The 128547-nt window shown below is 42.7% G+C and overlaps 1 protein-coding gene across 1 annotated transcript; it reads right to left on the reverse strand.

Annotated features, from left to right (window-relative positions):
• Window positions 1-25967: 25967 nt before the first annotated feature.
• LOC124545426 lies at window positions 25968-84673 on the reverse strand. Its single transcript, XM_047124346.1, has 6 exons — window positions 84539-84673; window positions 77228-77294; window positions 74002-74066; window positions 73870-73905; window positions 36950-37070; window positions 25968-26178 (listed from the first exon to the last, which is right to left on the reverse strand). The coding sequence occupies exons 1-6, from the start codon at window positions 84605-84607 to the stop codon at window positions 26114-26116; spliced, it is 423 nt and encodes a 140-aa protein (XP_046980302.1). The 5' UTR covers window positions 84608-84673; the 3' UTR covers window positions 25968-26113.
• Between the last annotated feature and the right edge of the window lie 43874 nt (window positions 84674-128547).

A 128547-nucleotide genomic window follows, 5' to 3' on the forward strand; every position in this document is an offset into this window, starting at 1 on the left:
GACTGTGCTTAAACAGACACACAATATTTTGTTAGCGCAACGCAATCTGACTTTCAAAACTCCCTACAAAAGAATGGCCCTGACTAACATTAAACTATACCTTTCACAAATCACTTACCTCACAAAAATCTTCGCTGCTCAAGCTACTGCAATACAGCGAGCGCCACTACTGCCAGCTAAATAAAAGATTCAAACTATGGAAGGCACTAACTACTGATAGGGATAGTTAGCAAATGAAAGATATTAATAGAGAACAAACAATGTATTTACCTCGATATCATCATACGTAAATATAGCAGTTCATGACAAATTTCAAAACTCCGCCATCTCTCTCTCCACATCCACCACTGCTGGCGGCTCACCTCCAACTGCGCAACGCTACGCGCTGTTCACAGCCAGCTGCCTAACACTACAATGGCGAGTATTACAACAATGCAAAGCAGCCACAGACTGCACACAGCACAGCCAGTGATTTTCATACAGAGGTGGCGTTACCAATAAAAAAACCTAAACAGCCTACTTACATAGCCCCCATGCTCCCCACAAAAATTTTTACAAATAGGATTGGGCAGTGGCCAATACAGATTTGAAAAAAAATTTTTCATACACTCCTGGAAATGGAAAAAAGAACACATTGACACCGGTGTGTCAGACCCACCATACTTGCTCCGGACACTGCGAGAGGGCTGTACAAGCAATGATCACACGCACGGCACAGCGGACACACCAGGAACCACGGTGTTGGCCGTCGAATGGCGCTAGCTGCGCAGCATTTGTGCACCGCCGCCGTCAGTATCAGCTAGTTTGCCGTGGCATACGGAGCTCCATCGCAGTCCTTAACACTGGTAGCATTCCGCGACAGCGTGGACGTGAATCGTATGTGCAGTTGACGGACTTTGAGCGAGGGCGTATAGTGGGCATGCGAGAGGCCGGGTGGACGTACCGCCGAATTGCTCAACACGTGGGGCGTGAGGTCTCCACAGTACATCGATGTTGTCGCCAGTGGTCGGCGGAAGGTGCACGTGCCCGTCGACCTGGGACCGGACCGCAGCGACGCACGGATGCACGCCAAGACCCTAGGATTCTATGCAGTGCCGTAGGGGACCGCACCGCCACTTGCCAGCAAATTAGGGACACTGTTGCTCCTGGGGTATCGGCGAGGACCATTCGCAACCGTCTCCATGAAGCTGGGCTACGGTCCCGCACACCGTTAGGCCGTCTTCCGCTCGCGCCCCAACATCGTGCAGCCCGCCTCCAGTGGTGTCGCGACAGGCGTGAATGGAGGGACGAATGGAGACGTGTCGTCTTCAGCGATGAGAGTCGCTTCTGCCTTGGTGCCAATGATGGTCGTATGCGTGTTTGGCGCCGTGCAGGTGAGCGCCACAATCAGGACTGCACACGACCGAGGCACACAGGGCCAACACCCGGCATCATGGTGTGGGGAGCGATCTCCTACACTGGCCGTACACCACTGGTGATCGTCGAGGGGACACTGAATAGTGCACGGTACATCCAAACCGTCATCGAACCCATCGTTCTACCATTCCTAGACCGGCAAGGGAACTTGCTGTTCCAACAGGACAATGCACGTCCGCATGTATCCCGTGCCACCCAACGTGCTCTAGAAGATGTAAGTCAAGTACCCTGGCCAGCAAGATCTCCGGATCTGTCCCCCATTGAGCATGTTTGGGACTGGATGAAGCGTCGTCTCACGTGGTCTGCACGTCCAGCACGAACGCTGGTCCAGCTGAGGCGCCAGGTGGAAATGGCATGGCAAGCCGTTCCACAGGACTACATCCAGCATCTCTACGATCGTCTACATGGGAGAATAGCAACCTGCATTGCTGCGAAAGGTGGATATACACTGTACTAGTGCCGGCATTGTGCATGCTCTGTTGCCTGTGTCTATGTGCCTGTGGTTCTGTCAGTGTGATCATGTGATGTATCTGACCCCAGGAATGTGTCAATAAAGTTTCCCCTTCCTGGGACAATGAATTCACGGTGTTCTTATTTCAATTTCCAGGAGTGTAATTACAATAACAAAGAAATCAAATGCACACACTTATTGATACAACGTTGGTCAAAAGCTAAAAATTTCTCACAGTCCATAAATACAGTCCTAATCGTACATAACAGGAGAATAGCAGTGTTTTTCTCAAAGTCTGAGCAGTAAAAGAAAATGCACACGGAAGTAGTGGATTTCCATGCAGTCTTGAAGAAGTAGTGTTGTCCTTCCAATGGAAAGACTGTGCTGACTCTGGACATGCAGACAGGTAATGGGCCACAACAGAGCAAACCCACAGCAGAGTCAGTCGAAGTTTTGAAGAATATTGGTAGGTAGGTCATCACAGAGCAGACCCACTGTAGTCCTGGTAGAGATTGTGGTATTGGTGGGCCACCAGAGGTGCAGACCCACTGTAGTCCTTGTAGAGATGGCTAGCAGCCATCCGTTGCGACTGTGCAGGTGCACAATCACCATCGAAGAGTCTTGCAGACAATATAGCAAGTCCATAAACCACCACTTGTGCACTCACAAAGTTTTTGGAATTGTCCTTAGAACGAGCAATGCTGTTATCCAGTCCCTTGCTGAATTATCAACACACGTGCAAACACTAACAGTCCCTACTTCTCACATATTGTCCATATACTATGACCAACAGAAACGTGTGCAGTGAAATGTAACTTACAAGTTAATAATAAGATGAACTTGTGTCAATTACAATTTTATAACATAAGAATACAATAACAAAGGTACAAAACACATCATTAAAAACATAATAATACAGATAACGTTTGTAGTAATAGGGGCTTTACAAAAGAATAGAAATAAACATATACATCAGTGTTACAGGAATTATGACATAAGTAAATACATAAAAGATCAGAATAACTTTTGAAACATCAACTTTACACATGAGCATTAAAACGAAACAGAATTAATAATGTCTAACATCTTTACAAAGTAAATAACATATTATTAACGCAAATTATATTTGAGGATAACAGTATTCCTCATCATAGTTCATGTAGCTGAGTATGAGAAAAATTCTACAACAAAAGTCTGATGAGGTAAACATATAAAGACAGGAAGAACATATATACACAAGGGTACCCAAACACATAGTGGGATAACACAAAAGGAAAGGACAGGGTTTGTTTCATTGCAGTATTTTGCAAACAAAACTTTCTTTGCTTCTTGGAGATCTCCCTTCATTCATCATTATTCCCAAAAGTCCTATCTAAGCCTGCCTTCTGTATTTCGTTCACATACTCTGTCAAAAATAGTTTTTCTCTCAGCTTTCTGTATTCTGTTCACATCCTCTGTCAATAATAGTTTTTCTCTACTGTACAGTATCCTTTTTATTTTGCCAGACCATTTTCTGATAGCTTCTCAATGCATTTCTTATAAATTTATAATAGTTAGTTTCTTATATAGTCTCCTCTTAAGCTAACTTAAATCTACAGAGCTCAGATACTAAACTAAGGGACGAGGCAATGCAGCAGCACATAACAAATTAACACAAACAGCAATGCAAAAAAATGGAAAATTGCAAAGCAAGCTACAGTAAATAAAAAATTACCAAGCAATGCAACATTACAACTAATATGAGCCAATGTACAGTAGCAAGAAAAATAAGTCAGTAGTAAAATTAGCTTAACAGAGTAACACAATTTAAAATTCAGTAGCACTATGCCTGGCAAACAGCAGCAGCAAGTATAAAAAATATAAAAAATATAAAACTTATATCTATACATGACAAAGCTCAAGCAGAAAAAATATTACAGTAAAAACAACAATGCAGATAAGGGAAATGTATATTCACATCTTAATATCTATGTAATTAAAGTGGCGCACCACAAGAAGTTATTCTACCAAAAAGTTACCAATTACTTGATAAGAAAATTATGAATGCAGTTCCTGTGAAGGTAAATGTCATTTTGTGCTCCCTCATTTTTTTAAAAAAATTATTATTTACTCGATCTGTAGACAGAAAATATTTATATTAGTACATCTATAAAATTTTATTTTAACCAATGCTGCAGTGCAGCTAGAAACTAGATATCAGGTGAAATAAGCAACTACGAAAAGCAAAGCATAAAAATATCATTCAATAGTCATGTGGCATTTCGTAAGTCAGTAGCTCTCAACTCTCATAGAAAGACACTTGTCATAATCAGGTGTGCAGATGTACGAATATTTCCCATCAATTCATAAGCATTGCAGTAATTATCACAAAGTACGAGTAATCATATGTTTTCAGGTAATGAGCATGTAATATTTGCGATGCTTTCTACAAAGGAATGTCAATAGCAAGGTTAATGGAAGTAATGAGGGTGTCGCATTTGCAATATTTTCTCTAAAGGAATGCCAATGGCGAGGATAAAGGCCTGCCTTTTTTCTTTTTTTTTCTACCTGTGCTTCCGGAAAGGCACACCCTAATGGCTTGTTCTCCAGGTGTTTGACACAGCTGCGTGCCCATGACGCATTACGTGCAGGTGGTCACTTAACTTTCTTACGGAAATATTTACGACACCAGTTTCCGCTACAGTGACAGTCTCACATAAAAATATTTTACAGGTCAAGAATTAGCGTTGCAAATCTGTAGAAAGAAAATCCTATGAATATAACGTTGTCCAAAAAATTTTCGCCAGCATTGTGATACATTCACGCATTTACACACATTTCATAACTCTTAAAGTACGATTCTTGGTTTCCAACATCCTGTTTCACAAGTCAAGAGTCCCTACCCACTATTCATTACTCCTTACCTTATTACACATATACGTATCCATCGACACTCGTCAATATTTCGTCATTATAAATATGAAGCATAATCAAATAACTCATATAGCCTCAGCCTATTAATCATAAACATACCTCAGCAGCATAATACACATCGTCGTCGTAAAAATAACATCATAACACCTCAGTCAAATCTCAAAATCGTCGTAGCTTCCTCCAATAATTAAAAAATTCTCTGCTCATGTGAAAAGTGTCATCTGCCTCAAACGTACTTTAAAAATAATGAATCCATACCAAATACATCATTCAAAGCTCTCATAGTATCACAATGGTTCCGAAAAAATATGAACAGTTTACAAAGTACAGACAAAATACAGTTTCATAAGTGTGAAGTTACCCAACTGTGTATTGCGTAAACATGTGTCACTGATGTAGTAAAAAAATGTTTATCTCTCATTTAAATGATCAGATAGCTGTGTAACTTGTGTGTTAGAGAAATATGGTACCGATGTGTAAAGTTGTATAAGCAAATACCATATTAGCTAGGGTTCCTTGTGGTTGCCACACACATGGTACACAAAGTAGGCGTATACCCCCCTGAGGATTAATGTAATTATACCCTCAGATGTTACAGATTACAGCAATGGAATGAAATGTATCACGGAAAACTTTCTTTGTAATTCAAAAATCTTGAAAAATAAATGGCTTAAGTACAAAATCTCCCAAATGCGTGTCCTGTAGCGCTAAATGTGCGTCTTGCTGTAAGATAATTCTGTGGAAGTGTCGTACTTATCGTCCTCCGAAAGCCAAGTTCTGCAGAAGTCAATGTACTTACCTCATGATAAACAAAAGTGAAATGCTTTATGTATAGATATCTTAGTTATTACGCTTATTGCCGTGATGAAGAAAGTACTGTGCTGTAACGTATTGTTGTGCTACGGAAAAGACAATCTCATTGTTGCTGTACCACAAAAGTTACTACTAAAACATGTTTTACTTTCCAGAAGAATTCAGAAAAACTTTGCAGATATAAAACAGAAACACTGCAAAAGCAACATTGTAAATTGTCACTCATTAGTAGCGTCGTGATAAAATCGTGTAGCTGTCACATAAACTAACCACTGTGCCATCTGGCATCTCACTGAAAGTACTTTAAATCCAGAATATATTTTCAAGTAAACCAAAATGTTGCATTAAAATCTCATTAGCAGTACTGGTAAATGTTCTAAGCATGTAAGCCTTATAGTCGTTCCATAATCGTGCAACTAACAAGCAAGAATGTACACACACAATAACACTGTGACGTCTGTTCACTATAACAATGCATTCGTCATTTCTGTTTAAGTAAGTTCTCTTGGTTCTTGATTGGATATTTAACTTCAATATTGTTGTATGTTAACAGATTCTAAGTCTGACAATGCATATTAGTAATGTGAAGCGAAAAATTTTATGGCAAAGACTAAGTTAAAAAGCAGATTATCTTTCAATAAATGGTTTTACATGTGAAATGTGGTGTAAACCTTTACTCTTCCTAGTACGCAGAGTTTCAACTTCAACGCAATTATCATGTGGTATGCGTTGGATTCTGTAAGGTCCATTATGAAACGTCCCCTTTGAACAATTATACAAGACTGTGCTTAAACAGACACACAATATTAACGCAACGCAATCTGACTTTCAAAATTCCCTACAAAAGAATGGCCCTGACTAACATTAAACTATACCTTTCACAAATCACTTACCTCACAAAAATCTTCGCTGCTCAAGCTACTGCAATACAGCGAGCGCCACTACTGCCAGCTAAATAAAAGATTCAAACTATGGAATGCACTAACTACTGATAGGGATAGTTAGCAAATGAAAGATATTAGTAGAGAACAAACAATGTATTTACCTTGATATCATCATATATAAATATAGCAGTTCATGACAAATTTCAAAACTCCGCCAACTCTCTCTCCACATCCACCACTGCTGGCGGCTCACCTCCAACTGCGCAACGCTACGCGCTGTTCACAGCCAGCTGCCTAACACTACAATGGCGAGTATTACAACAATGCAAAGCAGCCACAGACTGCACACAGCACAGCCAGTGATTTTCATACAGAGGTGGCGTTACCAATAAAAAAACCTAAACAGCCTACTTACATAACGTATGTAAACGACTGATGTGGATAGATTTGACAGTGTCTAGCAAGAAAATTAGGATTGTGTCAGTATATTCGCATTGTGAAGGGACTGATCAAGATAAGATGTATAGTTTTTATGAGGCACTCAGTGTTGTTGAAGGACAGGGACAGTGTTCTGCTCATGGATGATTTTAACGCCAGGATTGGAAATCGAACAGAAGGGTATGAAAAGGTTATGGGTAAATTTGGAGAGGATATGGAGGCCAACAGGAACGGGCAGCAACTCTTGGATTTCTGTGCCAGTATGGGCTTAGTAATCACAAACTCCTTTTTTAAACATAAGAACATTTAGCGGAATACTTGGGAAAGCAGGGGAACCAGATTTGTCATTGACTATATAATAACAGATCAGGAATTCAGGAAGGCTGTGAGGGACACACGTGTATTCAGGGGGTTCTTTGATGACACTGATAATTATTTAATCTGCAGTGAAATTGGGATTGCGAGGCCGAAAGTGCAGGAGGTCAGGTCCATATGTAGGAGGATAAGAGTGGAGAAACTTCAGGATAAGGAAATCAGGCACAAGTACATAACAGCCATCTCAGAAAGGTACCAGTTAGTTGAATGTAGTCAATTACAGTCATTGGAAAAGGATTGGACAAGGTACAGGGCACAGTACTAGAAGTGGCTAAAGAATGTCTTGGAACAGTAGTGTGTAAAAGTAGGAGGAAGCAAACAGCTTGGTGGAATGACACAGTCAAGGCAGCCTGTAAAGGAAAAAGAAGGCGTATAAAAAATGGCTACATACTAGAACTCAGGTAGGCAGAGAAAGTTATGTTGAAGAAAGAAACAAAGCCAAACAGATAATTGCAGCATCCAAGAAGAAATCTTGGAAAGACTTTGGAAACAGGTTGGAGACATTGGGTCAAGCTGCTGGAAAACCATTCTGGAGTGTAATTAGCAGTCTTCGAAAGGGAGGTAAGACAGGTCAGGAAAACTGCTGGTGAATCCTGTGGATGCCTTGGGCAGATGGAGGGAATATTTTGAAGAGTTGCTCAATGTAGGTGAAAATACGATCAGTAATGTTTCAGATTTCGAGGTAGAATGGGATAGGAATGATGATGGAAATAGGATCACGTTTGAGGAAGTGGAGAAAATGGTCAATAGATTGCAGTGCAATAAAGCAGCTGGGGTGGATGAAATTAAGTCGGAACTCATCAAGTACAGTGGAATGTCAGGTCTTAAATGGCTACACAGGATAATTGAAATGGCCTGGGAGTCGGGACAGGTTCCACCAGACTGGACAAAAGCAGTAATCACAACAATCTTTAAACATGGAAACAGAAAAGATTGTAACAACTGCAGAGGTATCTCTTTAATCAGCGTTGTGGGTAAAATCTTCTCAGGTACTGTTGAAAGGAAAGTGCGAGTATTAGTTGAGGAGCAATTGGATGAAAATCAGTGTGGGTTTAGGCCTCTTAGAGGTTGTCAGGACCAGATCTTTAGCTTACGACAAATAATGGAGAAGTGTTATGAGTGGAACAGGGAATTGTATCTATGCTTTATAGATCTAGAAAAGGCATATGACCGGGTTCCTAGGAGGAAGTTATTGTCTGTTCTACGAGATTATGGAATAGGAGGCAAACTTTTGCTAGCAATTAAAGGTCTTTACATGGATAGTCAGGCAGCAGTTAGAGTTGACGGTAAACCGAGTTCATGGTTCAGAGTAGTTTCAGGGGTAAGGCAAGGCTGCAACCTGTCTCCACTGTTGTTCATATTATTTATGGATCATATGTTGAAAACAATAGACTGGCTGGGTGAGATTAAGATATGTGAACACAAAATAAGCAGTCTTGCATATGCGGATGACTTAGTTGTGATGGCAGATTCGATTGAAAGTTTGCAGAGTAATATTTCAGAGCTAGATCAGAAATGTAAGGACTATGGTATGAAGATTAGCATCTCCAAAACGAAAGTAATGTCAGTGGGAAAGAAATATAAACGGATTGAGTGCCAAATAGGAGGAACAAAGTTAGAACAGGTGGACGGTTTCAAGTACTTAGGATGCATATTCTCACAGGATGGCAACATAGTGAAAGAACTGGAAGCGAGGTGTAGCAAGGCTAATGCAGTGAGCGCTCAGCTACGATCTACTCTCTTCTGCAAGAAGGAAGTCAGTACCAAGACTAAGTTATCTGAGCACCGTTCAATCTTTCGACCAACTTTGTTGTATGGGATCGAAAGCTGGGTGAATTCAGGTTACCTTATCATTAAGGTTGAGGTTATGGATATGAAAGTAGCTACAATGATTGCAGGTACTAGTAGATGGGAACAATGAGAGGAGGGTGTCCACAATGAGGAGATCAAGGAAAAACTGGGAATGAACTCTATAGATGTAGCAGTCAGGGCGAACAGGCTTAGATGGTGGGGTCATGTTACACGCATGGGAGAAGCAAGGTTACCCAAGAGACTCATGGGTTCAGCAGTAGAGGGTAGGAGGAGTCGGCGCAGACCAAGGAGAAGGTACCTGGATTCGGTTAAGAATGATTTTGAAGTAATAGGTTTAACATCAGAAGGGGCACCAATGTTAGCACTGAATAGGGGATCATGGAGGAATTTTATAAGGGGGGCTATGCTCCAGACTGAACGCTGAAAGGCATAATCAGTCTTAAATGATGATGATGATGATGTCGGATTACACTCGCCAAGTAGGACTACTGGGAATCCAAGGAAGGAACACAACGTTCTTTTGGAGGAACACTATTGAGAAATGACATCTGCAGCTGACCACAGGGAGATTCTACAGCCCACAACAAACATTTCTCATAAGGACAGCGCTATTTAAAACATGATCATAACACCTATGTTACCATCACCCTGTGTAAAAAGCGGTCTAGAGTCTACAAAGACACAAACAGTTCACTGATAGTGTTACACTTTGAGATAGAAATGCTGTCCGAAATTCTGTCCGCAATTTGGAATCAAATCTATCAAAAATGGCTCTGAGCACTATGGGACTTAACATCAGAGGTCATCAGTCCCCTCGAACTTAGAATTACTTAAACCTGACTAACCTGAGGACATCACATACATCCATGCCCGAGACAGAATTCGAACCAGCGACCGTAGCGATCGCGCGGTTCCAGACTGTAGTGCCTTGAACCGCTCGGCCACCCCGACGCGCAAGTCCATCCATTCAACGACATTGAACCGTGAATTTACTTTCAAAACCTTTTCTTAAGAATTTACTTTACTTACTAGCGATTCATCAAAAACATTAACACATTTAATCACACTATGTGAGCGTGGAAGTAGTTGCCAGTAGGTAACTGGTAACAACAAATTTAATTTCTTACAACAAATGGAAATATTATTCCTAAAAGCCTTTTTCTTAAACAGATTTTAAATTGTAATCAGAAAGGACCCTCAAAATATCAAGTTACAGTTTTATTCAGAGGCAGAAAGAACAAATATTGACAGTATGAGCTTTCTGGCTGAGAACCTTGCCACTGCCGATTGACACGTCCGTAGTCACGACCGCTCACAACAGCCTCTGAAAGACAACACTGGTGCAAATCTGCAACACACCAGATTACTTTAAACTAAAAATTTTAACAACTCACACAAGCACACAAACTATGCACCTCGTAGGAGGGATGGAAATGGTACAAAACACTAACATTAAAAAAATGAACTTACCATCAAAAGTGCAACATTTTTTTTTTTTAAAGAAAGAAACTCTTACGGTGGAATGGTGGCAACTCTATACACTAAAATGACCATTTAAATAAAAACCCATGGAATGGAGTCTTAAATATACAAACACGCTCTACATTACACATATACCGCCTCTCAAGATGATAGGCAAGATAAAAGCATATTTCAGGAATTCGACCGTTACAATTCAAGCAATAATTCATTAACACCGAATCCGACAAACATGACATATGGCAGATTGACAGGGAGATTACTGAAGAACCCGAACCGCAGGTTGCTCTAACCCGCCCCTACTCCGCAAGGGAAAAACGGACCAACCAAGTCATAAATAGCCACCTTCCCGCGGGTGGGCAAACGGAGAAGAATGGTAGGACGACCCCAAAACAAAGCGTCTGGTGACCTCACCAAGAAAACAAGTAGAATTTAACAAGTAAATGAAACAACATATCTCCAATCACTTAAATTCCAATAAACTGCGATATCTGGCGAAGACCTGGCGCAGCGCCCCCACCGCTCTCCCAAACCGTCCGCTGCCAGCCGCTTCAACGGACACAGGAAGGCGCGCCGCTCCCGTCCCACGGCGTCGCAGCTCGCACCGGCCAACTCAAGTCGTGGGTTGACTCCTGTTGCTCTCGCGTCGACCGCGAAGCCACTACCCCTCGCTATACGGAGCGGCCCACTGGACTCATGTGGCGACCTCACATGCGCCGATGCTCAAGGCGGACAAGTTATCTTGTGTCTCAGTGCGCGACCGACCAACCGATCGATCCAACCGCCAATGACTGTTGCCCGAGCAACTAGAACAGACTGGCGGCCTAACACACAGACTCGGATGCAGGAACTCAGCCCCGACCGGGCGACCACTAGCTGAGTTAAAAAAAATGGTTCAAATGGCTCTGAGCACTATCGGACTTAACTGCTGAGGTCATCAGTCCCCTAGAACCTAGAACTACTTAAACCTAACTAACCTAAGGACATCACACACATCCATGCCCGAGGCAGGATTCGAACCTGCGACCGTAGCGGCCGCGCGGTTCCAGACTGTAGCGCCTAGGAACGCTCGGCCACCCAGGCCGGCTCTAGATCAGTTCTGTTATTGGCGGAGTAGCAACACTCTCATTTGCCGGCTTTCAAGTTTGGTCCAAACGACAGACATACTAGCACTCCGACGACAGACAGACACTAACTGCCCCACAAATGCGAACGAGAGACAGACGAGCAACTGGTGACGTGAGACTGACCCAGACTCACTCCCACTGACCAACCGCTACTGGCGAGCTCATAGCGCCCCTTAAATGCACGTGAGCAGGCAACCATTCCCCTTTCCCACCAGAGGGAGAAACCAAAGCTGCGATTGCCACATCGGCGCCACCGCCAGAAACGGAGGTCGACTGCTTCACACAGCACGCTGCGGCGCGCTCTTCAAAACAGCAATTTTTTGCACGGCTGAGACATGTTTGCGCTCGATCCCGTAGAGACGTCTTTTAACGATTACAGCCATTGGTGAATCATATATGTGTCACTGTCGTATCTCAAACTGAGTCACCTTTCAACTATTTTTAGAACCATTCTGCTAAGGATCCCATACACCAAGAACTCCAGCGCTATTTTTAGACAGTCCTAAGTCTCTGCGATTCCTCCATGCAGCTTAGTCCATGTGAACATCCCAATTTAAGTCTGACCTGTACCGAAGTTGGAGAGCGCTATATCTAAGACCTGATTCACGTGGGGAAACCGGACGAGCTCAGTTAATGCGGCAGGAGCGAGTTCTGCCCACTCACTGGATATGGAAACATGGTGTCATAGCTCCGCCAACCACGTACGGTGTGTAAGGCCAGCGCCAAACGAAGCTTTCCCCCGCTACACAAGGTACTAGAAGAGATAGTACGAGCAGTTGAGGTGGTGTTTCTTGTTGGGAAAATTAGGAAGACTGTACGTCATACATGGCATGTACGAAGGATGAAGATTTTGCTACTGCATTACGACACATCTCCAAACTACATACAGGTACACCGAGCTCAGGGTACATTCATGTCTCTCACGCAAAAATATGTGGCGATCCTATTGAATAACCAGGTATTGGTTCATTAGAGCAGGCGGTTCATGACCGAAGTCCCTTCCATAGACCAGTGTAATTTTTTTTTTTTTTTTTTTGTAACACGCCCAACTAGTGTACACTTCCATACACTATTTTTCCTACTGAGATTTAAAGATCCATGTCAGCTGTCGCTAAACTGACGTTAACACGTTTCAATCCTCTGGCTCTCACAGAAAACTGAACACCGCATGGCATAAACTATACAGGTACCACAACACAGGCTGGTAGAAATAAAACAGAGAAGCGATGTTACACATTGACAAAAATGTGGAAGGCACGCAACATATGGAAATCTGACGAGTTTGCAGTGTTGTAGAGCACTTCCAACAGCTACTCGAAGGTGATTACCCGTACAGTTAATCTCATCTTCTCATCGATAGGGTAGCGGATGTCTCCGTGCTCCATTTCGAAAAGCATTGTTCCTTCATTTTACAGTCACGTACATGATTACTGTTCCGGTGTTGACCATCGCCGGAAGAAGCTGTTCACGAAACACATTAGGGAGCAGAATTAAAAAGACGTACTGTTATGTTATTGGTTAAAAAATAAAAATAAACACATGTGTAGGCCATCACAGCACATGGAAATAGGACGAGTCTGTAGCAATGTGGAAAGCTTCCAAACAACCGTATTAAGGTGATGACCTCTACATTTAATCCCATATTCCACAGCGACAAGTAGCAGATATCCATCCTTTTCAAGGGAGTGGTGTGTGTGAATCATTATGTGGTAATCAACAGAATACCCAGTGGACGGTCAGGATGGGAAAGATACCATTGATATGGAGCAATGTACAGTAATACACATCACGTTTGCTAGCAAGATTAATTTTACCCAGAAGTCGGAGAGAGCAATATCTATCACATTCTGCAACCTGTCTAGAAACAGAGTGAGCTGAGTTATTGCTATAGAAGTTTGTTTTGACCACTCGGTGGAGGTGGGAACATGTTTTCGTAGCTCTGCCACCATGTCTGATGCGTAAGGTCAGAGTCAATTGAAGCTGGCTCCTGCAACACGACGACAGTACGAACAGCTACGGTGGTGTTTGTTGTTGGGAAAAGTTAAGAAGACTACACATCATACATGGCATGGTGGAAGGATAAAGATTTTGCTACTCCATTGAGACACATTGTAAGTAGGCTGTTTAGGTTTTTATGTTGGTAACGCCACGTAGCACTCTGTATGAAAATCACTGACTGTGCTGGGTGCAGTCTGTGGCTGCTTTACATTGTTGGAAATTTTGCTATTGTAGTGTTGGGCAGTTGGATGTGAACAGCGCGTAGCGTTGCGCAGTTGTCGGTGAGGCGCCAGCAATAGTGGATGTGGGGAGTGAGATGGCGGAGTTTTGAAAGCGGATGATCTGGACGTGTGTCCATCAGAGAGAGTAAATTTGTAAGATTGGTTGTCATGAACTGAAATATATATGATGACTTTTGAACACTATTAAGGTAAATACGTTGTTTGTTCTCCATCAAAATCTTTCATTGGCTAACTATGCCTATCAGTAGTTAGTGACTTCAGTAGTTAGAATCTTTTATTTTGCTGGGAGTATTGGTGCTCGCTGCATAGTAGTAGTTCGAATAACGAAGATATTTGTGAGGTAAGTGACTCATGAAAGGTATAGGTTATTGTCAGTCAGGGCCATTCTTTTGTAGGGATTATTGAAAGTCAGATTGCGTTGCGCAAAAAAATATTGTTTGTCAGTTTAGTGATGATCAGCGTAAGTAAAGAGAGAAATGTCTGAGTACGTTCAGTTCTACTCAGCTGTCTGAAAATCAAATAACGTAAGTAGTTTATCAGAACAATCATTCATAAATTTTTCTGAGGGGACGTTTCAACATTTCCCGACTACATACTGGTAGTCCAAAGGAGACTTGTGTGTCTCAGTATCCATTCACGTCTATCACCCAAACATTCTATCATCCATATTCTGTACCAGCCAACAGCGGAAAATTACAAATTTTATCCAATGGATTTTTACGGCATCTCTCTCTTCCGATATACCGAAAACGAATACTGTCTACGTGCTGACAGATGTGGCGATCCTATTAAATATACAGGTATTGGTCCATTGGAGCAGGTGGCCAGTGATCGACGTCGCTTGCACAGATCAGTGTAAAGTTTCATCGCCTGTACTGTACGAGAACCTTGTCCCACACTTAACAGTCGCAGGAGATGATCCCTGTTCCGTTGTTTGATACACCGCTTTTACTGCTGTAACATGCTTTGTACACTGTCATACAATTTTTTTTTTCTACCATGACTACGACGTCTGTGTCAGATTATAAACTGATGTTAACACGATTGTTCCTTTGACTCCCCCAGAAAATTAGGCATCGAGTGGTGTCAATCACATTGGGTGATTGAAATAAAAGACAGTAAAAACATAAGGAAACTGGAAAAGTTTTGAGAGGCAGTCAGCGGAGCAGTTGGCCATTTGAAGGAACATACGTCCTTCCCATAGGTGGATGGAGGGAGGGAGGGGTGGAGGGAGGGAGGGGTGGAGGGAGGGAGGAAGGAGCCTCGATTTTCAGCAGTTTGTGGACGCTTATTAACTACAGCCACCATTGCAGTCTTTTAGGACGACGGTTATCCGCAGTACATGTGCTGCATTATTACCCGTTCATTACTAGTGCTGGTTTTTCGCGAAAATTTCGTAATGGTATTGTAACTGTAACGCATTTTTACCATCAGTTGTGGTAATGTGTATTGGCTTCGATTATCTTGTCTACAGGACGGTCTTAGAGCAGGTATCTGTAGCAATCGATGACGTCAAACAGCGATAGATACTGTATGCTTACAGATAATACACTTTTTAAACTCCTCTCTGTCAAACATCGGCATCTCGTCAATTTAACGTATTTCCCACCAAAAAGGATGAAGATAATACCTTACAGCCCAGCCTTTCTCCCACTAGCTTGTTGGTCTAGGGTATAAAATGGTTCAAATGGCTCTGAGCACTATGGCACTTAATAGCTATGGTCATCAGTCCCCTAGAACTTAGAACTACTTAAACCTAACTAACCTCAGGACAGCACACAACACCCAGTCATCACGAGGTAGAGAAGGTCTAGGGTATAGTTCGAGAGTGTCTGTCATTAGTTTTGAGTGGTATTGCGAGATTTTTTCCCAGCAGAGTAACACCAGTTGTATGGTATCGTCAGATTTTGCTGTGTTTTGCGATTTTATGCCATCCTGATGCTATGCATATAGTTGTATGATGAAGCCCAATCTTTGTGATTAATTACGTAAGTAAGAAATATCTTCGCATGAGTTTCCATGAGGAAAAATAAGCATACCAACGTAACCTTCCTCTCCCGCATCTGGATTGTTTCCATGTGTTAGGGGGAGCACTTGGGCCTTCCATCCAGTTGAATCAGGGTCCGAGTGTCGGGAAGGGCACAGCCATTTTTAATTTGCCCACAGTTCCCGGGTGGGGTGGGATGTTGGCACAGCCCTGAGACAAAGAAATTCCCCCCAAAATTCGAAATTACCATCAAAATTCGAGATTCCGACATAAACTCGAGATTCCGCCAGAATTCGAAATTCCCGCCGATAGAGTAGGTTGGGCGGAAGGTTGGATTGCGAGGGGTTGGATAGGGCTAGGGCACACGTGCAGCTGAGAAAACATGTGACGTCGTCCAGGGACGGGGTTGGTCGTGGTCGGGCGGGGGGGATCCGGGGTTGGGTGTGGGCAATGATGATTAATTCATCAATTTAATTAATTTGCATATCAAATTGATAACAAAAGTGTACCACAAACCTCTTCTCCCTATTACTCAAATTAAGCCACACATACGTACACACGATCGACACCAATGATAACTGCATGTCCCATGAGTGGGTGTAAACAAGAAATTAGTTCTAACATTCATAAGAGGAACAACGAAGTTGCTTTGCAGTTCAATTAAATGTGGGTGCAACCCGTGGTTTGACTTCAGTCCTTAGTGCCTGTTGCACAATGTTGCAGTTACCTGGTGCTGTAGCTGACCGTGGTCCACCAGCTCCTCTTCTTCTGCCGGCAGTGCCTGAGATTTCCTAACGCTCCAGATGCACGTAAAATAATGTGGTGAAAAATACAGTAGTCCCCCATCGGCCCGCCTCCCATGTGAAGTCATTCACATGGTTTCTGGGCCTAGTTGTAATGAGAAATACCACTGCATTGCTCCGAAACTAATCACACACACGGTCTTTTCACGTTCATTAGACTGCCTCGTGTAGATGGGGCAGCTCCATTCAGCACTACTGTGACGCTGACATCAAGCCATATGACGTCCCACTTTCTGTGAATGACTATCAGGCTTCTAGCAACATGCTCCCGCACTTCAATTCATTTCTACAGTGTAGTTGGTGCTTCATGTTACTTTACTTGTCTTGTCCATAAGATTTGATGGCAGCGTATTTATCCCGGAAATATATCATTGACCTAAAAAAAGAGGGATACCACTGTCAACGAATCCCTCATTCTACAGAACCGTTTGAAGTTCCTCCGTTCGCGGTTTGGCGGCAGACAGGGTACACTACTGGCCAAAACTTAACGGACGCTCGTGATGAAAACTATAAGTATTTTTCTTTCTTTTTGTTTCGGTTTAAACCACATTGTAAACATTAAATATACCAACAAACCCTCCGGGTTGGCCGTGCGATCTAACGGACCGGCGGATTTGTGCCGAGGTCCGGTGAACCGGCTACTCTGTGGATGGTTTTTAGGCGGTTTTCCATCTGCCTCGGCGAATGCGGGCTGGTTCCCCTTATTCCGCCTCAGTTACGCTATGTCGGCGATTGCTGAGCAAACAAGTTCTCCACGTACGCGTACACCACCTTTACTCTACCACTCAAACATAGGGGTTACTCTCGTCTGGTGTGAGACGTTCTCTGGGGAGGGGGCGGGGGGGGACAGGGGGGGGGGCGTGGGGGGTGTCCACCGGGGGCCGAAACGCACAATAACCCTGGGTTCGGTGTGGGGCGGCGGAGAGGTGAAGTGGACTGCGGTAGTCGTCGTGGAGTTGTAGACCACTGCTGCTGCAGCGGGGACGGAGCCTCTCCGTCGTTTCTAGGTCCTCGGTTAACATACAATACAATACAAATAGACCAAACAAATTATGATAATTGTCTCTATCGTTAAGACAATGCAGTATTGTTCCGATTTCAGCCTCTTCAAATACCTACACTTTGCCCTCAGATGAGATGCACAAACTCTCGGCATTCTGGAAAAAATATTATGTAGTGTATTTGCAGATACCGCAGTCCAACAAGTCTGCAAATCGTTCCATAGAACTTCAACATCAGATGACCTCGGTTTCCTGATCTTCCTGTCAAGTTCAGCCCATAAAAGTTCAATGGAATTTAAGTCAGTTTCCCGCATTTCTCTTTTCTATTAAAATACCTTCTAATAAATCTCTTGCCGGATGGAGCTGCACTGTTCATCAGTATGCTGTGATATCCTTTCTTCTTTAATGTTCCATTAATTCTCATTAGATCACCCGCAAGATATTCGTACACCATGACGGACCCTCCATTATTCTTCATTGTGGAAGACGCACTCTATTCTCCACATGTTCTCCATCAACTCGACGAACCAATGGTCGTCTATGGCTTCCAAGTAGTTCAATCGTAGGTTCGTCCCTGAATAATTTCTTGGTCCACTGCAGTCATTTCATCTTATTTTGTGTGCTTAATAAAGTTTTTTGCACACTTTACACCTCTTTAATCCTTGTTCACGCATGCGGCGCTGCACTGTTGAGGTAGAGACTAGAGCTGCTCCCATACTGTTTACTTCCTCACGAATTTCTGATTGGGTAGGAGTCCTTTGACATTTACTCAGTACACATATGAAGTGACCTCCCCTGTATGATGTTACTCGGGTTCTTCCAGATCGGGAACCACATTGGCACCAGTTTGCTTGAACTACATCAATGCCCAAAGAGGATGCTGCTGGCTCGGTGCCTGGCGTTGTCCTAATTAAGTACCGCAGCCCAGTCGTAGGAAGGTAAGGCGGCCGGTGCTCCTATGAAGCCTGTCGTAGCTCCGGACATCAGGAGGAGCGTCAGCGTTCTCATTGGATGTAGCTGCACTGAGGCTCAGCCCCAGAAACGTTCGTGACCATGTTGCCAGTTGTTGAGATGGTGCGTAGGCGGGAGACCCAGTAGCTTCATGGAGAACAGTTGAAGAGATGAGCTCAGCATATAGCCGGAAGACAGTACTTACTTTGTCCGAGTGTGGAGGTACAGGCATCATGCACCCAATCTGACCAGCTCACAGGTCGACAGATTCTTTATTCATGGAAGATCGGCCTGCCCCTGATCTTCAGGTGGTCACAGGTGTGACCGTTAGGAATGCAAGTAGCAGAATTAAAGTTCCCTCCACATCCGGATGGCCGTGAACTCGTAACATTATTTAGCAGCGGTTGGTAATTTTCTGTCCAAGTTTCAGGTTCCGGGAAGTTATCCACGTTAAGAGTCAAACCACATTGATAGATAGTCGTAATAAAATTGAGTACGTCCAGAAGATGCTTGTCAGAATTTCATGTATGTTTTGTACATTATGACAAGTATCATTATGACAACCCACCAATGTGCTTTAGCTCTTGTCGTGGGTAACTTCTCAAAAGCTGAGCCTCCGTAGTTGCCCATCTGTATTTTGGAAGTACGACCATTATGAAACTGAAGCGACTTTTGGAAACTCCTCATAATACTTGAGTTTTGATTTTTATAGTTTTTATGATTGTATGAATGGTTATTGAAGGCTGAGTGTTGTTATTGTTATTCAGGCTATTGGTTTATCTAATGAGTGAACGGTGTCAGTGTTTGACGTATTGTTTTCAAATTTTAGGATTTGGACTGGCAGCATCTGTAACGGCTTCTCTGGCCAGAACAGTTGCATTAAGTGCCCCCAATGTGATTGCACGTATGAGGGTCAAACGGGTAGGACTCTTTACCGCGTGTTCGAGGACGCCTGCAATGTAAGTAAACCCAAATTTTGTATGATCTATTTACCTTGCACTTAATAATCACAGGCTGGATAATATCGCGAAAGATCTTTCAATATTGCATGTCTGCCCTAAAGGCTTGGCTGTGGACATCCTAGAACAGAGATTTTCAAACACAGAACCAGTAGTCCTAAATTTTCCCTGAGCAGTCAGGTAGAAATTAAACTTACAAATACATTCCGTGATTTTTTTGCAGTTCTTAAAACAGCCAATTAATTTTTCACTTAATTTTCTCTTGTTGGCGATTTTCCCGTAGCCCTTCCAAGGTCCCTGTATTTAGTGTTCTTTATCTATTTTTATGTTTGTTGGCCGTTTAATGTCTGGGGGGGGGGGTGGTTACAGTTTTGTTTATACATAGCAGTTTTTACGTTTTTGGTCCGGCTCCCAAGGTGATTTCAGATTATGTCATTAGTACTTTTAATGACATTGTCTTGGGAGTTTCCTTACCGATTTTTTGCATTTTTTAGGTTCTAATTATTTGACATAGTTATTTATTCAGCACTGTATGTGCTTTGCAAGGTGTTTACATTTTTCGTACTTCTGTCCTGTATCTCTATTGTCACAATAGCCTTTTAGCTATTATTATAGCAGTTACTTGTTTGACTTCCTGAAACGTTTTGCATAGTGAGCTGGTTTGGCATCAGATGTCATGTGAGTCAGTTGTGTCTTTGTTGATATCATTGGTTTTACCTCAGCTGCTTTATATCTTTTCTAGTTACTTTGGACTTTGACCAGAACGTTTTCCATGGGGCGCTTATCCCCCGTAAATGTGGCGCTGTCAGCAGCTGTTAATTATTATTTTCGCAGCTTTGAACCTTACCTTAGTTCCTCTTTTGCGCGGATGGAGTGCTTCTCACGACGTGTTTACTTAAATGGACCTTGTAGTCTCATTACTCAGTCCGCGTTATCTTGGCATACAGGGCACACTGCAGCTTTCTGCTAATAATTGGCATGGGGCAGACGTAGCGAGTGCGCCGTTTCTCACACGTTTAGTTGCATGGTTATGAATATTTGAATAGTGTTTCGTCTGCTACATTTATGTCTATCAGCGTGTTGCCTATTAATGAGCCGGCCGCGGTGGCCGAGCGGTTCTAGGCACTCCAGTCCGGAACCGCGCTGCTGCTACGGTTGCAGGTTCGAATCCTGCCTCGGGCGTGGATGATGGTGATGTCCTTAGGTTTAAGTAGTTTTGAGTCTAGGGAATTGATGACCTCAGATGTTGAGTCCCATAGTGCTCAGAGCCATTTGAGCCACCTGTTAATGGCAACGCTGCACAGACTTTCAGCGGTTGGACTTCCGTAAATGCAGCTATTTATGCCTCAGTTTTAGCCTTATTTTGTAGCTCCTAGTCTTTCCTCTGTAATCGTGCTCTATTGGGATTTATTTAGACTCCTCGGTGGCGCTTGCAGTACATGTTCGACTTAGGCCCATTTCAAAGTGGGTTTTAGCGTGATCACTTTTCCATACTTCCTCTGACGAGCCATGCACGGCAGATGTGCTGCCTGTTAACTTAACTTGAACATGTACTCCTAGATCAGATTCAATGTGTGTTCGTTGTTGTCTATAAGCTTTTGTACCATTATTAACTTTTAAAGGGCCCTACTCTTCAGTGATAAGCTTTCATTTTTAAATTACAGTTGCATATGAAGACGTGGTTGTGATCCGGAAACACGGTTTTTTAAGACTACAGTAATAAAAATGTTCCACATTTGTAGCGAAATTTCAGTTATGAACAACTAACCATCACGTTCGGTTACATCATCAGGTTGTCTTCCGCTTTCCCTAATCTCTTAACCTTTACCCTTTTAGGAGTAACACCTGGTTCCTTAAAGAAGTGGATACCCATATATACACTTGCTACATCTGGTTACTATACGAATGAGTTCACGTGTTACATGTTTGGGAAAGTTATGATGTTCTTCAGGAAGTTCGATAAGTTCTGCCTTTATGAAGCACCGGAAGAATATATTCTAGGTAACCTGCAATCCTTTTCTTTGTGAAAGCTCCTTTATCACGCACCTAAGTGTTTATGACACCAGATCTCGTGAACTACGCGTCGCACATTATATAGTCTTACAGGTACATTCAGTGACATAGTACATTCAGTGACATATGTAGATAATGACTGCAACGCGTGTTGCGAATAGTTAGTAGTATAGCAGTAATAAACTGCTCAACAAAAGTTCGGAAAACTATTGTAAAATTTAGTCTACGACGTTAGAGGTCTCATTGACCTAGGCACTTCATGCGTTATTCAGTTCGAGCACATAGCTGGACAGTGTTTACTTCTGGCATACTTTCTGACCGCTTCCCAGTCATGCAAACATACCACTGTCACAGCGGCACACCGCGACCAGTCCAATATGAATAACAGCTTCATTCAGTTTGTGTTCATCACTGCAACAACATGCCACGTTGACGCATATAACACATTGATAGAGTCAGGACAGTGGCTTTATTTTCAGTAGATCTTAAACAACGAGATGTTGCCGATGGATTACATGTCACTGAAAGTGGTGTGTCGGAGGTGTGGAGAACGTACAGAGAGACAGGAAATTTTAACGGCAGACCTCAAAGATGTCATGCTCTTATGATATCTCCGGACAGCAGGGATTCGTAACTCAGGCCAAACAGGGTGTAGAGGATTGCAGCGGGCTGGTCTTCATTTCTGAAGACCAATGAGAGGTTTTGCACTGAATCAAGGGAACCGATGCAATCGAAAGACTTGGAATCCAGCAAAACAACAATACATCACTGCAGATTGGTGAAATGTCATGTTTTTCAACGTGACCAGGATTGGACTGCGACCAAATACTAGACTTGCTAGGGTTTTGCGAAGCGCTAGACGGCACCGGGAATGTCGATACTTTCACGAAGTCCATCCGTTTGTGGGTGGAAGTGTAATGTTTCGGACGGAAATAATGATGTGACAGCAGACCACTCTAATTCGCATATACGACAATTTGGCTGGTCCCCGATAACTCCAAGAGGTCCTACGAACGATTCTAAGGCCCTACAGACGTGAGATCGGTGACAACTTCATCCTAGTCTAGTCGATGACAACGCAAGGCCGACCGTACTCTAACAGTGTCTCGGTATCTTCAAAGATGAAATATCAACTCAGTACATTGACCAGAACAGAATTTTCAGGACCTGACTGAAGTTGCCATTGAGGAACGTGACCTTTTTTTTTTTTTTGAGTCATCAGTCGTCTGAGGGGCCGCCACGAATTACTGTCCTCTGTCATTAAATGGTTCAAATGGCTCTGAGCACTATAGGACTTAACATCTGTGGTCATCAGTCCCCTAGAACTTAGAACTACTTAAACCTAACTAACCTAAAGACATCACAAACATCCATGCCCGAGGCAGGATTCGAACCTACGACCGTAGCTGTCATGCGGTTCCAGACTGAAGCGCCTAGAACCGCACGGCCACACCGGCCGGCCCTGTGCCATCCTCTTCAATTTTGAGCAGCAGCACTTGCAATCTATTTTCTCAGTTATTTGCTGGGTTTATTCCAATCGCTCTCTTCTTTTGCTATTTTAACCTCTGAAGCTGCCCCTAGTATCATGGAATCATTTCATTGACACATTAACAGATATCCTGCCATCCTTTTCCTTCTTCTTGTCAGCATTTACCACATATTCCTTTCCTCTTCCATCATGCGCAGAACTTCCTGATCCCTTACGTTAGCAACCCACCTAATTTTCAACTTTCACCAGTAGCATCATATCTCAAATGCTTCCATTCTCTTCTGTGTCGGTTTTATCACAGTCCATGTTTCACTGACATGCAACGCTGTGCTAGAAAAACACATTTTTAGAAATCCCTTCTTCAAGTTAAGGCTTACGTTTGATACCACCAGACTTCTCTTAGCCAAGGGTGCAATTTTTGTCAGTGTTAGTGTGCTTTTGATGTTAGACTTGCTCTGTCCATCATTGGTTATTTTGCTGCCTTAGTTTCATCTAGTTCGTGACCATCAACGCTGATGTGAGGTTTCTAGAAGTTCTCATTTCTGCTACTTCTCATTACTTTCGCCTTTCTTCTATTTACTCTCAATCCATACTCTGTACTCATTACAGTGTTCATTCCATTCAGCAGATCATGTAATTCTTCTTCACTTGCACTGAGGATAGCAATGCTTTCACTGAGACTGGCAATGTCATCATTGAATCGTATCGCCGATATCCTTTCATCTTTAATTTTAATTCCTCTCCTTAATGTTTCTTTTATTTCCTTACCTAGTACCCCAACATAAACTTGATGGTCTCATGCAGAGAGTGGAAGAACTCACCTGTGTGTGAGGAGGACACACTCACCATTAAAGAGTGATAACCATCATCATGACGTAAGCATTCTCACTGATTTTGTTTTCAAGATGTACACCTAGAGAGAGCCCACATTGTATTGTAAAGATTTTTTCGTAACCAACCAAGATAGTGCTGGTTTATGGAACGACTTACATTTGTATTGTTAATAAGTTATCGTACAAACCTCAATGTGTATACTATAAGAAGTCATTGCCATAAACTCTGTAATATTCAAAACTTTTGTTGAGGTATGTATATTAAAACGTTTAAATTTAAAGTTTTACTGCACTCTACTTCAAGCAAATTCTAGCTTTTCCATCCACTAAGTGTTTACAATGTCGTATCTCCTAAACTGTGAGTTGTATATTGATATAATTTTGCAGCAAAATTCAGGGGTAATGGTAGCATACTGTCGTACAGTCCGTAGTAAAGTTGTAATGAATCAAAATGCGAAATGCTGTTATCTGATTAAATGAACATTGGAAAGGTAGTATGCATTAAACTTTTCTCTTTTCATAATTTTGTTTATTACATCTCCGAGAAACATTTTCGTAATGATTTAAAATTAAGTGCAAAGTTTGTTGTAGGTCGAGAAGTGCTCTCATTCTCAAATAGTAGCTACATACGGATATTAGCCCGCCCGGCTAACCGCGCGGTCCAACGCGCTGCTTCCCGAGTGGGAAGGCGTGCCGGTCCCCGGCACGAATCCGCCCGGCGGATTAGTGTCGAGGTCCTGTGTGCCGGCCAGCCTGTGGATGGTTTTTAAGGCCATCTACCTCAGCGAATGCGGGCTGGTTCCCCTTATTCCGCCTCAGTTTCACTGTGTCGGCGATTGCTGTGCAAACACCGTTTCCACGTACACGTACACCATCATTATTCTACCACGCAAACATTTGAGTTTACTGTCGTCTCGTCTGGTTTGAGATGGATGGGGGGGGGGGGGAGGGGGGTCCACTAGGGCCCAAACCACACAATAGCCCTAGATTCGGTGTGGGGCGGCGACCACGCAAACATTTGAGTTTACTGTCGTCTCGTCTGGTTTGAGATGGATGGGGGGGGGGGGGGGAGGGGGGTCCACTAGGGCCCAAACCACACAATAGCCCTAGATTCGGTGTGGGGCGGCGGTGGGGTGGGTGGACTGCTGTGGCGTGTTGTGGGGTTGCGAACCACTGAGGGCCACAGCGGGACGAAGGCTATCCATTGTTTCTGGGTCCCCGGTTTGATACAATACAATGAAATACAAAGTATGAGTATTTGTGCACCGCCAGTTACACTGTCTGTCTTATCGTGATAAAATTTAACATAAGGTTTTACATACTAGCAGCTAGATTATGACAGCATTTTAAAATCCGTCAATAACTACGCGAAATATTTAAAATCAGATTATTGTTTTCTCTTGACTCCGTTAGATGGGAACCTTTATTAGTATCGGGCTCCACAGCAGCGACTTAGTAAGACAGATTACGCCATGAAACAGGCTTTTCCGGTTATGACCGGAACTGATATTTCATTGACTTTCTTCCTTCGCATTTCTAAACTCCTCAATAGTTTTACATCTAAAAGAAATGTGAAATAAATTATGTATATGAACAGTGATTATGTAGCAATAAGCGTGTATTTTGGAATCTCAACTTCATGTTGCTCAATTCTGGCACCTTGCAAAGAGTTTATTTCAGTAATTTCAGTGAATTTTAGAAAGATATAGCAGAGGTATAGAAAAAGCTGACAGTTTAGAAGTAACCATGAATCACATGGGATGACTATAATATTTGACAGAAGGGTAACATGCCTTTGATGTACTGGACCACATCTGTTATAGGTGTGTTTGATTACAGGAGAATTTACGCATATCCTTAAACGGTCGAACACTCTAAGTGAGTTGTAAAAGTACCATGCTGATCTGCAAAATAAAACTGCGCTTCGCTGGTACATAGGGTTTTGTTATCAAGCTGAGAACTCGAGAAAATGGATTCCGTGTATTCGTTTCGTTTATTGCTTTACTGTACTGAATGTTACACTGTGCGGTGCTAAAATAGGTAACAGTATTGCAAATGGTTTCCAAACAGCTGGAAAAAAAAGGAAAATCGCAGCAATTTTCTGCCTCTTTATCAGAACGGTAACCATCTCAGCTGACAGTGCCCAGCAAACATACGATATTTACGTACGACGTCATACATTTTCCAGTCCCAGCTGAAAAAGATACGTAAAATCCAAAATTACTATTAAGTTATGAGGTAAATGAGGTACTAGGTAACATTATTTTTACTCTTAGCATACCTCTAATACCTTTACGCAAATGCTTACTGTCACACGTTATGTACGACATCTGTCACAATATTTTTATATTTCACAAACACACAAACACACTTACACACACACACACACACACACACACACACACACACACACACAAATAAACATATCACAGAATGATCGAAATGTAACCACTTCTTTCGTAGATACTAACAACTACCCAATAAGTTCAAAAATGGTTCAAATGGCTCTGAGCACTATGGGACTTAACATCTATGGGCATCAGTCCCCTAGAACTTAGAACTACTTAAACCTAACTAACCTAAGGGCAGCACACAACACCCAGCCATCACGAGGCAGAGAAAATCCCTGACCCCGCCGGGAATCGAACCCGGGAACCCGGGCGTGGGAAGCGAGAACGCTACCGCACGACCACGAGATGCGGGCACCCAACAAGAGATATAGTATGTCAGTGATAGTTTTGTGTCAGCACATGACGAGTTTTCGGTAGTGACTTAAACGGGATTGAATTACGCGCGCAAGTATAGGTAATGCTTTTCGCTCTACCCAATTACTGTTCTAAATTTTTGAAAGTGGAGTGGTGATTACTGGAGAATACTCCATACATTTAATTAACATTTTTTGACTGAGTGTCACTAACTAAAATACACACGATGCTCCGCCTGTGCGGAACCATCCTCCTTTTAAAACAAAAAGCGGTGTCAATTACCACCACAGTAGCCCTTTTGGAAGCCACTATCTTGGATGCCATTCGTTTTGGAAAGCGGCACATGCGACGTGACGGACAAAAAGATAGTTAAAAGGAAAAAACAACAGCGTATCCCAATTGAGCAGTGCTGTAGTCACTGTCGATTATTGTCGAATTTTATATAGAGCGAGGCGAATGATGCCGATAACGCATAAAGATTTCGGGCTGTCGTCGACATGTTGGCCAGCATGCTATAAGGTTGTCGTTATGTGCTTTGCTCATTAGTCATGGACCTTAACCAACACAGGAACTGGAATGAGAGCCGGCCGGTGTGGCAGAGCGGTTCTAGGCGCTTCAGTCTGGAACCGCGCGACCGCTACGGTCGCAGGTTCGAATCCTGCCTCGGGCATGAATGTGTGTGATGTCCTTAGGTTAGTTAGGTTTAAGTAGCTCTAAGTTCTAGGGGACTGATGACCTCAGATGTTAAGTCCCATAGTGCTCAGAGCCATTTGAACCATTTGAACTGGAATGAGAGTACCAGTCCAACAATTCACTCCTTGCGTTGTGCACGTTTTCTAAACTGCAACGCTTACATCATTTTCTTCACACATCCACGCAGGTGGATATCAAATTAAATTCAGGAATCGTGGTGGCTAGTCGACTGGTCCGCTATATCAAATACATCTATGGGGTGCCCCACCTCATTACGCACTAGCTGCCTGGGCGTAGCTCGATATCCAGATTCCTTGGAGAGCGACAGGTCGTTGTCGCCCGTTGGAGTGAGCACCGCGTCTCCAGGATTCAAGTCCATTAGAGTGATGCATGTGCGGACGTGTGAAGGCAACTGTGTACTGCTATAGGGGTCCGCAACATTGCACACTTAATACAATACATACACAAAAAATCACAACAGGCCTGCGAAGTCCGTACGATACCCATTAGGTTACACCACGGTCAGATAGAGATTTCGAAACAAAATATCGGACTGAAGGACGTACCTAGGAGCTGGTATAGTCACAGAAAACAATTTCGTGATATTCTACAACAGATTGGTGTTAAAGCGGATCGTATGGAAAAATTATTGTGGAATGAAGTGGTACACTGATGTACTAAGGAATGAGATTTATTAGAAGATCTCTAAGGCTAAAGCCGCCAGTGATTTAGAAATAACGAGCCCTAACGAGTTATATCAAATTGAGAGTTCTGGAACCTGTGACGTCTGTAATTTCCCTTTACGAAGCTCAAACGTAGATAATAGCTGAAAAGCACCACAATTGGATTGATGCTTTCGAGATGTAGACGCATGATACGCTGTAGCGAATATCATGGTAGAGCAAATAAACCAACTGAGCAGTACTTCTACAACGCTTAGTGGAGAAGAGGTTCTCGAGTATTTATTTTCAGCCTCTTCTTTGGTCACGTAGGAGAAGATGGTAGGGCAGGACACCGAGGCGATGGATGGAAAAGACAAAGGAGGAGACTAGCCAAACAGGGGCCAAGTGCAAAAGACCGGGAAAATTGCAATGACAGGATCGAGTGACGGATTACCAACTTTCTACTATGAAAGACAGAGTATTGATTGGTGAAGCCTAAAAATACGGTGATAACAAATGCCCTGACAGACAGTTCAGTTGAAGAGGTATCGACATCTCTGAAAAGGACAATCAGAGATGTGGCAGAGACGAATATAGGAACACGGAAAGTTACTTCAATTGATCGCCCAAAAATGGAAGGGCATAAATGTTTAAAAACAGACAGTAATATAGTAATACAGGGTATTCGGTGATTCTCGTTACAAGCTTCTAGGGCTTGTAGAGGGGAGTAAGTACATAATTTTTAAATAACAAACCTATGCCCGAAACGTAACGTTTCTATTATCCGATGTTTTCATTTCAGATGTGTAGACTGCCCACGTGTGTTGAGGGAAAGAGGAAAGTCGCAGAGTTGCTTGTCCTGGCATGTAATATGGTAGACAGAATGATTTGTACGCCTACGCACTAGTTCTTGTGGGATCATCTACAAAATTTAATTTACGAGACTCCTGTAGAGACAGAAGAAGACTGCTGCCACGAATTCTGGGCGCCGTATTAGAAATTGAAGAGACGCCACGTGGGATAGAGAGTGGGTACTTCGTAGTTACAATGTGTGTAACAACGTTCTTGGTCGCCACATCGAGCCGCTGTTGCAATGAGGCAGTACTGTTCTATACGTACAGTCTGTTGGGTTCCCTTTTGTTTCGGAATAATGTAAACACGTGGTGTCTGATTGTTAACACAAACAAATTTTCTTAAGTCATAAATCGATGTTTCTTTTTATTACCTTTCGAAATGTTACCTGAAAACTGTGCTGAATAATATCTAATTAAATTCCTCAAGCAGAAGTGAGTTAAACATCTGAAATGAAACACTCGTAGAATGGGTTCCTGTTCAAAATATTATGTGCTCACTCCCGTCTACAAGCCCTAGAACTTTTCAACGGGTATTTCCGAACACGTCGTATAAGTAACTCAGGAATGAGTTAAACAGGCAGTGCAGGTTGACCAAGACAAAACTGCTGTATGGAAAATAGGAAGCAATTGAAAAGCTTGTGGTCATAGGGGGAAAGGTTCAACATTTAGAGAAGTCAAAACAGCCTTACGTGAAAAGCAAAGGCGACAATCTTATGAATGACAGAGACATTGCACTGGTAAACGCAGAAGAGAAGTAGTAAGTGGAAAAGCTACATGGAAGGTCACTACAAAAAGGAAGATCTGGCTCACAGCGTGACAGAAAAAAAAAATGGAGTCAAGACGGCAGAAATAGAAGATCCAGTATTAGGCAGGGTATTAGAAACTTTCCATACTATCAAATAAGGTGGAAGACATAGATAACATTCCCTCTTGGTTTCTAAAATAATTAAGCGAGTGTTACACAAACGACTGTTCAAGTTGGTTTATACGCTACTGGCCATTACAATTGCTACACCACGAAGATGACGTGCTACAGACGAGAGATTTAACCGACAGGAAAAAGATGCTGTGATATGCAAATGATTAGCTTTTCAGAGCATTCACACAAGGTTGGCGCCAGTGGCGTCACCTACAACGTGCTGACATGAGGAATGTTTCCAACCAATTTCTCATACACAAACAGCAGTTAACTGGCGTTACCTGGTGAAACGTTGTTGTGTTGCCTCGTGTAAGCAGGAGAAATGCGTACCATCACGTTTCCGACTTTGATAGAGGTCAGATTGTAGTCCATCGCGTTTGCGGTTTATCGTACCGCGATATTGCTGCTCTCGCTGGTCGAGATCCATTGACTGTTAACAGATTAAGGAATCGGTGAGTTCAGGATGGTAATACGGAACGCCGTGCTGGATCCCAACGTCCTCGTATCACTAGCAGTCGAGAACACAGGCACCTTATCCGCATGGCTGTAACGGATCGTGCAGCCACGTCTCGATCCCTGAGTCATCAGATGGGGACGTTAGTAGACAGCAACCATCTTCACGAATAGTTCGACGACTTTTGCAGCAGCATGGACTATCAGCTCGGAGATCATGGCTGCGATTCCCTTGACGCAGCATCAGGGACAGGAGCGCCTGCGATGGTGTACTCAACGACGAACCTGGATGCACGAATGGAAAAGCGTAATTTTTTCGGATGAATCCTGGTTCTGCTTACAGCATCATGATGGTCGCATCCGTGTTTGATGACATCACGGTGAACGCACATTGGAAGCGTGTATTCGTCACTGCCATACTGGCGTATCACCCGGCGTGATGGTATGGGTTGCCATTGGTTACAGTTCTTGGTCATCTATTGTTCGCATTCACGGCACTTTGAATAGTGGAAACCCTGCATTTCAGCAGGATAATGCACGACCGAATGTTGCAGGTCCAGTACGGGCCTTTCTGGAAACAGAAAATGTGCGACTGCTGCCCTTGCCAGCACATTCTCCAGATCTCTCACCAACTGAAAACGTTAGGTCAATGGAGACCGAGCAACTGGCTCGTCACAATATGCCAGTCACTACTCTTGATGAACTGTGGTATCGTGTTGAAGCTGCATGGGCAGCTGTACCTGTAGACGCCATCCAAGCTCTGTTTGACTCAAATCCCAGGCGCATCAAGCCCATTATTGCAGCCAGAGGTGGTTGTTCTGGGTACTGATTTCTCAGGATCTACGCACCCAAATTGCGTGAAAATGTAATCACATGTCAATTCTAGTATAATATATTTGCCGAATTAATACCCGTTTATCATCTGCATTTCTTTTTGGTGTAGCAATTTTAATGGCCAGTAGTGTATGAGGTACTTTCTGTTGACATAGAACCGTGTTTTTCCTGGAGGTAGCAGGGCCGATAGGTGCAATACCTTCTGTACAATCAAATTATTATCTCTTATGCAGTAACCAGCTGGAATAAAATTAAGAAGAATGGTACGTAAAAGTGAAGCTGTGAGAGTGGATATAGAGTTGTTCTTTGGTAGCTAAGCTGGTAGAGCACTTTCACGCGAAAGGCAAGAGTCCCCAATTCGAGTTTCTGTCCGACACACAGTTTTATTCTGCCAGAAAGTTTTTTATCAGCGCACACCCTACTGCAGAGCGAAAATTTCATTATGGTTAATAAAGTGTAGAATCTGTTAGATGACCCACAACAGTTCGACTTTAGTAAAACCAAAGGCAATATATAGCGAGATGGGTACTGCGCTTAATAAGGAAAGGAAGACTCAAGAATAACAAGACAAACTCATAAGATTACTGGACCTAAAAGAGCGTTCCCCAACGTATACTGATACACGATATTCGGAATTCTAAGGGAAATAGAAGGAAGCTATAGGTAAAGAAAGGCAATATACAGTACCTACCAGAACAGAAAGGGAAAGTAAGAGAGGATGAACACAATTTTCGGATTAAAAAGGGTGTCAAATACATGATTGGTCTCTCACTCATACTGTTCAATCCATACATCGAAGAAAAATCCCAGAAATTGAAGAAACGTTCAGAAGTTGGATTTCTTTCAGGGTGAAACGACAGCAGTGATGAGATTCGGTGTTGATGTATACTCAATGAAACTGAAGAAGTATTAGACGACATATTGAAAGTAATAGTATACTGAGAACGGAATATGGAAGTAGACGAATGATGACATTCATGATGAGCAGCAAATGTGAAACTAGCGAAAAACGTAATCAACACTGTAGGAATTTCGATACTTCTGAAGGAAATTAACACGTGTTGGACGAAGCAGGGAGCAGATAAGAGGTGTACTGTCAAAGGCAAACAGGACATTCCTGCCAAAAGAGCTCTATTGTGACAGAACGTCTATCTTAACATGATGAAGAATGAAATGACACAGGGAAAAAAGATAATGGAAGGAAGTTAAACAATAAGTGGGCGGATAAGATAAGAAAAGAGAAGGTTGTCTTGACAATCGGCAAAATGGGAAACATGTGGAAAAGACTGAAAGAAGAAGTAACATGATAATAGCGTATGTGTTAAAGAGATCAGTTAATAAGTTCCTTGATACTTGAGGGAGATGTAGAGGGTACAGAGTGTGGCAGGAAGCCAGAGTTTGAAGCCAACCGAACATGAGACTGAGGACACAAAACGCAAGTGCTACTCTGACATGAACAGTTTTTTACAGGATAGGAATTCTTGGAGAGCCGCATCACACCAGTCAGAATACGAATAATAAGAAATAGTACAGTAACTTTTTTTTTTGTCATCAGTCTACTGACTGGCTTGATGCGGCCCGCCACGAATTCCTTTCCTGTGCTAATCTCTTCATCTCAGAGAAGCACTTGCAACCCACGTCCTCAATTATTTGCTTGACGTTTCCAATCTCTGACTTCCTCTATAGTTTTTGCCCTCTACAGCTCCCTCTAATACCATGGAAGTCATTCCCTCATGTCTTAGCAGATGTCCTATCATCCTGTCCCTTCTCCTTATCAGTGTTTTCCACATATTCCTTTCCTCTTCGATTCTGTGTAGAACCTCCTCATTCCTTACCTTATCAGTCCACCTAATTTTCAACATTCGTCTATAGCACCACATCTCAAATGATTCGATTCTCTTCTGTTCCGGTTTTCCCACAGTCCATGTTTCACTACCATACAATGCTGTACTCCAGACGTACATCCTCAGAAATTTCTTCCTCAAATGAAGGCCGATAATTGATATTAGTAGACTTCTCTTGGCCAGAAATGCCTTTTCTGCCATAGCGAGACATCTTTTGATGTCCTCCTTGCTCCGTCCGTCATTGGTTATTTTACTGCCTAGGTAGCAGAATTTCTTAACTTCAGAGACGTCGTGAAAATCAGTCCTGATGTTAAGTTTCTCGCTGTTCTCATTTCTACTACTTCTCATTACCTTCGTCTTTCTCCGATTTACTCTCAAACCATACTGTGTACTCATTAGACTGTTCATTCCGTTCAGCAGATCATTTCATTCTTCTTCACTTTCACTCAGGATAGCAATGTCATCAGCGAATCGCATCATTGATATCCTTTCACCTTGTATTTTAATTCCACTGCTGAACCTTTGCTTCTTCGATGTACAGATTGAAGAGAAGGGGCGAAAGGCTACAGCCTTGTCTTACACCCTTCTTAATACGAGCACTTCGTTCTTGATCGTCCACTCTTATTATTCCCTCTTGGTTGTCGTACATATTGTATATGACCCGCCTTTCCCTATAGCTTACCCCTACTTTTTTCAGAATCTCGAACAGCTTGCACCATTTTATATTGTCGAAAGCTTTTTGTAGGTCGACAAATCCTATGAAAGTGTCTTGATTTTTCTTTAGCCTTGCTTCCATTATTAGCCGTAACGTCAGAATTGCCTCTCACGTCCCTTTACTTTTCCTAAAGCCAAACTCATCGTTACCTAGCGCATTCTCAATTTTCTTTTCCATTCATCTGTACATTATTCTTGTAAGCAGCTTCGATGCATGAGCTGTTAAGCTGATTGTGCGATAATTCTCGCACTTGTCAGCTCTTGCCGTCTTCGGAATTGTGTGGATGATGCTTTTCCGAAAGTCAGATGGTATATCGCCAGACTCATATATTCTACACACCAACGGGAATAGTCGTTTTGTTGCCGCTTCCCCCAATGATTTTCGAAATTCTGATGGAATGTTATCTATCCCTTCTGCCTTATTTGACCGTAAGTCCTCCAAAGCTCTTTTAAATTCCGATTCTAATACTGGATCCCCTATCTCTTCTAAATCGATTCCTGTTTCTTCTTCTATCACATCAGACAAATCTTCACCCTCATAGAGGCTTTCAATGTATTCTTTCCACCTATCTGCTCTCTCTCCTCTGCATTTAACAGTGGAATTCCCGTAGCACTCTTAATGTAACCACCGTTGCTTTTAATGTCACCAAAGGTTGTTTTGACTTTCCTGTATGCTGAGTGTGTCCTTCCGACAATCATATCTTTTTCGATGTCTTCACATTTTTCCTGCAGCCATTTCGTCTTAGCTTCCCTGCACTTCCTATTTATTTCATTCCTCAGTGACTTGTGTTTCTGTATTCCTGATTTTCCCGGACCATGTTTGTACTTCCGGTTTTCATCAATCAACTGAAGTATTTCATCTGTTAGCCATGGTTTCTTCGCAGCTACCTTTGTACATATGTTTTCCTTCCCAACTTCTGTGATAGCCCTTTTTAGAGATGTCCATTTCTCTTCAACTGTACAGCCTACTGCGCTATTCCTTATTGCTGTATCTATAGCGTTAGAGAACTTCAAACGTATCTCGTCATTCCTTGGTACTTCCGTATCCCACTTCATTGCGTATTCTACATCTACATCTATACTCCACGAGCCACCTTACGGTGTGTGGCGGAGGGTACTTATTGTACCACTATCTGATCCCCCCTTCCCTGTTCCATTCACGAATTGTGCGTGGGAAGAACGACTGCTTGTAAGTCTCCGTATTTGCTCTAATTTCTCGGATCTTTTCATTGTGATCATTACGCGAGATATATGTGGGCGGTAGTAATATGTTGCCCATCTCTTCCCGGAATGTGCTCTCTCGTAATTTCGATAATAAACCTCTCCGTATTGCGTAACGCCTTTCTTGAAGTGTCCGCCACTGGAGCTTGTTCAGCATCTCCGTAACGCTCTCGCGCTGACTAAATGTCCCCATGACGAATCGCGCTGCTTTTCGCGTATTGATTCTTCCTGACTAATGTCTTGAACTTCAGCCTACTCTTCATCACTACTATATTGTGATCTGAGTCTATATCTGCTCCTGGGTACGCCTTACAATCCAGTATCTGATTTCGGAATCTCTGTCTGGCAATGATGTAATCTAACAGAAATCTTCCCGTATCTCCCGGCCTTTTCCAAGTATACCACCTCCTCTTGTGATTCTTGAACAGGGTATTCGTTATTACTAGCTGAAACTTGTTACACAACTCAATTAGTTTTTCTCCTCTTTCATTCCTCGTCCCAAGCCCATATTCTCCTGTAACCTTTTCTTCTACTCCTTCCCCTACAACTGCATTCCAGTTACCCATGACTATTAGATTTTCGTCCCCCTATACATACTGTAATACCCTTTCAATATCCTCATACACTTTCTCTATCTGTTCATCTTCAGCTTGCGACGTCGGTATGTATACCTGGACTATCGTTGTCGCTGTTGGTCTGCTGTCGATTCTGATTAGAACAACCCGGTCACTGAACTGTTCACAGTAACACACCCTCTGCCCTACCTTCCTATTCATAACGAATCCTACACCTGTTATACCGTTTCCTGCTGCTGTTGATATTACCCGATACTCATCTGACCAGAAATCCTTGTCTTCCTTCCACTTCACTGCACTGATCCCTACTATATCTAGATTGAGCCTTTGCATTTCCCTTTTCAGATTTTCTAGTTTCCCTACCACGTTCAAGCTTCTGACATTCCACGCCCCGACTCGTAGAACGTTATCCTTTCGTTGATTATTCAATCTTTTTCTCATGGTAACCTAGCCCTTGGCAGTCCCCTCCCGGATATCCGAATGGGGGACTATTCCGGAATCTTTTGCCAATGAAGAGATCATCATGACACTTCTTCAATTACAGGCCACATGTCCTGTGGATACACGTTACGTGTCTTTAATGCAGTGGTTTCCATGTCGTTGATCATTGCTGATTCTTCCGCCTTTAGGGGCAATTTTCCACCCCTAGGACAAGAGAGTGCCCTGAACCTCTATCCGCTCCTCCGCCCTCTTTGACAAGGCCGATGGCAGAATGAGGCTGACTTCATATGCTGGAAGTCTTCGGCCGCCAATGCTGGTTATTTATCAAAATTTAGTAAGTGGCGGGGATCGAACCCGGGACCAACGCCGTTTTGATTATGAATCCAAGACGCTACCCCTAGACCACGGGTTGTAATGCACAACAAAGAAAAGAATAATATGATTTCTTGTGGCAAGCGTAAACTGTACGGAAAAGCAAGAGACTGAACTCAGTGCTTTTAATACATGCGTGTGAATTCTTAAATGACCAAACTTCTGAGGTCATCGGTCCCTAGACTTACACGCTACTTAAACCAACGTATGCTAAGTACAACAGAGACACCCATGCCAGAGGGGGAGGGGGGGGGTGACTCGAACCTCTGGCAAGAGGGACGGCGCAATCTGTGTGACATGGCGCCCCTAAGCGCGCGGCCACTCCGGGTTGCTTAATGTTTCACCACCCCCACCCCCTTTCTTGGTTACATTAAAATACACAGTGAATTGGAAAATGAGATATATATAATTTACGTTGGGTAGTTGGCTTCTTACAAAATAAAAGTACCGTGACTGTGAGAAGGTAATACATTTTTGAGCCTTTTTTAATCGTTCCGCAATTCTGTTGTATTGTGGTGAGGCAAAATATTTGTTTTTAGAGCTGCTAGATGCGAAAATAATATTGCCAAAACATACATACAAAAAATCGTAATAACTAACAAACTCTGATTTAATCTACCGTTGGGTTCCCGTTTAATAGTTCATCCGGGATGATATAATTACTTAATAGGAACTCACTTTTCTTTGCGCATTCTTCAATTTCCTCTCTCAAGGTAGTCTTCGACTGTCCTCTTTCCTTTAGGAACTTGTCTGCTTCTTTGAACATATTGTCTACGTTTAGGACCCCTTCCGGCGTAATCTGTAACAAAGGTTGATAGCATGACAACATAAGATTATGCAGAAGGTATATCCAGATATTATTTGTCTCAGAGCTTTAAATGAATATTAATGAACAGTTAGAGACCCACAATATTAATCGATACTAAACAGTAACAGGAATTATTTAAAAAAAAAGATAGAGACTCAGATATCCCTTTTGTTACCAGAATGTGTGAAAGAGCTTAGATGAACGAAATGCAGCCACGTTCTCTCTGACAGTACGTAACACTACCAAGAATAATTCCCTTCAGTTTCCATGTTGAAGATGAAGGGAGAGAAAAAGTATATGAGGATATTGGAAGGGTAGTACAGTATGTGAAGGGAGATAAAAATCTAATAGTCATGCGGGACTGGAATGCAATTGTAGGAGAAGGAGTTGAAGAAAAGGTTACCGGGGACTATGGACTTGGGACAAGGAATAAAAGAGGAGAAAGACTAACTGACTTCTCCAACAAATTTCAGATGGTTACAGCGAAGGATCTCTTCAAGAGTCACAAGAGGAGAAGATTTTCTTGGAAAATGCCATGTTCTAAGGGAAGCTTTCAGTTAGATTACATCATGGTCAGGCAGAGATCCAGGAAGCAGATACTGGACATCAAAAGTCTTGTTAAAACGTCTTGCACAAGATGTGTGACTGCAGATGAACCGTTCCTCACACAATCAAGATACAGTTTTAGCTCGACGTAACCTAATGGTTCCGTTATCCGACAGGTCAAGATAAAGGAAAACTTTTCTAGCAGATCGATTTAACCGTTTCCGTTGTAGGAACAGTCAACTCAACCAAATTACTGGTGAAACCCCATCGGCACTTCAGATCATCTCTGTCAGTTTCATGAAGCTATAGCGCTTGTCGTCCTGAGGCCCTATGCGAAAACTATGCTGGAAGTATTCTGTCCTAAGTGGTGAATCACCAACCTATTTTATCCCAAATTTATTGGAAATATTTTCGCACAGTGTTAGCCAAATAGTCTTAATATCGTGGTTTTCTACACTACTGGCCATTACAATTGCTACAGATGCGAAATTTAACCGACATGAAGAAGATGCTGTGATATGCAAATGATTATCTTTTCAGAGCATTCACACAAGGTGCGACACCTACAACGTGCTGATGTGAGGAAAGTTTCCAAACCATTTCTCATACATAAACAGCAGTTGACCCGCGTTGCCTGGTGAAACGTTGTTGTGATGCCCAGTGTAGGAGGAGAAATGCGTACCATCATGTTTCCGACTTGGCGCGATTGCGGTTTATCGTATCGCGACATTGCTGCTCGCGTTGGTCGAGATCCGATGACTGTTAGCGGAATATGGAATTGGTGGGTTCAGGAGGGTAATACGGAACGCCGTGCTGGATCCCAACGGCCTCGTATCACTAGCAGTCAAGATGACAGGCATCTTATCCGCCTGGCTGTGACGGATCGTGCAGGACAACAACCATCTACACGAACAGTTCGACGACGTTTGCAGCAGCATGGGCCATCAGCTCGGAGACCATGGCTGCGGATACCCTTGACGCTGCATCACAGACAGGAGCGCCTGCGATGGTGTACTCAACGACGAACCTGGGTGCACGAATGACAAAACGTCATTTTTTCGGATGAATGCAGATTCTGTTTACAGCGTCATAATGGTCGCAATCGTGTTTGACGACATCTCGGCGAACGCACATTGGAAGTGTGTATTCGTCATCGCCATACTGGCGTACCACCCGGCGTGATGGTATGGGGTACCATTGATTACATGTCTCGGTCACCTCTTGCTCGCATTGACGGCACTTTGAACAGATGTGTTATAACCCGTGGCTCTACCCTTCATTCGATCCCGGCGAAGTCCTACACTTCAGCAAGATAATGCACGACCGCGTGTAGCACGTCCTGTACGGACCTTTCTGAATACAGAAAAAGTTCGACTGCTGCCCTGTCCAGCACATTCTACAAATCTCTCACCAATTGAAAACTTCTGGTCAATGGTGGCCGAGCAACTGGCTCGTCACAATAAGCCAGCCACTACTCATGATGAACTGTGGTATCATGTTGAAGCTGCATGGGCAGCTGCACCTGTAGACGTCATCCAAGTTCTGTTTGACTCAATGTCTAGGTGTATCAAGGCCGTTATTGCGGCCAGAGGTGGTTGTTCTGGGTACTGATTTCTCAGGATCTATGCACCGAAATTGCGTGAAAATGTAATCACATGTCAGTTCAGTTATAATATATTTGTCCAATGAATATCTATTTATCATCTGCATTTCTTCTTGGTGTAGCCATTTTAATGGCCAGTAGTGTATCATGAAACGCGCTGGTAATGAGTACCTAACTGGTAACAAACGTACTCTTGTCGTGAACAACAACCAACAAGCAACAAATATTCTGGTGCATCTTGGTCCGTATCTCAATTGGTATTAAAGGAATCTCATTTTATCATTTTTTTCACCGTATGTATGTCTGTCTGTGTGACTGTTAAGCTTCTTTTTTCTCAGCTACGGATAAAGGCATTAACATAAAATTTGTATCACTCCCTAAATTGTACGGTCCCTTGACTTCGTTAAGCTTTTAAGCTTGTATGCCAAAACGAATAGGTCATATAGAATCATGAAATTTGGCAAAAAGCAAGGTTTCATGGTTCAAGTAATGGTTAAAATCCGAGAACTCTTCATTTGTAATGATATCGCAGAAATACTTTTTTCCTTCGGGAACTTACATTGCATTCGTGTACTTAACTTTGTCCCTGGTTATTCTAGTTGTAATTTTAAAAATAAATTTCATAAGACGTATGTGTTTACTTTTCATATAAGACCAATGAACTCATCATTTGCTTATTGCTATTGCGTGATTATTTCTCTGCCCCGGTTAGGTTCTCTGAAATGTAATGTGCATTAACGATGTTTCGAACTTCATCTGAATAGAAAATATGCATTTCGCAATACATTACAGGGATAATGCATTTTAGGTGAAACTGACCATCCATTATATGGAAAAATCGATTTGGGGGAGTCTCAGACTCCTGTCTTGTAAGTGAGAAATCAGTAGTTATGCGATGTTAAGGTGACTTCATATTGTGTACAAGTCGAAGATGTGCAGAAAATCTGGACAATATATTAGGTTTTTATATATGTTAGCACATGTTTGTTATAATTTTGCAGAGCGTTAACCCATCATATTGTTTTCATTAGACATGACCCACACATTAAGAACCGGGTCGATGGAAGACGACTTCGCCACCAGCACCGAAAAATGCAAACCAGGTGGAGATTCGTGGTAACCAGAGTTTCTTCTCCAGTGCGTCTATCCACCTCGTCAAACAATCTTGTGTGTCAGGCAGACTTTGACTTAAAGGAGGATAATAATGCTTTCGCAGTCGCGCTGCTCTCCGAATCTGCTTACCTATGAATGGTTCGTGCCCCTTAGAAAGGTAAAAGGAAGATTTAAATTGGCATGAGTCAAGTTACTCAAAACTTGAAAAACGTTTACGAAAATCAACGCTCCGCACATAAGCGACGTTCTTATAAGTTTCGAGAAGAAATATATCGGCTGCATGTTAGAGAATGTCCTGATGTTGGAGTGTAATAATTACCAAGCAGTACACGTGCCGGACAAGGGTTTTACGTTGATTGAATGGACCTATTAGAGTCTTAGAGAATAGCTGCTGCAAGGAGGAATATAAGTGTTCTCAGTGACTCTGAAGTAATAATGCGTCCACTCAACAGGGGGCGTTTTGTGTACTATAGTTCAGCAAGTCTGAGTATATCCGCCCTCATCCAAAAATATTCCTCGTTTATATCCTCTGCCTAAAGAGAAATGATGTTTACACAAGTGCCCACATCGACCCTTCACTCCTGATGTAACGGTGGAAAGAAGTCGGCAAACGTTTGTGCGGCGTCCACAGATGTCTACTCGCTACCAAAGCTTCGAACTTGCAGTAAATCGTATAACAGTTTGGTGAGTGTTATGATGACATTTGATCTGTTAACGCCACAGACTACCAGTAGAGTAAGCACTTTGGTCTGTTTGTAAAAGTAAGCGACCTGACTTCAACAATGTTCTGCCGGAAGGTATAGAAGAAGATAGGTTTTACTACAGTTAGTTCTTAGCAATTAAGCTACATTTCACGTTAGCGCTAAAGCGAACAGACACGATGTCCCCGTGAGGAAGCTTCAGAATCCTCGTACAGTTGTTGAGCCTGAAACAGACTCGCCTAAAGTTAATGACTTTTTTTCTAATTTCTTAAGGAAAAGTTTACGGTGCCTATGTTGTTGTTGTTGTTGTTGTGGTCTTCAGTCCTGAGACTGGTTTGATGCAGCTCTCCATGCTACTCTATCCTGTGCAAGCTTCTTCATCTCCCAGTACCTACTGCAACCTACATCCTTCTGAATCTGCTTAGTGTATTCATCTCTTGGTCTCCCCCTATGATTTTTACCCTCCACACTGCCCTCCAATACTGAATTGGTGATCCCTTGATGCCTCAGAACATGTCCTACCAACCGATCCCTTCTTCTGGTCAAGTTGTGCCACAAACTTCTCTTCTCCCCAATCCTATTCAATACTTCCTCATTAGTTATGTGATCTACCCATCTAATCTTCAGCATTCTTCTGTAGCACTACATTTCAAAAGCTTCTATTCTCTTCTTGTACAAACTATTTACCGTCCATGTTTCACTTCCATACACGGCTACACTCCATACAAATACTTTCAGAAATAACTTCCTGACACTTAAATCTATACTCGATGTTAACAAATTTCTCTTCTTCAGAAACGCTTTCCTTGCCATTGCCAGTCTACATTTTATATCCTCTCTACTTCGTCCATCATCAGTTACAGGGTGAGGCAGTGAAACGGCACGATTTTGTAAAACCACCAAAGATTTATTTACAAGTAAAATCATAATAGTTGAACATGGATCTCAAGTACAAGAGTGGAAATTAAAGATTTAACTTAAAAACAATCATTTTTTAAATATGGTGTCAGTGAGGTGTCGTCCTTGGTTTTGCACACATTGTCTAAGCCTGAGATGAAATTGTCCCATGACGTTTCGTAGCATCTGTACTGGAATGTTGTTAATTTCCTGTCGAATTCGCTCCTTCAGGTCTTCTTTTGTTCTTGGTGGATTTTCCTGGAAGACTTTGCACTTGAGGTAGCCCCAAAGAAAAATGTCTGGTGCCGTCAGATCTGGTGAACGGGCAGGCCAGGGGAAATCGCCATTCCTGCTGATTAGACGTCGTGGAAATGCAAGTCTGAGCAATTCCATTAAGACATTAGCAGTATGGCTTGTTGCACCATCTTGCTGGAAGAGTGTTTCAGCATCTGGATCATGTCGATCAATTCCAGGCAGACCAGAAATGGTCAACATGTCAGCATAACGTCCAGAGTTTACCGTCACTGTGTTGCCATCTTCATCTTCAAAAAAATAGGGCCCCACGATTCCACGAGATGACATTGCGCACCAGACTGTTACTTTTTCAGAATGGAGAGGTTTTTCATGAAGTTCGTGCGGGTTATCTGAGGACCAATATCTGAAGTTTTGCTTATTTACGTACCCACTAAGATGAAAGTGGGCTTCATCACTCATCCATAAGTTATGCACTCTTTCTTCATTTCGTTCAATAACGTTAAGCATTGACTGGCAAAAGCGTATACGGTTATTGTAGTCATTAGGTTTAAGGGCTTGCACTACCTGAATTTTGTATGGATGATAGTGAAGGTCACTCTTCAAAATCCGTCTTACTGATCGATTGGTGAGACCAAGTTCTGCGCTGTGCCGTCTCGCGGATTTTCGCGGACTTCGTCCCAACGCTTCGCGCACACGATTAATGTTCTCGGGTGTCCGGATTGTTTTTGTGCTGCCGCCTCTTTTCTTTGTTGTGCTAGCACTAGCTTCAAAGGTTTTAACCCAAAGGAGAATGGCTTTCCATGATGGCACGGGAGCCCGTGGCGGCAGGTTGAATTCACGACGAAAGGCGCGTTGAGCACCAACCACACTATCCGCGTTTTTGTAATATGCCTTTACGGCATATGCACGTTGCGCACTCGACCAACGCTCCATGGCTACTGAAACTTCCACCACTCTAGACGCTCAAGGTCACTTCCCCCACTCTCGCAACCCCCCTCCGCGCCCGACAACCACTATCGAAATCGTGCCGTTTCACTGCCTCACCCTGTATTTTGCTCCCCAAATAGCTAAACTCCTTTACTACTTTAAGTGTCTCATTTCCTAATCTAATACCCTCAGCATCACCCGACTCAACTCGACTACATTCCATTATCCTCGTTTTGCTTTTGTTGATGTTCATCTTATATCCTCCCTTCAAGACACCATCCATTCCGTTCAACTGCTCTTCCAAGTCCTTTGCTGTCTCTGGCAGAATTACAATGTCATCGGCGAACCTCAAAGTTTTTATTTCTTCTCCATGGATTTTAACACCTACTCCAAATTTTACTTTTGTTTCCTTTACTGCTTGCTCAATATAGAGATTGAATAACATTGGGGAGAGGCTACAACCCTGTCTTACTCCCTTCCCAACCACTGCTTCCCTTTCATGTCCCTCAACTCTTACAACTGCCATCTGGTTTCTGTACAAGTTGTAAATAGCCTTTCGCTCCCTGTATTTTACCCCTGCCTATGTATATGACGTAAATGTGGTAACTGGAAAGAGATACCATCGAATGCTGCAAACTTTCATATTCTTACAATGTGAGCAGGACATTGTTGACTTCATCTTCATATTCCTGGAGGACTGAATTCCACCACACTGTCACAGCAAGGTACGACAATTACTCAATGACACAAAATGATCCTATATCATTATTTACCGTGAGATCCCGTCCAGGGTTTTTCGGCCGTGTTTTTAGTCAGTCTATTTGACGACACTTCAGAAACTTACACACCATGAAAATTAGATGAAATTATGGGGAAAACGCAAAAACCCAATCTCCAAGGGAGCAAATCCTGCAACAGGCTGGGAATCGAAACTTAAGCCCGCGACACAGAAGCAACGAGAGTATCACGTACACCACGAGCTCTCAACAACAAGCTGCCCCAGTTCTGGATAAGCGCACGGGACTACAAGACACTGCCCTTCATTTTTGGCCTTCAAGATCTCCAGGCATTACCCCACTCTATTTTTCTTGCAATGTTATGTGCAGGAAACTGTTTTCATCCCTTCTTTACCACGTGGCCCAGATGAAATAAATTGAAATGAGAACTGTAGTGAATTCCGTCGACGTAGATATGTTACATGGAAATTAAAAAGAATTTATATCTACATGATTACTGAATTTCACAACGGCGTGCCTAGCAGAGGTTCATCGAACCAGGTTCAAACTGTGTCTTTGCTATACCATTCCTGAACAGCGAGCGGGAAAAACGAACACTTAAATCTTTCCGTGCGAACCCTCATTTCTCTGGTTTTATTATGCTGTTCCTTTCTTCCTATGCAGGTGCGCGCCAACAAAATATTTCCGCATTGGGAAGAGAAAGATAGCAATTGAAATATCCTGAGGAGGTCCTGCCTCTAGGAGAAACGGCTTCTACATCTACATCTACATCTACATCTACATCTACATCTACATGGATACTCTGCAAATCACATTTAAGTGACTCCCAGAGGGTTCATCGAACCACCTTCACAATTTCCTATTATTCCAATCTTGTATAGCGCGCGGAAAGAACGAACACATATATGTTTCCGTAAGAGCTCTGATTTCCCTTATTTTATCGTGATGATCGTTACCCCCTATATAGGTCGGTGTGGACAAAGTAGTTTCACATTCGGAGGTGAAAGTTGGTGATTGGAATTTGGTGAGAAGATTCCGTCGCAACGAAAAACGCCTTTCTTTTAATAATGTCTAGCCCAAATTCTGTATCATTTCTGTGACACTCTCTCCCATATTTCGCAATAACACAAAATGTGCTTTCCTTCTTTGAATTTCTTCGATGTACTCCGTCAGTCCTATTTGGTAAGGATACAACACCGCGCAGCAGTATTCTAAAAGAGGACAGACAAGCGTAGTGTAGGCAGTCACCTTAGTAGATCTGTTACATTTTCTAAGTGTCCTGCCAATAAAAAGCAGACTTTGGTTAGCTTTCCCCACAACGTTTTCTATGTTTTCCTTCCAATTTAAGTTGTTCGTAATTGTAATACCTAGGTATTTAGTTGAATTGACGGCTTTTAGATTAGACTGATTTATCGTGTAACCGAAGTTTAACGAATTCCTTATAGCACTCATGTGGTTGACCTCAAATTTTTCGTTATTTATTGTCAACTGCCAATTTTCGCTCCATTCATATATCTTTTCTAAATCGTTTTGCAGTTTGTTTTGATCTTCTGATAACTTTGTTAGCCGATAAACGACAGCGTCATCTACAAACAACTGAAGACGGCTGCTCAGATTATCTCCCAAATCGTTTATATAGGTATATAATACTACCTCGGGGAACACCAGAAATCACTTCTGTTTTACTCGATGACTACGAACTGCGACTTCTCTGAGAGGAAATCACAAATCCAGTCATATAACTGACGCGATATTCCATAAGCACGCAATTTCACTACAAGCCGCATGTGTGGTACACTGTCAAAAGCGTTCCAGAAATCCAGAAATACCGAATCGATCTGAAATCTCTTGTCAATACCACTTAACACTTAATGTGAATAAAGAGCTAGTTGGGTTTCACAGTAACGAAGCTTTCTAAACCCATGGTGACTGTGTGACAATAGACAATTTTATTCGAGGTAATTCATAATGTTTGAACGCAATATATGTTCCAAAATCCTGCAGCATATCGACGTTAACGATATGGGCCTGTAATTAAGTGGATTACTCCTACTACCTTTCTTGAATATTGGTGTGACCTGTGCAGCTTTCCAGTCTTTGAGTACCGATATTTCGTCGAGCGAAAGGTTGTATATGATTGTTAAGTATGGACCTAATTCAGCGTACTCCGAAAGGAACCTAACTGATATACAGTTTGGATCAGAAGACTTGCTTTTATTAAGCGATCTATGTTGCTTCACTATTCCGTGGATAATCAATTCTACGTTACTCATGTTGGCAGCTGCTATCGATTCGAATTCTGGAATATTTACTTCGTCATCTTTTGTGGAGGCACTTCGGAAGGTGGTGTTTAGTAACTCAGCCTTGGCAGTACTGTCTTTGATAGTATCTCCATTGCTATCGTGCACAGAAGGCATTGAATGTGTCATGCCGCAAACATACTTCACATACGACCAGAATCTCTTTGGATTTTCACCCAGGTTTCGAGAGAAAGTTTCGTTCTGGAAACTGTTATAACCATTTCACATTGTAGTCCGTCCTAAATTTCGAGCACCTGTGAAAGATCGCCAATCTTGGGGATTTTGCGTTGTTTCTGCAACAGTTTTCTAACCCGTTTTGTGTACCAACGAGGATCAGCTCGGTCTTTTGTTAATTTATTTGGTACAATATTCAATCTCGCTACGACAACCCTTTGTTCACTAATCCCTGTATCAGTTTTTTTGCTCGTTATTAACTCAGGATTATTTGTTGCTAAGAGGTCGAGTTTACTATTCACGTGGGCTCATGAACTAAATGCTCCGAATAATTTTCAGAGAATGCATTTAGAACATTTTCGGATGATATTTTATGCGTACATCCGGAATTAAACATGTATTTTTGCCAACATATAGAGAGTAAATTAAAGTCACAACCAACTATTATCTTTCAGCAGTTGTACCATCTGAGATGAGAGGTCGGTAAAAGTATCCAATTATTATTTTCTTCCGGTTGCCAACAATGACCTCTGCCCATACTAACTCACAGGAAGTATCTACTTCAATTTCGCGACAATTACGCTACTTCTGACAGCAATAAACACGCCACCGCCAACCGTGTTAAGCCTATCCTTTTGGAACACCCTTAGGTTCTTCGCAAAATTTCGGCTGATCTTATACCAGGCTTCAGCTGGCTTTCAGTGCCTATAATGATTTGAGAATCAGTGCTTTCTATTAGCGCTTGGAGCTCTGGTTATTTCCCAACACAGCTACGACAATTTGCGACTCTTAAACCACTGGTTAAAAAAATGGTTCAAATGGCTCTGAGCACTATGGGACTTAATATCTGAGGTCATGAGTCCCCTAGAACTTAAAAATACTTAAACCTAACCTAAGGATATCACACATCAATGTCCGAGGCAGGATTCGAATATGCGACCGTAGTGGTAGCGGGTTTCCAGACTGAAGCGCATATAACCGCTCGGTCACAGCGGCCGGCACCAATCATTCCTGTACCTACGTTCTTCCTGTGATCGGCCTGCACCCATTGTAACAAGCCCTTCTTGTGTTTTCCCGAGAACCTCCAATCTAAAAAACCACCCAGTCCACGCCACACAGTCCATGTTACCCGTGTAGCTGCCTCCTGCGTTTATTGGACACCTGACCTATTGAGCGGAATCCGAAACCCTACCATCCTTTGGCGCAAGTCGAGAAATCTGCAGCCTACACGGTCGCAGAACCGTGTGAGCCTTTAATTCAGACCCTCCTGTACCAGAGGTGCGCAATCGGTCCTGTCGACTATGCTGCACATGATCAGCTCTGCTTTCATCTTGCTACCAGGACGGGCAGCCTTTACCACTTCTGTCAACCGCTCGAAACCAGAGAGAATCTCTTCTGATCCAAGGTGACACACATCATTGCTACCGACGTGAGCAACCATTTGCAGTTGGCTGCAACCAGTGCTCTCCAGAGCATCCGGAAGGACCATTTCCACATCTGTAATGACTCCACCCGGTATGCACAGGGAGTGTACATTGGTTTTCTTCTCCTTCTTGACAGCCACGTCCCTAAGGGGCCCCATAACGTGCCTAACCTTGGAGCTTCCAGCTACCAATAACCTCACCCTCTGTGATTGCACGGATCTAGCAGGCTGAGTTGTTTCCTGTGAAACAGGACAGGCGAGAGCATCTGGCTCAGCGACAGTGTCAGCCACAGACAGCACTTAGAACCTGTTTGTCAGGCAAATCGGAGAGGCCTCACGTGTGGCAGCCTGGGAAGTTTTTCGCTGCCTGCTTCGCCCCGGGGCGACCTCCCACTCGACCACAAGTGAGGGGTCACCCTCAGTGAGAGCAGTAACTGGGTTGGCCAGGGGTGACGACCGGCCCACAACAATGGTGCAACCTCAAGCTGTGTAACCGAAGCTATCACAGCCTGAAGCTGAGAGTGAAGTGTCACCTACTCGGCTCGCATCCGCACATAACAATTGCAGTCCTTGTCCATACTAAAGAGTGTGGAAAACTAGCCTATGCATATAAACGGACTATCGGCATCTGATGCGCAACTGTGCTGTAGACCCTGTAGAAAACGCAGGAACTGTGTCTAGTAATATGCAGAGATTGAAAAACCTAACTACCGAAGCACCCAGGTGAAACTAAATAGTTCGCCCCTGATTAGGAACATTTAATATGTCACAAAAACGGTTTACTTTCCGACACAAACGAAAACGCGAGAACTGTGGCTGTAGATATTAAATTTTCATGCAGAAATAAAGAAACTATCAAAGCACACAGATGAAATAATAAAATTCGCTCCTGGTTAGGAGCTCGTAACTGTCACAAAAGCGGTTACTTCCCTGTTTCTGCATCTGCCGCGGTCAACTACTACGGCCTGCTTCGTTTCAATAACTGCCACCCTAATTCATGTATCATAATCCCTGACACTCTCTCCCCTGTTTACGATAATAAAATATGAGCTGCCCTTCTTTGAAGCTTTTCGGTACTCTCTGTCAGTCCTGTCTGATGTTAACCCTGTACCATGCAACAGTATTTCAGAAGAGCCTAGTGTCAGCAGTTTGTTTATCAGACCTGTTGAATATACTAAGTGTTCTGCAAACAAATATAAGTCTGTGGTTCGCTTTCCCACAAAATTATCTACATGACCGTTTCAATTTACGTTATATTAATTGTAATCTCTACATATATGCTTGAATTCACAGCCTTCAGAATTGTGTTATTTATACTGTAATCGAAATTTATCGGAATTACTTCACACGTTTCATTATTTAGAGTCAATTGCCAATTTTCGCACCATACAAATACCTTGTCCAAATAATTTTTCTGTTAGTTTACCTTATCTGATGACTTTACTATAAATTACAGCATCACTTGCAAACTATTTAGGATGACAACTTAGATTTTCTCCTAAATCTTTTATATAGATCAGGAACAGCACATGACCTGTAACACTGCTTTCGGGAGCGCTAGATATTATTTCTGTTTTATTTATTTACGTCTTACTCGATGACTTTCCATCAGTTGCTGCAAACTATGACCTTTCTGACAGCTAATCACGAAACCAGTCGCACAACTGAGACGATACTCTGTAGGCATGCAATTTGATTAAAAGTCGGTTGTGAGTCTCAAAAGCCTTCTGGGTATCTAAAAATATGGAATCAATTAGATATCGCCTGTCAACACCACTCATCACTTCACGAAAATAAAAAATACTGGTTGCATTTCACAAAAATATTTTTTTAAATCCCTACTGGATTTTTGCCAATAAATCGTTTTCTGAGAGATAATTCGTAATTTTCTAACGCGTTATATCCTCGAAAATGCTACTACAAAACATAGTGATAAAAGTCTTTAATTCAGCGGATTAGACCCATATTCTTTCTTGAGTGTTCATGTGACCTGTGCAAATGTCCAGTCCTTAGACACAGATCTTTGATTAGCGATCAGTAGCATATGACGGCTTAGGATGGAGCTATGTATCATCTAACTCTGAAAGGATCCTAATTGGTATTCAATCTATACAGACGTCCTCGAGGATATCTACGTCTAAGTGATTCATGTGGTCAGTTGATTCGAATTATGGATTATTTACGTCGTCTCCTTTGGTGAAGGAATTCTGGAGAAACTTGTTTAATAAGTCTGCTCTAGTGACATCAGTAACATTATCATTGCTATCGTGAAGTCGTGGCGTTGACTGTGTATTGCCGCTATTTAGGTTACACACTACCCAGAATTTCTTTGGCTTTTCTGTCAAATTTCGAGAGAGAGCTTCATTGTAGAAGCTATTAAAAGCATCTCGCACTGAAATGTATCACGCATTTAAGTTAGCTCTAAATTTCGAGATTTAGTAGAACTTCTCCATTCTTGGGGATATTGCTTTCATCTACGCATACATAAGCTGATTTTAAGGAGTGGAGGCTATCCCTTAAGAAGGGCAAGTGAATTCTATCTGTTTTCTTAATAGTCATACTTTGCGTTTAATTTTCGTCTATTTGGATGTTACGGTATTCAGACTTGCTGTGACGACATTGTGGACTCTAATCCGTGTTCCATATGTAATGCTCCCTATTTGCTTAGGATTATTTGTCATGTAGATGTTATCCTTGCGGCTGCTGGCGGGCAGATAGAGGATTTATAATAAAATAATTTAATTTTATGACTTTGTATTTTGCAGTCTGTTTCCATCAATCAACAAATAGTTTTTAAATCAGGCTGTTCTGTGTATCACTCTCCCAAGTAAGTCATTGTTTTCTTTTCATTACTTTTCTGTTTTGAACCCCTTCTTCAGTCAAATGAAAACAAAACTTAAATGGGAAAAAAGACAAATACCAGGAAGGAGGGATAGTTACAATGAACTGAAAACTTTTTAAAGCTGAAAATAAAATAGAAATTTTTAAATATACAACAGAAATGACTTTTTGCCCTCGTAGTTAAAAACAGTAATAATAAAAGGTAAAACGAAACAGAATAAGAGCAAGTTTAAAACACTTAGAACATCGTGACGAATCACTGAGGTTTGAAAGAAGCACTAAAACTGGAAAGACTTGTCCTGGCATAGCGAGTCTGTTGGTGACGGGGAATGGTTTCGTAGGTGATATGATGATGGGAACTGGCGCACTGTGTGGGGTAGGAGTGGTTGTTGGAACAAAGGTGAGTGTTGAGTGGGAAGGGGGTTTTGGTGAGGCTAAGAGTTGACAGGGAAAGGGCAGTAGGTAAAAAAAAGGCAGATGGGGAAAGACGGTGGTAAGGGAATATTAGGTGGGGATGGAGCCCTGTTGATGTGCAATGAGTAGAGTGGACTTTAAGCTGGTAGCATGAGTAAAAGTCGCGGATGAGTTCATGACATGGGAGGGGGATATCATTCAAGCCCATGGGAGATTATGGGTAGGGTGTGTAGGTGTATGGTTGGTGGAATGTGTTGGTAAAGTCACGGCAGCATACGAGGAATAGAAAATTAATGGATTATTGGAGACGAGTTTGGAGATTAGGTTGTTCTCGGATGTTCACTGAGTGTGAGGATACACGGCAATTTGATGAGTCGATAAAGTATCCTTGTGTGGAAGGTAAACAGAAGCGGAAAGCGAGGTGGAGATCTGGGGGAACTTATGGAGTTAGGATGGGGGTCATTCATTCATGCACTTACACCACTTTTAAATGCGCACATATTTTTCATCAAACAATGATTAATAAAGAAAAGACATACTTTAAGTGTTACTGTCATCCAATACATGTTTCAGAACGTACAGAAAAGAAAATCTACAATTTGATGATCTCAAATGCTGTACCCATAGGGAATCTGAACGCATCTGGTGAACTGCAGATAAGTGATGTGGCAGAAAGATCTAGATAATCGCAGAAGAGAGCAACAGCAAATCAGTTCTGCAGGTGATATGCACCGCAGATTGGAAAACTCACTGACAAACGAACAAAGGTCTGATCACTGTTGTCGTCCGTCCATCCACCCTACTGCCTGCCTGCCTGTTCGCCACGGCTGACGCCACCCAGTGCTCCCTATCACCTGCTGTCCGTTCTTCCGTCGGTCGCCGCTGCCATCCATCGCCGTCGCCGCCAGTTGTTCGTTTTTCCGCCGCCGTCCGTCGCTGCCGCTACCAGCTGTTCATCCATCGCCACTGCTGCCGCCACCTGCTTTCCGTCTGCAGCCATCCGTTCATCAAGGGTCTTCCCACCTCCACTGTCATCTACACCCCCCCTCCTCCTCTTCCACTGTTAGTTCTTGGAGTGCAGCCTCTGGCTCCCTCCTTACACCTCGCCTCCCCTTCCTCCACTCACCCATTCCCCCATTTCCTCCCCTGCTGTGTATCCCCACATCTACAGCCTTCACCCAGCCTCCACACCCACAGAAGCTCCCACTCCTACCCCCGTCCTCATGTACGCCTCCGCTGCCACCTCTGCTGCCATGCCTCAGGTGGATGGCTTACCCTTTTTCACCCCCTCCCCCCACTATCACTTCATCATCAGCATCCGCCGCACGCATCCCATCACGCTGGGCCACCATCACCACCAGCTGCTTCTCCTGGCACCTCCACCATGCCAACGAGACATGCCACCCGCCACCTCCCTATCCTCCCTGTCATTCTCCCCTGCTCCCAGCCTGCAGTCTTCCAAAACCCCAAAAACGCGTCATTGCCGACTATGCTCCTGCCACTTCCCACATAAAGTCACCACCTTCTCCTCTTCCCCCTGTCATCCCCATGCACTGCACCCCTCCTGCTACCCAGACCCCAGCCCCCACCCTCCATACCACTGCCCTGTCAACCCCAGACCCTAAGTTCCTTGACACCTGTACCCTCACCAGGCAGATACGAAAGTATCTCCCTGGTACTCTCATCTCCCCGCTCATTCCTCACAGGTACTCAGTCCTCATCAAGTCTCACTCCTCCTCGTTTCACATGGACCTCCTCCATAAACTTCCAAGCATTATGGTTGGCCCCACACACCTCTGATTCACTTCCTCTGCTCTTCCTCTCCCCACCAGCCGCAGCCTCCCCATGGTCCACCCACCTACACTGCCATGATCTCCTAGCTCAGCCCAGTGTTCTTGGAGGATGTCATGTTGGTGGAACTGAACTTCAACCCAGAACTGGAAATCTGCTCTGCCCGCCCTATACACAATGCTTCTGGTCCCAACTACCTCATGCAGGTCTTTTCGGACTCCACTATCTCCTGACTCACGGTGCCATGACTTACCACCATTGCAACTCTATTGAATCCTCCAAGTTCGCTCCACAATCCTACCACTGCCACTGATGCCTCATGTACAATGCGTGGAGTCGCAATTGACCACCTTAAACATATCCCCATCTGGCCACAACCCCTCCTCAACGACCCCACTGAACACCTTCTTCTCAGTGTCTTCTTCTTCTCCCTCACCATTACCTTTGCCACCATCTATGTTTCCTCCACTGCTCTTCTCCTTTATGACTTAATCTCCAACACTGACAGCAGCTCCCCCACCTAAGTCATAGCCACCAACATCAACATCCATAGCTGCTCCACTGCCAACCTTCTACAGTGGCATCAGTTCCTCTCAACGATCCAAGGTGACCTTGTTCCCCTTCCTAGGCACACCCATACTGAAAGTGACAACACCCCTGATGTTGTCATTGCCTCTGCCAACCTCCTTGGGCGTATTGCCATCGAAATCCTTGACCCCACAGCTAGCGACCACCTCCCCATCCTTCTTACCATGATGTCTACTCACCATCCCCTCCAGCTCCCAACCCTGCACCCCCTCCCAAGGTCGTCCATGACTAATGTTATGACAAGTTGGATGCCTTCCGGGAATCCATCGCCACCCAGGTTGAAAGCCACCCTCTTACCTATCACCATCCTGATGACATCATCCACCCCTCGCCCTTCTTTCAGGAGGCAAGTACAGCGACACATGCAGCAAACAAACGTTGGGACTGGCGCCAGACCTGGCTCAACGCCGCCTTCCCTATCAACTCCTCCAAGTACTCGTCTGGCTGCCATCGCCTTACTGGTTCCCATTCTGCACCCCATTACCACCTTCTCTATAATGACTGCCCCCTTCCCAATAACCTCAGTAAGGCTGACCACTCGCTTCCCACACCTTTTCAAGGTATTCTCCATCCCTGATGATCTCCATTTTGATTATTCTCTTTTCCCCACCATCAAGAAACTCGCCGATAGCTTGGTCGCTCCACTTGCTCCCAGTCTCCAGTACTTGGTGCCGTTGCCCCCCTCTGACATCAACAGTCCAAACACAGAACAGGACATTACACTTTTCCTCAAGTCCAAATGCAACACGGGCCCTGGTCACGACTGTGTCACCTACTGCCACCTTACAGAAAGCCCCTACTCCTTCCTGACTGTCCTTGCCTATCTCTTTAGCGTCATCCTCTCTACTGGCTTCTACCTGACCTAAGGAAGGTTTCCTGCTTTTTTTTTTCCTCAAAGGCAACAAACCCCCTTCAGTCACCTCTTCCTGTCATCCCATCTGCCTCACCTCCATCTTAATGTCTTCAAATCCATCCTCTACTGTCGTATTCACCAGCACCTTAATCAACACCACCTCCTCCCCCTTACCCAGTGTGGCTTCCAACCCTTCAGCTTGACTCCCTCTGCGCTATCATTTTTGTTTCACTCGACCTCCAAAATGCCTATGACCATGTATGGCATCCCAGTCTCCTCTTGAAAATCTAAACCTACGCCCTACCTATCAATTTTGTCTGTCTGGTCGCTTCCTGCCTCTCATGCCATCCTTCCTATGTGAACCTCCACAATTCCCCGTGTCTTTTATCCACAGCTGGCATCCCTCAGGCCTCCATCCTCTACCCTATCCTCTATCTCCTGTACACCGGTGGTATGCCCAAGCCACCCCCACCTGTCCACTATCTCCGATATGCTGATGACACCGCCTTCCTGGCTCTCTGTCCTACCCTTCAATGGTCCCAATGCACCCTCCAAACCCACCCTGACCAGTTCATTTTGTTTGGCTGGATATTGAGATTACATCCTTCCACCAATCTCTGCACCTACAAATCCCTCATCCGTCCTATCCTACGTTACGCCAGCATTGCCTGGATCTCGCACTCACCTGCTTTTACAAGGCCCTCCAAATCCTCGAATGCCATGCACTCCACCTTGCCTTATATATCCGCCTTCCTTCTTCCACACAGCTCCTGTACAACATCATCTGCTTCCACCCACCTCCTCCTTTTCCTCCAACACCTCCGCATCCTTTACACTGTCCTGAGGCTTGATCCCCCCCTCCATTGGTTTCCTCCTTCCGCTCCACCCCCCCCCCCCCACCCGTTGCCGCACCTCTATCGCTGTATCCCTCCCTCTCTCCGCCTCCACACTCACCATCAACTTCATCGGGGCACTTTCCAGCACCTCCCCCTCCCGGATGTTGAACTTGGCCATGACAGTTGCCCCATTTTTTTCTGTTCTCGTTCATTATGTTCCCCCCTTGTTACATTTTTGTCTGCTATATTTTCTCCTTTGTAGTTTTAAATGTCTTCTGTTGTATCATTATTGTCTTTTGGCTGAAGAGCAGGGCATATGCTGCTGCCAGCCAGCCCCGTTGGGGAATTGCAATTCAATAAAGAAAAAAATGACGCGAAGCCACGTGTAGGCGCCATAGTTTTAAACATCGATGCCTCATTACAGAATGTGGCAGTCAGAGGCATGCCCTCTCAGCAAAACAAGATAGGTATCTATGGCAGATACCACCTCCTTAATAGCGTGTAAGTCCACCTCTGGACGCAATACAACAGCAATTATGTGTGGAAGGATTCAACAAGTCCTTTGTTGGTTTCTGTAGCTATGTGCAACAGATGTCTTTGCACAATTCACGCAACTCCTGTAAATGAAGGTGAAGTGGTTTGTGGGGGGAAAACTGCCGTCCAAAACCCTCACGTATCCATCCAGATTAGGCTAAATAGAAGTCAGCTGCTTGGAAAAGGCGACATATCCATTTGATTATAACACATCAGTGTATGTAGATTTATAGGGGAAAAAGAAGTTGGAGTGTGTTCAACATATAATTGATGGGCACAACTGCTGACATGAATTTCTTCGCACAAGTACAGGAATTCGTAGCGGGGTGCATCAAACTAGCTAAGAGTAGTATGAAAAAAAACGAGGTCCAGCATCTGAAAGTTTGCCGGTGGCCCTGTATGACATCCTCAGTGGTTCAGTACGACAGAAGTATCCATGACATATTTTCGAGACGGCAGTGTAATGACAGCGAGTTCTTACTACAAGTCGCTAATTTTGTACTGAAGAATATAAGGTGGAGCATGTGCGTAGGTCTTGGCTGCATGACCGCCCTTTGTCCTGTTTCAGCCCCCCATCCATTTAAGATTCACTCAAGCATCAATGGTGTTATCCTCTGTCGATAGCAACCAAACCCTCCCAGTCTTTTTGTGTAAGCGACCAGCACTAGTAGAGACCAGTACAAAACTGACATGAAGAAGGTTGTCTGGTTGTTCAAATATAATTGTAAGGGACGATGTTACTCGGTCACCATCACACAACGTCACTGAATACGTATTACGCCAGGAAAATTTCAGAGTTCTCTCCTCTGAAAGATCGCAGCTTTTAAGATATCGTTTTCATCTGGAACTATGCCGAATGAGTTCAGACTGTGGATGCTCATCCAATGGTCGAAGCATTTGTCTCTAGTCACATGACCACAGAGCATGAGCAATACAGGTACAGACGATACGTGAAGAACGAGGCATGAATTCATCCTCAATTGCACATTTCATGCTCCTACACCGAATATCACTAGTTAGTAGTACTATGCGCGAATCCTACAGTCTGTTATAACTTGTTCCATGAGCACATGCGTCTTACAGGTTCAGTAACTGAACTTAAGCATAACGAGGCTGTTTTATGCGAAACTGATGGCAATAGCATTGTACAACTACCACACTAGTCGCATTTATATCACATTTTCTGACGAAGAAAACCTGAGATTGTGGAGAACATACGAAGTAATATCGACGAAATGTATGTCATGCGTTGTATGGAGATACCACAGTTCTTTAATACATCTCTAGTTTGTAATATGTATACCATTGCAGAAGAGTAAAGGCAGCTACTGAAGAGATACTCATCCAGATCATCAAGAAAGGAGCTTTATGACAGAAATTTATTAATTGAAGGGACAGGTTGGTGAGCACGAAATCGCGGGCATCTACGAAAATTTAATTTGTAGGTAGCAATGGTAAAGGGAGACCAAATATTTGCTGCCAACAGGTTCAAATGGTTGTAGGTTGCAATAGTTATGCAGTACACATGCTGTGGATAGTCAAGAATGGAGAGTAGCGCCCATGAGGGTACAACCAGCCTATGTATCTTTCCCTAAGGAATATCATCATTGTACATTTACCCCAATACTGTGAATTATTGAAATAATAACATTGTTAGGATTCCTGACACTCATAACAAGGCATCCAAACAGTCATTCTTCTCGTTCTCCGTACCCTTCGCCGTTCACTACTCTGTGGTTTTCAGTGTGTGCATATAGATGTAAAGAATTTTGAACTCGTACTCAAAGTCTTTGTTACAGTTATTGTAGTTCTTAATTAGTGCAGGCGCGGATGTCAGCTGGAGCGCTTCTGCTGCCTGATCGGTTACGGACGATGGATAGGCCTGCCATGGCAAGAATTTGATAGGCTGGATAGTCTCTAGGACGGTCGGGGGTCAAATGTATGGCCTCTTGGGGAGTCCATCCGGTAATTAGGAACGTGGACGAAAGTACGTGATGAGTGGGCATGGTGGACGGCATCTGAAAGGACTGTGACGAGAATGGAGAGAACTGAAGCTGCAGAAGCAACAGCCTCAAAACATCGCGAAGGGAGCTCCATCAGCGGGAAAGTGGAAAACCGCTGATAACTGCTGCATAAAAGAAGAGAACATGGTGTCAGAGACATAACACCTGGACTGTAGAGCAGTGGAAAAAATCATTTGGTCGAATGAGTCTTCTTCCATACTGTCTCCAATTTGAGGGCGTGTTTACGTCAAAAGAGTGAAACATGAAGTGGTTTTGATGACTATCTGGGCAGCCGTATCGTGGCATTTCATGGGCCTCCTGATTGCTCTGGATGGTCGCATTACCGGCAATGATTATGTTAACATTTGTTTGGTCAGTTCCGTCCCGTAGTACAATGTTTGTTCCCCAATGATGGTGTTGTATTCCAAGATTATAGGGCCCCTATTGACACAACTCGCACTCCACAGAACTGATTTTGAGAAGACGGTGATGAATTGTCGCACCTCGGCAGCTATCACCAGATATAACCTTTGTGGTTTAGTTTAGAGCCAAGGGGGCATGATTGTTGTCCACCTCCATCATCTGTACCTGAAGTTGCCGCTATTTTGCAGGACGTGTGGTATAACATACCTTTGTAAACAAAACTGTAACTGCATTTATCTTTTGCGAAACGAATGGAGAAATGTGTCTGACTCTATGTGCCTATCGCCATGTGGCGTTTTCTTTTTTTTTTTGGTCATCAGTCTTCTGAAAGCTTTGATGTGGCCCGCCACGAATGCTAACCTCATCATCTCAGAGTAGCGTGACTCAGCGATACAGTTAGCCGTGCTGTAGGTACAACCACAACGGAGGGGTATCTCTTGAGATGCCAGACAAACGTGTGGTTCCTGAAGAGGCGCAGCAGCTTTTCCAGTAATTGTAGGGGCAACAGTCTCGATGATTAACTGATCTGGCCTTGTAACACTAACCAAAATGGCCTTCCTGTGCTGGTACTTCGAACGGCTGAAAGCAAGGGGAAAATACAGCCGTAATTTTTCCCGAGGGCATGCAGCTGTACTGTATGGTTAAATGATGATGGCGTCCAATTGCGTAAAGTATTCCGGAGGTAAAATAGTCCCCCATTCGAATCTCTGGGCGGGGACTACTCAAGAGGACGTTGTTATCAGGAAAAAGAGAACTGGCGTTCTGCGTGTCGGAGCGTGGAATGTCAGATCCCTTATTCGGACAGCTAGCTTAGATTATTTAAAAAGGAAATGAGTAGGTTAAAGTTAGATATAGTGGGAATTAGTGAAATTCGATGGCAGGAATAACAAGACTTCTGGTTAGATGACTTCAGGGTTATAAATATTATATCAAATAGGGGTAATGCAGGAGTAAGTTTAATAAAGAATAAAAATTAGGAGTGCGGGTAAGCTGCTACAAACAGCATAGTGAACGCATTGTAGTGGCCATGATAGATACGAAGCCCACGACCACCACACTATACAAGTTTATATGTCAATTAGCTCCGCAGATGACGAAGAGATTGCTGAAATGTAAGTTGAAAAAAAAATTATTCAGATAGTGGATGGAGAAGAAAATTTAATATTCATGGGTTACCGGAATTCTATAGTATGAAAAGGAAACGTAGTAGGTGAATATGGAATGGGGGTAAGGAATGAAAGAACAAGCCGCCTGGTAGAATTTTGCACAGAGCATAACTTAATCATAACTAACACTTGGTTCAAGAATAATGAAAGAAGGCTGTATACATGGAAGAATCCAGGAGATACTGGAAGGTTTCAGATATATTATGTAATTGTAAGACAGAGATTTGGGAACCAGGTTTTAAATTGTAAGACATTTCCAGGGGCAAATGTGGACTCTGACCACAATCTATTGGTTATGAACTCTCCATTAAAACTGAAGAAACTGCAAATAATTTGGGGATTTGAGGAGATGGGACCTGGATAAACTGACAGAACCAGAGGTTGTAGAGAGTTTCAGAGAGAGCAATAGGGAACGATTGACAACAATGGGGGAAAGAAATACAGTAGAAGAAGAAGTGGTAGCTTTGAGAGAAGAAATAGTGAAGGCAGCAGAGGATCAAGTAGGTAAAAAGACGGGGACTACTAGAAATCCTTGGGTAACAGACGAGATACTGAATTTCATTGATGAAAGGAGAAAACACAAAATTGCAGAAAAAAGAAGCAGGCAAAATGGAGTACAAGAGGTCTCAAAAATGAGATCGACAGGAAGTGCAAAATGGCTAAGCATCGATGGCTAGAGGACAAATGTAAGGATGTAGAAGCGTATATCACTAGGGGTAAGATAGATACTGCCTGCAGGAAAATTTAACAGAGCTTTGGAGAAAAGAGAACCATGTGCATAAATATCAAGACCTAAGGTGGAAACGCAGTTCTAAGCAAAGAAGGGAAAGCAGATAGGTGGAAAAAGTGTATAGAGGGTCTATACAAGAACGATAATCTTGAGTACAATATTAAGGAAATGGAAGAGAATGTAGATGAAGATGAAATGGGAGATATGATACTGCATGAAGAATTTGCTTGAGCACTGAATGAACTAAGTCGAAACATCGAAACAAGGCCCCGGGAGTAGACAACATCCTATTAGAAATACTGATAACCTTGGGAGAGCCAGCCATGACAAAACTCTACCATCCACTGAGGAAGATATACAGGCTAAATAACCTCAAATTTCAAGAAGAATATAGTAACTCCAATATTAAAGAAAGCAGGAGTTCACAGATGTAAAAATTACCAAACTATAGGGTTAATAAGCCCTACCTGCAAAATACTAACACGAATTGTTTACAGACGAATGGAAAAACTGGTAGAAGCTGACCTCAGTGAAGATCAGTTTGGATTCCGTAGAAATATTGGAACACGTGTGGCAATACGGATCCTACGACTCATCTTAGAAGACAGATTACGGAAATGGAAACCTACGTTTCTAGTATTTGTAGACTTACAGAAAGCTTTTGACATCGTTGACTGGAATAGTCTCTTCCAAATACAGAAGGTGGCAGGGGTAAAATACAGGGAGTGAAATGGTATTTACAATTTGTACAGAAACCAGATGGCAGTTATAAGAGTCGATGGGCATTAAAGGGAAACAGTGGTTGGAAAGGGAGTGAGACATGGTTGTAGCCTATCCCCGATGTTATTTAATCTGTATATTGAGCAAGCAGTAAAGGAAAGAAAAGAAAAATTCGGAGTAGGTATTAACATCCAGGGAGAAGAAATAAAAACTTTGAGGTTCGCCGATGACATTGTAATTCTGTCAGAGACATTTGTATGGAGCGTAGCCATGTATGTAAGCGAAACGTGGACGATAAATAGTATAGACAAGAAGAGAATAAAAGTTTTCGAAATGTGATGCTATAGAAGAATGCTGAAGATTATATGGGTAGATCACATAACTAATGAGGAGGTATTGAACAGAGTTTGGATGAAGAGAAATTTGTGGCACAACTTGACTAGAAGAAGGGATCCGTTGATAGGACATATTCTGAGGCATCAGTGGATCACGAGTTTAGTATTGGAGGGCAGCGTGTAGGGTAAAAACGTAGAGGGAGACCAAGAGATGAATACACTACACAGATTCAGAAGGATGTAGGTTGCAGTAGGTACTGGGAGATGAAGAAGCTTGCACAGGATAGAGTAGCATGGAGAGCTGCATCAAATTGCTCTCTATACTGAAGACCACAACAACAATACAGTCTATGTCCACCATTGGTTATTTTACTGCCTAGGTAGAAGAGTTCCTTTAAATTGTTCAACTTCGTCACCATCAATCCTGATGTTAAGTTTCTCGCTGTTCTCATTTCTCCTACTTCCCTTTACCTTCGTTTTTTTTCGATTTCCTCTCAATCCATACTGTGTACTCATCAGATCATGTAATTCTGACACTCAGGATAGCAATGTCATCAGAGAATCGTATCATTGGTACCCTGTTAACTTGAATTTTAATTACTCTCCCGAATCTTTCTTTTATTTGCATCATTGCTTCCTCTATGTACAGACTGAACAGCAGGGGCTAAAGGCAACATCCTTCTTTTACACCCTTCTCAATACGAGCACTTCGTTCTTGGTCATCCACTCTCATTATTCCCTGTTGACTCTTGTACATATTGTGCATGACCGTTCCCTCCCTATAACATACCCCTACTATTCTCAAAATTTCGAACGTCTTGCACCATTTTACATTGTCGAACGCTTTTTCCAGGTCGACGAATCCTATGAAAGTGTGTTGCTTCCATTATTAACCACAACGTCGAATTGCCTCTCTCGTGCGAGGTAAAGCCAAACTGATCGCCATCTAGCGTATCACCAATTTTCTTTTCCTTTCTTCTGTATATTAATCTTGTAAGCAACTTGGATGCATGAGCTGTTGAGCGGTAATTCTCACACTTGTCGGCTCTTGCCGTCTTCGGAATTGTGTGGATGATGCTTTTCCGATAGTCATATAATATCTCGTCAGACTCATTCATTCTACAAACCAACGTGAATAGTCGTTCTGTTGCCACTTTCTCCAATGATTTTAGAAATTCTGATGGAATGTTACGCATCCCTTCTGCCTTATTTGATCTTAAGTCCTCCAAAGCTCTAGTAAATTCTGATTCTAATACTGGATTCTCAATCTCTTCTAAATCGACTCCTGTTCCTTCTTCTATCACAGCAGACAAATCTTCCCTCTCATTGAGGCCTTTAATGTACTCTTCCCACTTATCCACTCTCCCCTCTGCACTTAACTGTCGAATACCCGTTGCACTTTTACTGTTATCACCATTGCTTTTAATGTCACTGAAGGTTGTTTTGACTTTACATTATGCTGAGTCTGTCCTTGCGATAATCATTTCTTTACCTATGTTTTTCCTGTAGCCTTTTCGTCTTAGCTACCCTGCACTTCCTATTTATTTCATTCCTCACCGACGTGTATTTCTTTATGGCTGAGTTTCCCGAGATATTTTTGTACTTCCTCCTTTCATCGATCATTTGAAGTATTTTTCCGGTTACCTATTCTTTCTTCGTAGTGACCTTCTTTGTACCTATGTTTTCCTTCCCAACTACTGTGATGGCCCCTTCTAGAGATGTCCCTTCCTCTTCAGCTGTACTGTCTACTGAGATATTCCTTATTGCTGTATCTATAGCCTTAGAGAACTTCAAACTTATTTCGTCATTTCTAAGTATTTCCTTACCCCACTTCTTTGCGTGTCGACTTTTCCTGATTAACGTCTTAAACTTCAGCCTACTCTACTTCTCTACTCCATTGTGATCCAAGTCTATATCTTCTCACGCGTACACCTTACAATCCAGTACCTGATTTCGGAATCTCTGTCTGACCATGGTGAAATCTAAGTGAAATCTTTCTGTATCACCTGGCCTTTCCCAAATATACGTCTCCTCTTGTGATTCTTGAACAGAGTATTCGCTCTTACTAGATGAAACTTGTTACAGATATCTATTAGCCTATCTCCTCTCTCAATCCTTGTCCCAAACCAATACTCTCCTGTAACTTTTTCTTCTACTTCTGCCCCTACATCTGCATTCCAGTCTCCCATGACTATTAGATATTCAAATCCCTTGACATACTCTATAACCCTTTTGATATCCTCATACACATTCTCTATGTCTTCATCTTCAGCTTGCAACGTAGATATTTACATCGGAACTATCGTTGTCGGTGTTGGCTTGCTGTCGATTCTGATAAGAACAACCCTATCACTGAACTGTTCACAGTAGCACGCTCTCTGCCCTATGTTCCTATTCGAAACGAATCATACTCGCGCTTTTGATACTGCCCTATACTCATCTGACCAGAAATCCTTGTCTTCTTCCCACCTCACTGAATCCTACTATATCTAGATTGAGCGTTTGCATTATCCTTTTCAGATTTTCTAGTTTCCCTACCACGTTCAAGCTTCTGACATTTCAAGCCCTGACTCATAGAACGTGGTCTTTCCGTTGATTATACAATCTTTTTCTCATAGTAACCTTCACCTTAATGCAGTGGTTTCCATTGCCTTCTGCTTCCTCATGCCGTTGATCATTGCTGATTCTTACGCCTTTAGGGGTAGTTTCAAACGGTTCAAATGGCTCTGAGCACTATTGGACTTAACTACTGAGGTCATCAGTCCCTTAGAACTTAGAACCACTTAAACCTAACTAAGGTAAGGACATCACAGACATCCATGCCCGAGGCAGGAATCGAACCTGCGACCATAGCGGTCTGGCGGTTCCAGACTGTAGCTCCTAGAAGTGCACGGCCACTCCAGCCGGCAGGGGTAGCTTCCCACCACTAAGAGTGCCCTGAGCCTCTGTCCGCTCCTCCACCCTCTTTGACAAGGTCCTTTGGCAGAATGAGGTGTGACTTCTTATGCTGGAAGTCTTCGGCCGCCAGTGCTGATTATTAATCAAAATTTAAGCTGCGGCGGTATTCTAACATGGCACCTAAGACGTTTTGATTATGAATCAAAGACGCTACGCCTAGCCCACGGGTGGCGTAAGATAGAGAAATGTAGCGCCTAGTCTCAACCTTTCATCAGGTGGCATGGTGAAGGGAGGGAGGGGAGTGTAAGTGGAGTCCGCGTGTGACACCTTCCAGCTGAGTGTGACTCACGTCATGATTGCGCGAAAATGACTGGCGAAGAAGGTGCGGTAGCGCATTCTGATCAAGAATTTTTTGTGGGCGGTTTGTAAGTAGCTAGATGCCAAGGCATGGTTTATTGCCATAACTATACTGGTAAGTGATCGCCTGTCCCTTGACCCATATAAAAGCATGTTTTCGGTGACGGAGAAATAATTGCCTTAGGATGGATTAAACTGCACGTGTCAATCGAATCCGGCATAACGTAGAGGTAGCAGGCAATGAACTGTACCAGAATCCAGACGTCACTGAAAACAGTACAAGTCAAACGGCGGGCATAGTCGTAGACGAGGAGGCAATTTCGGAAATGCACTTTCAATGGTTATAGTAAAGTGGTTTTACACTATGACTAGTTACTGGAACCGCCACACGGCCATTGCCCTGCGTCGCTGTACAGGTGGTAAATGATAGCAATATCGGGGGCTGGGAAAAACTTTATATCCGGTACGGAGAACACGAGGCCGCACCTTGTCGAATGCGCTGTCAAAGTCAGTGTTGACCATCTCGGCCCGGAGACGGCACGCAGCTACCAGTGCGATTAAAACGCCTCATTCCCCTGAGGCCGTCTGTATATTAACTGAACCACGTGGAATTGTCTGTTCTTGGAACAGAATCCAGTGGGGTATCTTGCGACAGCGCGTCATGAGGAGGCGTGCTAATGTTTTATAGTCTGCGTTAAGCAGAAAAATTGTTCAGATGGCTCTGAGCACTATGGGACTCTACATCTGAGGTCGTCAGTCCCGTATAACTTCGAACTACTTAAACCTATCTAACCTAAGGACATCACACACATCCATGCCCGAGGCAGGATTCGAACCAGCTACCGTAGCGGTCGCGTGGTTGCAGACTGAAGCGCCTAGAACCGCTCGGCCACAATGGCCGGCCGTTAAGCAGAGTTAGGGGCGGTATTATGCTGTAGTCTCTCACGGTATCGGCTTCTCCCGTGACAAACGCTGGCAGTATAGTGCTGTCAGTCGTTAACATCTCGTGAAACATTGTTGTCCACCACGACGACATTAGCGCAAGAAACGCGCAATAAAACTATGTCGGCAATCCATCGACGACAGGTGACTTATTTAAAGCCTCTTTGTCGCTGATTCGTTTACCTCGTAGCAAGTAGCCAGGCCCCGCCAGTTCGTCCGCACATCGCCGGCGAGGGCGAGTGTGACGCGTGGTATCACATCCTTCTCAGCACGGGTGTTCGGTCGCGTAGGATTTGCCGAGCGGTCAGGGGCGCTGCAGTCATAGACCGTGCGGCTGCTCCCGGCGGAGTTTCGAGTCCTCCCTCGGGCATGGGAGTGTGTGTTTGACCTTGCGATAATTTAGGTTGAGTAGTGTCTAAGCTTAGGGACTGATGACCTTAGCAGTTAAGTCGCATAAGATTTCACACACATTTGAACATTTTTGAGCTTGGGTGTTCGCAGGCACCTCTTTATACAATGTGCGTAGTGGTCTAGAAAGGCACTGACGACTACGTCATTACAAGTGATGTGCTGAGCGCTACAAATGTAGATCTCGGTGATGAGTCGCTGTCGTCGTTGTTTCATTGCTAGAGGCGATATGATGCATGGTGGGGTGTTCCTGTGCCGCTCAATGTTGATGTCTGCTCTTCGATACCACCCCCTGGAGCGTCAACATCACGATATGTGCCTTAATCCTCCTGGATTCCCACCGGGTTTCAGTGGTGGGTGGCTCGGTGTCCAGGTCACGGAGGAAGGCGTAGAAAAATTCGGTAGTGCACCGGTGTCATACAGCAACTTCACTCGGTACTGAATCATGGTAGCTCAGATGACAGGTTTCGCATATTGCAACCAAAGTTGTGAAGTACTTAGGCAAGGGACGTCCACAGTAACCCATGTCTCGGTAACTCGTTCAAGACATTCGGAATCACGGAGGTGGGAGGTGTTTAATTTCCACGGTGCCCGCCTGCACCAGACCACTTGTTGCCGAAGGAGAATATTGCAGATGTAGGCACGATGGTACGGAAAGGCCAAGGACCAAAGCTCTGTACCTTGAAGTGCAGGTGTGAGTTCCCAAGAGACGTAAATCATGCCGAGATGGTTCGCAGAGTGACCCGTCTCGTAAGTACGAGGGTTGTCCGGAAAGTAAGGACCGATCGCTTGCCAAATGGAAACCACAGTGAAAATCAAAACTGTTTTCTTTGCGCATTTAGCTACACCTTCGATGTACTTTTTTTACATAGTCGCCGCTTTGACTTAGACTTTAATCGGAGTGTTATACCAAAATTCTAACACCATCGTCAGAGGAGGCAGCCGCCTGTGCTTTCCGATAATTTTCTACGCTGATCGATAGCACGTAGCCTACGCTCAAGTATTGTCTTAGTATCCAGTTTCATGTGAACAGAGATGATACTCAGGACGAGGCAATTAGGGCTGTGTTGTGGGTGATCGAACACTTCCCATAGAAAAGACTGCAGGAGCATTTTCACTGACCCTGCAGAGTGCGGCTGAGAATTGCCATGACGTGCGTGACAGCTGCTTTAGGTGGGCTGCAGTCATTAAGGCGAAGCATCTCAGCGGGACCTCCTACTTGACCGGAAACATTGTTGTCCTAGGCACCTTAACCCGCTCACAGTGCGCTCACAACTGAAAAGAGCGTCTTGATGCGAACGATGGGCATACTAGAGACACTGCCCAAAGCGCCTGTGAAAAGCATCGTCGGATTTTCACGGTGGTTTCCATTTCGTGACCGATCGTTCCTCACTTTCCGAACAGCCCTCGTATATTCAGGCGCGTCGCCGTGCCGAACATCCCAACTGTCGCAGAGCAATAGATAACGGACGACAAGGCACAGTTCTTGACAGGTGTTGTAGTGGGGTATTTGATCTGTGGGATGTAGGACACAGTTAAAATCACAATAATGGTCAGAACCGAAGAAGTAAAGGAGCGATTTCCTGTGAGTAGATGCGTGTACTGCCATGTCTGTAGGTGGAGCCTGAGGATGGGGATGATGATCTCCATGCCTCTGGCGGACGGAAGGTATGTGACATCAGTTACCGCGATTCTCTCGCGGGCCATATGGCTACGCCACATGTCACGTAGTCACCAAGAGAGGGTAAGTTTTACAGCCGGTGACGTCCGGACGTGTGGCCAAATGCATTTCCTGTAGTAGTGCGATGTCTACGACCGATATCCATTATCATCTCTTGCAGCAGATCAGTTTTCACTCGAGAGCTTGTTACTGTTGATCAGTGTGTCTCAGTACGTTTGGAGTCGAGCCCCGCCGTGGAGGGGAGCTCCATCAGCGGGGGATGAAGAGGACCGGGGCAGCAGCGATCCGTGCAGTAAGCCACCTGACCGCTTTGGCGTCCGCTTAAAGAGGTCGCCGTCTGGGGTAACTTGGTCCCCAGCGTGTGGTGCGGATCATCATCGACGTCGTCACTTCACGTCACTGAGGGTGCTGTCGTGGTGTTCAAATGTTCCATCACGTCCGTGGGAGTGAAGAACGTCTCGGCGGCAGTCTGAACGATGGATTCCAATGGTTCAGGTGCATCCGAGCGAGACTGCGGAGTAAGTACAGGCGCAGCCAGATCCGGATTCATGTCATTCTTTTCGTTGATCAGGTTCTGCGAGGCCTCAGAAGGAGGTGAGTTGTCTCTTTCCCAGACCGTACGAGGCCGCTTCTTGCCTCTTGCACCGCTTAGGCGAACGTTATTTCATAAGTAGAGAGGATGTCGGGGCTGCCCGGGAGGAAGGCCTCGCGGGGACGGTAAACAGCGTGAGATCAATACCATCGGCCGGGAGGTTATCAGCAGTAGTTGCTGTTGGCACTGGCGTCGGAGTCGCGTCAGGTTGCGAGCGTGATGCATCGACCCACGCGTTACATATGGCAGGTAGAATGGGCGCTGCTTGCTGGGAGGAGAAGAGAGCACCTACGCATAAGTGATTGTTAAAACCGTCGTCGGAGTCCGAGGCGCCACGGTAGCGGCTGTCAAGTGAACATGATCCTTGTTCCAGCTCATCGTTTCAATTAAACTCAATCGGGCTTCTTTCAGGAACATCCAGACGTTTATTTCTAGATATTTAGCAGGCGCTATGACCTACTCGTTCAGAAAGATGCGCTAGGAGCTAGCTAACGAGACGGAGCAGCAAACAGTGGCCGGATAGAAAGCACACAGTAGAAAAATCAACATTGCCTGGTAAATCAGACTATCTGAGTGTGGTTATACCAGTTTTTCCACATTCATTTAGCTAATACTTTGTCGGCCTCCAATCTACGCCTCAGAAAATAAGGAGCAACAAGCAGATAAACGTTAATATGGTTCACATGCAAATGGTGCACACGAATTTCCTTCCTTAGGTCGACTGACCCCAGTGGCGACCCCAAAAGGCATCCAACTAGGGCAACACAACAAATCCGCAGTGGAAGAACATCACCAAGACTGCGGCCAAGCAGTAAATTATGACGAAACGCAAAATCAGAGTGGCCATCCAAATACTTAAACACCGTAATAACATGAACAGGGAGGATGGACTCAGGCTTGCCCCATCTTGGCTGCCAGCAATCAGAGCCAAACAGACCGCACTGTCAAGACGAGACACGAGCACTACCGGCGAGTAACTGCCGATGCGCGGCCGACGTCCAGCAGTTGGTAAACAGCACCCAACTTCTCATTCGACGGTGGCCACCAATCATGGTACATAACACAAGAGCCAATAGACAACATAGGTCACGTTCTCCCTCCACCACAATAACCTATTAAACTAAAATTCCCTCTCCTTCTTCCTTAAGTGACCAATGAAACTACCTTTTTTTAAAATTATGACGTAATGGGATGCACAGTGAGCACTAACAACAAAGTACAAAGGACACTGCATAGCTAGAACGCACCATCAGACCTAGAAGAAGGCCGCTCCAATCGTGGCCGAAACGTTTGTTTTTCTCCAGCAGCAGTAGTTTTTACATTATGATGCGGTACCAAAACCAGAAAACTTTTGTGTCAAATGACTCTGGCTGCGGAATCCTACGCAATTATAAAATTCAAAATAAGGCTATACGGTGAAGAAAAAATTCTGTACTTGAAGATTGGGATGCGATTCTTCATTGAGATTCATAACGAATGCTTACCTATCAGAATCAGATCGGATGCGTTTTGAAAACGCGAATATGAAAACAAGGAGCTGGCAACACTGTTACATCCTGCGCACACTGAAATGTACAGAGGAACGTGTATCACCATGCATGCTCGTGCCATCTGTCGTAGATCACTGAGCAGGCTGCTCAGTAGAGGTAAAATCCACACCGACCTTGGAGCTTCGGCTCACGAAGTTTTAATTTTTTAGACGTCTGTTTCATAGCTCTCGTGTTTATAAGCAGGACATCATTTTGACATATGGCAGTAGCCTGTCACAGTGAGATCCATTAAACGAGTTGCATGTGTCTATCAGCTGCTTAGTGTGCAACCATAGCTGCTTCCTTATATGTCTTTGGTGCTTTGTGGACCCGATAACCAAGCTGCTGCTGCTGTTCATGCGTATCCTACAAGGTACACTCAAAGTCGCCATGTCGATAATGTGCCATTTCTCTGGCGAGTTGCGTATCCGGCACTATCGATAACGACTTGTATTTCTGTTTCCGTCTGGTTCGGCCTGCGCAGGCGCGGGGCGGTTGCTGTCCTCTGGAGCGTTTTTCGTGGGGGGTCGCGCGCTGGTGGTATTTGGCCTTCCGCCCCGGCGCGGAGGTGTGGTCTCGTTGTTGGCGGGCCTCGTTGGTTTGGCCGTTGGGCGGTGAGGCGTGTTTGTGACGTTCTTTAGTGGACAACTGATGGATCCCCGCACGCGATCGCTCGAGGTTCTCCGCCTCTGAAAAGGGTGCCACGATATCGCTATGGTTTCGGCACCCAGGAGTTGTAAGGACTGCAGGGCAGGCTCTCTGTGTGTTTGCTATGTCCGGTCTGCGTGGCGGGGTTCGTTTCACCTTACTTCAGCTGTTGTTTATATTTTCTGCGCGATTCCGCTGCGGCTGGAGTCTAGGTGTCGAGTTTTCTGCTGGTGTGTACCCGGTCGTCGCCCCCGTTTTCCCGCCCAGGGTCAGCCGTATCTGTTGGTGGGAATTATTTGGCAGTGTGTGCTTTGCGTGGACATGGTGTGCTCACGCGCCATTATTCTGAGTAGAAATTAGTGTGGTCAGACTGGCTCGGTTGCTGGAGTGTGTGTTATGGGTTTTCTGGCTTGCTGGGGACTGCGCGCGCGCCTGTTCCGTTTTGTGATGTGGCTTCAGTCTGATATTTTTATGTGTGCTTCTTAAGTTGCTAGCAATTGCTTTTAGCCTTGTGCTTACTTATTTTTATTTAAATCACTGGGCATTGTCATTTGCCTGTTCATTTACCGTTATTTATTTGTAGTGTCAATTAAGCCTAAGACGATGTCCAACGTGCTAGCAATAGATTTTAGCCTCGTGTGTATTTAATCCTATTTAAATTCTTGGGCATTGCCATTTGCTTGTTCTTTTGCTCTTATTTATTTGTCGTGCCAGTTAGCCCTAAGATGACGTCAGACCTTGGTATCTGTCAACCTTAAATTAGATACTAGCGCTCAGGTGCAATATTGCCGGGCCTGTCGCGGATTTTGTCATTAATTGAGATCCTTTTTTCCTCCTTCGTGTAACCTGATTTTGGTAAAATTGCTAGGTGGCCTGTGTTCTTTTATTACCTATGTAAGTCTGCCCGCTGCCGCAGTCGTAACATGCTTTGACCGGCAAGCGGCCCACGTTAGCTAGAGTTTTAATGTGGTCTGCGCTGTAGAAATCAGCAAACTTTCTGTATTTATTATTTGAGCTTGTCATGTACGTGTTGTTGTGCTAAGGGTTTTAGGGCATTTTTAATTGAGATACCTTTTGGAAATTTTGTGTCTCTCTTAAAGAAGGTGTAAGAAGGAATAACTTCGACTGAAAATTTAATTTTAAATTATAATTTGTGCTTCACATTATAAAATTTAACTGTATTAGGTGAAAGTATGTAGTTTAACGCTCAATGATTATTTGCTAATGCATCAAATTGTAAACAGTTTGTTTGGCAGTGATTAAAACGACACAAATAAGTTTCTCTGTTTACTTGTGGCATATAACATTTTTATTACTTCATGTTATAAGCAGCTTGATTTGTTTGTGTCACTGGAATTTGTAAGCCACAGCGTAATTTATTACAATTAATTAATTGTTTCGGGGAAATAAACCTAGAATTGCATGTCCCCTTTTCATTAACCGAATTCCATTCAAATTGTCCGCTCAGATAAGAATGTTTTTCATCACCTGGAGCAACGCCTTCACACAACTGTTAATCTTAGGTCAGAAGTAATGGGCAGAGGGCGGTGGAAGGAGGAGGTGATTGGTTTATAACTTACCGACGGCATTGAGATCATTAAGGACGGAGCACATGTGCGAATTACGGAAGGATAGAGAAGGAAAGCGGCCGTGCCCTTTCGAAGAAAGCATCCTGGCATTTGCCTTAAAGCGATTTAGGGAAAATACGGGAAACCAAAATCAGAATGGCCGAGCGTGGGTTTGAACCGTCGTCTTCCCCCATGCGATTCCACTGTGCTAACCGCAGCGCTATCCCGCTCGGCGTTCAGAGCTCGTGCAGACGACGCGATTCTTGATACCGTATCAGTTACTTCGGGAAGGACCCGTGATATTGCAAGTAAGTTCTAGCTATCTCAAACACTTTTATTTGAAGTGGTGCATCAACATCATTACACCAACAGCCAGAAGATCGCATTCGAGATGTGCAGTTCTGTGAATGGCTTTGGCACCAAGTGGAAGGTGACGAACCTTTTATAAATAACGTGAAAACGAATGACGAATCTAGCTTTAGTCGTAAAGGACTTTTCCACCACGACAACACTCGATAAATAATTACCGTACAGGGGATACTTTAATTGAAAGTCGCTGCTTGTTATCGTTTGGTAGGTACACCACTGGCCATTAAAATAGTCACAGCATGAAGATGACGTGCTACACACGCGAAATTTAACCGACAGGAATAAGACGCTGTGATACGCAAATAATTAACTTTTCAGAGCACTCACATAAGGTGGGCGCCGGTGGCGACACCTACAGTGTGCTGACATGAGGAAAGTTTCCAACCGATTTCTCACACACAAACAGCAGTTGACCGGCGTTGCCTGGTGAGACGTTGATGTGATGGCTCGTGTGAGGAGGAGAAATACGTATCATCACGTTTCTGACTTTCATAAAGGTCGAATTGTAGCCTATCGCGATTACGCTTTATCGAATCGCGACATTGCTGCTCGCATTGGTCGAGATCCGATGACTGTTAGCAGAAAATGGAATCGGTGTGTTCAGGAGGGTAATACGGAACGCTGTGCTGGATCCCAACGGCCTTGTATCACTAGCAGTCGAGATGACAGGCATCTTATCTGCATGGCTGTAACGGATCGTGCAGCCACCCCTGACTCAACAGATGGGGACGTTTGCAAGACAACAACCATCTTCACAACAGGAGCGCCTGCAATGGTGTACTCAACGACGAACCTGTGTGCACGAATGGAAAAACGTAATTTTTTCGGATGAATCCAGGTTCTGTTTACAGCATCACGATGGTCGCAACCGTGTTTGTCGACATCACGGTGAACGCACATTGGAAGCGTGTATTCGTCATCGCCATACTGGCGTATCACCCGGTATGATGGTATGTGGTGCCATTGGTTACACGTCTCGGTCACCTCTTGTTCACATTGACAGCACTTTCAACAGTGGACGTTACATTTCAGATGTGTTCTCTACCCTTCACTCGATCCCTGCGAAACCCTACGTTTCAGCAGAATAATGCACGACCGCATGTTGCAGGTCGTATACGGGCCTTTCTGGATACAGAAAATGTTCGACTGCTACCCTGGCCAGCACATCCTCCAGATCTCTCATCAATTGGAGACGTCTGGTCAATGGTGGCCGAGCAAACTGGCTCGTCAGTATACACCAGTCACAACTGTTGGTGAACTGTGGGATCATGTTGAAGCTGCATGGGCAGCTGTACCTGTACACTCTCTGTTTGACTCAATGCATAGAAGTATTAAGGCCGTTATTACGGCCAGAGTTGGTTGTTCTGGGTCCTGATTTCTCAGTATCCATGCACTCAAATTACGTGACAATGTAGTCACATGTCAGTTCTAGTATAATATATTTTCCCAATGAATACCCGATTATCATCTGCATTTCTTCTTGGTGTAGCAATTTTAATCGCCAGTAGTGTAAATTGCATAAATGTCCGAGCAAGAACAGGTACCAGGACGACTAGCGACGTTATGAAATAAATGAATTGTATTGGCAGCTGTGAACACCAAGGAACTGACGAGAATGAAAATTTGTGCCGAAATGGGAATCGAACCCAGATATCCCGGTTTACACATACGCGTATCCGAAGGAACTTTGCATTGTTCTCCTCAACAACACAGATACTGCTATATCGTACTTATCCGCAGCGGCCGGCAACTAATTTCAGCTAAATTATATTGTGTGTGTATGAGTACAGTTTGTGACATGAAAACAACAACATAATGGAAGTTTGCGTCTGAGCGTGTCAGTACATCACAAATATCATACTTCTAAGTAATTAAGGGAAATACTTACGTATCGCATCTTCAGTCCGATGCAGTGAACGTAACACTGGAAAGAAACACACCATCAGTGTTCTTTATTACGGAGTTTTATTTTGCAAATTACGTTTTATTATTATGTTGATACTCATTTCATTACACTTACTCTTTGGGTTTCATTAGTTTCATCTGGAACGGTAAAATTGTTCCTCAATATGGTCTCAGCTATATCTGGAGATAAAGACAAACATAAAAATATCAATGCTGGTGTTTATGAAACAGCTCAACGTTAAATACATACTCTGATGATCCAAAATATTATAACCGGTACCCTACGTGAAACTAAATGACACCTAGTGGCTTTGTACGCACATGACGCTATAAGACAAGTCTACAAGCAGAACAGAGGCGAATGGGGCAGCATTCTATCGACGATACGGGTCGGTAAAGGAGAAACCTCTGACGTAGCTGATTTTCATACGGTACACATTGTTATGGCTTAATCACTGGGAACGAGAATCTCGAAAACGACGAATCTGTTCTTCTTTTCCCCTGCCACTGTCTTGAGTGCCAGCGAATAGTGGATGAAATGCAGCGAACCCACGTGTAACAGACAAGATGTAGGATCCACACATCTCAAAGCTGAAAGTGGAGATCGGATGATCGTCCACTCAGTTAAGCAAGATAGGGCGCAGTCCCCACAAATCCCATACTGAGTTAATTAGTGCATAGCGCAATAAATATTCGTCAATTTGACTGTTAAAATGTCAGCTGTAAAGCTGTCGTCGTGTAACCGCTCTCGCTCGAGTAACCCTCTGGAATATATTCATTAAACTCCTACCTCGAAGCATCGAATGATACAGTTTAAAAGGACCAGTTACATACGGTCCAGTCACATTAATGTGACCACAATCTATCTTCGACGTCAGTGTGTAACAACCACTTACACACGGCTAGTGGCCACACTAGCAGCAGAGGCGATATGAAACATGTTGAAACGAGGAAAATAGTGCACTCGTTCTCGTTGAGAATAAACGAAGTGATTTACCTGCCTCTCAAAAGGGCGTGATCATTAGCCTTAGGGCCAGGGATGTAAGCATTTCCGAAACGGCAAAGTCTGTAAACTGTTCGCGTGCCGCTGTGATTAAGGTATACCGTGTATGGCAAAATGGCGCTATCGGAAACAGGCGGCGATGCCTGTGGTGCACCAAGGGCTACAGAAAACAGGGTTGAAAGACGGCTGAGAAGATGTGTCCGGGCAGACAGACGTGCAACTCTTGAGCAACTGACCCCCTAGCTGAAGCAAGTAGATACCAGCAGTATTTCATCAAAGGCCGATCGGCAGTCGTTGCTGCGTATGGGCCTCCACAGCACCAATTCCGACTGCAGTTCATCGGCGACGAAGGGTGGAATTTATACACCAGTATCGCAAGTGGACGTCCAATGAGTCGTGAGAGATGAATCACAATGTATGCTCCATCGGACGCATAATTGGTGCTTTAGACGTGGAATGTCTGAAAGTAACACCCAGCAACAATCACCAGTAGGGTCCATGCCGGAGGGCAGTCCCTAGGTGATCCCCTTATTCTGGAAGACGCAATGGATCAACACAAGTGTGCATCTAACATCAGGGACCATGTAAACCTCTTCCGCCCATTTTGCAAGACGCAGCGGATCAACACAAGTATGCATCTAACCTCGGGAACCACGTTCACCTATACACGCAGTTTCCGCGGTGCGATGGCATCTACCAGCAGGACAACGCAGCATATCGCACAGCTCTCTGTGTACGTGGTTCGATGAGCACTAGGATGAGTTTACTGTATTTCCGTGGTCACCAAAACTCCTTGAGATTTACTTCGATAGAGAATCTCATATACCAGCTCGATCGAGCCGTTCGTGCCGTGGATTCTCAACCGAGAAACCATTCGCAGCTGGCCACTGCTTTGAAGTCAGCATGGCTCCACCTCACTGTCGTACCAGGACCCCGCTGACACTTTTCCTGCGCATGTTGTAGTGGTCCGAGCTGCAAGAGAAAGCTACTCAATCTTTTGGTAGGTGGTCACATTAATGTAGCTACGCTAGTATATGCCAACCTTGGCCCTGGCACTGTGTCAGGAGTAAGCACAGGGATGTCTAGAAAGCAGTTTCCATAAGCTCTACACCTGACAGATGGATTTAACCTTCTTCAACGGGAACTTACAAGCGTTTATCAGAGCTGTTGCTAAGAATCAAAAGTGCATTGTGGATTCTAGTTTCGTCCTCCACTGTGAATCAGCACAAAATCACCGTGGAGTCGCCTAGACATTAGCTAATTTGGATTGAAGTGTTCCTTATCGTTAGCTACTAACTCAAAACGATTTGAGTAAAATTACCAATCAGCGTTTTCAGACAGTGTCATGTCGTGGTTTCCAAAACATTCCGAATTCGGTTGTTGACCTATACGACCGTGTACTTTACGTTCCTACTATGTGGTAATACCAATCAACTGCACTCTCAATCCTTCAACGTGATATTGATACGAGGCCATTAGAAATAACTCATCATAGTCATCTACGAGAATTTATCCAGAAAGCTTTAATTATCACCACGGAAAACAAAGTTGCCTAATTAATGTTTTGTTTTCGTCTTCAGACACGCGACTGTGGTCGTAATGCCCTATACATTGTCACTCCTGCGTCACTGTAACGTAGCACACAGCTCAATTGGACAAAATAAAATAGTGCTCTCCGCCTCTTCATCATCAGTGGACTGTGCCATTCTGTAATGGTTTCTCCAGCAAAGTGGAGCTCTACAGAGATGTGTAAATTTCATTATATATCAGGATGGCAGACAATTGCCGGTAATTGATGGATAAAATAGTTATCGAGATTGAAATTTATTTTTGGTAGTGATAATTGCAACATTAAAATACCCCTCGTAAATTAGCAAGAAATAATGAAAAAACGACTAGTCCACCGCCTACGTAGCTTCCACCAGACGGCCACACATCTCCCGAGAATATAAAAATGAACTGTGACAAAATTTCGCGAGTGTCCGCCTGAACTGCTGCAAGGAAGGGCCTTCGAAGTCTAAGTGTTTCAGACAATACTTTCAATGTGAAATGTAGAGTCAACAAGCGTTTAGTCCAAGAAGAATTTAATCTTCACATCTGACGAACATGTGAGTTGAATGTGTGTAATTTTCTCTATCTTCTTCGCCAGAAGCTGCACAAAATAGTTTATATATCTGGTGGATAATAACTGTACGCCATACCCATTTGAAATTTCAAATGAATGTGTAAGAAGAAAAGAAATTGGTAGCATGGCTTATTGAGTTACTTTCGTACTTCATCAGGTGACGTGAAGTTACAGATTACTTAATGGTACATCAAGGAAGCATTGAGTACAAACCTCTTGACAAGCCCACTTCATTTGCACATTTCGTTACGATTCCTGGTTCATCAATTTCTTCTGTGACCTGAAAACAATATTATTATGAAGTAAAGTGGACATATTTCTTTTACAAAAAATTCAACAATCCCTTTTAATTAAAAAGGAGATAGATTGAGATAGGAAATATACGAAATACGTGATGCACATATAACGTACGTCGTGTAACAAACAATGGAAACTCCAGGTTGTAATAATGACAACAGAAGGAAAAGTAAAACTGCTCCAGAATGAGATTTTCACTCTGCAGCGGAGTGTGCGCTCTTATGAAACTCCCTCGCAGATTAAAACAGTGTGCCGAACCGAGACTAGAACTCGGGACCTTTGCCTTTCGCGTACAAGTGCTCTACCATCTGAGGTACCCAAGCACGACTCACGAGCCGTCCTCACAGCTTCAATTCTGCCAGTACCTCGTCTCCTACATTCCAAACTTTACAGAAGCTCTTCTGCGAACCTTGCAGCCCCTGGCTGTGGTTAAGCCATGTCTCCGCAGTACCCTTTCTTCTAGGAATCCTAGTTCTGCTAGATTCGTCGAAGAACATCTGTGTAGTTTTGGAAGGTGGGAGACGAGATACGGGTTGAACTGAAGCTGTGGGGACGGGTGGTGAGCCGCGCTAGGGCGACTCAGATGGTAGAGCACTTGTCCGCGAAAGGCGAAGGACTCAAGTTCGAGTCTCGGTCCGGCACACAGTTTTAACCAGCTAGGAAGCTTTATAAGGCGCTGAAGTCATGGACTGTGCGGCTGGTCGCGGCGGAGGTTCGAGTCCTCGGGCATAGGTGTGTGTGTGTTTGTCCTTAGGATAATTTAGGTTGAGTAGTGTGTAAGCTTAGGGACTGATGACCTTAACAGTTAAGTCCCATAATATTTCACACATATTTGAACATTTGAAGTTTTATAAACTGGTGTTCACCGTAAAGACGACACGTTGCGTTGCAGACAGCTCTCGGCCAAAGTCTTCTTCAGAAAAGAACACAGCCACATTTACACACACAAGTAAGCACACCTCACGCACATATGACCGCCATTCCAGCAGCTCGGATCCTAATGCCAGTGTCTGTTTACAGGTGCGTTTCTAACAAGTTTGCCAGGACAAAACTTTGTCTACAAGGTAACGAGGCTCTTTTTCATTCATCTTGTCTACCCTTTGTGTCAATTCGATTTTTAATGTTAGGAGGCATAAGGTGTGTGCATACCGTGTGCGGAGGCACGAGAAGCTGCCCTTTGTTTTGCGAACAACTGAAGACGTTTTCGGCAACGGTCGGCTGTCTGGATTTTGCTACCGAGTGCCATAGTGCATGCGGAGAAACAATCGCATCAGATGGCAAGCTGTGGGTGTCAGTTGACTGCGTAGCCCAAAATGGCACATTATTTATGAAAATTTATTAAACCATCTAGATGGATTAATTTACAAAATTTTTACCACTGATTTATACGGAACACTTATTTCCTTTGTTAATATTTTGCAATGCGATCGCATCACTCAAAGTGGAGGGACAGTGTGGGGACTGGCGGTCTGGCCTCCCCCATTCGCCCTAAGACGGGACAAGATGCCGCTTCTTCAGGAGGTTCCGAGAAGATACAAGGTGAGCTCTTCAATGTTAGGCGTGTAATGCATCTCCTTAGGAGAGGAGCGTATAGGGCTGGAAAGAAGTCCAATGTGCGCTCGGTATTTCTAACAGGGAACTTCAACCGAATTATATCGGTGGCTCTGGCTTCGGCTGTCGGGACTACAGGGTGCAGTCATTTAGAAGCTTTGACTCGTGTCGGCACCAATGACGTGATTCGCTTGGGTTCTAAGGCCAACCTCAGTTCTTTATGGCGACTATTGGAAGTGGTGAAGACTGCTGGCTCCCACGCAGGTGACAGCATAGCTTCTAATTTCCTGAATAGTACTCAGAGTTCCCTGACTCACTTTGTCTGGATCCGAGTGGAAGGTGTCAGCTAGAGGCCCACTCGATTCTGAGACGGTCTTGGCTGCCGTTTTCTGGACCTGTGTTATGAGGTGGCGGATCGTGGTACATCCCTTAATAGATGAGTGGTGCACCGTGCAGAGGAAGCAGCTGCTCCTGTAGCAAGTGTGTGTACAAGGAGATTTCGTAGGCTAGGTGATAGTTTGACGTCCACTGATGAACGCTCGCCAGTCTAAACGCAGTGTGCGCAATCAGATCGCACACAAAGTAAAGACCTCTCGAATGTCAAAATTGTAACAGTAAATTACCGAACAATTCATAAAAAATGGAAGATATAGCGCTGAAACAGTACTCGGAGAAAAAAACCAGAGAGAGATTTGAGTTTAATTACCAGCTGAGACCTTGTCGGAGATGGAAACTATATTAGGAAACGAGGACTGAATGAAACCCTAAGTAGAAAGTTATGATATATTTAAGGGGGCACAGATGGTGTGTCGAGAAAACAGACTAGCCGCCATAATTTGAAGTGTCAACTGCAGTCGACGAATACGTTGTGTTTATCGAGGCCGATAGTGAGACTAACTGCGGAGTTATCTGGAGGCGAGTAACCGGCCTAATTGAAATTAGCCTGATCACCGGATGTTTCCACCGGGCACCCGATTTCGCTGTTGCAGTTTTAAAATAAGTCAAAGAAAGTATAGCTCAGTAGCGAGGAAGTGCCACTACAATATGATGCTAGTTTTACGTGACGGTATAGATTGTAACCTCTATGGATTCTTTGTGGGCTATAAGACCAAACAGCCTTGTAATTATGAAGAAGTCAGCCGAAAATGTCTTCAGCAGCTATTTAGAGCTACCACAACAAATGGAAATATTTTAGACCTTGCAGCTACAACGAGACCTTACACTATCGATAATGCCAGAATAGAGACAGGGATTGGTGATCATTTTGTTGTCAGAGTGACGATTGTTACTGCTGTTATTAAGTCCATCATCACGTCAAGGAGGTTATTCACACCGAAAAGAGCAGAAAATCAGTTGTATGACCAACCAGGTTTTAATAACTTAACTGGGAAAATTCTGAGTAAACAGAGATTCTTGCACCCTTGGTTCAAAAAGAACAATGTAATGTCGACATGCAATAGAGCCTAGAAAAAGATCGATATCCAAATCATAAAATTACTCCCACCGGCTCACTTCAGCCGAAAATCTTGCCAAGAACCAGCGACAATTTTGGTCGTACGTAAAGACACTAAGTTGCTCGAAGGCCTCTTATGTCCGTTGAATAATATGATGTGACAAAAAAAGACAGTTTACGAAAAGCTGAACTTTTATTCACTAGGGAACGTCGTATGGAAATACAACGGCAGTTCTTAATTTTTTTTTCTTTTTTTTTCGAGGTCCAAACGATTACGACATAGATACCAAAGTGGAAACCAAAGATGTTTTACACAAATGGCCATTCAAATTACTACACCAAGAAGATATGCCGATGATAAACGGCTGTTTATTGGAAAAATATTTTATACTAGAACTGACATGTGATTACATTTTCACGCATTTTGGGTACATAGATCCTGAAAAATCAGTACCCAGAACAACGACCTCCGTCCGTAATAACGGCCTTAACACGCCTGGGCATTGAGTCAAACAGAGCTCGGATGGCGAGTACAGGTACAGCTGCCCATGCAGCTTCAACACTATACCACTGGTCATCAAGAGTAGTGATTGGCGTATTGTGACGAGCCAGTTGCTCGGCCACCATTGACCAGATGTTTTCAGTTGGTGAGAGACCTTAAGAATGTGCTGGACAGGGCAGCAGTGGAACATTTTCTGTATCCGGAAAGGCCGGTACAGGACCTGCAATATGCGGTCGTGCACTATCCTCCTGAAATGTAGGGTTTCGCAGGGATCGAATGAAGGGTAGAGCTACGGGTCGTAACACATCTGAAACGTAACGTCCACAGTTCACAGTGCCGTCAATGTGAATAAGAGCTGACTGAGACGTGTAACCAATGGCACCCCATACCATCGCGCCGGGTGATACGCCAGTATGGCGATGACGAATACACGCCTTCAATGTGCGTTCACTGCGATGTCGCAAACCACGGATGCGACCATCATGATGCTGTAAACAGAACCTGAATTAATCCGAAAAAATGACGTTTTGCCATTCGTACACCCAGGTTCATCGTTGAGTACACCATCGCAGGTGCTCCTTTCTGTGATGCAGCGCCAAGGGTAACCGCAGCCATGGTCTCCGAGCTCATAGTCCATGCTACTGCAAACGTCATCGAACTGTTCGTGCAGATGGTTGTTGTGTTGCAAACGTCCCTATCTATTGACTCAGGGATTGAGACGTGGCTACACGATCCGTTACAGCCATGCGGATAAGATACCTGTCATCTCGACTGCTAGTGATCCGAGGCCCTTGGGATCCAGCACGGCGTTCCTGAACCCACCTATTCCATATTCTGCTAACGGTCGTGGGATCTCGACCAACGGGAGCAGCAATGTCGCGATACGATAAACCGTAATCGCGGTAGGCTTCAATCCGAACTTTATCAAAGTCGGAAACATGATGGTACGCATTTCTCCTCCTTACACGAGGCATCATATCAACGTTTCACCAGGCAACACCGGCCAACTGGTGTTTGTGTATGAGAAATCGGTTGGAAACTTTCCTCATGTCAGCACGTTGTAGGTGTCGCCACCGGCGCCAACCTTGTGTGAATGCTCTGAAAAGCTAATCATTTGCATATCACAGCATCTTATTCCTGTCGGTTAAATTTCGCGCCTGTTGCACGTCATCTTCGTGGTGTAGCAGTTTTAATGGCCAGTAGTGTATTTGCAACATTTAACTTCTCCTTCCGTCTTCTTCTCTGGTAGTAACCGCTCCGACGTATGTATTTATCATAGTGTTGTACAGATTTTCTAATACCCTCGTCATAGAAGGCAACTGCCTCTGCCTCTGCCTAAACTCGTCTAAATCTCGTTGTCTGCGTCAAAATTCTGTCCTCTTAATCAGCTGTTCTTGTGTTACAGCTGCAAAGTATGTCCGAGCATTTTCGTGAAGGGCGACAATGCATGGTGATAGTGCTCCTATTCGCTTGTTCTGCTTTCCATGGATAATTTTCTCGAGCTGCCCGATCCACTTTGATCCACTCATCGAACGAGATCATTGGCTGACGCTCGCTTCCCTACCTAACTGCATGCATCATGAACATCTATACTTCCAGCTCAAAGGTTCCTGCACCACTGCCGCACTTTGGTGTCTTGCATCACAGTTAAGTTATGTGGGCTGCTTGAAATAAGGCTGAAACTCTCATGAAGAAATCGAATAATGGCTTGCACTTCACAAAGTGCAGGAGGCTTTAGTGTTCTGTACATCTTTGTGAACTCACTGTGGGCTCATAGCTGAAAACGACGACTTGAGATGATTTGTGGGAATACTAGTTACACTGGGAAACACATCTGCACCAAGTTTCATCGGATTTTCACTGTGGTTTTAATTTCACGATTGATCAGACCATGAAAAAAATTTGCTCTCATACATTAGTTTGACCAGTGCAATATGGACAACATAAAAAGTAGACATACGTGACACTGACATGCACCTGAAAGGGTTGAAAACAAATGTTGCTAGATCCAGATGTAATTTCACTTCGGTTTTACGTGGAGTACTTTTCGGCATCGTCCCGTTATCATTCGTCTAGACAAAATTTCCAAGAAATTGGGCAAATGAGCAGGAAATTCCTGTATACTTCTACAAGAAGGCTAAAGGAATAGAGCCCAAAATTACGAACCAGTATCCCCAGCATGGTATGCTGTAGAACTCTTCAGTATATTCTAAGTCGGTATGTAATGCATTTTCTTGAGACTTCTGTCCACAAATTAGCATGGAGCAACAAAGAACCACTCCAACGAAACTCACCTTCAAAGATATTCGGAAAGTGTTTGATACAGTACCCCACTGCAGACTATTAAAGAAAATCTTTGTATACGGAATAGGATGTCAGGGATGTCAGGTCCTTGAGTGACTGTGGGAGGATAGAGGATGACTTTGACAGATTTTCTGTTTGGTATGATCAATTTAGAAAAATGTAAGTTAATGGGGATAGGGTGAAAAATCAATCCTCTAAATTTCGAATACAGTGTTAGTGGTCCGATTCTTGACACAGTTACATCGATTAATAAGTCTGTCTTTACGCTGCTAAATAACACGATATGTAACGAGCATATAATCGGTGACAGGAGAGGTAAATGGTCGACTGCCGTTCTTTAGGTGAAATTTACGTAAGTGTAGCTTACCTCTAACGGGGACCACATATAGAACAATAGTGGTACTCATCATTGAGTAATGCTCGAATGTATGTCATCCTCACCAGGTCGGACCAAAGGTAGACATCGAAGCAGTTCAGAGAACTGCTGTTAGATTTGTTATCGGTTTGTTCTGTAAGCAGACGACTATTACGGAAAGGCTGCTTGAACTCCAATGGAAATCTCAGGAGATAAGTCGAACATTTACAGAACCGACATTTTGACTGACTGCTGACACCTTCTACTGTTGCCGATTTTCATTTCGTGTAAGGACTGTACGACACGATGAGATATATTAGGGATCATACGAAGGCATATAGAGAGTAAGTTTTCCATCGCTCCATTTGCGACTTAAATAGAAAAGGGAATGAGTAGTATTGACACAAGACACCCTCCACCATGCACCGTACTGTGGCTTGTGGTGTAACTATGTAAACGTAGATATTCTTGAAGATGGAGCAATAAGAAGAAACATTAAGAAGACTGCTGCGAATAACTGTCCTATGACTTTTATCACCTCGGTGTAAATTCATCACAGAGCAAATTCGTCATACACACTTTAAAGGTCATCTGAAATGAAACTATTCAGGACTGCCTCGCGAGATGGAAACGTCGCTGTGAAAAGTATGTGGACAAATAATCTTTGAAATCAGTAACAAAGCTTAAGGAAATCAAATTTTCGAAATGTTGTGAACAGAGCTCAGGAATGGGAGGTTGGGATGATTATCAGCAAGACAACGTTTGCAACAACCACCACTTTAAGAAAAGAGAAACGCCAGAATATCAAAATTAATAATAAAATAGGGCTGTCATCCGTTTTGATCTGAATGTGGTAATGCTTTCTACGCAAAATCTCCTTCGCACGTACAAAAAATAAGAAATACCTGTACAGAAATTATCAGGAAAACCATGGAAATTGTATCTCATAACCCTCGGCAGACTATCTAAGTGAATTATTAGATAATTGCTCCCGATAGTCACCTATAGACTTACTGTTCATTTACAAAATTTTTTCATGACTTCATAAAGTGAATTACTTACCTCACCAGAGTCACAGGAAGTCTTAACTATGATAGCACAAATAAAAATACAAATCTTTAGCACCCTCATTGCTAGTAATATGTATACGAAATTCAGCTATGCGCAGATGGTGCCTGTGCACTATTTATCTAGGCGTCGACTGGCGGGATTTCAACTTGTATATCTTTTATGTAAGTACAGACACTGTGACGTAACTATGAGTGCCACAACTGTCACACCTGTACCGTGAAAAGGACATCCTCTGTTTCCGGTTACTGTCCAGTGCTGTCAGAACGAAGGTGATTCGGTTGAAAGTGCCGTATTACGTAAACATAGCTTAGTATTTGATACAACAAAAGAATATTAGCCTCGTCCCGCCTCCAGCAAACAAGTAATAAATCACGCCACGGTTTAAGGCATGCCATGAGCCTGTCTCTTTCCTTCATAGGCTAACCTTGCGCTCGTATTAACGGCACAGGTAACAAACTTGCAGCAGCGATTCAGTAATGTTTTTGAAGTGGTTCCACAACAGTAAATAAATGATATGGAGAATTACCGCCCAGTCAACAATAAGACCATTAAAACTGGAGCAAAACGTAGATTGAAAACAGACGAGTAACTATATATTTTAAAAATAAATTATTGCGGCAGTGCGTTTGCTAGCCGCTTTGCCGCCTAAAGTGAGAGCTGAAAAATGACGCCCTTCTTTTATTCTAACAATGGTCTCCGATATGCCCCCCCCCCCCACGATGTGCTCATTTTCAGGGGATAGTCCTCGATTTTCATGCTGTGTCCTCATTTCCTTAAAAACTGACTGAGGACAACAAACGTCTTCAATTTCTTATTTTTTGGCACCAATTTTTGAAATTGCCGAAAGTAATTGAAATAGGAAGAATGTGATGAACATTTTAAACTAGAACTCAACTGAATACACCAGTGAAATCAAGTTTGGCATCAAGTAGCTATTATATTTCGTTGCAAGAATATGGCATATTACAGCTTTGTACAGACGGAAGATATGCCGCAGCATCAGACTACCTCATCTGAATAATCGTGGTGTTATATCGTATCTGTTGTGATTGAAATGTGTTTAGAATGAAGAATAAATCTCGTATTTTTCAGTATCCACTTTCTTGCGATTAAAGAAATAAAGGAAGTCATGTTTGCATTTTCTGTTGACAATTCTACAAGTTTTCTTAGCCAGCCCAGTGGCGCCGTAGTCTAAGGGATTGGCTTCTAATAAGTCGTCGGGAACTGGTTAGGGTTTGAATCCCCATGAGGCACTGTATTTTTCTTTCCCCGGAGTCAGTGGTCCTAAATTAGGGAGGGGCGACAGTTTATAGGCCACTGAATTGGTGACTGTTTCAGTAGTGGCTGTTTTCGATTTGAAGTAGGTAGGGGTAATGTTTGTACTTTCCTCAAAGCAATTAAAGACTTATAAAGTTACTGTTCCGTATGCTTCTGAAAACAATTCGGTGTTTCAAGGTATCCTCTTTTTCAGTTTTCTTCCTCACTAGCTCAATTTCTCGCTGTTTGATGTGAAACAAATTTTTCTCCTTTTTTCACCCCTAACATTTTGTCGCCCTAGGCGGCCATCTAGTCTTGTTAACGGTTCTGTATCATAACATTCGCTTTAACCAGTTTATAGTAACACATAAATGTGAACTTTTTGTTTTTTTTCAATTCAGTCTCCATGTCACTTTGTCCTTGCTTCGATCATTAATGTTACAAGGTACACAGTTTAGTAAGGTTCATCAAATATTTCGTTTCATGAAGAAATATTCATCTCTTTGTGGAGTACACGCATTAATTCTTTGGCAGTGCCCCAGGGGGCCGACCGGTGTGGTCGTGCGGTTCTAGGCGCTTCAGTCTGGAACCGCGTGACCGCTACGGTAGCAGGTTCGAATCCTGCCTCGGGCATGGATGTGTCTGATGTCCTTAGGTTAGTTAGGTTTAAGTAGTTCTGAGTTCTGGGGGACTGATGACCTCAGATGTTAAGTTCCATAGTGCTCAGAGCCAGCCCCACGGGTCGCATTACTCATGAGAGTATCACGGACAGCTGCTTCACTTATTTCACATAACAATTTAACAACAAATAAGCAAAGTAGGAAAGTAAGGGCACAATTTTGTTCATGATCTCGTAATGAAAACGATGCGTTTTTGTGCAGGTTGAAGGTACGTGGGAGAAAAACAACCACCAGTTCCACAATCGGTACTATATCTTTACATCCAAATGTAAACAAGAAGACTACATGTAAAACAATGGTACTTACATCCTAAAAACATTCCTTCAACAAAGTCAACTAGGCCAAGTAATTGTACATCATAAAAGCAAATTATGGTAGTCAATAGCTTGCCCACTTCATCGAAAGGCAGAAAGCAGTAAAGAAAAGTAAGAAAGCAATCCTTTCTGGATAGAAGAAATTAATTGTACAAGAAAATGAGTGACCGACATGCCTTTTGTAGTTAAAATCTCACAGACAATGACAAATCCACTTACCTAGTGGAAATTGAATTTAGGTTACTTTCAGGCAATAGATTTCAGCAGAAATTAATTCATATCTTAGAAAATGCTTAGTTTCAGAACTATATGATATGATATCTGGTGCCCGCATCTCGTGGTCGTGCGGTAGCGTTCTCGCTTCCCATGCCCGGGTTCCCGGGTTCGATTCCCGGCGGGGTCAGGGATTTTCTCTGCCTCGTGATGGCTGGGTGTTGTGTGTTGTCCTTAGGTTAGTTAGGTTTAAGTAGTTCTAAGTTCTAGGGGACTGATGACCATAGCTGTTAAGTCCCATAGTGCTCAGAGCCATTTGAACCATTTTTTTTGATATCTGGTCCTACCACAATGAGAATACTGACATAATCCTAGGACTGGATACATTAAACAAATCAACATTTACACATGCATAAAATCTGCCAAATTAGCGATGAGAAGACATTAGAAACACTGGACACACATTCAGTAATATTTGAAAGACATTTGTTGTAAAGTGGATTGTCATAAATCACTAATTAAGCCCATATTTGATAATTAAAATTCCTTGCTCTTAATATCATGCTTGTGATGATAGCTTCCAATTTTCTCACAAGGCACCAAGAAACCTTGTAAGCAACTATTGCCACACTGTCACACTGAACAGCGAACCTCACATTTTAGTGGCAAGAACGTCAGTGGAGCAAACCTGGACGTGAATGTGCTAGAAAATTTTTAATCATGGAAATAAGCAACAAGGGCACTCAAATACATGCTGACAGTAAGCAGTTGGCGTCAGGGCCAACTGCTGAATCATACTGATGCTCAGTAATGGTACACTGTAACCGTTTGACACAGCCGACAGTAGACCCAATGTCGTCAAATTACGTAGAAGGTATTTCGACTTGTCCAGCAGTCCATGTCTTCTGGTGACGAGATCACTCTAGTTACAGTTACAGTGTTAACGACAGCCTACACCTCGGACGATAATTCCCTCCGGCTGCTTGTAGTCTCGGATCCGTTGCGCATAATGACAGAATGTTGCAGGAGGTCAACATTCTCGCGTTGCAAGCGTCGATTTGAAGGAGTTAACACGTGCTTAATCCACAATATGGTGATCCTTCCTTGTGGTGGCTGGAGGTGGTCGACTGTAACCTTGAAGAGTATCCTTGCCATCACTTTCCCATGAAATGCAATATCAGGCCACAGTATAGTTGCAGAGTATTTCGTCACTAGCATGGTGAAACATTGTGCCTAGTTTAGCCAGACGAGAGAACGTAGAGATTTTGATGGAGAGTATCAGGTACATTCTGTAGGAGGAGCAGGAAACAGCCTGCCCAGCAACTTATGGTATTGATGGTGACCTGGAGGATATAGGATCAGCAACAGCACACATCTGTGTAGAGTTTGTGGAGGTTTTCCAGTGCCATGACCATCCCTTGGTTGACAGACCTGCTAACTACATAGACTAGTAGCAGAGTGGATTGCTTTTCACCGAAACGAAGCATCGTATCTCTTCTGTGCCCATCGCTGCAGTTGAGAGACTTGGATACACACACCATGGCTTGCACCTGATACGAAAAGGAAGGACAGATTAGCTGAACATTTCTCAGAGAGTGAAAGGCGGGACACAAGCACACGCACACGTTTCAAAATACCCGAGAACACTGGAGTCAGAGGCGTTCATTTTCTTTAGTCAGGTTGTAGACAGAAAGACTTCAAAGAAATAATAATAGAACAGGAATAGTATCATACACAATATTTTTTATAGAATAAAATAAATGTGTTCCATAGAATGTTATGGGGTTCGAAAACAAGGTATGTGACTTTCTCGTTTAACTAGAAGATATGGAAAAATCTGAAGTGACATGTGTTGTGGGCTTCTCTAAATATCACGCAACCACAGCGATGGAAAAATCAAATATCATTGAATATAGATTATCATCATTTCTGTGTAGAACTAATATGGAAAAAGTAGTAGTTGCAATATTTTTAATAACTGAACAATAGTCAAAAACATAGAGCCGAACAACTTTAGCATGGATCAGAACCTAGAAGTATTTGCTTTTGAAATGTTATTGCAGAATACTTCAATGGTAATTGTAACAGCCTACAAATCCCCTCTAAGAAGTTACAGCTATGTGTGACAAATATAAATGCGTTATTGAGTTACCTGTCAAACAAGAAGGAAAAGTTAGTAGTTTGTGTAGATTTAAACGAAGATTTCTTAAAAACTACTGAAACCGAAAGTGAACCGGAAAAATTATTTTAGTGCTTCAATCCAATTTTAGTTATTAATTTTCGAATTCGTGTGTAGCGAAACAGTTGGACGCAGATTAGAGCACATTTATACAAAGTGCTCAGGCTAAAACAATTTATGTGTACCCACTTGTTAACGGACTATCTGATCATAATGCACAGAAATTGGAAATGAACAGTATTGCATCTTACAGCCCTGTCGCAGACTGAGACAAAACAGTAAGTCTTAATAACGAAAATGGGATATAATGTTCAAGAGAAAGTTAAAATGTATTATATGGGATGCGGTATATATTGAAAGAGATACTTATGTCAAATTCGGGTTTTCCCATAGCAAAATTGTCAAAGTTATGAAGTTGCTTTGGTAAAAGCTATTCAGAAAATACATTAGAAAACCAGGTAAGTTGTTGAACCAGACACGTGAAAATATGCAACTGCCAAACCTCATTACAAGAAAGTGACAAAAAAAGACATAAATAACTATCGACCGGTTTACGTCCTGTAACGTTTTCCACAATACCACAAAAGGCAATGTACTCATGAGTAGTCTCCCATTTATGTAGAGACAGTTTACTTAGCTTAACACAGTTTGGATTCCAGAAGAGTTGGTCGACTAAGATTACTATTTATACAATCGTCCACCAATCACTACAAGACTTAAACAATAAAATATCGGAATATGGTGTTTCTTGTGGGCTTTCCGAGGTGTCGAGGGTTTACATCATGGTAAACTCTTACAAAGTTGCTAGTTTAATTGAAATGATGGCCTTACACACAGAATTTTTCAACAATTATTAGCAAACAGTACGCTAGAATAATAAATGGTGGTGCTAAAAATTCGAACAAAGTTGCAAGAACAGGAAATTTTAGTGAGTGGGGAGAAACAGGAAAGAGAGTCCCACTCGTATCAATTTTAAGTTTACTCCTATTCCTGTCGCGCGTACGACCTTCCACTATCATTCAACTGGCAGAAGTAGTACTTTAGGGAGACGATACTAGCCTTGTATTAGATAGGAAGCAAGAAAAGAGATTGTTAGCCCCACCAATAACAGCGCACTTTCCATAACTCACATTACTAAGGGTTACGGAGGAGGGGGGGGGGGGAGGTACTTTATGTCCACGCAACAAAAAACCACAAATATAAATAAAGTTCTTTCATTGTTGTTGACTTATATTAACAACACACTTCTTAAGGGGTACTGATTTGCTAGGAAGTCTTGTCATACTGTTAGCAGTATCAAAACACTTTCGATAACATATAACACCAAGCTGACGGTACTGTACGAAAACCACAAAAAATTAGGGGAGCGTCCTACAGTATCGATCGTCTTACAGTACCGGCCATTACTAGTACTCGTGTCTGGTACTAGGTGGTAGAGTATACAAGGGGTGAGGGGGAAGACGCCATGATCCCACGCCATGATCCCACTCATGATACATCGGGCATTTGGTCCTGCGTTCAGTTGTTTGTGAGTTGTGAGCGTTTAATGTTGTTTGTGTGAGAAGAGCGCACAAGAAGCTAGTTTCAAGACTGTAGTACACTTTTATAAGGTGAGTAATTGAATTTATTTGTACATTTATTTCAATTGTATTGTTTGAGGATACTGCAGCCGTAAAATATTCAGGACATCGGGTATTAAACAACACGCAATCGGTATCGTTTTTATTGCGTGATCGTCGTACAGCATCGGCCGGCCAGTCGTCTTCCAGTATCAACTAGCGAGAACGTTAGGTGAAAATTAACAAAAATCCTTCCTCTTCTTTTCAATTTGAAATGGCTGAGAATAAGGAGAAAATGAAAGGATAATGGACCGAAGAGAATATGTGGATGACAAAAATTAAATACGGTGGCTGGCGGAGTGTGTACGTAGATGTAGACATAGATGTAGACAGTGACAGCAAGGCAGGCAGTTGAGTCTTTTCATGTCCCGAGGAGCACTTAAGCGATCCAATAAAGGCAAAGAGGAGAGGAAAGGGAGTCAGGTTAATTTTAATTTTAATAATGAACAGCCTCAGTTGCACCGTTTACCTACAAATATACCTAGGTTTCAGTCGGGATAACCCAACCTTCTTCAGAATAACAGTATCTATCTCGTGTCCATAGTTCCAGTACAGCACTCGTGGCTGCCGCATCGCGGCCGCGAAGTGGGGCCGAGGCAGTGCCAGATAAGTTTTACATTCTGACGATAATTTATGGATCTGTAGTTTTAGCTTGACGATGTCCACTATGGGCAAATGATAGATACTGTTATTCTTAAGAAGGCTGGGTTATCCCGACTGAAACCTAGGTAACTTTCTAGGTAAACGGTGCAACTGGGGCTGTTCACTATTAAAATTAAAATTAATATTTATACAGTTGCTGAGAGGGCCGCGAAATGTTGAAGATATTGAAGTCAAGTTAAGTCTCGAAAGAGAAATGTCAGATCTGTCTAATAGAAGCAAACAAGTAAATAGTTTAAAATAGTGATGCAAGAAATAGAAAGCGCCAGTAGAAGCTGGAATTTGGTAGGTACACTCTACAGGCAGACGAGAACACATAAGTGTAACATGCTGTGAATTGTTTGAAGATGAATGGATACAATGCACGAAGAAGATGTACTGTATTGTATTTATGATCATTGCAATTCGTGAACAGTGGTTTTGTAGATTAGTGAATTTTGTTCATGTGACAATGTGTTTGATGGTTTTCTTGTCTCATGTTATTTAGAAATAAAGCGTGAAAATCTTTCTGCGTAAGCAATGGTCGGTAAGGGAAGACAATTTCTGTACTGACCGAAATATCAACTGTTTTTATTTCTACACGACTCCTCGCTTTTGTAAACTTTCTGTGAAATCGTGTATATACATCCATCATGCATTAATTTAAGTAGCAGATTACTTTATTTAATTCCATAATTTTTAAATACTTCACGTTTCAAAAGCGGCCGATGCTTCACTACCTGAAAGCACTGAACATGTCATTCATTATGAGAAGTGACACGTACTACTAACAAGGTAAGGCCACAAGTTTCGAGAAATCACAAGAGAACGTTTACGCGTTAGTGATGCCGGTTCGTGGCGGCCCTGAGCAGGAGACACCAGCGGCCGTATGTTTAGCGTTCAAGCTCCATAGTTGGTGGATGGCTGGATCGGGTCCCGCTCATTTCCTTAATTTATGTTTTTTTCAACACTAGTCATACTATTTTGTACATACTACCGTTGAAAGACAAGTGTACCTGCACGAACTTTTATTGATTTTCTGATATTATTTGGTTGTTCGCTTATTTTGATTACCACAACAAATATTACATTTATAACTATCAACAAGTAAATGACCAAACACATAAAATTTTCCACAAAATGTATGCCTCTCGTGATTCCCGAAATCCGTTGTAGGTGCAAACGGACAAGTTACGGAGGACAGTCTTTTCACCTGGGCGCTTCCATCTACAGACCAATGTTTCAAGGACGAGGGACAGGCTTCGAAGGCCCAAGACAAACATCGATAAATAAAGGTGTAAGAACTTATTTAATAATAAAGTCACATACAATAGACCGGAATATGAGAGTGATGTACAATTAATTGTCGGACGTGCTTCCGACTTTACAAGTTGCAGGAAAGTATTTTTCATACAGACACGGGAAGCATAAATTAAAGCGACATCTGCTACAATGACTGAACGCAACTTTACTCCATGCCGCAGAAACATTTCGAGTCTCCGAGGAAAAACTCAACTCATTGATATTTTGAATAATTTCACTATCTTCTGACAGTTTGCATACAAACCATGCTACCGCAATATTTCCGCAAATACTGGTCCCGAATATTGACTGATGTAAAATTCAATGTATTTTAGTAGCATCCTTACGAGAAGCAATTTCTCGTTTGTTGCCAATGAAAGATGAACAAATCTGAAGTCACTTGACAAATTTTTTATGCAGCCTATAGAATTGAAAGTTTCGCAATTTATTTTTTAGTAATAAAAGTTAGTTAGTAGTCAAAAAACTTTTGAAATTCAATAACAGTTCATACAAATACACGTGTCTTTTCATCACACTATCTTTGAAATGTAATTTCTACGGAATAATATGACTAGTGTTCAAAATTATAAATAAAAGATGAATGGGACTCCATTCCAGGGATCCACTGATTACGGAACTTGAACGCTAACCTCATTACGGAAGCTAGCTCGTGCTCAAGAGTCGCAACGCACCGGTACATCACTAACAGGTGAAACTTCTCTCAGTAATGCCTCGAAATTGCCTAAGTAGTACGCCTTACTATTTGACTATTTGCACATTATGTTGTCCTAATGGACAAGAAAAATAGTGTATGAATTCTGAAGTAAATACGTGACTCGAACTTAGGGGCCTCCCCTTGCAAGACTCAAATTTTGTTTTTAGTTCTAACATTGATGGAATTTGCTGAAAGAATTAAAACAATAGGGATACATATTTGTTTCAATACTATAAAATATTAAGGAGCAGGTCAGATGTCATTTTTTTCTAAGAAAAGGGGGCATACAGTACCACACATCACCCTTCTCCCCTCCCCCCCCCCCACACACGCACACACACTCCTAAACACCCCTAGGTCGCATGTTTCCGATGTGATAGTGAAGTGGAAACGTGAAGGGACATGTACAGCACAAAAACGTACAGCCCGACCTCGTCTGTTGGCTGACAGAGACCGCCGACAGTTGGAGAGGGTCGTAATGTGTAATAGGCAGACATCTATCAAGACCATCACATAGGAATTCCAAACTGTATCAGGATCCACTGCAAGTACTATGGCAGTTAAGCGGGAGGTGAGAAAACTTGGATTTCATGGTCGAGCGGCTGCTCATAAGCCAAAGGAGCAAGGTGCAAGGAGCGCTATCAGTGGGAGATTGAATAGTGGATAAACGTTGTGTGGAGTGACGAATCACAGTACACAATGTGGAGCATCCGATAGTACGGTGTGGGTATGGTGAATGTCCGGTGAACCTAATCTGCCAGCGTGTGTGGCGCCAACAGTAGAATTCGGAGGCGGTGGTGTTATGGTAAGGTCGTGTTTTTCTTGGAGAGGGCTTGCACTCCTTGTTGTTTTGCATGGCAGTATCACAGCACAGGCCTTCATTGATGTTTTAAGATCCTTCTCGACTCCCACTGTTGAAGAGCAATTCACTGACCGCCCCCGGTATCTGAGTGGCCAGTGCGACAGCATGTCAATCCTGAGGGCCCGGGTTTGAGTCCCAGCTTGGTCGGAGATTTTCTCCGCTCAGGGACTGGGTGTTGTGTTGTGCTAATCATCATCGTTTCATCCCTATCGACGCGCAAGTCGGCTAGTCCCGGCGGAGGTTCGAGTCCCCCCTCGGGCATGGGTGTGTGTGTTTGTCGTTAGGATAATTTAGGTTACGTAGTGTGTAAGCTTACGGACTGATGACTGATGACCTTAGCAGTTAAGTCCCATACGATTTCACACACATTTGAACATTTGACGCGCGAGTCGTCGATGTGGCGTCAAATCGAAAGACTTGCACCCTGCGAACGGTCTACCCGACGGGAGGCCCTAGTCACAGGACATTTTTAGTTAGATCAGTTCGAGGATGGCGATTGCGTCTTTCAACACGATCGAGCACCTGTCAATAACGTACGACCTGTGGCGGAGTGGTTGCACGACAATAACATCCCTGTAATGGACTGACCAGCACAGAGTCCTCACCTGAATCGTATAGAACACCTTTGGGAGGTTTTGGAACGCCGACTTCGTGCCAGGCCTCACCGACCGACAGCGATACCTCTCCTCAGTGCAGCACTCCGTGAAGGATGGGCTGCCACTCCCGAGGAAACCTTCCAGCAGCTGTAATCAGGCTAAAAGCGGGCCAACTCCATTTTGAATCCCAGTATTACCGATGGAGAGCGCCACGACCATGTAAGTGATTTTCAGCCAGGTGTCCAGATACTTTAGATCACATAGTGTAAATGTTGACTGGCGGATATCAAAGCAAGTTTCAGACATAACAGAAAATCATTTATCCAGGACTGTGAGAAATTAACCTTTGCTTTTAAGTGCAATTTCTTGACTGGTACTAAAGAATAAAGCCTATGCGATGAGTAATTAATTAACTGTGAAGTTTGTATGCTCTAGAGAACTACGTACTGGTTGACTCGAGCATCTGGCCAAATGGAGAGCCATAATGTGACCCATTTATAACCCTGTCAGAAGCTGATATCACTCTTTCAAGAGTGCACGGTATGTTTGTATACTTGTAAGTGTTTACTGCACATCTGTCGCTGTTCACGCTATGGATAAAAGCTTCCAGGTCTATTATTGATACTAAACACAAATGACACGAATGCAATATAGTGGCTATTCTGTCTAACAAAGAGAATTGCAATTGTAATTTTTTACATATTCGCCAGTAGTACCGATTCACTTATTTTGACTGGCTAAATTTCAGGGAATCTGAAACTGCTGGCAAACTGTACACTGGGATAACAGGACAATATATAAACGACGACCAGAGAGAAACTAAAACTTAAGAATATCTCACACTCAAGTTCCGGCACAAATCAACAATCACTACAGTCCTTTACTTAGACAATCAACTGTAATGCATAAAGCTAACTGATTTAACATAAAGTGACATAACTTTGAAGTAAACAGCTCTTCGTTTCTGCCTGTGTGTTAGACTTCCGCTGTACCTTCTACAGCAATGATAACTACAGCCAGTCTATCTGCGCGTAAATACAGGTCTTCTTTGTAGCAGTGGTGCGGCTGTCATCCTTACTCGACTCCCAAGTGGGTTATTGTCGTCTATTAAGACAAATCTCTGATTTATGTAAAGTATCACGAATGATGCTTTCTGGTGTGGACACTCTGAGAAGAACAAACGTAGCCAGATTGAATTCGCCACCTTCATAAATGTCCATCAACTAGCATAATGATATGGGGTGCCACTGAGTAGACAACGGGATCACCACTTCTTTCCATAGTCGATGACATGGGCTGCAACTGCTAGATTTCTGATTTACTAACACCATGGCGGAGAGCTATCTACTATCTCGTATACTTCATCTTCACTCGAGCTCGCGCACACTCTTTACCACGCACATGACGTCTCAACCACACAGACACGCACACATACGCACACACACACACACACACACACACACACACACACGCACACACACACGCACACATAATGCCTAGATGTTGGAGCCGAGGAATTAAGTCAGCATCCGGGATGGCGGAATGCATGAACTATTGGTGGCATTATGTTGGTTATTAATTTGAGACAGGCAATCAAAGCTGATTAGTAAATGCTAATTATAAAAATGAAACAGCTATCCAGAGCCCAGTATTTTACCACTAATAAAAATGAACTGCCAACCAGTATGTATCTTCAGAGTTGCTATGTATGAAAGTACTTGTAGGACCCAAATTTTGCATAAATTAGCGCCACGTCCAAAAGTGCGTGAGTGATATATATATAGTTTATGACCATAGTTCAGTCTTTGTACAACACTTGGTGATAGGCAGAATGGCTTCCATAAGTAAATATTCTCACATCTAAAATATTTACAGCATTTATTAAAATTCACTTGACATATCGGTGTTCTAATTTACAGCGTAAGTGGCACTTTGTGAGTTAACGAGTATTGCGCTCTCATTTAAATATATGGCCGAAAGAGTCATCCTACAGGAATTGTGAAACGAACCCTGTCGTCCACTACCGTGTGCCACAAAGTGTACAGATTCACCACGAGATGGGGAAAATCACAGGCGTCCATTGTCTATTGAGGCCTAAGCGTTATAGTGAACGAGTGAGACAGACGAGACCCTACGTCTGGGGAAATCCAGTAGAAGGCGTTTGTGGCCAGGGAGACGTAACAGTGTTAAATATGGCGGACCTAAGATCGCCGAGAAAGGGAAACAATCATGGAAAATTTTCAATTCTATATTAGTTCAGGGAATGAACCCACTGTAATTTTAATCCACCATACTTCATAAAATTTCATGGTGATCCCAATAAAACTTGAATATTGATCATATCTGTAATAGTTCAGGATTTACTGTTAAAGTGAAATACACAAGTTTTGTAAGAAAGACCTGAATGCTTAAATCTGAACGCCTACGTCGATCTTAACGATCGACATTTCATAAAAAAGCGAATCGTAAAAATGACTAATGTTGTCAATATCAACTCTGTAACTTTATTTGTTTAAAAGATATAGTAAATTTAATTTATTAGTAATTTCAGTTAAGCATCAGATCATCATTTCGTCCACCCAAAACACTTCGAACGATGACAGTATGACATTTTATTGATTCATTAGGTAACAGAATATTTGTTGTAAAGTTTAGTGATAACAGTTACTATTGTTCTTATTTATTTATCAGGAAGCACGTTGGTGCAAGGCTGCTGGCCATGACATTCAAAGTTGAGAAGTAAAATGTATTGGTTTTATGTAAAGGAATTTAACGTTTATTTAGTAATGGGCATTCATTGATACTTTATTTAGAACGTGAAAGTGGTCAAGCTTTGATTATTTGAATATGTTAAAATGTAAAATTATGTAGAATTAGCTGTAGCCAATCACATGGACGGCTGCAGGAGGGAACTACTCCAGTCAGTTCATCGAACTTTTCGCGTAGTTAACGAGGCGGAGTATTGGATTTATGTTTCGCGATGAGATTGTGAGTGATCGAACTGTGTCAAATGGATATGCGCTCGAGTGTAATCGTCATTCTAAGTGCGACCACTCTCGTTATTAGTTTGCTTTCTGAACAAACATTATTCTAACCAAATCGCAACTGTGTGGCCTATATCATTGATGGGTCGTTAATTTAGTTCCAGATATTACTATTACTGTTATTACATGTCATATTAACTTCATACAATTTCGCAAACTAGCCATCAGGCATAATGCGACACGTGCAGTTCAACCCCTAGACGAGTTTGAGCCAAGACATTTCGACGACGAGGAAGCGCATGTGAGCCTGAACATGTAATGGATGTTTGCTCTCAACTTGTCAATCAGCACAGTTTGATTTTTGTACCATGCATGATGTTTGGCACTATGGAGCCCCAAATAGAGATTCCCAGATCGTAATGGTCTGTATTATGGATTTATAACTGTTCAATACATCTCATGCTTGTAAAATGCAAGCATATTATTACCACAACAATAATTTCCGTATAATAATTGTGCAAAACGTATGTTGGGTAAAATAACGTGTTAGCCATTGGAAGAGTGAGTGTGGTTCTCCAGATTCTTAAATGAAGGGACACAATTACATATCAGTGTCTAAATGGTTTTACTACAGTACAAGACACGTGTGGCTAAAGCTAATACATACATTAAGCAGCCAAGGCACTTATAATTGGAACGAACAAATATTCATTCTGAACTTCAATACTATTTTAACACTTTGTGTGTGTGTGTGTGTGTGTGTGTGTGTGTGTTTGTCTTTGTGTGTGTGTGTGTGAGAGAGAGAGAGAGAGAGAGAGAGAGAGGGAGAGAGAGAGAGAGAGAGACAGACAGAGACAGAGAGAGAATGTGTGCATGTGTGTGTTTGTGTGTGTATGTGTGTATGTGTGTGTGTGTGTGCAGCTTTTACCTGACAGGGTGTTTCAGCCACAGGAAGTATAAACTTATAGTGTAACAAGGACTTGACACTGAAAATATGAATGTTAAGTTAAGTGCCACCATGCTATTCTCCAAGTTGTAAATATGGTCCCTCTGTAACTGTACACAACGTATGTTAGGTATAATAATTTTTCAGTTACTATAAGTGTGAAAGATAATGTAGCAATAGCTGCCCCTTCATCTCAGGGCTTGGGCCGTGGGGTCTCGTTTCGAGTTCATCCATGGCTGCTTGCGTATCTTGTGTTCGCTGCCTCGCCGTTTGGTTAGGTGACGCTTCGGGGCCGGGTGGTAAGCTAATCGCAAGCGCGGGAGAGGAGGCATAGCTTCAGCGACGCGGTTTCCCCGAACCTGGCAATGCCATCTGCGAGGAAGTGCGCGCTGTAGGCCGTGCTGCTCGCCCGCGGTAGGTCCGCAAGCTTTGCGTGGTGGCAACGTTTCTCAGTGGTCGCTATCTTGGTGGTCGTGCCGTACTTAGGTTACACGTCGGGAGGAACAGATGTTTGTCGCCTTCCGTTCGCCCAACCTAGGCCGTATTCGAAAAAAAACGAAGCCGATCTTCTGAAAGCGAAGGTGTTACTGTTGCGAGCTCTGGACCAAACCGTTATAATTGCTTCTTTCTGCATTTCTACTGCCAGGGCGCCTGGGAGCTGGCTTCAGATTGTATTTTAAATGTCTGTCTTGCCTTCCATTGATTCCGGTTGTGTGTAATGTGACGTTGTTTAAATTGCATGTGAGCAATTTGTTTTAAATTATGTATTTATTTGTAATGAAAACTGATGGTAATCTTGGTGTGTTCTAGTACTGCCCATGTGGAGTGCTAACTACGGTTACGTCACCGGACGGTTATTCCGTTGGGTGTACATGACCTGTTATTTACTCGTAGGCTCACTGCTGGAATTGTGTTCAACTTTATTGAAGCTTTATTTGCTTCGTTTTAAGTTCTGCAATTTTACACGTAGCATACTGCCCAGCACTGCAGGTGTTAGTCACGTAAATATGTGACCCAGATAATACAGGGTGATTCAATAAGAATACCACAACTTTAGGAATTTAAAACTCTTCAACGACAAAAGGCAGAGCTAAGCACTATCTGTCGGCGAATTAAGGGAGCTATAAAGTTTCATTTAGTTGTACATTTTTTTCTTTTGAGGCGCTGTTGACTAGGCGTCAGCGTCAGTTGATGCTAAGATGGCGAGCGCTCAACAGAAAGCTTTTCGTGTTATTGAGTGCGGCAGAAGTGAATCGACGACAGTTGTTCAGCGTGCACCTGATAGGTGATGTATTACACGTTGGTATAAACAGTTTACAGAGAATGGGTGTTTGTGCAAAGGGAAAAGTTCTGGACGGCCGAGAACGAGTGATGAAAATGAAGCACGCATACAGCAAGCATTTGTTCACAGCCCAGGAAAATCGACTCGCAGAGCTAGCAGAGAGCTGCCAATTCCACAATCAACTGTATGGAGAGTCCTACGAAAAAGGTGAGTTATGAAACCTTATCGTCTGAAATTGGTTGAAGCACTGTCTGCGGCTGATAAGATTAAAAGAATCGATTTCTGTGATTTTATCCTTGCTCAAATGGAAACAGATGAATCTTTCGTTTCAAAGATTGTGTTTAGTGATGAAGCAACTTTCCACACTAACGGGAAAGTCAACCGTCACAATGTCTGTATATGGGGCACTGAGAATCCGCGGGAAACAACTCAGTATGAACGTGACTCGCCTAAGGTGAACGTTTTCTGTGCCATTTCAGCCAATAAAGTTTTTGGTCCCTTTTTCTTCGAAGGTGCTACTGTAACTGGACTACAGTATCTGGAGATGTTAGAGAATTGGCTGTTCCCTCAGCTCGAACAAGAAGCACAACAATTCACATTTCAGCAGGATGGAGCGCCATCACATTGGCACTTATCTGTCCGTAACTACCTGAACGTCAACTACCCGAGGCGATGGATCGGCCGCCAGGCAGCCCGTGACAGAGCACTTCATCGCTGGCCTCCAAGAAGCCCCGATCTTACCCCCTGCGATTTTTTCATATGGGGGTATGTTAAGGATATGGTGTTTTGGCCACCTGTCCCAGCCACCATTGATGATTTGAAACGAGAAATAACAGCAGCTATCCAAACTGTTATGCCTGATATGCTACAGAGAGTCTGGAACGAGTTGGAGTATCGAGTTGATATTGCTCGTGTGTCAGGAGGGGGCCATATTGAACATCTCTGAACTTGTTTTTGAGTGAACAAACCTTTTCAAATACCCTTTGTAATGATGTATAACAGAGGGTTATATTATGTTTCTTTCATTAAATACACATTTTTAAAGTTGTGGTATTCTTTTTGAATCACCCTGTATTTTACCGAAAATTATAATTCTCTAAATTTCTTTTGCTGTCTCGTGTTTGTAAGGTTTTCCAGTTACTGAGGTTTTAAGAGAGTAAGATCTAAGTGTTTTGTGCGTTTTCTTAAATTTGTGTCGGTCTCAGCCGTAGTGGCCTGGTGCAACCGATTGCTAAAGAACATTTTATATTCATGTTGTAGTTCAAATTTGACCTACTGATCTGTGCAACCAACGCGAGTTTTCCCTTCTGTATCTCAACTAATAAGTTTTTTGTATCCTAGGCGTGGCTTCCATCGTAGCGTTGGTCTACCTTGCTTGCATTAACCGTCCACGCTTGGGTTGCTGAGAAGGTCGCGCTGGCCATTCTGCACATCTGCGATCCGGAAGGGACACCTAGACATGTGGCGACACATCCTGCTGTGTGTGGCCGTGTATGTATTGTACCCGTTGCAGCTAGTCCACGCAACTAATTGGCGAAGTTAAGCTGGTGTTCATTGTGTTTGGAAACTGCTTTGGGTCTTTAATATTTCATGTCATAACTGAAACATATTTGTTTCTTGACATAAAAGTTTTCTGGGTTTGGTACCGCGTCATAATGTAAAAACTACTGCTGCTATAGAAAAGCCAACGTTTCGGCCACGATTGCAGTGGCCTTCTTCTGGGTCTAATTTTACATTATGACGCGGTACCAAACCCAGAAAACTTTTATGTCGACTGACTCTGGCCGCGGAAGCCTACGCTATTATATATTTGTTTTTAGTCTCCCAAGACGTTCCTCACTGTACTATTCGATGTTTTTGCATCTGGTCTGTCTCTGTGTTAATAGTTTTCCGTGCTTGATCTTCTTTTAATTACATTTTGTTCTGACTCTTATTTGTCTAACGCTGTATAATTGAAAAAAAAATGTTAACTATTCTTGTAATTTTGATCCCGTTAACTTTCTTTTAGTGTGCAATTTTTTGTTGAACTAGTTGTGCTTAAGACGTTGGTTTCCCATGGCAAGTGAATTTGTTCATCTTTGTAAGGGAAAAATTTATGCTGCGCATTTCTATCCTTGGCGTTAGCGAACCTGTGAATCTTGATTTTGATGTTTGAATTAGGGTCATATTGCATAGTCTTCGGATTGGTAAAGCTAATTCTGCATTAATTAATAGTTTAACGTAACCTTTTCACAACTGATTGATTGTTGAATGAAATTGTTGTGTTCTGAACGCTTATGATAATTATATACTTCGAAATTAAATGGTTAATCCTGCTGAACAACTGTGGGGTCAAGTCCTTCAATGTGAGTGTTTTCCTAGCAATTCCTTGGTGCGTAATTGGCCCGTTTCAGGCCAGAATGAGGCTATGCTGCTGGTAGTACCAAAACGAACTGAACAAGAGTCGCATTGTGATGGTAAAGACGAAACACTAAGAAAAATATAATTAATCTACTCAACTGGCTAAGGTATCTTTTGAACTGTATCCTACACTCTCCGAACATTTATCGACTGATGTCACATTTCAAAAAATTTTAGCACTACGAAATACTCTACAGGTAGTGCATTTTGATGAGATCTTTAATTCGTTCAATCATTTAAAGTCCATATTTTCGTAATACGCAAGCATAGCTTAGACATACACCAAATAAGATGTGTAAACACGACGTGGGCGAAGACAGGAAAGGACAAGATTCCACACAGAGGTAAGTTCGATCCCTCGAAAATTCGATTTTCACGCCAAAATAAAATTTTGTTAATCAAAATACGTAAATATTGCAATTATTGCTACATAAGCAAACTGCTTATCATAATATGCAAAAATAACTACAGATAGTGTCATTTATAAAATTTCGAGCTCTGCAGCGGGATTACATTCCTTGTATTATATTTCAAAGAAGGTACAGATTTGTTCCATAACGTGAAAGAACACACGTTCCACTACTATTCCAACTTACACGTTAAACTCCACTTATTGAGGACTGACTTGTACTGATACACAGTAGAAACTACAAATGCGCATCTTCTGTTGATAAGGCGAAGTTATTCTATAACACACTTCAATGAAATAGCATATTAGATAGTAGCAATGGACATTCATACAGGAAAGATACGAGGGTTACTCGTTTTCAACTTTTTTCTACTTTTTTAATTATCTGTCTTCTATCTGGTTTGCCTTGGCCTACAACTAATTCTTCTTCTAGCCAACCTTTTGATCTCAGAGTAGTATTAGCAACATAAGCTCAATTATTTGCTCGAAGTATGCCTTGCTCTGCCTTCCTCTATAGATTTTACCGTCTATAGACTCAGATCACAATATAGTAGTGATGAAGAGTAGGCTGAAGTTCAAGACATTAGTCAGGAAGAACCAATACGCAAAGAAGTGGGATGCGGAAGTACTAACGAATGACGAGATATGTTTGAAGTTCTCTAACGCTGTAGATACAGCGATAAGGAATAGCGCAGTAGGCAGTACAGTTGAAGAGGAATGGACATCGCTAAAAAGGGCCATCACAGAAGTTGGGAAGGAAAACATAGGTACAAAGAAGGTAGCTGCGAAGAAACCGTGGGTAACAGAAGAAATACTTCAGTTGATAGATGAAAGGAGGAAGTACAAACATGTTCCGGGAAAATCGGGAATACAGAAGTACAAGTTGCTGAGGAATGAAATAGATAGGAAGTGCAGGGAAGCTAAGAAGAAATGGCTGCAGGAAAAATGTGAAGACATCGAAAAAGATATGATTGTCGGAAGGATATCAATGATACGATTCGCTGATGACATTGCTATCCTGAGTGAAAGTGAAGAAGAATTAAATGATCTGCTGAACGGAATGAACAGTCTAATGAGTACACAGTATGGTTTGAGAGTAAATCGGAGAAAGACGAAGGTAATGAGAAGTAGTAGAAATGAGAACAGCGAGAAACTTAACATCAGGATTGATGGTCAAGAAGTCAATGAAGTTAAAGAATTCTGCTACCTAGGCAGTAAAATAACCAATGACGGACGGAGAAAGGAGGACATCAAAAGCAGACTCGCTATGTCAAAAAAGGCATTTCTGGCCAAGAGAAGTCTACTAATATCAAATACCGGCCTTAATTTGAGGAAGAAATTTCTGATTATGTACGTCTGGAGTACAGCATTGTATGGTAGTGAAACATGGACTGTGGGAAAACCGGAACAGAAGAGAATCGAAGCATTTGAGATGTGGTGCTATAGACGAACGTTGAAAATTAGGTGGACTGATAAGGTAAGGAATGAGGAGGTTCTACGCAGAATCGGAGACGAAAGGAATATGTGGAAAACACTGATAAGGAGAAGGGACAGGATGATAGGACATCTGCTAAGACATGAGGGAATGACTACCATGGTACTAGAGGGAGGTGTAGAGGGCAAAAACTGTAGAGGAAGACAGAGATTGGAATACGTCAAGCAAATAATTGAGGACGTAGGTTGCAAGTGCTACTCTGAGATAAAGAGGTTAGCACAGGAAAGGAATTCGTGGCGGGCCGCATCAAATCAGTCAGTAGACTGATGACCAAAATAAAAAGCTCTCTGCAGTTACATGCGAGGCTCTCCCTGATGTCTTAAAATATGTCCTACAATACTGTCCCATGTTCTTGTCAGTATTTCCCATATGTTCCTTTCTTCCCCACAACCTCTTCAGTCTTTACGATATAAGTCAACCTAATTTTCAACATTCGTCTGTAGCACCACGTCTTAAGTGCCTCGATCCTCTTCTGTTTCACTACTGTATAATTATGTGCTCAAAACGTACATTCTCAGAAACTTGTTCCTCAAAGTAAGGCCTATGTTTGATACTAGCAAACTTCTCTTGGCCAGGAATGCTCTCTTGGGCAGTACTAGTCCTAATAATATCCTTCTTCCTCTATCCATCATTGGTTGTTTTGCTGAGTAGGTATCAGAATTGTTTAACTTTGTTCACCTCTTGACCACCAGTTCTGTTAAGTTTCTCGCTCTTCTCGTTTCTGCTGCTCTCATTACTTTCGTCTTTGTTCAGTTTACTCTCATTACGTATTAAGTACTCATTAGACAATTCATTCCATGCAATAGATTCTGTAATTGGTCTTCACTATCACTGAAGATAACAGTGTTATCAGCAAATCATATCACTGATATCTTTTCACCATGAATCTTAATCACACTCTTGACCCTTTGATTTAATTCCATCGTTGCTTCTTCAGTGTACAGACTGAGGAGTAGGTATGAAAGACTACGTACCTGTCTCACACCATTTTTAATGTGAGCTCTCCGTTCTTGGTCTTCCGGTCTTATTGTTCCCTCTAGGTTCTGGTATACATTGTGTATTACCCCCTCCCCCCCCCCCCTCACTATCCGTACAGCCTAACACTGTTGCTTCAACTACCCGCTTTCAACTGCTTACCAGAAACACAGCGGAGACTATAAGGCACAAGGTCTCCATGTATTGTCAGTGTACAGCAAAATTATAACAAATTACCCTATACATGTTCATATTACAGAAAATTGAAATAGATTGGTTGGTATATCGCTGTGTTACAGCAAAACTGTCTCAAGTTTCAACATACATCGATTTGTTACAGTGAAATTTTATCAAAATGTTCAACATGTTGTAAGCTTAAAGTAAAATTGTAGGAAATTGCCTCATACATCAACATTGTTACACAAAATTTTAAAATATTTCATTTGTATATAAATGCAAACAAAGTCGTTAAAGTTTTAACAGATCACTCCACACATTATGAATGCATGGTGGATACTACTGGGACAGTTATGGTCAGCTGACGTGATTAAATTTGCAATTTGTAATGAGATCATTGTTTAGCAATACCTCACAGCGAGTGTCTTATAACGGCTGCTACAGCTGGTTAACCCTTAGTTCATGAGGTAACTTTTCTGTAACATATCCTATGAAGTGTGATCTCTGGGACTCAACTCATTAAAAATTTTAATCTAAGTTGCGATATTCCTGGCTGTGGCCGCCTGTATTTTACCTTGCTAGAAGCTCGCCTTGATGCAGCGTGATACACATGAAGTAGCATATGGTACAAAAGTGGAGTGAGGTTCAAGCAACAGATGGTACAATATGGACCAGTCCCGTGGGAGAGTCCGCCAATTGTACTGAACTAGCTTCTGATTGGTCGTTCGTTCGGGTGCTAGGAGCCAAAACGTCTAACTTCTCTTATTAATTATTTATATGCTTTTCATTGTACTGGGTGATCAAAAAGTCAGTATAAATTTGAAAACTTAATGAACCACTGAAAAATGTAGGTAGAGAGGTAAAAATTGACACACATACTAGGAATGGCAGGGGGTTTTACTAGAACAAAAAGAAAAAGTTCACAAACTGCTCCACAGATGGCGCTGCACAGCAAAACGTCAGTGACTGTGCATGACAATCGTGTATAAAAGGCGCTGTAATGAGAGCGAGAATCAGATGCGCTAACAGTCGCAGCGTGTTGACGTTACCTGAAAAGGCGCTTTTAGTGAAGCTGTATTATTAGAATGGGGAATGTGCCAGTTCAGCGTTACGATCCTATCGCCTTAGGAAGGGGATTAGAACGGGTGGAGGTTCGTTGACAAATGCAGCTGTGGCGAGAATGATTTCGAAGTTTGAAGCCACGGGTTGTTTAGACGATAGACCCCTTAGTGGCCGACCGAGCACAAGGCGTAATTCTGTTGAGACAGTTCAGGAAGAAATGGAGACTGTTGCGGGTTCGTGTATGCACGGGGAAGTCAGCGCCCGCGCAGTTGCACGTCGCACCGGCATTCCATACACTACTGTTTGGTTGGCACTCAGGTGTACCCTCCGATGCTATCCGTACAAAATCCATCGGCATCATGAACTGTTACCTGGCGATTTAGTGAAGCGAAGGGCATTTGCAGTGTGGGCGTTTCAAAAGATGGCGGAAGATAACGACTGGTTGAGTAACATGTTGTGGACCGACGAAGCTCATTTCACGCTCCGAGGGTCTGTCAACGCCCACAGCTGCAGAATTTGGGCCACCGAAAATCCTAGAACACTCGTGGAAACTCCATTGCACGACGAGAAAGTCACGGTATGGGTCCGATTTACCACATCTACCGTTATCGGGCCTTATATCTTCGAGGAAATGTGTGATTCTGGTTTTTTAACTGTTACCGTGATGGGTGAGAAGTTCGGCGATATGTTACAGAATCGCATCATCCCCAACCTGGCTGATAAACACCTGCTGGAATGTACGATGTTTATGCAGGATGGCGCTCCACCCCATATTGCTAGACGCGTGAAAGATCACTAGCCCGCGTCCTTTGGTGATGATCGTGTGCTCAGCCGCCACTTTTGTCATGATTGGCCTCCCAGGTCCCCAGACCTCAGTCCGTTCGTTTATTGGCTTTGGGTTAACTGAAGTCACAAGTGTATCGTGATCGACCGACATCTCTAGGGATGCTGAAAGACAACATCCGACGCCAATGCCTCACCATAACTTCGGACATGCTTTACAATGCTGTTCACAACATTATTCCTCGACTACAACTATTGTTGAGGAATGATGGTGGACATATTGAGCATTTCCTGTAAAGAACAACATCTTTGCTTTGCCTTACTTTGTTATGCTAATTATTGCTATTCTGATCAGATGAAGCGCCATCTGTCGGACATTTTTTGAACTTTTGTATTTTTTGGTTCTAATAAAACCCCATGTCAATCCAAGCATGTGTGTCAATTTGTACCTCTCAATCTACATTATTCCGTGATTTATTCAGTTTTCAAATTTATACTGACTTTTTGATCACCTGGTATTTAACTCAGTTTCTCGTATGACAGCCTCTCATGGTTACCCTACGAGTCTATCGTTTTTGTTTTTTAAGTTTCACTAGTTTTGAGGAACATAGGAGTAACGATATTGCAACCTAAGTGCTTCGGACACCTTCGTGTCCGTTCGGCGCGCCTGAGGGACGAAGTACTTCGTCTGCGCTAATCACAGTTTCAGGCGTTCTGGAGGACCGGACACGCATCTCTGTTTCAGGCGTTCGGGAGGATCGGACACGTATCTCAGTATCGTGCGTTACTTAGATGTCAATATACACTCCTGGAAATTGAAATAAGAACACCGTGAATTCATTGTCCCAGGAAGGGGAAACTTTATCGACACATTCCTGGGGTCAGATACATCACATGATCACACTGACAGAACCACAAGCACATAGACACAGGCAACAGAGCATGCACAATGTCGGCACTAGTACACTGTATATCCACCTTTCGCAGCAATGCAGGCTGCTATTCTCCCATGGAGACGATCGTAGAGATGCTGGATGTAGTCCTGTGGAACGGCTTGCCATGCCATTTCCACCTGGCGCCTCAGTTGGACCAGCGTTCGTGCTGGACGTGCAGACCGCGTGAGACGACGCTTCATCCAGTCCCAAACATGCTCAATGGGGGACAGATCCGGAGATCCTGCTGGCCAGGGTAGTTGACTTACACCTTCTAGAGCACGTTGGGTGGCACGGGATACATGCGGACGTGCATTGACCTGTTAGAACAGCAAGTTCCCTTGCCGGTCTAGGAATGGTAGAACGATGGGTTCGATGACGGTTTGGATGTACCGTGCACTATTCAGTGTCCCCTCGACGATCACCAGCGGTGTACGGCCAGTGTAGGAGATCGCTCCCCACACCGTGATGCAGGGTGTTGGCCCTGTGTGCCTCGGTCGTATGCAGCCCTGATTGTGGCGCTCACCTGCACGGCACCAAACACGCATACGACCATCATTGGCACCAAGGCAGAAGCGACTCTCATCGCTGAAGACGACACGTCTCCATTCGTCCCTCCATTCACGCCTGTCGCGACACCACTTGAGGCGGGCTGCACGATGTTGGGGCGTGAGCGGAAGACGGCCTAACGGTGTGCGGGACCGTAGCCCAGCTTCATGGAGACGGTTGCGAATGGTCCTCGCCGATACCCCAGGAGCAACAGTGTCCCTAATTTGCTGGGAAGTGGCGGTGCGGTCCCCTACGGCACTGCGTAGGATCCTACGGTCTTGGCGTGCATCCGTGCGTCGCTGCGGTCCGGTCCCAGGTCGACGGGCACGTGCACCTTCCGCCGACCACTGGCGACAACATCGATGTACTGTGGAGACCTCACGCCCCACGTGTTGAGCAATTCGGCGGTACGTCCACCCGGCCTCCCGCATGCCCACTATACGCCCTCGCTCAAAGTCCGTCAACTGCACATACGGTTCACGTCCACGCTGTCGCGGCATGCTACCAGTGTTAAAGACTGCGATGGAGCTCCGTATGCCACGGCAAACTGGCTGACACTGACGGCGGCGGTGCACAAATGCTGCGCAGCTAGCGCCATTCGACGGCCAACACCGCGGTTCCTGGTGTGTCCGCTGTGCCGTGCGTGTGATCATTGCTTGTACAGCCCTCTCGCAGTGTCCGGAGCAAGTATGGTGGGTCTGACACACTGGTGTCAATGTGTTCTTTTTTCCATTTCCAGGAGTGTATAACAGTTTCGGGTGTTCTTCAGAGCTGTACTTCTTGTGCTCAGTATCGGTCGTAACTTAGTTGTGAAAATGTAATACTCACTCTGTCAAGTGCGTACTGGAGAGCCGCACAGCCGGCCGGGGTGGCCGAGCGGTTCTAGACGCTACAGTCTGGAACCGCGCGACCGCTACGGTCGCAGGTTCGAATTCTGCCTCGGGCATGGATGTGTGTGGTGTCCTCAGGTTAGTTAGGTTTAAGTAGTTCTAAGTTCTAGGGGACTGATGACCTCAGATGTAAAGTCCCATAGTGCTCAGAGCCATTTGAACCATTACAGCCAGATACATGTATCATATTTCGGAAGCTGTATGGTAAAGTTACCATACAATTAAGAAAGCTATGTTGAGTGTTGTAAAAGACAGTGTAAATGAGTGAATATCTGAATAATAACCAAACCGGAGACATTAATGAGAAGTGTCGCCTACCATCATTGTCGGTACTACATATCTTGCTCTGTGTAGATACAGAGATGAACCTGGGCAAGTGTCAAGCCGCAAACAGCACGATCACGAGTTCGAATTGACAGCTTAGGAGCCTCCGCCGAAGGAGATCCCACCACCGACGATCTGTCTTCTGCCCTGGGGATACAACTTTAGAAGACGTCAGGTTGGTGGAAAGAACGGTCAGAGGCTCTTATTCTATCTCTCGAGATCTCTCAAGGTTCCAGATCTGACTTCCAGAGGGACACACAGTTTGTAATGTTATGTAAAATTTGTTTAACAATAACTTAGGTGTTGCTTAAATACTCCTTGTTCATTTCATTGCGCTAAATATAACCTGGAATAAATTACCTTTTAATATATAAAACATCGTACTTTTCTGAAGTTTTTTCAAGATTACGTGCAAATAAACTGCTACAGAACTGAATCTTACCTTCCGAAAATCTGTTGTATCTCTGAAGCAATATATTTCACATGAAATTAATTCTAGCTCATAAAACTGTTCTCCATTATTAAGAACAGAAAGTTCAGTGCTGGAGTCTACTTTCTTCCATACCACCACTCGTTACACATTTCTGTTTATCGAATCCCTTAAACATTTTATTGAGTAACAGGAAGGTCATCACTGTCTAGAAGTTCTTTCTCTGAATGATCCTCTCTTTCACTAGCAGAAATATGATCACTAGCTTCTGCAAAGTCATCATATTGTTCTCCTACTTCTTGGCTCTTATCAATGTCATCTTTCTCCATTCACTTTCTAACAGTTTCATCAAACGTCATAAATTTTCTATTTAATAGAAGAAAACAACTGTGTAGTTGATGAGGAATGGCCTAGAGGACAAACAATGAGGGAGGGATATAGAAGCGTTTAGTCAGAATTGACCTTGGAAATGGCCTGGCAGACCTCACTCCTTGAGTTATGTGTTAAACCGTTTTCCAGGAGTTACGAATCAATCTTAGCCCAGGACAACGTTCCTCGAATTAATATTTGTTGTCTTATTACGCAACTGTTTGGTGCAATACATCAGTCGGAGTTGGTCGGCTGTCCACATTAGAGGCAGAGGCATTTAAACCCGCGCGTGTGTGTGTGTGTGTGTATGTGTGTGTGTGTGTGTAGACCGTCAGTAATATGTTCACTTTGACTGATTATGTCACATTTCCTTTGTATGTTAAATTCTGTTAATTCTGTACGTTCGAATTATTTACTAATTATTTTATTTACTGTTTTCCTTTAGCCTGTTTTGAAGATAGAAGAACACATAAAGTGTCTGAATGGTCATGAACATAGTACGTAATATTTTAACATTATTTCAGATGTTTTAGTGTAACTAAGAATTATGCTGTTTAAGGGAAGGGGCCAAGGGTATGTACATCAAGAAAAAAGTCATAATAATTTTTAAAAGAAAGATATAAAAATTATCCTTCATTCTTTTGGCCATCTGACCGAGAGATATATTTTCATCCGGAATCCAGTAGGCACATGCTAGGGTTCTATTGGTGCATTTCTGAGTTGCAAATTTAGTAGTTTATAATTCTGGATGACACTGCGGTACACAACACTACAAAACTGTAACTGGTATCAGAACCAAGCTAGATTACCCATTTTTCTGAACAGTTAGCCCCCAGTGAACTGAAGTATTATTCAGAAATCGTAGGGGCTGCGGTGCTCGGCAACCCAACTTGTACAGATTGTTATATGGCTGTCAGAATCTCAGAAAATACTTCCTAGTCTTCCCCGAGACTCATCTCCTCATTGCGTCCGGTTGGTTGTTGTAGGTGAATTTTCTGTCATGGTGAGTCTCATGATGTGTGGCCTCTTTCTGCTTTTCTCTCAGCCAGGTACGCTTTCAGTTCATAAGCTGGTACTTTAGCTAGTCATTCCTTATTAAGTTACAGACCATTGTATTATTTGATACATCTCATACGTGTATTGGCAAAGTCTCAGAATATGTGGCTTGGGATGCCGATTGCTTCACATTCACAAGTATCTGCTGTGCTTTGTCATATTTTTAGTAACTTGCTGGGATATGAATCATGTCCCGACAGGTTTGTATAGCTTCTCTGGTTGAAAGGATATCTGACATTCTGGCTCATTCTCTTATGTTAGCAAGCAACTGGTACGTTCTCCTCTTTCTGCCCTATTCCATATTTCTTGCCATTCTCTGTAAATGCCTGTCTTTTGTTTCTTTAAACTATCAGGCCCTTATGCTAAACATCTATTTTACTTCTTAATATGTGCCGTTTTTACCCAATGTTGTGCACCTTATAGGTTGGTCCAGAGGTACCAGAGTATCAGCACCAGCACCTCCGTAGGTGTTGTTCTATACGCGCCTGTCAGGTGCAGCAGTACACCTCCCTATGCTCGCTGTCTTTAACGTTCTGACTGTCTGCGCCCAAACACTCGACCCACTCCCCACAATAACGATTAAGACTGCCTTGTCGTACCTTTTTAGTGCACTTATTGGCAACTGAGAACTTTGTAAGTACGACTGAAAGTCATGAGCAAGGCGAGCGACCATTTTGAAATGATTTTAAAAAAAGCAGATAGTTCGCAAAAAGTATGCACTGGATGTTAATGCAACACGTTTGTTTTCATAATGCGTTTCAGGCGTAGCTTGTCATCACGTGAGCTGCTAAACTACTATTGTAGAAGCGTACAGAAGCGTATTAATATAGGCACACACCTGTCAAAAAAATGTATTATCTTTTTCCGGAAGTATGTCGTATAACACTATATAATTATAAAACTATGACAAAGAAGTCTTTCTACTGATAGTAACATCATAATCTTGTAAGTCGAAAGACTAATTTGTCTCGGCTTCGTAATTACATTGTATTGCTGTACGTATTTCTGTAAAATAATTTCATTATGAATTTTGGCTTTGAAACCTTTGTGCCTGTGTTAATACGTGGCAATATGCTTTCAAATTTGTGAATTAAGAGTTTGTTATTAATTTATCAGGTCACCTGATGATAGGCTAAGCTCGAAACACCTTCTGAACGTAAAGGAGTTCCACTGACATCTGGTGATCACTTTTCTGGGTCCTGTCAGCTTTTATAGAATCATATTAAAATCACCTGAAAACTTCTTTGATCAATTACTGCTACCTTTTTATGATTTCAGTGCCTCTCTAACAAACGACGTAAAGTTTGTTCCAGGGTGTCTATATGCTGCTTTTCTTTCCACAGCTTGGTCATTTCTCCTGATTTTTGGGCTTCTCGTTCTCGATAATGTTTCATTAGAAACATATAAATTGCTTATTATTTGCTGCTGGCGTTAGTTATTTTTCTACGCACCAGTTATTTTGTCTATCAAGGACGACCGCCGTGCGGTGTAGCCGCGCGGTCCAGGGCGCCTTGTCACGGTCCGCGTGGCTCCCTCCGTCAGAGGTTCGAGTCCTCCCTCGGACATGGGCATGTGTCCTTAGCGTAAGCTAGTTTAAGTTAAATTAAGTAGTGTGTAAGCTTCGAGACCGATGACCTCAGCCGGCCGGTGTGGCCGAGCGGTTCTAGGCGCTTCAGTCTGCAACCACGCGGCCGCTACGGTCGCAAGTTCGAATCCTGCCTCGGGCATGGATGTGTGTGATGTCCTTAGGTTAGTTAAGTTTACATAGTTCTAAGTTCTAAGGGACTGATGACTTCAGATGTTAGGTCCTATAGGGGTCAGAGCCATTTGAACCATTTTGCTGACCTCAGCAGTTTGGTCCCATAAGATCTTACCACAATTTTCCAAGGACGACCATGCTATTATCCTCTGATTTAGCCCTTGTGTTGGCAGATACTACAATCAGCAGATGGTTTGCAAGGGCAATGCAGCATCTAGTGTTTGTTGTGCCCTGAATCTGACTCAGTAATGGCTCCATGCCAACCTCCCAGAATCCAGGAGCACAAACACAGCACTGTGGGAGACTTCAGTGTTGTTTTTCACAGATTTCTTTCGGGGACATTCTAATTGGACCCTCCTGTTTCTGCAGTAATCTAGTTTGCTCTTACAGAATCGCATGGGACGTTCCAGGTGTTCCAGTCTTTCGAGTAGGGCAAGGCACCACAAATTACCGAAGCCCCAGCTAAATCAATCGTCATGCCTGTCACGTACTAGTCGTCTGAGATGCTGAAAATATTCAGTACTTGATTAATAGCATCATCAGCGAATTTCCCTATTCTGAAGCCGTACCGCAGAGAGCTGATGCGTATTACCTGTCTGTGGTCCCCTGGGCGGCGGCAAAGAAGCTTTTCCTGTACGTTGGCTAGAGTATTTCCCAAGCACAACGGGCTGTAAGATTTCTGTTCGCTTGGATCTTTGTCTTCTCCTTTTCCTTAGTGCATTTATATTCGAGATTTTCCAGTTTCTGGCCTCCTGTCCACACAAAAGACATTCGTTTAATAGCAATGCTATGTATTGCACAATTTGGTCCACTAGCTGATGCAACAGATCTGTCACAATTCTATTAGGGCCTAGTGTTTCCATTTTCCTTAACTTCAGTATCGCTAGCCCGACATATTTGTGGGCCAATGAAATCAGAACGTTATTATTAAGTTGCTGCTCTAGAAATTTAGTTCGAAGATGCCGATTGTATTCTGTGTCTCTCACTATCGTAGCGTCTGGCAACAGAGTTTTGAGTAGATACTTTAGTGATGTCTTCCAGCCTGTCATCACCATGCCATCGGATCATTTCAAAGTTGATAAGACAGTGGGTTATCGACATTTTTCGTTACAAGATTGTACTTAAAACCCAATATACGTATACCATTTTTTCTTGACGTATGTCTCCAATTTTTCTCAACTTGTTCAATGTTAAATGTTCTTTATTTAGTCGTATGGCTGCTCGATAGAAGCTCAGTCCACTTTGTCGTCCCGATCCTACCTTCATTGTTCCGCGTCTTAAAGGCTGTAAGATGGGTCTTCAAAGGTGTTTGGATCACTCTGTCTTGTGCCGTCTGTAACACTTGGATTTGGCCTCGCCATCAAATCCACTTCATTGCAATGGTTGTATCAGCGTCCAAGTCATTATCGTCAAATAAATGTGAAAGTGTAATATATAAGATTACTATCGCTTGTTGTAAGTTCATCACTGACTTTCGAGTTTGAAATGTGGTCATTGACTTCAGAGTTTGTGAGTACGACATGAATGTTTGTTGTGGCAGCTGCACGATTTTTGAAACCAGACGACTTGAGAGTCCTATTCCCGACATGAAGGTGACGTTCTGGCATTGCGTCCTGAAGGCAGAGTCCTCAAATGTCAGTTACTCCGACGTTCCACAATACTGTTTTCGCATCTGTATTACTTTTATATATGTCGTTGCATCTACTGACCACAATGTAAATATTGTTTAATTACATAAAATGTTCCTAGGGCAACCATTAATTCCATTGTCACCTTACGTTCGCCACACACATGTTTATCTTCTTTGCCACTGTTAAATATTTATCTGGCTCCATAATATCAGCCATCGGATGATGACCTGTTTTTATGTCCTGTGTTGTAACTGGCATGTGAGGTAGAGCCCCGTTTCTGGAATACGTATCCTGTATAAATAGTATGTGCAGGTCCACCTCCTGTAACACTTCCCAGAGTTCTTACATCACCAAAGCACAGCCCATAGCATTTATCTGAGCAATTTCCACCGTTTGTCTTCATTCCATCCACGTTGCAAACGATTATTGTATGTGAATGCTACGGTAACCCAGTGTAATTATTGCGATGATATCTGGGATGTTACTAATTTGAAGTGTAATTTGAACTGGTTTAGAGGGAGTGACGGTTTCAGTAACAAATCATACGATCTGTTATCCGCCATTATCTGCTATCAACTGTAACCTTTACGGTAGACTTCCTAAAAATGCTAGCAGAGAAATATATACAATTGGAAAGTTGGAGGTAGAGAGAAATAGCGGAGCACTATGGGAGTGTAGCATGGTGACTGCCATTACCCACACTCATGGTGTAGTCCAGTGGTGCTATGATGGCTCATCTGAAATGTTGACCACCATTACCCCAATCATGATGACTATCAATACCCCGACTGTATGGAGGATACTATTGGGCTAATGACAAGCAGCGGAGATAGTGACTGCCAGTACTGTAATTGCTGTTTTTTATGTGTATGTGACTTTACCAATGCCGCTGATTAAAGAAAATCATAGACTCCTCGGTGGCAGATGTTTTGGATTAGATGGAAAGCGCTAAGGTGGTTATTATCAGGTTCGTAACGAAGGAAACTATCTTAAAGCGTTTAATGACTCACCTACGTCTTTGTATCCTGTTCTGTGACTATAATTCCTAAAAGACTGTTTGCTACAAGAACAAAAAGTCTTACAGTCAGAACAATGGTTGATCACATGATAATTTATTTGAATACCATGGCGTCAGTTTACATATACTCTCCCTTTCAATGTTTGTTTGTGATTGTTCATCATGATAAATGTCCTAATAATAATTACACTGTGTGGGGCGGTGGGTGGAAAAATTTTGTTCTTTTGTTGCCATTCTCAACACAGTCTCTCTAACTACAATATTGGCAACCAGAAAGTGATTAGGAAAAACATTATGCCTGTAATTAAAGTTTACTGTGCCCATTCTGATGGAGAAATAAAGTTGTACATCACTGAAGTACATTACGCTGAGGATTCAGGATGATGTCTGGGATTCATAGGAAATGCAATTTACTATAACAATTTTCACTATAATCTGAAAACGATAAAGCATAGAGTTTCAGACAAATGTGTACCTAAGCAATGCTACTATCAGCTATTGTACTGCCAGTGCTGTTCATAATCTATTGCGTGGATCCTATTATCCCTAGATAACGAAACTGTTCAATAATCGTTATCGAAATAAATGTTCAAAGTGAATGCTCGCCTAAATTTGACGTTAATACTCATCAGATGCCACACTAGTAATGGTAGAAAGTCTGTCCTGCGGCGACACGTGAAAATACGACATACGCAGACTGAGAATAAATCACTGAATTCGTTCCACAATTAACACTTTACCACAATGCGAACTCACTGTTACGTGCATACCTAGTTACATAATATGGCATCCAAGGCTGTTCCTTGCAACTGCACAAACGCGACGCGGCTTCCGACACGGAGTGCGTGCTGACACGAATCTAGAAGAGAACTGTGGCCTTACTGTAGCTCGCAGCACTCTTATTTATATAGCCGCGGTGCGAACCGCCGAAGGCCGTCCTGACTAGCTGCTGGGGCTAACAGGACACCACTTTGAGTCACTAAATACTTAACTGCCTCATTCGCTGAAGGCCAATGAAGCTCTGAATTTAATTATGCTATCAGCACACAGGTAAGTATCTGTAATAAAATTCTGATCTGTCTAGGTTAAATACTTTTGGCGAGAGAATAGATGATCTCTGAACTTGCCCTTTAAAGAGACGCTACAGCTATAGTTTTATAGCTACCTTTTGGAAACTTCTCATATCTTTGTTATTATAGCATATCTCCATTCTACCTAAATTAAACATCCTAGCTTTATCTAATCACTTGCTTAATCTATCCTGCTTCCGAACTTTTAAGACACAAAAACAGAAAATCATGAATCTCAACCGACATATTACTTTGTGAGATCCACCATGCTCTTTCCATTACATTACAATGCAAAGGGAATCTGAATATAAATTTTGAAGTTTCTAGCTCCTCCCCGTTGCGCCGACGATTTTTACATCAAACGTCCAAATTTCGAAAACTGTTAAAGTTACAAAACTGAAACGTAGCACATTATCATTTTAGCATCACTCCTGACATGCTATTAACATTGCAGATTATTTACTTTAGTTTCAAGGTATTACGCAACATTCGCGATGTCATAGCTAGCTACAACGGTCTAGCCTGGCACAAAATGGAAAGCATATGAATTCTATATGGCGTGAATTGGCTGCTTCCCAACAACCCTACACCTCTGTCTAAAAGAAAGATACCATACAAGCCACTTCTAATTACGTTGGCCACCTCTCCTCCATAGTATACTATCTCCCAGTTTCTCTGAGTCAAAATAAGCAGCTTTTGTCTGCTCTGTACACAGTCACTGCTTTTGTTCAGTAAACATAAACTTCCTTGAGTAAACCCACACGATTATTGTTTTTCTGATTCTCTGTTGAAACTGCAATACTTCAGTGCTTCAGCCACTATCGTACCTTTCGGGCCACACGTTCGATGTGCTCATCTCTGAAAATCCGAAACCGCCTCCAACTTCCTCAGAATTTTGACTCTCCTCCCCAAATGTCACCATCAAACCGTTATGACACGAGAAATAGCTTGCGTTCACAAATTATATTCATTTCTCCTCTAACAAGCTGTCATATCATCTCTGTCCATCTTCAATTTTAGCCCCCCATCGTCTACTGTCTCTGCGTTCTCAATAAAATTAAAAAAGATAAGACTTAACTCTGCTGCACCAAAGCTCTTTCTACAGAATGTATATTATATAATTAAATTTGAACTCGCACTTGTAACTTGAATAATTGACAACAGCAATGGAGAAAACATCCGTCACAGATTCTGGAATACAGTCCCAGAATGAATAGAAAAGATCGCTGTATAATAACTCTACAATTCACACCATTATTTGCAGTACAGTGGAACATGTATACCGTGTTTGTTTCGCTGTTGCTCTTTGCGATAACAGACGTCACATCTTCGATCTATTTATAATAAAATAGTTTTTCTATCAAATTTACAGAATGAAACATTTTGTCTGATTTCCACCTGTAAACCTTTTCAAGTTCGCTATATGCATTTTATGCTTGTCCGAATAGTGTGATGTGACGATACTAGGCATCTCATTTGTCCTTTCGTGAAAAAAGGACATTGTCACTCTGCACAATGTGCCATAATGATAGGCGAAAGACAAATGAGAACCACGTTGACAGCGCCTCTTGGTGTGAACATGGCTCGGTTCATGTCGGATCGAAAAAGCTGTAACGCCAACCCGCCTACCGAGAACGAGATATAAATCACATCCCGTCGCTTCGCTTGTAGCACTGTTATAAATAGCAAGGTACTGCGTGGGATGGGCTTTACACTGAACATTGAATGGATATAGCCCCTAATGCTGTTTTTCAGACGTTTACCGTTCATATTTGTTGAATGGATTGATATCAGAAACTCATAGTGTCCAGTGGCAACGCTCTAGGCAGTCTTATGTACTAGACATGTAATGATTTAGTAAGTGCTTATAAGAAAAGTATTAAAAATAAATTGCAGTTTTTATTATCCTAATTTTGTAGCAATTCCTGTTTCTGCATGTTTTTAACGCCTCTGTCCTCACGACAACACGGTTCAATGTACATACTATAAATATGAACGGAGCGGAAAACGAGTAATGATGGACCATATTTATTTAGATGCACAAAATTTTGCATTAAACTGGCGAGCAGCTTAGTTTGAACAACGACTCGGTATAACACATTTTTCGAAAGACGATGGCTGATCTGACAATGGAAGCTTCACACGTTTTGTGTTTCACTCTAGGAGAATATCTGCACTTTCGTCGTAAATAATTGAATATTTGCAGACATACTGGGAATGAAATCGGAGTTTGAGTCTTGATTTTCTATTTGTGCTGTCAATGCACAGAATAAAGAACCAGTTTGTTTTCTCTTGTTATTCAAGTTATATCTCTTCAGACAGCAAATGAAGCCGTGAACGTGCTCTGAATGACAATATGACACCAACTTAGACTAGCGTATTTACAGACATGATGAATTCGGATACCCAGTGACGGAAGTTCATAGGGATGAGACTATTTGCCGAAAATAGATATTAGGTAAATGTAAAGCTCTCTGATACTTCCAAGATAGATTCTCTTCTCTAGGCATAGAGCAACTCAAAAAAGAATGAAATTGACGATGTATCACTTCGAAGCACTCATTTCCTGTTAAGGACAGCATTCCACCAGCAGATTTTAGAATATTGCTGTTTTTCACAGTTGTATTTACGCGATGCTCTTGTAATCTGGTTACTGCCATCGCCCAGTCTAATGAGGGTGGTTACTGTAAGTCTGAGCAGAAAGCACGGGAAAAACAAATTGACGCTCATTATCACTGAACTCCATGAGATGTGATCGGAATTTTATTTATTTAATTTTTCCTCCGTTTCCATAGAACTTTCTGAGCAAAACGAATAAGAGGATACCTCCTACATATGCATTAACTCTTTAGGTTCTAACTAGGTTTACTTCATTAAGTTTCTCTATCAGAGCAATTATTTCGTGATTTGCAGGGATTGTGTAACATAACATTGCCTACATCACACACCAATTACTTAACGCCATTGCACAGGTCGAAGGAGACAAATAACCTAGATACAGATAATCTCATGTGATTTGAACGTGGCACTTTCGTTATTTTTTAATTAATTAGTGTGGAAACTATACCACACCACAAAATTACTTCATGGTCATACTCTCAGAAAATTTTAAAGCCAGCATATCCTTTGCTCTCGTAACAGAAAATAATGCGCATCAGTAGGAAATAGTGCTCGTCAGTATACTTTTTATTTGAAAATAATAATTTATACTTTCATAATATTAATATTTTATACTTCCGTGAAACAGGATTCAAGCACATCATTTTAAACAGGGAATCTGTTCTGCGAGGGCAACAACTTATAATTGCCAGACATATATTACAGTCGGAAACCGGCCTTTACCAAACAAGGTGATTACTTTACAAATATATGACTTGTATATTATCAAGGAGTTACTAACATTTCCAAACAGAACAGACTGAGATTCGAAACTGATGTCACATTTGAAATGTTAGTCTGTCAATACCGCTGCATGATGGAGAAATTGTTCAGTTGACGACCCGTTAACAGGTGTGGTAGCGGGTGGAATGCAAGTAATAGATAGTACGTTTGTTTGTGAAACAGTCATCGTTTGCATAATGTGTTTCCATTAATTATTGAATTCTGTTACATCAATTCAACAAACATATCACAAATAGTGATAACGCAGCCGAGTGTAAATGAATGTACCTGTTTACTTTTGCGTGGATGTTCATCCCAGCACTTGTTACGTTTAGGAGAGTCACACGTCGCGTTAAAAAAACGACAAATTGACAAGGGATTAGGTAAGTTCTTAGACCGATGACTATTTTCCAATAACATGAATTGTAGACCGAAATCGATACCTTTATCAGGAGTTCAGATTTATTGGTGAAAAAGTTTTATGCTTGGACCCTTCAACGCGATTTCTTACATATGAGCAATAAGGAATGGTTTTAACGAATTTATCCTTTGTTTACATTTTCAGTACAAGAAACGCATCAAACAGAAGTAATCGGAATATTTTAAAAGTATTTTAATTTAATACGGTGTTCATACAGTGTTGCAAATGAATCGCTCTTTGATGTACTATTCTGTCGAAAATGCACAGGACCAAATTTTCTTACGTATAACGTAAGTAATCTGTAAAGTCTAGGAGTGCCAATTGATCTTCACCTTCCATCTACTCTTAGTGGAGCTGCCTAAGCGCCCACCTTAGCTGTGGGTGCAGTTTCCAACTTTATACCTTCGTCACAGATTAGCTCCATGGGAGATGCTGGCCCAGAAATCGACTATGCTTGAGTACGTACGGAATGATTCTGACGGCCTAGTAAACTGCAAAGACACACAACCGCTGTCTAACGGGCACACACATCTGTCAGAAAAACTATGTGGATAAAAATGAAGCCTATTATTCACTTTAAGGAGAAGGCTTAAAGACTATTCCACCTTGACAGAAAACACCTTTCCCTTGTCTTCCTTCATCTCTTTTTCCTTTAGGTCTACAATCTTTTGCAATTCTCGCTATTCATGATCCTTCATCCTTTCAATGTACTGCTCGAATTTTCCAATTTTCTTATCTCTTATTCTGGTCCTTCGTGTATGCAAAATACATTTAGTTTGTTCCTTATTACATACAATTTTATTTGATCTCCCAGAGTACACCCTCTTTCTTTCCTTAAAAATTTCGTCTCCACTGATTATATGGTTTTTGGTCTCACTTCTTTATGTGGACATGGGTGTTGGCATTACTTTGTAGAATTTTGTCTTTGTCCGTTTTCTGTTATTATTGGCTAATGTTCTATGTGTAATGGCACATATCTCATGAAATTTGTTTAATTTGTTGTGGATGTGGATATCGCACTCAAAACTTTTATCATATGCTAATACTTGAAAGTGAGACGCCTGATTAAGTGACCTTCCATTCGGAATTAGGTTAGAACGTATTGAGTATTTTCCTCTAAAATTAGAAATTTTGGTTTCATTTTCTGATATTTTCCAGCTATAGAGTTTGCCGTTTAAAGTCCAAACTATGTAGAGCAGTTGTAAATCCTCCTCCATCTTTTGTAAAATTATTTGGTCTTGAGCAAAGACTGCAGTATTTACAAGTGTGTTTCTAAACATTAATTTTGTTAGCGGATTAACTTCTTGTCTCCATTGTCTAAGAATGTCGTCAATATATATTAAAGAAAGTGGATGCATTTGGTCTTGTTCTCTCTTAACCTATATTAATTAAGGTTTCATAATTTCTACACAAAATTTTTATCTCTTGCATTAGATGTTTAGAGTGACTTCGTCTGTACATCATATCCTACAGCACACACCCACTCGTGTATACATCGTATTCTACAGCATACACCCATTCACACACACCACTCCTCCCCCCCCTCCCCCCCGCCCACCATTAACCCTGGATCTTGCCTTTGGCGGGGAGGCTTGCGTGCCTCAGCGATACAGATAGCTGTACCGTAGGTGCGACCACGACGGAGTATCTGTTGAGTGTGCTCCCTGAAGAGAGGCAGCAGCCTTTTCAGTAGCTGCAGGGGTAACAGTCTGGATGACTGACTGATGTGGACTTGTAATATCAACGGAAACGGCCTTGCTGTGCTGGTAATGCGAACGCCTGAAAGCTTCAGCCGTAGTTTTTCCCGATGGCGTGCAGCTTTACTGTATGGTTCGAAGATGATGACGTCCTCTTGGATAAAATATTCCGGAGGTAAAATAGTCCCTCTTTCGGATCTCCGGACGGGGACTACTCAGGAAGATGTCGTTATCAGGAGAAAGAAAACTGATGTTCTTTGGGTCGGAACGTGGAATGTCAGGTCCCTTAATCGGGCAGGTAGGTTAACGTTAGGTATAGTGGGAATTAGTGAAGTTCGGTGGCAAGAGGAACAAGACCTCTGGTCAGGTGAATACGGGGTTATAAATAAAAAATCAAATAGGGGTAATGCAAGAGTAGGTTTAAAAATGAATATAAAATATGAGTGCGGCTAAGCTACTATGAACAGCATAGTGAACTCATTATTGTAGCCAAGACAGACGCGAAGCCTATATCTACCACAGTAGTACAAGTTTATATGCCAACTAGCTCCACAGACGATGAAGAGATTGAAGAAATGTAAGATGCGATAGAAGAAATTATTCAGATGGTTAAGGGAGACTGAAATTTAATAATCATGGGAGACTGGAATTCGACAGTAGGGAAAGGAATATGGACTGGGGGTAAAGGATGAAAGAGGAATCCGTCTGGCAGTATTTTGCGCAGATCATAACTTCATCACACCTAACACTTGGCTTAAGAATCTTGAAAGAATTTTGTATACGTGGAAAAGGTCTGGAGACACGGGAAGATTTCAGATAGACTATGTGGTTCTAAGACAGAGATTTAGGAACCAAGTTTTTAATTGTCACGCATTTCCAGGGGCAGATGTTGACTCTGACTACAATTTATTGGTTATGAAATGTAGATTAAAACTGAAAACACTGTAAAAAGGTAGGGATTTTATGATATGGGACCTAGACAGACTGAAAGAAGAAGAGGTTGTAAAGAGTTTCAGAGAGAGTGTTAGGAACCGACCGTCAAATACAGGGGAAAGAAATATAGTAGAAGAAGAATGGGTAGCTTTGAGAGATGGACTAGTGAAGGGAGCAGAGGATCAAGTAGGTAAATAGACGAGGGCTTGTAGAAATCCTTGGGTAACAGAAGAGATACTGAATTTAATTGATCAAAGCAGAAAATATAAAAGTGCTGTTAATGAAGCAGGCGAAAAGGAATACAAACGTCTCAAAAATACGATCGACAGGAAGTGCAAAATAGCTAAGCAAGGATGGCTAGAGGACAAATGTAAGGTTGTAAAGACATATATAGTTACGGGTAACATAGATAATGCCTACAGGAAAATTAAAGAGACCTTTGGAGAAAATAATACCACCTGTATGAGATTAGTCTTAAAACCAGTCCTAAGCAAAGATGTGAAAGCAGAAAGGTGGAAGGGGTATATAGAGGGTCTATACAAGGGCAATGTACCTGAGAGCAATATTATGGAAATAGAAGATATGGTACTTCGTGAAGAATTTGATAGAGCACTGAAAGGCCTAAGTCGAAACAAGGCCTCGGGAGCAGACAGCATTCCATTACAACTACTGATACACTTGGGAGAGCCAGCCATGACAAAACTCCTCCACCCGATGAGCAAGATGTATGAGACATGCAAAATACCCTCAGACTTAAAGAAGAATATAATATTTCCATTATCAAAGAAAGCAGGCGTTGACAGGTATGAAAATTACCAAACTATCAGTTTATTAAACCGATAGTTGCAAAATACTAACTCCAGCTCCTTACCGACGAATGGAAAAACTGGTAGAAGCCGCCCTTGTGGAAGATCTCTTTGGATTTCGTAAAAATTTTGGAACACGTTAGGCAATACTGACCCTACGACTCATCTTAGAAGCTAGGTTACGTTTCTAGCATTTGTAGACTTAGAGAAAGCTTTTGACAGTGCTGACTGGAACACTCTCTTTCAAATTCTGAAGGTGGCAGGGATAAAATACAGGGAGAAAAAGGCTATTTACAATTTGTACAGAAACCAGACATCAGTTATAAGGGAGTACGACAGGGTTGTAGCCCATTTGTTGTTCAATCTGTATATTAAACAAGCAGTAAAGAAAACAAAAGAAAAATTTTCAGTAGGAACTAAAATCCAGGGAGAAGAAATAAAGACCTTGAGGTTTGCCGATGACGGTGTAATTCTGTCACAGACAGCAAAGGACCTGGAAGCGTAGTTGAACGGATTGGATAGTGTCTTGAAAGGAGGATATAAGATGAACATCAACAAAAGAAAAACGAGAATAATGTGTAGGTAGGCTGTTTAGGTTTTTATGTTGAAACGCCACGTAGCGCTCTGTATGAAAATCACTGACTGTGCTGTGTGCAGCATGTGGCTGGTATGCATTGTTGGAATTTTTGCTATTGTAGTGTTGGGCAGTTGGATGTGAACAGCGCGTAGCGTTGTGCAATTGGAGATGAGCCGCCAACCATGATGGATGTTGGGAGAGATGGCACAGTTTTCAGAGCGGACGATCAGGACGTGTGTCCGCCAGAAAAACGAAATTTGTAAGACTGGATGTCATGACTGACATATATATATAATGACTTTTGAACACTATTAAGGTAAATACATTGTTTGTTCTCTATCAAAATCTTTCATTTGCTAACTATGCTGTCAGCAGTTAGTGCCTCCAGTAATTATAATCTTTTATTTAGTTAGCAGTATTGGCGCTCGCTGTATAGCAGTAGTTCGAGTAACGAAGATTTTTGTGAGGTAAGTGATTCTTGAATTGTATAGGTTATTGTTAGTCAGGGTCATTCGTTTGCAAGTATTATTGAAAGTGAGATTGCGTTGCGCAAAAAATATTGTGTGTCAGTTTAGTGATGACCAGAATAAGTAAAGAGAGAAATGTCTGAGTACGATCAGTTTTAGTCAGCTGTTTGAAATTCAAATAACGTAAGAGGTTGACCAGCACAGTAATTCATTAATTTTTCTAAGGGGATGATTCAATTGGAATGTAGTCGAATTAAATCAGGTGATGCTGAGAGAATTTGATTAGGAAATAAGACACTCATAGTACTAAATGAGTTTAGCTATTTGGGGAGCATAATAACGGATGACGGCGAAGTAGAGGTGATATAAAATGTAGACTGGCTATGGCACGGACAGCATTTGTGAAGAAGAGAAATTTGTTAACATCATGTATAGATTTAAGTGTGCGAAAGTCTTTTGTAAAAGTATTTGTGTGGAGTGTATCCTTGTATGGAAGTGAAACATGAACGATAAATAGTTTAGACAAGAAGAGAATAGAAGCTTTCAAAATGTGGTGCTGAAGAAGAATGCTGAAGATTAGATGGGTATATCACATAATTAATGAGGTACTGAACAGAATTGGGGAAAAGAGGAATTTGCAGCACAACGTGACTGATTGAAGTGTTCGATTGGTAGGGCACATTCTGAGGCATCAAGGGATCGCCTATTTAGTACTGGAGGGAAGCGTGCAGGGTAAAAATCGTGGACAGAGACCAAGAGCTGAATATACAAAGCAGATTCAGAAGGATGTGGTAGCAGTAGTTACTCGGAGATGAAGAAAAATGCAGAGCTTAGAGTAGCGTGGAGAGCTGCATGATGGAGAGCTGCATGAGACCAGCCTCTGGACTGAAGACAACAATAACGTAATAATAACACACCTATTCACTCCATCGAAGGCTTTTTCCTAATCTTAAAATTTATCATTAGTCTCTCGATTATGTTTTCGTCTCCTTTTGGTTTTCTGATGCACTACTGTAATATTTTCACAGATTGACCTTCCTTTCCCAAAACCGTTTTGTTCTTCCAGTAAGAGGGTGTGAGCTATTCGTTTCAGTCTGTTATTAATTATTCGTGCCTATAATTTGTTGGCAATGTTCAACATAATATTATTCTTTTCCAATACTTTTCTAATTCTTTTGTTACCGAGTGATGTTACTTCAACTACTCTCGAAGAGTCGGCTACCATCTTCTATTTCCAACGTTCATTTAGTAAAAGAACAGCCTCAGATATATAATTAATCTCCACATTTGACATGATCTGCTTTACTGTTACCCAGTCCTGCTGATTTTCTTTTCTTCATCTACTTTAATATACCAAGGGGTATAGCGTTGGGGAGATACGTAAATGAATCTTTGACAACAATTCCGAAGAATCGATCTGGAGCAGAGCCTACTGTCTCTCATTTTACAGAACTTTAAATCTACTTATAAAGCTGGAAGTAGCGGCAAGATTAGACCCCTGTATGGAAAGAAGGTGAACAAAACTCAGCTGGAGCTGGCTTGGTGCTAACTAACATTAAAAATGGTGGCCGTGTTTCGAAAATTTTCAGCCACTAGCGCTGGAGAGGCGTCAGAAGAAGAGTTCAACAACTGACAACCGAACACCCGAGAAGTTTACCTACATGCAGGTGCTCACTACACATTTAGTTCTATGATCTCAGTCAAGACGTGGGAGGGTGAGTCAGATATACGGTTGGTAACACAGAGTAACGAAGGTTACTAAACACTAAGAAGCACTTAGATTTGAAAATCTGGAGACTGTCTCTGTGAGTTTTGATTTTTTTTAAATCCTGTCTCAAACGGAACTCGCTGACTAGGGTACAGCTGTTAGTTGTGTGTTTAATCAAGGGTTGTCCAAGTGTAACTCGTTTTTCTCCGATTATAGTTCAGTGGATTAATGCTGTAGCTCATACTGAAGTGTTGCCATGATAACTTTCAAATAAGTCAGTAGCAGACAAATAGCCCGTAAACATAAACATAAAAATTTGGAGCGGATTTCTAGACTGTATTTTGTTGAATGGTCTGATTTAAGGTAGTAACTGCAAAGTTTAGTTTTCCCTGTAACCACGAAGGTAGAAAAAATTTATTCTTTCTATCCTTGTACGACCTTGTACAGCTGATTATGCCTCTTGTTGAGTGGTCTGATGTAAAGGAGTGGCGAAAGATATAGTTGCTATTTTCAGCATGAAAGTGGAAAATAGTAGTGTTATCCATTCTTGGGTATTTTTGTGTAATTATACAAGGAATGGCACCTAAAGTTCAAGATCACTACAAATTTTGTGTTATGAGACATACTGTTCTTAGATTTTTATAAGATATGACTTGATAAATATCGTACGCCGTACCAGGTGCAATGTATTATACCATGAAGTGCCAAAGAACCTGGTACAGGCATGCGTATTCAAATACAGAGATATGTAAATAGGCAAAGCACGGCGCTGACGTCTGAAACGCCTGTAAAGACAGCAAGTGTCTGGTACAGTTGTTAGATTGCTTACTGCTGCTACAATGAGAGCTTATGAAGGTCTAAGTGAGTTTGAACGTGGTGCAAGAGCGATGAGACACAGCAATTCGGAGGTAGCGATGAAGTGTACCATGAATATCAGGGATCCGGTAAAACATCAAATCTCCGAAAAAGATCCTGCAAGATCGGGACCACGACAACTGAAGAGAATCATTCAGCGTGACGGATGTGCAATCCTTCCGCAAATTGCTGCACATTTCAATGCTGGGCTGTCAGCAAGTGTCAGCGTGTGAGCCAT

The sequence above is a fragment of the Schistocerca americana genome, chromosome 8 (assembly GCF_021461395.2).
Source record: "Schistocerca americana isolate TAMUIC-IGC-003095 chromosome 8, iqSchAmer2.1, whole genome shotgun sequence".
Classification (NCBI taxonomy): domain Eukaryota; kingdom Metazoa; phylum Arthropoda; class Insecta; order Orthoptera; family Acrididae; genus Schistocerca; species Schistocerca americana.

Bases quoted from the DNA above. Each gene is read 5' to 3' on its own strand.
- LOC124545426 (XM_047124346.1), bottom strand. From the start codon at position 84,607: ATGAGGGTGCTAAAGATTTGTATTTTTATTTGTGCTATCATAGTTAAG. The intron at 73,906-74,001 runs GTAAGTGTAATG...GTTTCTTTCCAG, and splicing joins AAACTAATGAAACCCAAAGA to TGTTACGTTCACTGCATCGG. The intron at 37,071-73,869 runs GTAAGTATTTCC...CCTTTGTTACAG, and splicing joins TCGGACTGAAGATGCGATAC to ATTACGCCGGAAGGGGTCCT.